This window comes from Hyperoodon ampullatus (genome assembly GCF_949752795.1).
Source record: "Hyperoodon ampullatus genome assembly, chromosome: 5".
NCBI classification, from domain to species: Eukaryota; Metazoa; Chordata; class Mammalia; order Artiodactyla; family Ziphiidae; genus Hyperoodon; species Hyperoodon ampullatus.
The window spans coordinates 16,562,757-16,685,246 of record NC_136918.1 but is presented as its reverse complement, the minus strand read 5'-3'; the positions used below and the strand labels follow the sequence as shown (position 1 = coordinate 16,685,246).

Below are 122,490 nucleotides of genomic sequence, written 5' to 3'. Positions count from 1 at the left end.
AACCCTGCCCTCTCCTGAACTTCTCTGGCTTCTCAGCTCCCTGTTCTTTGGGAGAGGGAGGAATGTAGTTGGAGGGGCCATTCCTTATAGTGAATAACACATTTGGTGCTAACGTGTAGCAAGAGAGATTAAGCCTATCCACCGGTGATTGATCAGTTAGCGTGAGGTACTAAATCATATTGCTTTCCTACTAAGAGCCCGCTGAGGAAGCATGGGGAGGAGGAGGAAGGGATAGGAAGAGTGGAAGGATGCTGTGTCCCAGGGAGGGCTGAGTGCTGGGCAGCACGAAGCAGGTGAGCTACTGGGAGACTAGGGGCTGGTCTTGGTATTAATCCATTCACCACCTTTTTGTTTAAAGCTGCCTTTAACAAATTTACTGTTACCAAAGGGGGAAGCAGGTGGGGGAGGGATGAATTAGGAGTTTGGGATTAGCAGATACAAACTACTGTGTACAAAACAGATAAACAACAAGGCCCCACTGTATAGCACAAGGAACTATATTCAATATCCTGTGAAAAACCATAATGGAAAAGAATATGAAAAATATGTATGTATAACCGAATCGCTTTGCTATACACCAGAAACTAACACAACATTGTGAATCAACTATACTTCAATTTAAAAAAAAATTTTTTTTTAAAGCTGCCTTTAGGGGACTTGCCTGATGGCACAGGGTTAAGAATCTGCCTTCCAGTGCAGGGGACACAGGTTCGATCCCTGGTCAGGAACCAGATTCCACAGGCATGCCACAACTAACAGTTCTCATGCCACAACTAAGGGGCCCACAGGCCGCAACTAAGGAGCACGTGCTGCAACTAAAGGAGCCAGAGAGCCACAACTAAGGAGTCTGCCTGCTGCAACTAAGACCAGGAGCAACCAAAATTTAAAAATTAAAATAGAAAAAAAAATTTTTTTAAGCTGGCTTTGGGCTTCCCTGGTGGTGCAGTGGTTGGGAGTCTGCCTGCCAATGCAGGGGACACAGGTTGGAGCCCTGGCCCGGGAGGATCCCACTTGCCGCGGAGCAACTAAGCCCGCATGCCACAACTATTGAAGCCTGTGCGCCTGGAGCCTGTGCTCTGCAACAGGAGAAGCCACCGCAATGAGAGGCCCGTGCACCACGGTGAACAGTGGCCCCCGCTCACCCCAACCAGAGAAAGCCCACGCACAGCAATGAAGACCCAGTGCAGCCAAAAGTAAATAAATAAAATAAATTAAAAAATTTTAAAGCTGCTTTTAATTATCTTACTTTTTAGGAACTGTGTCAACACTGAGAATTCAATTTTCTTATTTTTTCATTTCCATTCTTGCTAATCTCCACTGCTTTCTGAAAAAGAGGTTCTGAGGCTTACGTCTTGATCAATGCTAAATGTCTCTTTCTCTTATTTTTGCCTTTTGCCTCTTCCTTTTCACTGATAAGTGAAATTTTATTTTCTATAAAGTGAGACAGAAATATTGAGCTAGTATGTTTCAATATAGCTCTGAAAAATAGCATATAACAGTATAACATGTAACAATCACAACAAAGCCTTAACTGGATCTGTTTTTGTACATCATTAAAAACTATTTTTGGGTGTGCTGAGCCCTAGTGGATACTAAATAAGGCCTTGATTAACTGGAGATTGGCAGGATAATGAGACAACATCTTTCAACAATTCTGCTTCATGTTTAATAATAAAATGTTATTTTAAATTATTTAAAATAATTTGTGTAATAAAGCAATTTATGCTGCTTCTTTAAAATGTATTAAAAATGAAAATGTTTATATCTACTTCTAGCTATCTTTTACAGTCATATTTCAAGGCAACTGTATTTATTGAAGGGATTGAGTTGTTAAAAATAACAATAATGATAACTTTTGAGTATCTATGTATACCAAAAGTGCACTGGGATATGCCACAGATTTTATTTATCATTGTCCATTTTTCCACTTCTCTGTTTCAGGTAATCTTGGTTTTGAATAATCTATTCTGTTAATTCATGAGGTGTTTTTTTTTCTTCTCATTTTTCACAAAAAAACCTCTTCAAAAAATTAATCTCTTCTAGGAAACCATAAACAAAACAAAAAGACAACCTACTGACTGGGAGAAAATATTTGCAAATGATGTGCCTAACAAGTGCTTAATTTCCAAAATATACAAACAACTCATGCAGTTCAATATTAAAAAAACAAACAACCCAATCAAAAAATGGGCAGAAGACCTAAAGAGACATTTCTCCAAAGAAGATATACAGATGGCCAACAGACACATGAAAAGATTCTCAACATTGCTAATTATTAGAGAAATGCAAATCAAAACTACAACGAGGTATCACCTCACACGGGCCACAAATAGTAAGTCCACAAATAATAAATGCTGCTGAAGAGGGTGTGGCGAAAAGGGAACCCTCTTACACTGTTGGTGGGAATGTAAATTGGTGCAGCCACTATGGAGGACAGTATGGAGATTCTTTAAAAAACTAAAAATAGAGTTACCATATGATCCAGCAATCCCACTCCTGGGCATATATCTGCAAAAGACGAAAACTCTAACCTGAAAAGATACATGCACCTCAGTGTTCATAGCAGCACTATTTACAACAGCCAAGACATGGAAACAACCTAAATGTCCATCAACAGGTGAACGGATAAAGAGGATGTGGTACATATATACAATAGAATATTACTCATCCATAAAAAAGAATGAAATAATGCCATTTGCAGCAACATGTATGGACCTAGAGATTATCATATTAAGTGAAGTCAGAGAAAGACAAATATCATATGGTATCACTTATATGTGGAATCTAAAAAATAGTACAAATGAACTTCTTTACAAAACAGAAACAAACTCACAGACATAGAAAATAAACTTATGATTACCAAAGGGAAAGGGGATGGAGGGATTAACAGAAACACACCACCATACATAAAACCAACAAGGATTTACTGTAGAGCACAAGGAGCTATATTCAGTATCTTGTAATAACCTATAATGGAAAAGAATGTTTAAAAAGTATACACTTAAATATATAGGTATGTATAACCGAAACACTTTGTACCTGAAACTTAACACAATATAGTAAATCAACTATACTTCAATAAAAGAAAAACTCTTCTAGCCATACACCTGAAAACTAACACAATACACCTGCAATTAACACAATATTGTAAATCAACTGTATTTCAATAAAAGAAAAAAAATTAAACTCTTCTAGGCATAAAGTTGTTATATAGTAATATTGCATAAATTGAGGGAGAACACTCTAAATGTGTAGGTTTTTCCAGATGTAAATTTCAAAAGAATTATTGATATACTTAAAGCTTAAAGTAGGACTACAAATCCTTGTCTCCATTTATTCCTGATCTCAGGATTATCACTTTTATTTTTATTTTGTTCATGCATATTTTACATTTTATGTGTACCATTTTGAACAGATAAAATGATCATCTTTGAGAACATACATATATGCACTTCAATGTAACTAATAAGTAAAGAAATGAAAACTTTCTGCTTCAGGTAAAGCTGGCAGCAAAGCATGTCAGCAAAGCCTTGGGGAACTGAGACGTAAGAACACATCCAGTGTATGGGCCTCCACGCAGTTCTAATAGTGTGTGAGCAATATACACCAAAGTGAGTTTCATTGGTAGCTATTCCTGCTAATAAAAGTCATACCAGGGAATTCCCTGGCGGTTCAGTGGTTGCAACTCCACGCTTTCACTGCCGAGAGGTCTGATAATAAATAAAATTAATTAAAAAAAAAAGATTATAGTTAGGTCACATAATTAGACTAAAAATTAACAGGAACTGGAGGCTGATGTCAGAGTGAATGATTTAATTCTTGCTATGACATAAGCTATATTGATAAGTACTGACCACAGCAAAAGTAACTTTGTACTATACAGACATATTTGTCTTTCACGGACAGAGAATGGATAGAAAATGCAGTGCACATACAAAACACATCCACATAATTTCCATAAGCACACTTTTTTTTTTGCAGCGTTTATTAGTTATCAGCCCTAATACAGATGAAGCTGTGAAGTATGAATCAACTTCTGCTTCATTAAACTACGAAGACAAGGTTTAAAATAAATTACCTTCTAGTGAATGGTCCTTGGCCCTCCAGAAGGAAACGAAGCAATCCATCTAGAGCAGTAATCTTCACTTTTCCCTTCTCAAGCCCTTAAAAAAATTTTTTAATGCATGTTCTCCCTTGTACATTTTTCAGCTGACATCTATGATTCATCACAAGTTTAAGCAGTTGCAAAGAATCTAATTTCCAATGTATTATAAATCTTAACATTTTGAAATAACATTACTTTCTGAAATGAATCCAGTGGAATTTAAATACCATAGCAATATGATACCTGTCACTATCCATTAAAAATATATGAATTTTTAAAAATTTTATTTATTTTTGGCTGCATTGGGTCTTCGTTGCTGCACGCAGGCTTTCTCTAGTTGCGGCGAGCAGAGGCTACTCTTCATTGCGGTGCGCGGGCTTCTCATTGCGGTGGCCTCTCTTGTTGCAGAGCACAGGCTCCAGGCACATGGGCTTCAGTAGTTGTGGCACATGGGCTCGGGGGGCTCTAGAGTGCAGGCTCAGTAGTTGTGGCGCTCGGGCTTAGTTGTTCTGCAGCATGTGGAATCTTCCTGGACCAGGGCTCAAACCCGTGTCCCCTGCATTGGCAGGCGGATTCTTAACCACTGCGCCAACAGGGAAGTCCCTGAACTAACTCTTCTTAACATCATTCTTTTTTTTCTCTTTTTGAACTTACACTTTCACCCTATTTCCTTCAAAGAAGTTTACTGGACTGTGATATATTTTTATGCTTGAAGATCTACTACTGATCATCTGCTCATACTTCTTGACTACAAAAGTACATATTTAAAAAATTTTTAAACTTCACTTCCTATGATCTTAAGGTTGTGTTCAAAAAAATTAGAGTTAACATTACCATTACTAGTAACATATAATTGATCAAAACAACATGACAAATTTTAATTGAAAGTAAAATTTCAGTGGAAATTTATGACTCACCCTTTTAAAATTTGATTTAAAGCAAAGAATTGCAAACCCCTTGACAGTGATCTTCAAACTGGTGGCTGTCAATTAATACAGAGGTCCCAACCACTAGGACCTAAGGTGACAAAAGGAAATTTTTCCTCCCAACAGTCTTTGTGCGTGTATGTGTAATAGTATGTTTCATGACCAAGAAACATCTCCATTTTGCACCTCATATAGTGGGGAAACTGGACAAAGTATATTTGGGGTGTCAATTCTACCCTGGATATTCAGCTAAAGCTGATCCCCTAGAGAATCCTTCACCCCTGGGTGTCCTCATATCCCCAGTTTAAAGATCACTATTCTTGCCTCTTCAGTATATATTTAAAATTTTTCATGTAAGTGAAAAAACCACAATATACATACATATAAAATATACATATATATTTTATATTTATATATACACAAAATATACACATATATTTTATATTTATATATACACATACATATATTTTATATTTATACACACACAGAGACACACACACCTCAGATGGCTGGCTCCACCATCTGATTCTAAATTTAAGTTGGTCTAGGATGGAGATGGGCTTCAGTAGTTTTTTAAAGCTCCCCAGCTGATTCTAAAGTGCAGCTGAGGCTGATAATGACTGGATTAGGGCTAAAAGAAGGGAGAAAAAAATTTCCCTAAAAGCATCATAATCAGCACAGACTCCTAGCCTACACTCAGCAGGGCCTGCTTTTTTTGTTGTTGTTTTTTCCTTTTGTACTGGAAGGAAAAACCATCACCTCCACCATGAAGAACTCTGGGACATGGTATTGTCTGGGAATTCGGGGACAGGGAAAGGGCTCTTCCCTGTAAAGCATACTGTCTCATGCAGAGATCAAACTGACAGTATTCAGACTCAAAGGAAACGTGTTGTTTTTTTTTAAACCAAATTTTTACAAGAAATTCAATGCATCCATTTTAAGTGTAGTGTCCTTATCTTCTGTATTGGAGGGCTTCCTCTTCCTCTATAAGCAATGTGTCTTGTTTTCCTCTGGCTGCTTTATAAGGTTTTTCTCTTTATTATTGGTTTTCAGCAGACAGAAAAACAACAGAAAAAAAAATCAACAAACCAAAAGTTGTCTCCTTGAAAATATCAACAAAATTGACAAGCCTTTAGTTAGACCAGCCAAGGGAAAAAACAGAAAAGGCTCAAATTACCTAAAACAGGAACAAAAGAGGAGACACGAAACTTACAGATATGAAAAGGATTAAAAGGGCATACTATGGACTATGCTAACAAAATAGATAAATGAAATGCACAAATTCCCAGGAATACACAAAATACTGAAACTGATATAAGAAGAAACGGAAAATATGACTTGGCCTACAAGAGATAAAATTAGTCATTTTTAAATTTCCACGAAGAAAAGCCGAGGCCCAGATGGCTTCACTAGTGAATTTTACCAAACATCCAGAAAAGAATTGATACAAATTCTTCACAAATTGATCTGAAAAACAGAAGAGGAGCAGACAGCTCCCAACACATTCTATGAGGCCAGTAGTACCCCGATACCAAATCAAAGAGAGCACAAGAAGAGAAACTAAAGATCTATATTGCTTATGAATATTGATGCAAAGATTCTCAATAAATACTAGCAAACCAAATCTAGTGACATATAAAGAAGATTATACACCACACCATGGCCAAATGAAATTTATCCCAGGAATATGAGATTGGTTTAACATCTGGAAATCAATGAATATAACAGACAATAGTGTAGAGTAAGGGGGGAGGAAGAGACACGATGGTTTAAATAAATGCAGAAAAAGCAGGGAACTTCCTCACCCTGATAAAGGACATCTATGAAAACGTCACAGCTTTAAGTAACATCATACTTAATGGTGAAAGACTGGATGCTTTCCACCAAAATCAAGAACATGCAAGGATGTCTGCTCTGGCCACTCCTGCTTAGCACTGCACGAGAGGTTCTCGTCAGGACAAGAGAAAGAAAGAAAAGGCATCCAGATCTGAAAGAAAAGAAGTAAAACTATCTCTATCTGCAGATGGAATGATCTTATACATAGAAAACCCTAAGTAATCCACACACACACGCAAATATTAGAACCAATAAATGAGTTAAGCAAAGTTATAGAATACAGGATTAATGTACAAAAATAAATTGTATTTCTACACACTAGCAATGAACATTCTAAGTATGAAATTAAGAAAACAATTCCATTTATGATACCATCAATAAAATATCTGGGTACAATTTTAACAAAAGAATTCAAGACCTGTACACTGAAAGCTACAAAAACATTGTTGAAAAAAATTAAAGACCTAAATAAATGGAATGACACCCATGTTCTCAGATCAGAAGACTTGATATTGTTAAGATGACAATACTCTTCAAACTGATTTAACATAATCTACAGATTAACAATCTCTATCAAGATCCTGGCTAGTTTTTTTGCAGAAACTGACAAGTTGATCCTAAAGCTCATATGGGAATGCCAAGGGACTCAGAATAGCCCAGACGATCTTGAAAAGGAAGAACAAAGTTGGAAGACTCATCAAACCCTATTCAAAACATACTATAAAGCTATAGTAATCAAGATAGTGCCCTAATGGTATAAGGCTAGACAATGGAATAGAATTGAGAATGGTCAATGGATTTTGACAAGGTGACGACACAATTCAATGAGGAAACAACAATCTTTTCAGCAAATGTATTCCACATGCAAAAAATGAAGTTGGAACCCTCCTTAAACCATATACAAAAATTAATGCAAAATGGATCAAAGACCCAACTTTAAGAACTAAAACTATAAAACTCTTACAAAAAAAATAGGCATAAATCTTGATGACCTTGAATTAGGCAATGGTTTTTCAGATATGATGCCAAAAGCAAAAGTAACAACAAAAAAAGATAAATTGAGCTTCACCAATATTAAAAATTTTTGTGCTTCGAAAGACACAATTAAGTAAAAAAGACAACCCATGAAAAAAAGAAAACCTGCAAACCATATATCTGATAGAAGTCTAGAATGCAGAATATATAAAGAACTCTTATAACTTAATAAGTAACAACCCAATTAAAAATGGGCAAAAGATGTGAATAGACATTTCTTCAAGTAAGATATACAATGGCCAATAAGCACATGAAAATATTTTCAACATCATTAGTTATCAAAATGTCAGATAAAACCACAATGAAATACGACTTCACTGACACTAGGATGGCTATAATCAAAAAGTCAGATAAAATAACAAGTGTTGGTGAATATGTAAATAAATTGGAACACTGCTGGTAAGAATGTAAACTGGTGTAGCCACTTTGGATTTTTCTCTTTCTTCAGTTTACTTTCTTTTGCTATGTCTTCAAGTTCATTGATCTTTTTCATCAGTATCTAATATTCTTTTAAGCCCCTCCAGGGAATTATTCATATAAGGTATTGTATGGTTTCATTGCTAGAAGTTCCATTTGGTTCCATTTTTGTATCTCCAATTCCTCTTATCATTGTATTCATGTTTCTCTTTAAGTATCTGAGCATATGTATAAAAACTATTTTAAAATCTTTGTCTGCTAATCCTATCATTAGTCATTTCTGGGTGCTTTCTATTTATTGGTTTTTCTGCTGACTATGGTTCACATTTTCCAGCTTCTTTCTATGTATAGTAAATTTTTAATGGATTGACATTGCAAATTCTGCACTGGGGAGTGTTGAATTTTGTTGATTCCTTCAAAAGGTGTAAGACTGTTCAGTGAGGCAGTTTGGTTACTTTTGGATCATGTTTGAACCTTTCAAGGCTTGTTATTAAATTCATGACTGTGAGTTTAAGATAATCTTTACTCTGGACAGTTTAGCCCTACTGCCAAGATGTGACCCTTATGAGGTCTCTACTGAATGCCCTAAATGTATAACTCTCCATTCTAGCAGCTCAGAACATGAATGTTTCCCAGCCTTTTTGAGCTCAGGTAATTGTTCAGCTTGCCAACGCCCCATTCTTTGCCCAGTCTTATGAGGTTTCAGCAATACACTCAAGGAAACTCCTATGGAGACTTCTGTGGCCGTTTCTTTGCATAGCTCCTTCTTCTATGGCTGTCTGCCCTACAAATTCTAGCCCCCTCCATGAATTCCAATCTGCTTCAACTTAGTAACATGACTGTGCTTTGAAGGGGATCCCCCTTCTCTGCATCTTAGCCTGGAAAGTGCCTTTGTTATGAACTGAATTGTCTTCCCCTGAAATTCATGTTGAAGCCCTAACACTCACTGTGACTATACATCAGAGAGAGGGCCTTCAGGGAGGTAAAGTTAAACAAATTCATAAACGTAGAGCCCCAATCCTATAGGCTTGGTGTCCTTGTAAAAGATAACAGATCTCTCTCTCCACATAGGCAGAGAAGAAAAGTCATGTGAGGACATAGTGAGAAGACGGCTACCTACAAGCCTCACCAGAAACCAACCCTGATAGCACCTTGATTACTTCTTTCTAGTCTCCAGAACTGTGAGAACATAAATTCCTGTTGCTCCAGGCACCCAGTCTGTGGGATTTTGTTATGGCAGCCCGAGCTAAGATAGACTCCCAAGAGAAAGCCTGAAAGTGGTGGTTGTATGTGGCTCATTGCTATTTTCCTTTCTCTTGGGGATCAGAGTCCTGCACTGCCTGGTGTCCAATTTCTGAAAGTAGTAGTTTCACAAATTTCATCTACTTCTAGTTATCTATTCAGGAAGGTTAGTTAGGTCTCAGTTACTCTATCATGGCCAGAAGTACGAATGCCCTTGCAACATGTTCTTTATCTTTTAACTAAATGATTTTCAGAAATTTCAAGATGGAGAGGTAAAACCCCATCATGAGTGATCCTTGAGAAATCTTCAGTCACTGCCCACTATTCTCCAGAGAAAAACAAGTGTATTATGCCATCTTGACTGCTGAGGGAGTGAGGATCCTATATATATCTGGCAGCTCAGTATAGGCTAATCAAGATTTCAGATTTCAGCAAGACAAGACTTTTAGGTCCTACTCATATCTGTAGTGACATGCAGTTCTTATTCAGTCCAAGAAAATAATCAGTTTAATATCCATCATACAACTTTCCTTAGAGTAAGAAAAATTAATCCCCTACAGAAATATCTAGCTGTGTTCTTCCTGAAATCAACACTCACAGAACATACAGAGTACTTCCCCTGGAGACTGAAGCCAAGATTATGTCCTTGACTGGATCACAAAGGGCAAAGATGGATTCGCAAAAAAACACAATAGGGTAGTTTGGGCGAGCTGAGGCAACCCAGCACTGAAGGCTACAGGCTCCTTGGTGAGGCTAATGGCGGACTCCGGGAGGGCTCATGCCAAGGAGTACTTCCCAGAACTTCTTCTACCAGCGTTCTTGTCCTCACGGTGAGGCACAGCCACCTCCCGCCTCTTCAGGAGGCCCTGCACCATTAGCAGATCACTGGTTCTCAAATTTTGTCTAGCGTGCATCAGAATCCCCAGGAGGACCTGTGAAAACACAGATGACTGGGTTCCAGCCCCAGAGTTCCTGATTCAGAAGAGAGTTTGAGACCATGTAAATATCCTCTTCCCCCAGAGACAGGCATGAGAAGCTAAGGCTGCTGCTGCAGCCAAGAAGCCTGTGTGCAAGCACAGGTCACTATCCACACCTCTCTACCCAGGAGCCTGGTGCAGCCCGCCACTGCCAGGGTCCCGTGACCTAGGGACAACTTCCCCGGGAGAACGCACGGCGCGCCTCAGGCTGGTGCAACTTCACGCTGGCCTCTGCCGCCGCAGGCTCGCCCCGCATCCGTACCCCTCCCTACCCCAGGCCTGAGTGAGCCAGAGCCCCCGAATCAGCGGCTCCTTTAACCCCATCCTGCCTGAGCAAAGAACAGACGCCCTCCAGCGACCTACACGCAGAGGCGGGTCCAAATCCAAAGCTGAACCCTGGGAGCTGTGCGAACAAAGAAGAGAAAGGGAAATTTCTCCCAGCAGCCTCAGGAGCAGCGGATGAAATCTCCATAATCAACTTGATGTACCCTGCATCTGTGGAATACCTGAATGCACAATGAATCATCGCAAATTCAGGAGGTGGACTTTGGGAGCAAGATATATTATTTTTTCCCCTTTTCCTCTTTTTGTGAGTGTGTATGTGTATGCTTCTATGTGTGATTTTGTCTGTATAGCTTTGCTTTCACCATTTGTCCTAGGGTTCTGACCATCCGGTATTTTTTTCTTTTACTTAAAATAATTTTTTTCTTAATAATTATTTTTTACTTTTATTTTAATAACTTTATTTTATTTTATCTTACTTTATTTTATCCTCTTTCTTTCTTCCTTTCTCTTTTTCCTCCCTTTTATTCTGAGCCATGTGGATGACAGGCTCTTGGTGTTCCAGCCAGGAGTCACTGCTGTGCCTCTGAGGTAGGAGAGCCAACTTCAGGACACTGGTCCACAAGAGACCTCCCAGCTCCATGTAATATCAAATGGCAAAAACCTCCCAGAGATCTCCATCTGAAAGCCAAGACCCAGCTTCACTCAACGACCACCAAGCTACAGCGCTAGACACCCTACGCCAAACAACTAGCAAGACAGGAACACAGCCCCATCCATTAGCAGAGAGGCTGCCTAAAATCATAATAAGGCTACAGACACCCCAAAAGACACCACCAGACATGGACCTGCCTAACAGAAAGACAATATCCAGCCTCATCCACCAGAACACAGGCACTAGTCCCCTCCACCAGTAAACGTACACAACCCACTGAACCAACCTTAGCCACTGGGGGCAGACACCAAAAACAACGGGACCTACGAACCTGCAGCCTGCAAAAAGGAGACACCAAACACAGTAAGATAAGCAAAATGAAAAGACAGAAAAACACACAGCAGATGAAGGAGCAAGGTAAAAACCCACCAGACCTAACAAATGAAAAGGAAATAGGCAGTCTACCTGAAAAAGAATTCAGAATAATGATAGTAAAGATGATCCAAAGGGCTTCCCTGGTGGCACAGTGGTTGAGAGTCCGCCTGCCGATGCAGGGAACACGGGTTCGTGCCCCGGTCCAGGAGGATCCCACATGCCGTGGAGCGGCTGGGCCCATGAGCCATGGCCACTAAGCCTGTGCGTCCGGAGCCTGTGCTCCGCAACGGGAGAGGCCACAACAGTGAGAGGCCCGCGTACTGCAAAAAAAAAAAAAAAAAAAAAAAAAAAAAAAAGATGATCCAAAATCTTGGAAATAGAATAGAGAAAATGCAAGAAACATTTAACAAGGACCTAGAAGAACTAAACAGGAAACAAGCAATGACGAACACCACAATGAATGAAATGAAAAATACTCTAGAAGGGATCAATAGCAGAATAACTGAGGCAGAAGAACGGATAAGTGACCTGGAAGATAAAATAGTGGAAATAAATACTGCAGAGCAGAATAAAGAAAAAAGAATGAAAAGAACTGAGGACAGTCTCAGAGACCTCTGGGACAACATTAAATGCACCAACATTCGAATTATAGGGGTACCAGAAGAAGAAGAGAAAAAGAAAGGGACTGAGAAAATATTTGAAGAGATTATAGTTGGAAACTTCCCTAATATGGGAAAGGAAATAGTTAATCAAGTCCAGGAAGCACAGAGAGTCCCATACAGGATAAATCCAAGGAGAAACAAGCCAAGACACATATTAATCAAACTATCAAAAACTAAATACAAAGAAAACATATTAAAAGCAGCAAGGGAAAAACAACAAATAACACACAAGGGAATCCCCATCAGGTTAACAACTGATCTTTCAGCAGAAACTCTGCAAGCCAGAGGGAAGTGGCAGGACATATTTAAAGTGATGAAGGAGAAAAACCTACCACCAAGATTACTCTACCCAGCAAGGATCTCATTCAGATTTGATGGAGAAATTTAAACCTTTACAGACAAGCAAAAGCTGAGAGAGTTCAGCACCACCAAACCAGCTTTACAACAAATGCTAAAGGAACTTCTCTAGGCAAGAAACACAAGAGAAGGAAAAGACCTACAACAACAAACCGAAAACAATTCAGTAAATGGGAATAGGAACATACATATCGATAATTACCTTAAATGTAAATGGATTAAATGCTCCCACCAAAAGACACAGACTGGCTGAATGGATACAAAAACAAGACCCGGGGCTTCCCTGGTGGCGCAGTGGTTAAGAGTCCTCCTGCCGATGCAGGGGACATGGGTTTGTGCCCCGGTCCGGGAAGATCCCACATGCCGCGGAGCAGCTAGGCCCGTGAGCCATGGCTGCTGAGCCTTTGTGACCGGAGCCTGTGCTCTGCAGCGGGAGAGGCCAGAACAGTGAGAGGCTCGCGTACCGCAAAAAAAAAAAAACCAAGACCCATATATATGCTTTCTACAAGAGACCCACTTCAGACCCAGGGACACATACAGACTGAAAGTGAGGGGATGGAAAAAGATTCCATGCAAATGGAAATCAGAAGAAAGCTGGAGTAGCAATTCTCGTATCAGACAAAATAGACTTTAAAATAAAGACTATTACAAGAGACAAAGAAGGACACTACGTAATGATCAAGGGATTGATCCAAGAAGAAGATATAACAATTGTAAATATTTATGCACCCAAAATAGGAGCACCTCAATACATAAGGCAAATACTAACAGCCATAAAAGGGGAAATCGACAGTAACACAATCATAGTAGGGGACTTTAACACCCAACTTTCACCAATGGACAGATCATCCAAAATGAAAATAAATAAGGAAACACAAGCTTTAAATGATACATTAAACAAGATGGACTTAATTGATATTTATAGGACATTCCATCCAAAAACAACAGAATACACACTTTTCTCAAGTGCTCATGGAACATTCTCCAGGATAGATCATATCTTGGGTCACAAATCTAGCCCTGGTAAATTTAAGAAAATTGAAATTGTATCAAGTATCTTTCCCGACCACAATGCTATGAGACTAGATATCAATTACAGGAAAAGGTATGTAAAAAATACAAACACATGGAGGCTAAAACATACACTACTTGGCCTTCCCTGGTGGCGCAGTGGTTGAGAGTCTGCCTGCCGATGCAGGGGACACGGGTTCGTGCCCCGGTCTGGGAGGATCCCACATCCCGTGGAGCAGCTGGGCCCGTGAGCCATGGCCACTCAGCCTGCGCATCTGGAGCCTGTGCTCCAAAATGGGAGAGGCCACAACAGTGAGAGGCCTGAGTACCCCAAAAAAAAAAAAAAAAAAAAAATAGACTACTTAATAATGAAGTGATCACTGAAGAAATCAAAGAGGAAATCAAAAAATACCTAGAAACAAATGACGATGGAGACATGACGACCCAAAACCTATGGGATGCAGCAAAAGCAGTTCTAAGAGGGAAGTTTATAGCAATACAATCCCACCTTAAGAAACAGGAAACATCTCAAATAAACAACTTAACCTTGCACCTAAAGCAATTAGAGAAAGAAGAACAAAAAAACTCCAAATTTAGCAGAAGGAAAGAAATCATAAAGATCAGATCAGAAATAAATGAAAAGGAAACGATAGCAAAGATCAATAAAACTAAAAGCTGGTTCTTTGATAAACAAAATTGATAAACCATTAGCCAGACTCATCAAGAAAAAAAGGGAGAAGACTCAAATCAATAGAATTAGAAATGAAAAAGGAGAAGTAACAACTGACATTGCAGAAATACAAAAGATCATGAGAGATTACTACAAGCAACTCTATGCCAATAAAATGGACAACCTGGATGAAATGGACAAATTCTTAGAAATGCACAACCTGCCGAGACTGAACCAGGAAGAAAAACAAAATATGAACAGACCAATCACAAGCACTGAAATTGAAACTGCGATTAAAAATCATCCAACAGGGCTTCCCTGGTGGCGCAGTGGTTGAGAGTCTGCCTGCCGATGCAGGGGACACGGGTTCGTGCCCTGGTCCGGGAGGATCCTGCATGCCGCGGAGCGGCTGGGCCCGTGAGCCATGGCCGCTGAGCCTGCACGTCCGGAGCCTGTGCTCCGCGATGGGAGAGGCCACAACAGTAAGAGGCCCTTGTACGGTAACAAAAAAAAAAAAAAACAAAAACTTCCAACAAACAAAAGCCCAAGACCAAATGGCTTCACAGGCAAATTCTATCAAACATTTAGAGAAGACTAATACCTATCCTTCTCAAACTCTTCCAAAATATAGCAGAGGGAGGAACACTCCCAAACTCATTCTATGAAGCCACCATCACCCTAATACCAAAACCAGACAAAGATGTCACAAAGAAAAAAACCTGCAGGCCAATATCACTGATGAACATAGATGCAAAAATCCTCAACAAAATACTAGCAAACAGAATCCAACAGCACATTAAAAGGATCATACACCATGATCAAGTGGGGTTTATTCCAGGAATGCAAGGATTCTTCAATATACGCAAATCAATCAACGTGATACACCATATTAACAAATTGAAGGAGAAAAACCATATGATCATCTCAATAGATGCAGAGAAAGCTTTCGACAAAATTCAACACCCATTTATGATAAAAACCCTGCAGAAAGTTGGCACAGAGGGAACTTTCCTCAACATAATAAAGGCCATATATGACAAACCCACAGCCAACATCGTTCTCAATGGTGAAAAACTGAAACCATTTCCACTAAGATCAGGAACAAGACAAGGTTGCCCACTCTCACCACTCTTATTCAACATAGTTTTGGAAGTTCTAGCCACAGCAATCAGACAAGAAAAAGAAATAAAAGGAATCCAAATCGGAAAAGAAGTAAAGCTGTCACTGTTTTCAGATGACATGATACTATACATAAAGAATCCTAAAGATGCTAGCAGAAAATTACTAGAGCTAATCAATGAATTTGGTAAAGTAGCAGGATACCAAATTAGTGCACAGAAATCTCTGGCATTCTTATACACTAATGATGAAAAATCTGAAAGTGAAATTAAGAAAACACTCCCATTTACCATTGCATCAAAAAGAATTAAATATCTAGGAATAAACCTACCTAAGGAGACAAAAGACCTGTATGCAGAAAATTATAAGGCACTGATGAAAGAAATTAAAGATGATACAAATAGATGTAGAGATATACCATGTTCTTGGATGGGAAGAATCAACATTGTGAAAATGATTCTACTCCCCATAGCAATCTACAGATTCAATGCAATCCCTATCAAACTACTACTGGCATTTTTCACAGAACTAAAGCAAAAAATTTCACAATATGTATGGAAACACAAAAGACCCCGAATAGCCAAAGCAATCCTGAGAACAAAAAATGGAGCTGAAGGAATCAGGCTCCCTGACTTGAGACTATACTACAAAGCTACAGTAATCAAGACAGTATGGTACTGGCACAAAAACAGAAATATAGATCAATGGAACAGGATAGAAAGCCCAGAGATAAACCCACGCACATATGGTCACCTTATCTTTGATAAAGGAGGCAAGAATATACAGTGGAGAAAAGACAGCCTCTTCAATAAGTGGTGCTGGGAAAACTGGACAGCTACATGTAAAAGTATGAAATTAGAACACCCCCTAACACCATACAGAAAAATAAACTCAAAATGGATTAAAGACCTAAATGTAAGGCCAGACACTATCAAACTCTTAGAGGAAAACATAGGCAGAACACTCTATGACATAAATCACAGCAAGATCCTTTTTGACCCACCCCCTAGAGAAATGGAAATAAAAACAAAAATAAACGAATCGGACCTAATGAAACTTCAAAGCTTTTGCAAAGCAAAGGAAACCATAAACAAGACCAAAAGACAACCCTCAGAATGGGAGAAAATATTTGCAAATGAAGCAACTGACAAAGGATTAATCTCCAAAATTTACAAGCAGCTCATGCAGCTCAATAACAAAAAAACAAACAACCCAATCCAAAAATGGGCAGAAGACCTAAATAGACAGTTCTCCAAAGAAGATACACAGACTGCCAACAAACACATGAAAGAATGCTCAACATCATTAATCATTAGAGAAATGCAAATCAAAACTACAATGAGATATCATCTCACACCGGTCAGAATGGCCATCATCAAAAAATCTACAAACAATAAATGCTAGAGAGGGTGTGGAGAAAAGGGAACACTCTTACACTGTTGGTGGGAAAGTAAATTGATACAGCCACTATGGAGAACAGTATGGGGTTCCTTAAGAAACTAAAAATAGAACTACCATATGACCCAGCAATCCCACTACTGGGCATATACCCTGAGAAAACCATAATTCAAAGAGAGTCATGTACCACAATGTTCGTTGCAGCACTATTTACAATAGCCAGGACAAGGAAGCAACCTAAGTGTCCATCAACAGATGAATGGATAAAGAAGATGTGGCACATATATACAATGGAATATTACTCAGCCATAAAAGGAAACGAAATTGAGTTATTTGTAGTGAGGTGGATGGACCTAGAGTCTGTCATACAGAGTGAAGTAAGTCAGAAAGAGAAAAGCAAATACCGTATGCTAACATATATATATGGAATCTAAGAAAAAAAAAGAAAAAAAAGGCCATGAAGAACCTAGGGGTAAGACGGGAATAAAGACACAGACCTACTAGAGAATGGACTTGAGGACACAGGGAGCGGGAAGGGTAAGCTGTGACAAAGTGAGAGAGTGTCATGGACATATATACACTACCAAACGTAAAACAGATAGCTAGTGGGAAGCAGCCACATAGCACAGGGAGATCAACTCGGTGCTTTGTGACCACCTAGAGGGGTGGGATAGGGAGGATGGGAGGGAGGGAGACGCAAGAGGGAAGAGATATGGGAACATATGTATATGTAAAACTGATTCAGTTTGTTATAAAGCAGAAACTAGCACACCGTTGTAAAGCAATTATACTACAACAAAGATGTTATAAAACCCCACAATAATCACACTAATCCACTAGACACTTTAATTACAGTGAATTTCATGCTCTCAGGACAAAAAGGGAGGCTCCTTAGTCAATAAGCAGAAAATAGATACAAAGAGAAATTTAAATGATACCCAAGGGTTAAAAGTTAAATTGTAAACATGAGACTTTAGATTTAAGGAGGATAATTCTAAGGGAATGTAAATTTTATCATGAACCCAAACCTTAAAGTAAAAGAAAACTCTCGAATATAAAGGGACTATGACCACAGAAGCTGACACTGATTTTTAATTGAATAAATCAGTGTGTGTGTGTGTGTGCGTGTGGGTGTGTGCACGCACGCACATGTGTGTTATCTCCAAGGTCAAAAATATCTGAAGAGATGCTATGAGGATGCCAGAATAATATTTTTGTTAGAGCCTCTGCCTCCCCTCCACTCCTGCCCCCCATATCCTCTCTACAGCCAAATCACCTCAAAACCCAGATCGGATCCTACTACTCATGTGCACAAAAACCTTCCTTGGCTGTATCATCCATAGTATGCAGCCCAATTCCTCAGTTCTCAGTGCCCTCAATCATCTTTCCCCACCCTACCTTTCCAGCCTATTTCCCAGCACATCACCCACCGCTCTTTCACCCACCCCCTCCCAGACACTTCTCCTCTATGGTCCTCCCCTTACAGCGATGAGCACAAAGACCCTGTGCCTTTGTGCCCTTTTCCATCTCTAAAACGCTGTTCGTTCCTCTGTGCCTTCCCAACCCCCCTCCCCCATCTATCAAAAATTCTATATTCAAGGGCTTAGAGCCACTGCCCCACCCTCTGCTTCTGTAGCCCGCTTTGTTAGGTTTCTTTTACGAGGTCTTATTATGTTGTGCTGTGTTTAACTAAACTATAAGCTCCTTGAATGCAGCAATTGTAGTAGACGTCTTCACAATTGTTATCCTCCACATTACCTGGCACAAAGAAACCCCTCGAAACACGCAGGGCTTCCCTGGTGTCGCAGTGGTTAAGAATCGCCTGCCAATGCAGGGGACACGGGTTCGAGCCCTGGTCCGGGAAGATCCCACATACCGCAGAGCAACTAAGCCCGTGCACCGCAACTACTGAGCCTGCGCTCTAGAGCCCGCGAGACACAACTGCTGGAGCCCACGTGCCACAACTACTGAAGCCCACACGCCTGAGCCTGTGCTCTGCCACAAGAGAAGCCACTGCAATGAGAAGCCCACGCACCGCAAGGAAGAGTAGCCCCCCGTCACCACAACTAGAGAAAGCCCACACACAGCAACGAAGACCCAATGCAGCCATAAATAAATAAATAAATTTTTATATATATTTAAAAAACATGCTTGTAAGAAGCTAAATGGTAACATTATTCTGAAGTTGGAATATTCCAAGAACACGACTGACTTTCAAGTTGTGGATCTGCTTGTCCCTCGGTGCAGACTCCAAAGCTATTTTTCCCCCCTCAGTCAGCCTAAGGAAAGGTGGAAGCCTGGAGAATTTAAACACAGGTTATTTTAATTGTTGGAAGCCACTGCTGGACTCTACCAGTCTGGAATGTTAATCATCTTTTAACATCCAACTCATTAATACAAATGTCTCAAGGGGAAAAAATATTCCTACACCAATGTCACTTTTTAAAAGTTATTTATTTCAAAGTTGCTTCTGATCATGTAGCTTCACTTTCCCACACACATTCCAAGAAAATAGGAACTTCCCTAAGAAACACTGTGAAGCCTCTTCTTTATGTACCCTTCTGTGCTCTGCTCTGACCCACTACCAACCTCAAGCCCTCAAAGTTCTTCTCTCCTTTCCCTAATCAAAAACAGAAAGGATTTAATAAGAGCCATCTCTCTTTTTTTTTTTTTTTTTTTTTTTTTTTTTTTTTTTTTTTGCGGTATGTGGGCCTCTCACTGTTGTGGCCTCTCCCGTTGCGGAGCACAGGCTCCGGACACGCAGGCTCAATGGCCATGGCTCATGGGCCAAGCCGCTCCGCGGCATGTGGGATCCTCCCAGACCGGGGCACGAACCCGTGTCCCCTGCATCGGCAGGCGGACTCTCAACCACTGCGCCACCAAGGAAGCCCATAACATCCAACTCATTAATACAAATGTCTCAAGGGGAAAAAATATTCCTACACCAATGTCACTTTTTAAAAGTTATTTATTTCAAAGTTGCTTCTGATCATGTAGCTTCACTTTCCCACACACATTCCAAGAAAATAGGAACTTCCCTAAGAAACACTGTGAAGCCTCTTCTTTATGTACCCTTCTGTGCTCTGCTCTGACCCACTACCAACCTCAAGCCCTCAAAGTTCTTCTCTCCTTTCCCTAATCAAAAACAGAAAGGATTTAATAAGAGCCATCTCTCTTTGTTGGCCTGTTACACTGACAGTCTCTCCCACAAAAATGTCACCTTCAATTTAGCTTTTTATTTCATTATTGGAATGAAAGCCTTCCTCTGTTGAAGTAATTTGGAATTTAAATATGGAAAAACTACCCAGGGGGGCAAAGGAGACCCTTTGAAACCACATCAGGCCTCCTTAATAGCAAATCCTTTCAGGCCTGGCTAGAAAAGAGCCGCCCTCTCCCACCCCCCGGAGGCTGATCAGTTTTTCCGCCCTCCTTCCCCCCCAGGTCCCAGCTAAAGGCAGTGGTTCCCAGGCTCCATTCCAGGAACCTCTCTGCATGAGCATGTGTTGGTCCACTGGTCTCTGTCTCTCAGTCTTTTTCTTCTCCTTTCCCACCACCCTCCTCCAACTCTCCTAACCCAGAGTTCTCAACAGCTGCCCTACTAACATTTTGGACCTTTGTTGTAGCAAGCTGTCTTGGACACTGTGGGATGTTTCACAACATCTCTGGCTCTACCAGCTATACGCCAGGAGCAACACACCCCACCCTCCCAGGAGGGAATTACAGGGTCCCTCCCAGGGTCAAAAATATCTCATCACCACGTAGAGAATGGACTTGAGAACACGGGGAGGGAGAAGGGTAAACTGGGAGGAAGTGAGAGAGTAACACTGACACATATACACTACCAAATGTAAAATAGATAGCTAGTGGGAAGCAGCTGCATAGCACAGGGAGATCAGCTCGGTGCTTTGCAACTACCTTAGAGGGGTGGGATAGGGAGGGTGGGAGGGAGGCACAAGAGGGAGGGGATATGGGGATATATGTATACGTATAGCTGAATCACTTTGTTATACAGCAGAAACTAACACACCATTGTAAAGCAATTATACTCCAATAAAGATGTTTAAAAAATAATAATAAAGCAAATAAAACAGAGGCTTTAAAAAAAAGTCTCAGCATCAGTGTCCACTAGAGGGTAAAACCCCCAGCTGCGAACCACTGCCTTAACCAAATCCATTCATTCATCCATCCATCCACTCATGCATAGGCAACATTTATAAAACCACCATTTTAGCCTTCCTCAATACTTCCAGAGGCTTATGTTATCAGCATGTCTGTCATTACTTTACTCTAGACAGTATTTAGTTTTTTGGTATTGTAACTCTATTTAACATTTTAAAACTCACAGTTATGCTTCTCACATTATCTTCCCACATGCATCTTCTGGATACAAATTTCCTGGAAAACATCCTCGTCAGTTATTGTAGTAATTCCTAAGTGCAAAGCTTTAGTGCAGATTATATATAAACTTTATGTACATTTAAAGGAAATGACTATAATGTAGGTCACTCCACGTTTCCTAAGATGGTGTGTACAAACAAGCACACACACACCCACACCAAGAAAAATAAGCAAATGGAGCAGGGATTACACACAGTCTCAGGAGAAACGGTTTCCTGGAATATGAATTTTGCTTGAAGATTTAGGGAGTTATTAAGTACAATAAAACAAAATTTTTATGTTAAAAACAACATGAACAATTTGGAGCAAATTTCTTGCATGAATTTTAAATTTTATTTTTTTTGTGTGTGGTAATGCGGGCCTCTCACTGTTGTGGCCTCTCCCGTTGCGGAGCACAGGCTCCGGACGCGCAGGCTCAGCGGCCATGGCTCACGGGCCCAGCCGCTCCGCGGCATGTGGGATCTTCCCAGACCGGGGCACGAACCCGTGTCCCCTGCATCGGCAGGCGGACTCTCAACCACTGCGCCACCAGGGAAGCCCTCTTGCATGAATTTTAAAATAACTATTTGGCAAAATTTTTGCAAAGGGTCACATCAAGCCGTAGTCCCAGGCAGACTTGTGCTTCAGCACAAACGTTGAGAAGCCCTACTTTAGTGGAACTTGCCTTCTCTTCTTCTGGGGTACCCTGCACTCCGTCGCCTTTTATTTTCAGTTTAGTTGAAGTGAAAAATTCCACACCATAACTAAAGTAAAAGTAAATAAACAGTTGTGAAGTGAAACTGAGATTAAATTTTTAAGTTTGCTTTGTTACTGGTCTCTTCTCTTCCCACCAGGAGTAATTTCTGACGAAGCTCTCTTTGCTTTTCTCCTCCTTCCCCAAGCCCCACCAACAGTATAGGGTTTTGTTTTCCTTTCATTTTAGCATTGCCACATGCTATAGGAATCAGGGCAAGATACTTAACCCCTAGTCTTTTCTTTAGAATTCTGAAGTAAATCTCAAAAATCTTTTGCAACACCAAATTTCCATAGTTCTGAATAATATAGAATTTTACTAGCAGAATCACACTGATAACTTACCTACTGTTTAAATACATTATATATTTTAATACCTTAAAAAGTGTCTCATCACAAGAGCCTATGGACTATTAAAAGATGAAATGCAGCAGCATTTTCTAATACATTAAAAAAAATATATTTAGGAGGAAATGTCATCAGTACACTTCCCCGCAAACAGACCTGCTCTTAGCAACTCAAGAATAAACAAGAACAGTAATTGTTTTTTCCTCTAGTAAGAGTTGCTAGTACACAAAGTAAATGAGTATAGCCAGTGGCCCCAGGGAGTACTGGTAGCAACCTGCCTGCCAGGTTCTAACACTTTACTAACCAAGCCAAGCGACCCAGTGCTGGCTCCAGATAATTCCCAGATAGCTAAGCACTTGGTCTCAGCAGCTTATAACCACAAAGCCATAAACTTGTCTTAAACAGTTATGATCCTGAATAGGAAGGAGGTTGGGTGGAGGGAGTAAAGTCAATAATTAGAGAAAAGGTAGAACTAACATGACAAAATTATTCGTGGATATCAAGTGAGAAACAGAATCCAAAGATACGAATGTAATCCCAAGTTACACCAAAGTGTTCTGATTCCTCTCCCATCCTCCCCAGCCCCCCACAATCCTCTCCCCAATTATGGTGGAGGCTCATGGAGAAATGAGGCCAACTTTACCTTGGATTTTTCAGTTAAGTGAAAGTAAATCCTTTACTCTTGGTGGGCTTAATTAAGTTCAGATTGGATTTCCCCAGTGATATAAAGAATTCTATTATGGTTACTAAAATAAAACTAAAGTATGCATTTTCCCTACTGAGAACAGTAAGAATTTAAATAATTTGTTTGACGTGAAAATCAAGATGACTTGTCATTATAAAGATTAATGCAGGCATGCTGCCCACTTTGAGAAAACCTGGCAATTCAAATCAGTTATTTTACACTCAAAGATTTAACATTTCCTTTTAAAATACCCACCCCAAAAGTTTTAACATACTAACCCACCAAAGGATAACATATGTTGCACTGATAAAACAGATTGAGACAATTAAGTCCTCAATTTGTTTTCTTGGAAACAATCTCCCTCTCATCTCATTCTGTTTCTTCTTTTGGGTTCTCATTTTACTGAATTTCTTGTTGGTATTAAGTCATTCCATAAATGTGAAGCAAATATGCAAAATTTTCTTCTGTTCCACGAGCTACATTTCCCTCCAGAGTGTCCCGAGTCTTTTGCACTCTGACCTATGATGGTACAGTGCTCCTCAGTGTGGACCTCAAACTGACAGCATCAGCATTATCTGGAAGCTGGGCTAAAGTGCAAATTATATGGACCCCTCTCAGACCAAATGAATCAGAATCTCTAGGGATGGGATCCAGTAATTTATCCTAATGATTCGTAGGCACACTAAACTTTTAAAACCACTACTGTTACACGTTTGCCTAGATATCATGTTGTTTCTTTTTATTTTGCTCATGCTTAACAAAGGCAACAGAAGACATTCTACAAGCCTTGACAAAGAATGGGTGACTTAACACTCTTCCCACTGTACATGAGACCGATTTCTATTTTTCTTCAAGATACAGTTCAGATCTGGGTCTGCTTCTATTTGCTTTTTTAAGCCTAGGGAAAAGGAGCCTGGGACTGTGAGGGAAAAGGCTCAGCTGGATTTAAGAAAAATATCTGAACTTCTGCTTTCTCTTCTGAGATTGTTAAACTGTCTATATCAGTCAAGAGAAGTCCTCATTTTATTTCTATCCAGATTTGGGGATGCTAGTATGACTTTCCTCAGGGATTCTGGAGGTTGGGGGTAAAGAAGGTCAATAATGTAAACGGCTCCTCTTTGCTCCACCCCAGCACAGAACTGTTGAAATTTCAGGTAACACTGAAGCACACGAAACTGGACCGTAAGCCTCAAGAAGTAGTTTAAGGCCCCAGAGTGGTAATGCTGGGAGTGCCGGACTGGGAGGAGGAGAGGGGGATGTAGCACTGGTTGGGTTAAGAAACCACTAGAAAACAGTACTTGATGACAACAATTTTTACAACATAAAATTTCCTAAATACAGGTATCATATAAAGGGCTCTAGCACAGATTCAGTTCCAGAAAGGAGGGGTTCCTTTCATATCAGCTTAATAAAAGTTTATTTTCACAATGCTTTAAAGATAAGCCCCCAGACTCTACAATTCCTCATGTTTCTCTCAAAAAAGATTTTTTTAAGTCTTAGTATGAAATATTAAATCATGCTTTAAAATTCTGTAGGCTATTTCCTTTTCATCTATATTAGTTAAAATCATGACAATAAAATGCCAACCAATCAAGGTCCCCAGCTAATAACATTCAAAATAAGAATCATCATTAGGATGCTGTTATGTTCTGATAGTGGTAAAGGCTGATCAACTGCTGCCACTGATCTCAGTGCCGTGAGTTAATAATGCATTTATATTCTGAAAGCATATGTGTCTTGCACATTTTGATGCTGAGGTATGAAGCCATGTTTTGCCAACATTGTTTTATTAATCTAACATGTAATCTCTTCCACAATAGCAACTATGGTAAAAACCCCAATAACAGTAGCCAACCTGCTGTCATGTTCTATGGTCTTCTAATTAACAGAGTACATAAACATTTATAAACTACACAACCACACTAATTTGTAACCAACTATGTAATAAATTTTGAAATGTTAGGAATATAATAAAGCCACATTCTAAATAGCTTTCTAACTTTCCATTTTTTCATGTTTTTCTTTTTTACATTCACACTTCCCACTAATTTTTTCACTAGACTCCATATAATCTTAGATTTAAATATGGCCAAACATAAAATAATATTGGAATGGGCATGAACAAAATAGTTGAGTTTTATCAATGACCTAGCCACTTAAAGCTATTCTCCAAAGGATAAGTTATTCACCCAAGGCAAACATGGAAAAAATTAGAATTAAATCTTAAATTCTTGATGGGTGGCCTGTCAGATACATGGGAATATCCAAGACAAGTCTCGAAGGTCTAAATATCAAAAGGTTAACTGTCACTGGTGGAATGTCTGTCGCTGAAGAAAGACCCTACACACACTCAGCAGTGTGTTCAACTTGCAGAAGGAAGTTTGGGCTGGTACAAATCAAGTTAACAAAGTTTTAAGCCCTAGTCAAAGATAACAAAATGCTATTACACCTGAATAACAATCTCTAAGTAACCTCTAGCTTAAATTGTATAGACTCTTGCCACTGTACAATCTTAGGTTAACAGTTCTGCAGCCTTAATTAAAAGGATAAGGCATTTAATCAATTTTCTGCAGTGAATTATTAGGTTAATTTCTTTTCAGCTAGAGACTACAGTATGTTCCACCTTGAGGCTGTCACAATCATGATAATTACCAGACATGCATTTCAACAAATATTCACTGACAAATGAAGTATAAGATTGTGCTAAGTGTTTGGTGGACTCAATACTGAATTATCTCATTACTTTTCCATAAATCCCTTTACTTCCACTAACAAATCTAGACCTACCACTTTTATTCCTACAGGGAAGATGAAGTATGTTATGACTGTTGCTATATGACTATTTTTCTACATTATTGTCCTATTTCTGCTAAATTACTCTTATAGTCTTTATCAATTTAAGCTTCAAAAAAAACTACCTTTTAGAACTCTGGAAAGATATTAAATTCACTGAATAAAAAACTTTTCAATTTTGTCCCTCAAATATAATAAAATTCTGATATGATGTTAGACAAGTTAAATTATTAGACAAGTGATCTCCATTTACTTAATATTAATGTTGTAAAGAGGTTCAACTAACCTTTCTTTAGTGAGACAAGTTTCAATTATCCTAAAAATGGTAAATGACCTATTATTTGTGTGTGAATCTAAAGTGTGTCCCGTAGGAAATTCTCTGTTGAGTCAAAAACAAAACTTTGCAGACAACTGTTAAATATAATGTTAATAGGTACGCTGGGCAATAAACTCAAACTTTTTATTTAACTTACATCTGCTTAGTTTTTTATTGAGTTAAGTATAAAGGCCCAGTTAATCAACTCATTAAATTGGTCAAGGCAGGACACTTGAACTACATTAACAGGATTTAAAAAGTGGTTGGTCTTTTAGTAGTTCTCTGGTAATCACACACACACACACACACACATACACAAATTGGTAGAGTACTCTGGATATAGGATTTCCCCCCATAATCTTATATAATGTGCTGTTCACAATCTGCAGTATTTTGAAAACTATATAAATTGGACATGACCAAATTAGAGATGTCTGATAAACTCTTATAAAGTATTTGGGAACTTCAGCTCTAGTCCCAAAACGATCAATTTTAAACTATAAAAAAGGAAAATTCATACAAAATCACAACAGACTTAATAGACATCTTTGAAAAAAAAATCAAATTGCAACTCAATTTTCTACTTTTTCAAATATGACCGAGAAAAAAGAAGTGAAAGTAGTAATGTCTGCATTTTTTTAAAAAACTATTAACCGAGTGGACTTGGGGAAGAAAAAAAAAACTATACAGTATTATTGCACTCCACGAATGTGCAGAATTCCAAAATGTGCCAGCACTGAAAAACTGCCTTGCATTGAGGTTTTCCAAGAGGTACAACGAGCCTGCCAAGAAAGCATCTGGTCTGTACTAACAGCTTGCTGTCTTCAGTACAGGCCTTCATAATGTCAGTCAACGCTGCTCTTGCAAAAATCCCTTAATGTCTGAAAGACACACAGAAAAAATATTTTGTTTCAAAATTCACTCTCGTAAAATCCACTCATTGATCAGAAAAGAAGTGAGAACATCTCTGTTAAACAAAATTAACTAACTTGCACCTCTCTGTGTTCACCCACATTTGCTTATAAATTTTCTATCTTGAGCATGTGAAAAGAATTTGCATAGTTTTAGGAACTAGTTATTTGAAGGTAAGGAGAGGGTATATATGTACAATATATGTACAGTATATGATTCTGGCCATTAGAAGTTCACAAGTCAAAAAAAAAATGTTATAGGCCCAATTATTAAGCCTTAAACATAAAATTAATAGTACAACCTTACTTTATTTTAGCAGATCCAAACTCTCTTGGTTATTTATAAATTTTAATGAAGAAGACAACCATCTGTTAAATCTTAAGTTGGAAACTCAACTGACAATATATGCAATATCTATTATTATATATATCTATATCTATTATGCTAATATATGAAATATCTTGCTGATTCATGACAATTAACTGATACCTATACATAGTTACTGTATTTTTAAACTACTTACAGAAGAGTTTTCAGTGCTGATAGGTGGGGCTATGATCGATGGTGTGGGATTGAATCCATATGCACATTGAGCTTCATTTCATTGTCAAGAATTTGAACAAGCTGTTGCATGGATGGAAGGTGACCAGATTCCAGCTTAGACCACACAGGTACATCTATAAAAATAAATGGTACCACCCCTTCCAAATTAAAGATGATTCTATAATAGACATTCATTCTATAAACATGTACTGTCTATGCACACAGCTGGAGATAGAATTCAGCTTCTTGCTTTCATGGAGTTTACATTCTAGTAGGGGAAATATAAGAGGAACTATATAAATAGCTACAAAATCACATTTGTATACTAAAAGTCAAAAATAGAAGATGCTATGAGAGGGACATATGAGAGGCTGGGAAGGAGCCTTTGTACTTACTATTATTAAAAGAGAGATTATTAAAATTGGGAGATATTATTAAACGTGAAAGCTGAAATATAGAAGAGTGGTACAAGGGAGGCTGGAAAGGTTGGCAGGGATTAGATCAGGGATCAAGAAACTATAAAGTAAGCATTTTCAGCTCAAGAAGATGTATAGTCTGTCCCAGCTACTTAATATTCATTGTAGCCTGAAAGCAGTAACAGGCAATAGATATATGAATGGGCATGGCTGTGTTCCAATAAAACTTTATTCACCAAGCAGGTAGCAGAGGACACGGTCCACAGGGCTATGGTTTGCCCATGCCTAGGCTTCATCATTCAGGGCCTTTTGTCCATGTTAAATGTTCTGGTCTTTATCTTGAGAACAAAATAAAGCCATTTAATAAATTTGAGGGAGTGAAGCAACAAGATGAAATGTGCATTAAAAAAATTTTCTTTTAGGGCTTCCCTGGTGGCGCAGTGGTTGAGAGTCCGCCTGCCGATGCAGGGGACACGGGTTCGTGCCCCGGTCTGGGAAGATCCCACATGCTGCGGAGCGGCTGGGCCCATGAGCCATGGCCGCTGAGCCTGCATGTCCGGAGCCTGCGCATCCGGAGCCTGTGCTCCGCAATGGGAGAGGCCACAACAGTGAGAGGCCCGTGTACCGCAAAAAAAATTTCTTTTAAATGACTCAAGTGTTGGAGCAGCTGTCAGCAAATTTTTCTGTAAGAAGCCAGATAGTATATATTTTAGGCTTTACATACCAAGAAGCAAAATCAAGGATACCATATAGGTACTTATAAAACCAGGGAGATATATTTCCACAAATTTTTCAGTGATGAAACTCAAAACTCTAGGTATGAATACTCAAGTCTGAATGTCATATAATTTCCACATCACAAAGTATTTTTGATTTTTTTAACCATTAAAAAATATGAGGGAATTCCCTGGTGGTCCAGTGGTTAGGACTTGGTACTTTCACTGCTGGAGCCCAGGTTCAATCCCTGGTCCGGGAACTAAGATCAAGAAAGCTGTGTGGCTTGGCCAAAAAAAAAAAAAAAAAAAAAAAAGGGTAAGAGCCACCCAGCAACATGGATGTACCTAGAGATTATCATACTAAGTGAAGTAAGCCAGACAGAGAAAGACAAATATCATATGATATCACTTATATGTGGAATCTTAAAAAAAGACACAAATGAACTTATTTCCAAAACAGAAAGAGACTCACAGACACAGAAAACAAACTTATGGTTACCAAAGGGGAAACGGGGGTGGGAAGAAGGATAAATTAGGGGGGTGGGAAGAAGAATAAATTAGGAGGCTGGGATTGACATATACATACTGCTTTCTATAAAATAAATAACCAACAAGGACCTACTATACAGCACAGGGAACTATACGCAATATTATGTAATAACCTATAAGGGAAAAGAACCTGAAAAGAATCTGAATCACTGTGCTGTATACCTGAAACCTACATGATATTATAAATGAACTATACTTGAATAAAAAAAATTTTAATATAAAGAAATTTTAAAATTGTAAAGCCACTGTTAGCTCATAGGCCATATTTGCCAACCTCTGGTTTAGAGAATATGTTAGAGAGTAGCAAGATAATTGTAGCTTGGATTCAGGTGGTTAGCAATGAAGATAAATAGACGATTTCTGAAAACTGTAAAAAGTAGAATTGAGAAAAACTGGTAATCCATTAGATATGGAGAGTAAGGGAGAAATCTAGGATGTTATCCTAGGTTTCTGACATGGGCAACTGGGAAGAATGATAATGGTGCCCTTAAGTAAGTGAGAAATGTCAGGGAAGGAGCAAACTGGAGTATAAAAGAACTGCAGGAAGCTGAGGTAATCAACAGTTTGGGAGTAGGTAATGTTCAGGATTCCTGGCTATAACACCTAGAAGAGAGGTCTAGAGCTCTCCAGAGCTATACATTTAAGGGTCATCATATAGATGTTATTCTAACGCCACGGGAGTAGGTGAGGACCATGTAAAGAGATAATTTAGCATATTATGAAAAATGGAAAAGCCTGATGCTTATAATAAATCATTTAACATCTATCACAGAATGCAAACTATTCAGAACCTACCATTCAAAGTTATCTCAAATGCACCTGTTGACATACACTGGTTCTCAATCATGTTGCTCAAGAAAAAGACCATCATACATGCATAGACCTAAAAGAAAATACAATTAAGTACAATAGGTAAGTCATTTTCAAATCAAAACAACATGACAAATTAAGTAAGCCTTTAAATAGTCTCATTTTTATTTGGTAATTGCTCTTTTTAAATCTACTTTAAGTTTCTATACAAATTATTACTGCTACTCCATATATTCAGATAGTGTACACAGAAAATTGCAACGTTAATTCACAGCTCTATACATTCTGAAGAAATTACATATGTTATTCCTAAATAAAATTTCTAGAAATCTCATAATAGCCTTAATAAGTTAAACAAAAGAATACCAGCATAAGAAAGGTTCATTTTAGAATTTTTATAATATAATGTATGAACTCACAAGAGACTAGTGATGCAATAACCAGCAACTCCACAATTCAACGCAACCTGTCCGTGTTCCAAACAAATCATTTTAAGTCAAACTAAAAAAATGTAGGTTAGAAAGCACTAGCATATTAAGTTACATTCATTGACCTTTTAAAGGCAAATCTATACTGTCCCAAAAGATCAGAGGCTCCTGTTGAACAGAAGTTTCAATTTAACAAAATCACCCAAAAGCAGGACGTAGTGAGGATGTCAACTCACAGCCAGCTGTTTCAGAAAAATAAATCAAAATGCCTATAGCAGATGAGAAGGAGATTTCCCCTAACCCCACTTGAGCTAGGTGGGCTTTGATTTCATAGAAGTTATCCTAGCATTTGGGCACAAAGTCTACTTTCATGAGAACAATACCCAAGTAAGTGTCACGAAAGCTACAGCCTTCAAGTATCCTCTCCCACAGTAGAATGATAATGTTATAAGTCTAAAGAAGTAAAATGCACTAAAGACAATTTAGAATCAACAGAATGAGCAAATATAGCACAAAACATTATCAGTAAGTACTTAATTTCTAATTCTTAATCCTATATAAATCAATATTTTGTTAATAACAGAGTAGAGACACATCTGAATTAGAGGTAGCACCTGAGGATGTTTATGTTAAGAAGCCTTGCCTGTGACTGGAAATAAGTGATTCCCTAAGAAAAAGAAGTACAGCTATGTTAGGAATTGGCTAAAGGTAGTCTCAGCCTAGAACTAAAGGATAAGACCAGACAGAGGAATCCAAAAGAGAATACTTATTAGAAGGAAACCTAAGCAATCTCATTCAAGAGAGAAATTATTCCCATTTCTCACAGCAGAAAGGTAGACCCTCCAGAAAAGATGGTTTTAACTAAAACAGATGAGAGATCTGGAAAGAGTATATGATGCAGCAAGGCCCTACAAAGAATAAAATAAATAGCACAAGATTCTTATGTATATTTATATTGATTGTTTCAGGTAATCTGCTTTAGGTTACCCATGAACAGAAAAGTCAAAGAACAAATAATAAAAACAGAAAATTTTGATAAGAATAAACTGGTGGAAATCCCATTTTTAACATGAATAAACCTATTCATACCCATATTAGTTGGTATAAAAGGCCTACATTATGTATATATATTGTTTTGCCCAACTTATATAATCAAAATCAGGTATTAAATTATTTTGTGCCCAGGTTCTACTAAAGTAACACCTCTCTGTCCTTCAAATAATAAAAAGGTAAGACCTAATCATTCTTAATATATAAATATGGAGACTAAGGCTAAAGGAGGTTAAGTGCTTTGCCCAGAAATAAAGTGGTTTAAGTTGAATTAGCAAAAAGTACTTAAAAAAAAAAAAGAAAGAAGAAGAATCCATTAAAATATCTCACTGACAACTAAGAACCTACAGCTACCAAAGCTATTACATTACATACCTTGTTTTCTTGGCCCCACTGCCAGATGCTAGGCGCTTGCATGCCAAAGAAAGCAAAAGGATCCTTGCCAACAATTATTAAGCCTATTAACACTAGCTTGAAGACTGACAGGAAAGATGCTATGTGTCTATTAAAAGAAAAGAAGGAAATTCATCAGAAGCTGCAATTTCTCATCTACTTCAAAATTTCTATAACTCAAGTCTATGTGTATAGACATTTTCTAAACACCAAATCTAAAAATTGCCAATTATACTAGGAAAATACTAGTAACTAAATTTTATTGCACAGTTTTAAAACAAAAATGTTTAACATCTTTTGAATCAATCAAAAATTAACTTATAAAACTATAGAGCGGGGCTTCCCTGGTGGCGCAGTGGTTGAGAGTCTGCCTGCTAATGCAGGGGACACGGGTTCGAGCCCTGGTCTGGGAAGATCCCACATGCCACAGAGCAACTAGGCCCGTGCGCCACAACTACTGAGCCTGCGCGTCTGGAGCCTGTGCTCCACAACAAGAGAGGCCACGATAGTGAGAGGCCCGCGCACCGCAATGAAGAGTGGCCCCCGCTTGCCACAACTAGAGAAAGCCCTCACACAGAAACGAAGACCCAACACAGCCCTAAATAAAAAATAAAAATAAAATTTAAAAAAAAAAAAAAAAAAAAAAAAAAAAAAAAACTATAGAGCATTGGCCTTTAAAAATACTATTTTAACAGTACAGAATTTTGTACCACTGACTTTCTATAAAAATGTAGGAGTTCCTGATCTACGGCCACAATAAAAATTACATAAGAAAACACATCTTTAGAAGGGCTGCCATCTCTGAAATGATCTTCCTCTATTCCTTGTTACAGAAAAATTCTTCCATATTTGGATCAAATAAACTTGCTATTTATAAAACTGTTCTCTGTAAATTATAACCAACTAAGAAATTATAATAACCAAGGAAAGTTAATTGAACCAATTCACAAAAGTTTATTTACAAATGTGAAAGAATTCAGTTAAAAAATTCCTTTATAAACTACAGAAATTTACTTACCTATATATTGGTTGGGGGAGGTAATTCTCTCCTTCAATGCGGATGTCTGGGTACCGCTGGCTAATAACCCGCATGTACTCCTCAAACACCCGCCTATAACCTCAGGAAACACTGCAGAAAAATGAAAGTGCTTCCATTAAGTCATTTCGAATATGACTAGATTTATTTTGTAGTTATACAAAGCCTAAAAATTATTACCAAGATTAAAAATGTTTCTCAAGAACAGTCACAAACTAATAATGATTGATGCTGGATACATGAACTTTTTTTCATAGATTTCACATATTTAAGTTATCTTCCCTTCAAGTAAATCCTTCTATTAGAACATTAAACTTTATAGATTTGGGTTACTGTTGGAGAGGAGCAAATACCTATTCAGAGAATCCACCATATTCTGAGCTCTCAAATCATTTTGCCTTTTTTTCTGTTCTTGTTGTTGGTATCAACAACTGTATAAACACTGAAATGAAAAGAACTCTTATTTATCTGAAATAGGGACTTTCAAAATTTGGGCACAAGAAGCTTAAAAAAATACCAAGGCACAAGACATGACACGCTGTTTCTTATTCCCACTCTACCCTTAACTAGGCAAACATGCCTGCTCAATCACAATAAAAGAAACTTTAAAAATTCTTAGATCCTTTCTGACTCTAAGATTTGATTCTATTTTGCAAAGGAAAACAAAGATTGGGAAGATACTTTTCAGCAATATGACAGTATTCCATGTCATTACTCCAGAAATTAAGTCAACAGCATCCCATCACCTTCATTAAAACCTCTGAATAACTAGGCTGTGGATATATGATATTTGTTGCCCCAGCAAGAAAAGGGAGATATGCCACCAGAATGAATATACAGGGGGGGAAAAGTACACTGAAAACTTTAATAAGACATTGATGAAAGAAACTGAAGACACAAATAAATGAAAACATATCTCATGTTCGTGGATCAGAAGAATTTATATTTTTAAAATGTCTATGCTACCCAAAGCAATTTACAGATTCAATGCGATCCATATCAAAATTGCAATGACATTATTCACAGAAATAGAACAAACAACCTAAAATATGTATAAAACCAGAAAAGACCCCAAACAGCCAAAGCAATCTTGAGAAAGAAGAACAAAGCTGGAGGCACCATGCTTCCTTATTTCAAACTATATTACAAAGCTACAGTAATCAAAACAGTATGTATGGTAGTTGCATAAAGACAGACACACAGATCAATTAGACAGAAACCAGAAATAAACCCACACATACATGGTCAATTCATTTTTAACAAAGAAGCCAAGAATATACAATGGGAAAAGGATAGTCTCTTTAATAAATGGTGTTGGGAAAAGTGGACATGCAAAGAATGAAACTGGACCACTATCTTATACCACACACAAAAATCAACCCAAAACAGATTAAAGAGTTGAACAGAAGACATGAAACCATAAAACTCCTAGAAGAAAACATAGGGAGTAAGCTCCTTGACACTGGTCCTGACAATGATTTTTTTTTGGCCTTGACACCAAAAGCAAAGGCATCAAAAGCAAAAATAAACAAGTGGGACTATGACAAACTAAAAAGCTTCTGCACATCAAAGGAAACCATCAACAAAATGAAAGGAAGGGCAACCTACACAATGGGAGAAAATACTTGCAAATATAACCTCTGATAAGGGGTTACTATCTAAAACATATAAGAAACTCATACAACTCAATAGCCAAAAAATTAATAACCTAATTAAAAAATGGGGGAATTCCCTGGCAGTGCAGTGGTTAGGACTCAGTGCTTTCAATTGCAGGGGCCTGGGTTCAATCCCCGGTTGGGGAACTAAGATCCTGCAAGCTGGGTGCATCCAAAAAAAAAAAAAAAAAAAAAGCAAGGGAAGCTGAATAGACATTTTCACAAAGATGACATACAAATGGCCAACAGGTAGATGAAAAGGTGCCCAACATCCCTAATCAACAGGGAAATGTGAATCAAAACCACAATGAGTTATCATCTCATACCTGTTACGATGACTATCATTAAAAACACAATATAAAGCAATGAAGGTACCACTTGGTAGGAGGGAGCAGAATCAGTAATAGACAGTAGGGTGAAACCCAAGATGCCAACTTTGTCAATCATACGATCATCAAGGAAAAAAATATCACAATCATCAAGGAAAAAAATACCACAATCATCAAGGAAAAAAATATCGACCACCACCAAGACCAACTCAAGGGATCAGCAACAAGTTTATACCTGATAGGGAGAACTGTTGGAAGCCATCCTGGAGCCATTGCACCATGACAAAGTCATGAAGCAATGGAAGGCGAAACTGCAAGGCAGCGCCATGCCAGGAAGGTGGACTACAGCTCTGTTGTTATGTTTTATGATAATAAATTTACATATAGGGGCAATTTTGGGGGAATGTTGCTCCACGTGAAAGAAAAATTCCTCTAAGGACTCCCCCTCCTGAAACTACCACAGAATGGGAAGTACCCACTAAAGCCCCGGGGAAATGGGTAAAGAATTAAGAGCCTGGAACTAAGGGGATGTTTTTATGAAAAACACCCTCTAGTATGGAGTTATGGCCATGGGCCGGAGTTCCTGATGACATAGGAAATTTATGGTTCTATTATAAAGGAAGATTAATTATACAAAAGCAAATGCCTAGAGCAGAATTGGTTGCTAGGAGAGGGAGAAAACACTGTCTCAGTTGAAGGAAACAACGAGAAAGGGCATGCAGGGTATACTGTAAATATTTTTGTGGAACCATTGTAAAAGGTTGCCCATGAAAGAAGAGAAATAGGAACAAGTAGCTCCAACTTTTACAATTAAAATAATCATATAACTGCTTGGCTTGGTTACTAAGAAATAACCTGTGATTAATGGGAACTTGGGGAAATATTTTAATAGGACATCTAGAAACTAGGGGATTTTTTTAAAAAAATCTTTATAGAATATTTTGAGGTTTGATTGTGCTAAGATTGTTTGGTCAGGTACCTGGTAATGTAATCAACTACAATATATAAACCTGTGATTGTAAACAATAAAGAGAGACATGAGAAAGAGAAACATGCAATGCTGATACTTTAAGAAGTGTAATAGAATTATTTCCTTCGCCGACGCTATCCATCCCTCGGGTATCCCTGGACTCGCTGGAGCTGGACTCCGGCAGAGAACCAGTCCAAATATTAGTAGATCTCAATGTAAGAAAACTCACTTTTCAAAAAAAAAAAGAAACTCACCACTCTTTCTTTACAAGTAATACTTCTTTTACATTTAGAATGAAAATTTCACAGAAGATGAATTCCCTAAAAAGTATGAAATTTTTGCAAAGGGAGACAAGTCTCTATTAACTAAATACTTAAAAGAACTTAATCTCCAGACACCTTATCTTTCCTAAACATTCACCTTACCCAATATTTTATTATTACTGTTGTCAGATTCACAACTGTTTTCTATATAAGAAAATTTTAATGCTGCTTTTGTTTTGAAGATACTACCAAAAAAAAATGTAAAGCACTTATATGCCTAACTACCTTGAAACCAAGAAATGCCACCTGATTTCAATGCCTAAGTTTGCATCGGTGTTTACAATGGAGTTGATGATCTAAAATGATAGTAGGTAACTTTTAATGCATTATTTGAGAGCTGGAGACTTAACTTGAGTTGAAATTTCCTTGAGCTGAAATTTCCTTTTTTATAGATGAAGGGGAAAAAATTGAAACCCCGAGAGATCAAGTGACTTCACATATGGTCCCTGCCCTTATTCAGGGCTGAGACCAGAACACAGTCTTTGTGATTTGAGATCCTAGGCCCTTTCCATTAAACCTCAATAAGAGTTAGATGATGTAAGAGCTAACCTTCCCTGTGTCCACAAAGCCACAATCAAGTACCCATAAAATAGCAGATATCTCTTGAGGTTTTTCCATGATGAAGATATAGATTCTCCCTCTGAGTGAACTTAAGCCTGTGGACCCCAACAGTCCTCATATTTGCTCTGGGAGTTCCAATCCTTCGTAAAGGAAAGTATGTCTATATGCAGGCAACACTTTAGGTCAGAGTCCTCCTAGTCTCCCAGTTTTCTGGGTATTATGCTCCGAAGCCTAACTCTATCCTTGGTTCTTCAGGTCTCAACTCCTCAGTTAAGTCACAAATCTTTGTATCAAATTTCAAACAGAATCAACCCATAATCTTGAAATATAAAAAGGACTTTAAACCTGTAACTTTCTTCAAATTTCCAGTTATAAAATGATAAAGTCATGGGGATGTATAATGTACAGCATGGTGACTGTAATTAATAATACTGTATTTCATATTTGAAAGTAGCTAGGAGAGCAGATCTTGAAAGTTCTCATCACAAGGAAAAAAATAATGTAACTATGTATGGTGACGGACGTTAACTGGACTTATCGTGGTGATTGTTTTGCAATATATACAAATATCAAGTCACTACATTGTACACCTGAAACTAATGTGTTATACCTCAAAACAAAAAAAACCCTGTACATTTCTTATTTCTGAAAAATGAAGTAGTTTACAAGACTGACACAACCTATTTGTAGGCAAGTTTACTTATGCATTAGTAAACTTTCCTCCCTATATTTGCTTTGAGACTTGTGAAGAAAAAACAAGTAACTTTTCCCCTATGCAATAATTTTCCCCAAATGTTCAAATTGTTTTGAAATAGCCATCTCTACTGCTGACAGATGTTTTCCAAAATAAAACATACCTACTGTTTATCAAGGTGGGCAAAATGTTAAATTAAAGGCACACATGGTAAGGAGCCAGTAATCATTCCACCTCTACCACCACACCCAGTTCTTTCAACTTTTCACTCTTTCTGGGTCAGTGAGTAAAACTATGTAACTCATAGTATACCTTCAACGAATAAATATGTGAACATGCTAAAAATGTTGTAGCTGCTGCCTATTTCTTCTGCCCCTGGACCAAAGGCCCTTAAGAAGTAAATTAAACTGTGAAAAGAAATCTTCATTTAAGTCCTAATCACTTTGCAAATCTCCTTCTTGCAATACAAAAATATCTTACTATATGGAGTCAAATTTGCAGTTGTTCAATTTAAAATATTTTACACAATACTTTTCTAAGATTAATTTTCTAAAAGAAAGAACTTGCATACAAATTAGATCATCTTTCTGTAATGAATAGAAAGGAAATTTAGGCAATTTGTCCATGCTATTTCAAATATATTCTGTGCTTTTTTAAGTCCATCAAGTTTCAGTCTCCTAATTCATGGTGCCAACCATCCCACTTTTCCTTTTCTATACTAACATCGGCCCCTAATTGTAGTCAAATGCCTACTTATATCAACTTGAGTCTGTCACAAACCCCAACCTCTCCTATCTCCTTATTAAAGGAAAATGGGGCAAAATCTCAGATATTTACTGTTATGAATTAAATACTTGTGATTTCGCATCTCTTGAACTTACCTTCCCCTTTTATTTACGATAACCTCCCTCCAATTATCCTCCCACCCACACATAGGATCAGATCCTGTTTATACAAGAAGACCCAACCCCTTGCCAATATCTAATGTTCCAGAAATGCAAACCTGTCACCAAGGCTTGAGTTTCCTCTCTAAAAATGAAGAACTGGGATTTAAAAAAGTAACTATCTCCAGACAGGTAAACATTTAATCAGAGCTGTTGTAGGTAGAGGAGAGTGGTAATCTTTCAAAAGTACTGAGGAGTCGGGCTTCCCTGGTGGCGAAGTGGTTGAGGGTCCGCCTGCCGATGCAGGGGACACGGGTTCGTGCCCCAGTCCGGGAAGATCCCGCTTGCCGTGGAGCGGCTGGGCCTGTGAGCCATGGCCGCTGAGCCTGCGCGTCCAGAGCCTGTACCCCGCAACGGGAGAGGCCACAACAGTGAGAGGCCCATGTACCGCAAAAAAAAAAAAAAAAAAAAAAAGTACTGAGGAGGACTTCCCTGGTGGCACAGTGGTTGAGAAACCGCCTGTCAATGCAGGGGACACAGGTTCGATCCCTGGCCTGGGAAGATCCTACACGCCGCAGAGCAACTAAGCCCATGTACCACAACTACTGAGCCCACGAGTCGCAACTACTGAGCCCACGTACTCTACAGCCCATGTGCCACAACAAGAGAAGCCACTGCAATGAGAAGCCCACAAACCTCAATGAAGAATAGCCCTCCGCGTGCCGCAACTAGAGAGAGCCCACGTGCAGCAAAGAAGACCCAGCGCAACCATAAATAAATTTTTTAAATAGTAAAAAAAAAAAAAAAAAAGACTGAGGAGATAAATCAATCTTCAAAGAGAAAAAGAAAAACGAAATATATTTTACTGAGAAGAATACAGCTGTAAGCCAGAGCAAGTTTATGAAGTCCTCTCAGACCTTTCAGTTTTCTATTTCAGGCCATCTTCTGGCACTGATGCATTCCTGCCTTTGGATTCTATACTACTCTTTTAGTAGTTTTAAACAGATTTCCAAATGTGTTGTTTAAAGCAGTTCAAAACTGGTTTCTCTACTTGCATTCTAAGAATGTCAACTAATATTTCTCCCATGGTGTATGCAGAAAATCAGGAAGGCATTTTTACCATGGTTTCTAACTGTCAACAGCACTGACCAGTCCAACAGTGCAATGATCACTGAACACTGGGTGTTTAGATGTAATCTTTATTTCTCCTTGCTCTGTTTAGTAGAAGCAGTAATAGACATTTGTCTGGTGCATTACCTGCTCTAAGTGTTTTAAGCAATGAAATCTGAACAAGGGGCTCTATAAACCATACAAGAAACAAGATATTCAGGGGTGAACAGACTAACCTTATAAATGCTTTTTTAAAAAATTACAAACAAGAGTGCTCACACAATGTTCACAGCAGCACTATTTACAACAGCCAAGGCATGGAAGCAACCTAAACATTCATCAACAGATGAATGGATAAACAAGATGTGGTACATATACACAGTGGAATATTACTCAGCCATAAAAAAGAATGAAATAGGGCTTCCCTGGTGGCGCAGTGGTTGAGAGTCCGCCTGCCGATGCAGGGGACACGGGTTCGTGCCCCGGTCTGGGAGGATCCCGCGTGCCGCGGAGCGGCTGGGCCCGTGAGCCATGGCCGCTGAGCCTGCGCGTCCGGAGCCTGTGCTCCGCAAGGGGAGAGGCCACAACAGTGAGAGGCCCGCCTACCGCAAAAAAAAAAAAAAAAAAAAAAAAAAAAAAAAAAAAGAATGAAATAATTCCATTTGCAGCAACATGGATGGACCTAGAGATTATCATACTAAGTGAATAAGCCAGACAAAGACAAATAGCATATATCACTTATATGTGGAATCTAAAAAAAGATACAAATGAACTTATGTACAAAACAGAAATAGACCCACAGACATAGAAAACAAACTTATGGTTACCGCAGGGGTGGGGGGAGGGATAAATTAGGAATTTGGGATTAACAAATACCCACGACTATATATAAAATAGATAAAAGACAAGGACCTACTGTATAGCACAGGCAACTATATTCAATATCTTGTAATAACCTATAATGGAAAAGAATCTGAAAAACTAACTGAAACACTTTGCTGTACAACTGAAACACTAAATCAACTATACTACACTTCAATTAAAAAAAAAGGACTCACACACTTTGAATGAAGATCAAAATGTAGATCAGAACTTGCTCAGCCTTTGTTTTGTTTTGTTTTGTTTTAATTGAGGTATAGTTGTTTTACAATGTTGTGTTAGTTTCTGCTGTACAAGGAAGTGAATCAGCTATATGTATACATATGTCCCCTCCCTCTTGGACCTCCCTCCCGCCCCACCCCACCCGCCATTCTACCCCTCTAGGTCATCACAGAGCACCAAGCTGAGCTCCCTGTGCTTATACAGCAGGTTCCCACTAGCTATGTTTTACACATGGTAATGTATATATGTCAATCCCGATCTCCCACTTCAGCCTCCCCCTCCCCCTTGTCCACACGTTTGTTCTCTACATCTGTCTCTATTCCTGCCCTGCAAATAGGTTCATCTGTACCGCTTTTTAAAGTTCCATATAAATGCATCAGCATATGGTATTTGTTTTTCTAATTCTGACTTACTTCACTCTGTATCACAGACCCTAGCGCTTTTAAAAGTTGAAAAACAGCACTAAACAGGTATGAGCTTATCAGGTTTAAGAACTGTATTATATGAAATCAAGTGATTTCCCTTCCAGCTGCCTCACTCTAGGAGCACCGCAGTGGCCACCATAGTAAAAACGCATATGAATACAAAATATGCCTAACATGGCTTCTAAGATTCCAGGCTTCCTGGCACTTCCCTGGTGGTCCAGTGGTTAAGACTCTGCGTTATCACTGTAGGGAGCTCGGTTCGATCCCTGGTCAGGGAACTAAGATCCCACACACCATGTGGTATGGCCAAAATTAAAAAAAAAAAAAAAAAATTTCAGGCTTCCTTAGAGTTTTTTCCAAAGATTTGATAAACCTAAAATTCAATTAATGATCTGTTTTTATTCTCTTCCTTCTTTGTGTCTTATTCTTGAGGTCACTAGTTTCTAGTTTTCCTATACCTTTGGCATAACATTTCAGGAAATATTTTGCTGCAGACTACTCCACAAAGAATTTATAAATTGTGTAAGTTCCTCAGCTCTTTGTGGGGAAGGAATTTTATCTCTTTACTCTGGAAAGCACTTCTCATCAACAGATTTATAAGGTATGGCAGCCACTCAGTAAAAGTGACTTCATAAAAGCATTCAATAAATGGTGAATTACCTGCATTTTGCAAGAATTTTTGTCTCATCTTAAAATATTTCATACATGACTTGATGCTTCTGTTAGAGGAAACACTGACTGAAACCGCCCACCCTGGCCAGGCAAAGACAGTAACAATGTGCATGAGTTATTTTACGACAGGAGATCCTAGTAAGGAACACGAACTAACAAGCCACCACCAAAGGGAAGAATTCGGGAAAGGTCAAAAAGAGAGAGGAGACGACACATGTCCACATGTCTTACTAACCTCCCAGAATCCTCCTCGCTGGAATCCATCTTGGCTGAGCAGTTGCACGCGCCACCAGGAAGGACTGAGTCTGAATGATTGGCCAGAGACAACCCAGAAACTAACCCATCACCATAAAAGCCAAGACTGCGAGCCACATGGCAGAGCAGTCCTCCTGGATTCCCTTACCCGCCTGCTCTACGCCCAGGCGCCCCTTCCCAATACAGTCTCTTGCTTTGTCAGCATGTGTGTCTCCTCGGACAATTCATTTCCAAGTGTTAGACAAGAGCCCACTCTCGGGAAGGGGACCCCCCTTCCTGCAACACTTTTATTCTTTCAATACATTTTTAAAAATTGAGATATAATTCACACACCATAAAATTCATCCTCGGTGCATTTTTATAATTTGTTAGAAAGACTGATAAACATATTGTGTTCTATGCTAATTCAATGGCAAAACTAGATATGTCTCTTGTCTGCTTTACTGCTTTCCTGTTTGTCTTATACTTTTACCTGTTGGTTGTAGACTGACTTCAGACATTAGAATGAACTCGATTAAAAAACCCATCTGGTGGCGCAGTGGTTGAGAGTCCGCCTGCCGATGCAGGGGATGCGGGTTCGTGCCCTGGTCCTGGAAGATCCCACATGCCGCGGAGCGGCTGGGCCCGTGAGCCATGGCCGCTGGGCCTGCGCGTCCGGAGCCTGTGCTCCGCAACAGGAGAGGCCACAGCAGTGAGAGGCCCGCGTACCGGGGGGGGGGGACGGACAACCCAGGGATCTAAGAAAGAAAACCACCAACAGGATAAGCAATAAGGGTGTGTTGGCGAATAAGAGCAGCAGGAAGATGACTGACAATAACACAATGAATTCTGGAAGTTTAGCCCCATCAGCAGAGGTGGAGGCTAGGTCAAGAAGGTTACTGAGTGAAGAGTATGTTCAAAACTGAAGTTTTACATGTATCACGTTCTATGCCTAAAAGCTACCAAACTGAAGCAGAGGTCAACCAAGTAGAAATCCACCTGAAAGGAACAGTATCAGAAAACATTGATCTATACACCAGTTAGGAATTTTTAAAGGGAAGTGAGGAGGGAGAAGATAGGTTATGTCAGAACCAAACCCAGTGGACTACCATGAGATTGTACTCACTTTTTCAATAAATATGGCCTGATGACAGGTACTGTTTTAGGCTCTAAAGATATACAGCAGCAAGCAAAACAGACAAAAATCTACGCCTTTCTGATGCTGGCAACATTCTAATGAAGAAAAGGGAGTAAGCTGTAACAGTCTAATGGAGAAGATACAGTGCACCGACTGATAATATCCGAAGCCGTTTCCCTTGTCTTGCTTGAGAAACAGGAATGAAAAAACAAAACACCCGAGGGACTACGGAAAAAATGTCACAAATTGAAAGAGCAAAAACATCGAACAAAAGATTCAAAACAAGAACCGACACCCAAAAATATTTTGCAACAAGCAGAAGAAAAGGATGATAAAAGAGATAAGGAAGGACTGTAAGAAACCTCAAAACCAAAAGCAGAATTAAAAAAAATAGTTTAAGGCCCTGAAGAAGAAAATTGATGAGTGGAAAACTGAATCAGTGTTAGAAGATGAATAATAAAAAGTACAGAAGATCTGAATAGTATCATCAATAAATGGAATCCACAGATACATCAGTTTTTTTCCTATAGAAAACACCCTGAGAGACCACAGAATATTTACAACAACTGACCATCTATGTTAGGTCACAAAGAAAGCCTAATAAGTAGGTGGATGAAGAATGTCACCAGCTCTCTCAGTAAACAAAGGATGCTGCAACCATCAAGCCACTGCAGACACCCCCAGCTGTGCACCCTGAGGAGATTCAGGATGGAAAAAAACAGGATACTGGACCTAGACAGTTAAGGTACATATCAAAGGAATTTCAGTAAGCCCAGACTCTTGCATCTTCCCATACACAGAAAAGCACTAAATTCATTAACTTGAGATGTCTGATTTTCTTTAATTAACAGTAATCTTTTGATGTTCCAATAACCTGGAGTTTTTTTTGTTTTTTTTTTTAACTCCTATATATTCTGGCTCCTCCCTTACTTCTTCAGAATAGTCCCTCAGAGTTGAGAGGCTGTCTCCTGGGCCTAAGTCCTCAGTATGTCCGCGGAATAAAACATAACAGCAAATGTCACATTCTCTAATTACAGTGCAATAAACTAAAGAATTTAAAAAACCCAACCCACTTTAAGATCTTCTGGTAGGAGTATTAACTAGTTTAATTATGTCAAATTTTTAAATGTGATACCCATTAACATAATCATAATATTTTACTTCTATGGATTTAGTTTATGGAAATAACTGGACAAGCACACATGATATCTGAGGATAGTCATCTTAACAAAGTAGTTTTATAAAAAATTAGGACCAACATAAATGTTAAGCAAACAGATTCAGTGGCTTGAATAAATTAAAGAATACCCATCTTATGGAATACTATGCCTGTTGATACAGAACAGCATCTGCTGATATGAAAAGATAAGTGATGAGGGGAAGGCAAATTTCAAAAAAAGCATACAACTACAAACTCATTAATATAAAATTATATAATATAGCATATGTTTCTACGTGAAGAGTCGGCTTGAAGGAGGTTCTTCAAAATGTTATTAAAGAGTTACAAGGATATTTCACTTTCTTCCATATACTTTTTTAAAAATTATTTTTACAGTTAACATGTTATTTTCACAGTGAAACCGAGAAGGATCCTGTGGGGGCTCCAGGGCATGGAAGCCTTTTTGTCCCCCATTTCTTATAGGCAAGATTCCAGCCTCCATTAACAGTTGCTAATCAAGGGAGGAGCAGCCAAGAAATCACCTGAGGGAAGATTAAAGGGACCAGAGAAACTCATCAAGATTAAGAGACCCTGCACACAGCCTAATCTTGTCAGCAACCCCACCCTTGAACTATTGCTGTAAGACTCCTCCTCAAATCCTCCTGGGTTGGGACACACAGCTTTTCACGGCAGGAGCCCGCTGTGTTCCCCTTTGCCTGGCAAAGCAATAAAGCTATCCTTTTCTACTTCACCCAAAACTTTGTCTCCGAGATTCGATTCCGCACCAGTGTACAGAGAAGCTGAGCTTTCGACATCAACAGCCAGAGAGCTGTTTTCACTTTTTTAAGCTGAAAGTCAATAAGTAAAGCTTTCAAAGGTTTATTTACTGCAGGTCTTATTACAACATTAAAGACATTACAAATAATAAATTATGATAATGAGCACTTGATAAATGGTAGTAGCAGGTACACTGTGCTAGGTGTTTTTAACTGATTAGCTGACTCCAGCTCTCCTCATTTCCTGTCTCCTCCTCCCCCTCTATGCTGAGTCAGGCTTCATGTGCATGTGTTCTTCCTTTAGCTAGTAAAGCTCATTCTCTGTATCTCCTGGTGGAGTTCCCCATACCCTTGCAAGATTTCATTTCCTCCTCTGCAAAGCCTTCCAACTCTCCCTGAATAGGTAATCCTTCTTCTCTCTGGGTTTTTTTTTTTTTTTTTTTTTTTTTTTTTTTTTTTGTGGTACGTGGGCCTCTCACTGCTGTGGCCTCTCCCGTTGCGGAGCACAGGCTCCGGATGCGCAGGCTCAGCAGCCATGGCTCACGGGCCCAGCCGCTCCGCGGCACATGGGATCCTCCCAGACCGGGGCACGAACCCGTATCCCCTGCATCGGCAGGCGGACTCTCAACCACTGCGCCACCAGGGAGGCCCCTCTCTGGGTTTTTAAGACTTCTTTTAGAACACTCAGAACAGAATGGTTTACTGTTATATTGTTTACATGTCTGTCTCTCCCACCAGACAACTGGTCTTCAAATGTTACTGTGAAAAACAAATTCGTATCTTCCTAAAAATTGGACAAAACAGGAAAACAAGTGGCATGAAAAAGAGGACATTAAAAACAAGGGCTTGGGCTTCCCTGGTGGCGCAGTGGTTGAGAGTCCGCCTGCCGATGCAGGGGACACAGGTTCGTGCCCCGGTCCAGGAAGATCCCACATGCCGCGGAGTGGCTAGGCCCCTGAGCCATGGCCGCTGGGCCTGCGCGTCTGGAGCCTGTGCTCCGCAATGGGAGAGGCTACAATGGTGAGAGGCCCGCGTACCACAAAAAAAAAAAAAACAAACAAAACAAGGGCTTGATAACGCAACACTGTAAATCAACTATACTCCAATAAAAATTAAAAACAAAGGCTTGATTATGAGCAGTTCTTGCTAAAATCTGTGGCCAAGATTTCTCCTTATCAATCCCAAGCTACACCCCAATCAAGATAAAGTATGTGAAAACGAGATTTTCCTTTTTGAAAAGCAGGGATGGTGACAAAAATCAAATGAACCAGAGGACTCCAACTACACTCTTAAGTGACAAAGATGGAAATGAAACATACATGCATGCTTTTACTTTTTTCCTTCAAGCTTCTTTACAGTACCTAATAATAGAATATTAGAGGTAACTGGAATGCAACCAACACCCTTATTTTACAGATGAACAAGTTGAGAGCTAGAGATTAAACATTTCCCCAAAGTCATTCAGAAGATAAAAGGCAGATGGAGTTAAGAACTAGGCCTCCAAACTGCTAGTCCAGTAAATGCTCACCTTCCCAGTACCTATACCATTCAAAATCTGTGAGGTTATTTATGAGATTTCCAAATGATACATTAAATTTGATCTCTACCACTTACCTTAATGGCAAACTGTAAGGAAACAATGTTCCCATTTTCTGTAAGAGGAGATAAAACCTTAAAACCATTCATATTTTACTTACATCTAAAAGCTTTGAACTAAGGTACTTCATTCATTATTAAGAAGAAACAACTATTATGTGCACGGTATTCAGTTAGCTCCTGAGCTATTTATTGTTTAAAATGGTAAAAAACAACAACAACAAAAAAACAAACTGGTGACTAAATTCTATGTAACTTTAAAAATCTAACATAGTGGCAGGTGCAGCAGCCACCATTTTGTTTGTTCTCCAGAGCACTCTATACTACTCTACTATCTGAATCAACTTATTACTCCTTTACTTCACTGTTTCCAAGTAGTACATTCTTCCTATTTAGCATCTTTTTAAAAACCAAGATTTATCTTATAACCATTAGTGTGTCACAGTTTAAATGGCCACAGTTTTTTCCTTCTGAGTGGTATACAGAATGGTGTATCTTACAACCTATCATATCGTGGGTTTGGAGAAATATAATAACTGTTATTTAAGTTTTTAGTTTCAGTTACTGTGACTATTTTGGGGAGGTGAAAATTTCTTTGTAGTGTCGGAAGCCATACTGGAGCCATTGCACCATGACAAAGTCATGAGCAACGGAAGGCGAAACTGCAAGGCAGCGCCGTGCCAGGAAGGTGGACTACAGCTCTGCTGTTATGTTTTATGATAATAAATTTACATATAGGGGCAATTTGGGGGGGATGTTGCTCCACGTGAAAGAAAAATTCCTCTAGGACTCCCCCTCCTCAAACTACCACAGAATGGGAAGTACCCACTAAAGCCCCGGGGAAATGGGTAAAGAATTAAGAGCCTGGAACTAAGGGGATGTTTTTATGAAAAACACCCTCTAGTATGGAGTTATGGCCATGGGCCGGAGTTCCTGATGACATAGGAAATTTATGGTTCTATTATAAAGGAAGATTAATTATACAAAAGCAAATGCCTAGAGCAGAACTGGTTGCTAGGATAGGGAGAAAACACTGTCTCAGTTGAAGGAAACAACGAGAAAGAGCATGCAGGGTATACTGTAAATATTTTCGTGGAACCATTGTAAAAGGTTGCCCATGAAAGAAGAGAAATAGGAACAAGTAGCTCCAACTTTTATAATTAAAATAATTCTATAACTGCTTGGCTTGATTACTAAGAAATAACCTGTGATTAATGGGAACTTGGGGAAATATTTTAATAGGACATCTAGAAACTAGGGGATATTTTTTTAAAAAATCTTTATAGAATATTTTGAGGTTTGATTGTGCTAAGATTGTTTGGTCAGGTACCTGGTAATGTAATCAACTACAATATATAAACCTGTGATTGTAAACAATAAAGAGACATGAGAGAGAGAAACATGCAATGCTGATACTTTAAGAAGTGTAATAGATTTATTTCCTTCGCCGACGCTATCCATCCCTTGGGTATCCCTGGACTCGCTGGAGCTGGACTCCGGCATTGTAGGATTTTCCCCTAGCTACTGTGTTTTTAGTTTTAAAAACTCAGCAACAAAGCAAAACAAACTTATGGTTACCAAACAGGATGGGGGTGGGGGGAATAAATTAAGAGTTTAGGATTAACATATACACACTACTATATATAAAATAGGTAAACAACAGGGACCTACTATATAGTGCAGGAAACTACACTTAACATCTTGTAATAACCTATAATGGAAACGAATCTGAAAAAAATATACACATACTATATATACTTACATATATCTATAAGTAAAAATATATACTATATATATTTATATATATAGTATATCTATAACAATCCCTTTGCTGTACACTTGAAATTAACACAACATTGTAACCTATACAATTTTTTTTTTAATTCAAGATTCATCCCCTTCAGTCTCCCCCGCAAAAAAAACCCATAAAAATTGTCTTCTTTGTTTATCACTACAGTGAATGGCACAGCATCACTCCAGAACTCAGGAGTCACCTGTGACACCTCTCATTGCATGCCACCTCTCCGGTCCCTCAAATAATGTAATCATCAAGAACTGCTAAATTTATCTGCAAAAAAAATCTCTTAAACCTGTCCCTTTACTCCTACCACCACCCTTCTATTTCAAGCTCCATTGTCTCTTGAGTGGGCAACTCCAAGAGTCCCTTAAAATGGTCTCCCCACATCTGTTTTTTTGTTCCCTGTAATGTCTTTTCCACAATGATACTTACTGGTTTTTCCTTAACATAGCCATCCAGACCTTCCAGGGTCTCTGCTACCTTCTCTTTGGTCTTTAAGGTCAGCAGCCTTGGCCTCAAGAAATTATGTTCTCTTCTTGGATTGGAAGAATCAATATTGTGAAAATGACTATATTACCCAAAGCAACCTACAGATTCAATGCAATCCCTATCAAATTACCAATGGCATTTTTTTTACAGAACTAGAACAAAAAGTCTTAAAATTTGTATGGAGACACAAAAGACCCCGAATAGCCAAAGCAGTCATGAGGGAAAAAAACGGAGCTGGAGGAATCGGGCTCCCTGACTTCAGACTATACTACAAAGCTACAGTAATCAAGACAGTATGGTACTGCCACAAAAACAGAAACATTGATCAATGGAACAGGGTAGAAAGCCCAGAGATAAACCCACATGGTCAACTAATCTATGACAAAGGAGGTAAGGATATACAGTGGAGAAAAGACAGTCTCTTCAATAAGTAGTGCTGGGAAAACTGGACAACTACATGTAAAACAATGAAGTTAGAAGACTCTCTAACACCACACACAAAAATAAACTCAAAATGGATTAGAGACCTAAATGTAAGACTGGACACTATAAACCTCTTAGAGGAAAACACAGGAAGAACACTCTTCAACATAAATCACAGCAAGATCTTTTTTGATCCACCTCCTAGAGTAATGAAAATAAAAACAAAAATAAACAAATGGGACCTAATGAAACTTAAAAGCTTTTGCCAAGCAAAGGAAACTATAAACAAGATGAAAAGACAACCCTCAGAATGGGAGAAAATATTTGCAAACGAATCGACGGACAAAGGATTAATCCCCAAAATATATAAACACTTCGTGCAGTTCAATATTAAAAAAACAAACAACCCAATCCAAAAATGGGCAGAAGACCTAAATAGACATTTCTCCAAAGAAGACATACAGATGGCCAAGAAGCACATGAAAAGCTGCTCACCATCACTAATTATCAGAGAAATGCACATCAAAACTACAATGCGGTATCACCTCACACCAGTTAGAATGGGCATCATCAGAAAATTTACAAACAACAAATGCTGGAGAGGGTGTGGAGAAAAGGGAACCCTCTTGCACTGTTGGTGGGAATGTAAATTAATACAGCCACTACGGAGAACAGTATGGAGGTTCCTTAAGAACTAAAAATAGAATTACCATATGACCCAGCAATCCCACTACTGGGCATATACCCAGAGAAAACCACAATTCAAAAAGACACATGCACCCCAATGTTCACTGCAGCACTATTTACAATAGCCAGGTCATGCAAGCAACCTAAATGCCCACTGACAAACGAATGGATAAAGAAGATGTGGTACATATATACAATGGAATATTACTCAGCCATAAAAAGGAACGAAATTGGGTCATCTGTAAAGACATGGATGAATCTAGAGACTGTCATACAGAGTGAAGTCAGTCAGAAAGAGAAAAACAAATATCGTATATTAATGCATATATGTGGAACCCAGAAAAATGGTACAGATGAACCGGTTTGCAGGGCAGAAATTGAGGCACAGATGTAGAGAACAAACGTATGGACACCAAGGGGGAAAGTGGCCGGGGGTGGGTGGTGGTGGTGTGATGAATTGGGAGATTGGGATTGACATGTATACACTAATATGTATAAAATGGATAACTAATAAGAACCTGCTGTATAAAAAAATAAATAAAATTCAGAAAAAAAGTACAATTGATATAATAGCAAAAAAAAAAAAAAAGAAATTATGTTCTCTCCTACTGTAAAGTCACTGAATGTGCTATTTCCATTGCTCAACAGTGCTCTCTAAATACATTTTATCCTTCAAGCCTCAGTTCAAAGTTCATTTCTCAGGGAAACCTTCCCTGATCCTGGTGACTAGGTCTCTTTCATATCATATTACTTTCCTACAGCAATTAACACAACTGTAATTTTATGTGCTGTCCATGGATTAATGACTGCCTTCTACTCTTGCCTTTAACATCTATGAGAGCACTGAACTGAATTCCCAAGCAAAGCATCTTCACAGAGACGGTGCACAAATATTTGTTAAATATACAAATGTTGTCTAAGTAACTAACATGATCTCTATAACTCTCAATTTCTCAGATTTCTTCAATTCAGCATTTTACTCATCTTGGTCAGGATCAACACCCAAATCAAACTTAGGTCTTTATTTTCTTGCCTCCATACCATGAAAGCAAAGGCTAAGTTGGTATAAATTTCAATTAAAATCTGTTCTTCTAGTAGTTGCTTCATTTACCTCTTAAAACTCCATTTAGAAATTGGTTGTCCTAAAATTATAGCAGTGGATTCTTAAATTAACAAAAACTGGAAAATTCTGTATTCTGCTTATGTCTTGATATCTTAACTTTAACCTACTATTCTTAGTAAATCAACTGTCAAATGTTCAAATAAGTGTTAACCAATAAAGAGCTGTAGATAGTAATCTCTTTAAACTGCAACAACAGATAAAATGCTGTAAATCTGATGACATGTTAATTCACACGTATGGGAGGAAAAAAGCATGCATACAAACATGCCAAACAGTACCTGTCAGAATACATTTACACAAAAAAATCACAAGAAAGGAAAATGTGACGAGGGAACTTTATTTTAAGCTCTGATTAGAGAACTTCCTTTTTTATGCTTAATACTTAAACGTCCAAATAAGCAGTACAAATTTTTTCCCCAAATATGCAATCAATGTCATCAAACTTAGATATCTAATTCAATTGCTCAATCAACGGATGTAATAAACCAAACACTCAGGTACATAAAGTAAGTCTGTGCTTCTCTGTAGGCTTCCAGAGGAGCCACATTTGTCTTGTTCACCAGGATATCTTTAACCCTTGGCACAAGCAGGTACTGAATGAGGATTTACTGAGAAAATACATCAACACAAAATAGGAAAGTTTGTTTTAAGCTATTTTGCATGCTTCATCTCTCTCCCTTCAATTCCATTTATGTGTTGTGTTGTTATTTTTTTCTATTAGCAATTACAAAGGTGCCACAATTACAGATGATATACTGAGCTAAAGTTAAAGAAAGAGTACTCATAATCAATATAAAATAATAAGGGACAAAAGCAACGGAAAGGAAGGTAAAAATTGTTTTCTCCTTAACATTGGAAATTAATGAAAAGTTGTATTTTATAGCACTCCGATTTCAAATGGAATTAAAAGAATTTTCACATATTTACCCTCAATTGTCTTCACTTCCTCTCCTTTCCCAAACAAACTTTCAAATAAATGCCCAAGAAACTCTAACAAAATCAGAAACCAAATATTCACTTTCCTATATACACATTAATATCTGGGGGAAAAAGTAACAAACAACAAGCTAAATTTACCTGTAATGGGTATGGCATAGGGCATATTAATAGTTATTTCCCATCTACAGATTAAAAAAAAAAAAAGGGAAGTATTTTTGTATGTAACATGCTCAGGATGACTGCAAAAGAAAATACTTAACAGACTTTTGTAATTCTCTACTTAAAGAAAAAAAGGAAAGGAAACAAAAATTAAGTATCAAAAGTTTAACTGAAGTACTTATACTTTTTTTAAAGTTTAATTTGAAGGACTAAATGCCCTTCCCCCTACATTTGTTTACACATTTTCAAAACTTTATAAGGTACATTTGTTAAATTATTGTGACAAGTATTCCAATACAAGCAACTGTAAAAGAAGAGTATTTTGGAAAAGCCCAAGTGAAAGCAAGACATACAAAATAGAAAAATTACATAACTTGGAAAATGCAGTCTTTTTTTTAACTACTTAAATCCAAAAGTATTGCACTTAATCTTTAATATTTATAAGTTAGTAAGACGACTGCCACTTTCTAATGGAAAATAAATATGGAGAAAAAAGTCAGAATAATCAAGCCATAACTCCCACTTACAGTATCATATATGAAAGATGATATGATGATATATGCCAAGCACACAGTAAACACTACAGAGAGCTTTTTTTTAATCAGAAGGAAGTTGCAAGGTTTTTAGTTTTCACTCCAAAAATAAAGACTTACCATCTTATTTTCTGACTCTCTTTAAACAGCACTTAAATTGATTTAATATTAAAGATTTGCTTAGTCTTTAAAGATTAAGCAAAAAAAACTAGCTGGATAAGTAGAAAATCTAAACTTTAGTACACTTATATTAATACATGAAGTTTGAAAAAGCTGATTTTAAATGCATTATGGCCAACACCAATGTTCCAAAGTATCAGGACTCTGAAGACTTACTAATCCAACCATCCTATTCTGAAAAAACGTCACCTTTTGAGATACGGGATTCTAATTTCCACAACTTTACAATTTTGGTTTTTGTTTGTTTGTTTTTAATCTGAGCCTTTCAAACCTTCCCGAACACCACTTACCTTATCACATGCATTACTGCTCTGCTTCTAATACTTAACAACAAAATCACTTACAGAACACTGTCGAAAAATGCCGGGTTTGGGGGGAAAGGGTTTTTTTTTTCTTTCCTAGTTCTCTGAATGCCCAAGAGATTTAAAAGGCAGAAGGAGATGCCAGGGCAGGGAACTCACGGGAGTAAGGGGAATGGGGGAGAAGATGCAGTTGTCTGGGAGCGAAAGGTTGTCAGAAGAGCAACGTGCTCCTTTACAAAAACACTTTAGAAATTGCAAACGGAGAATCAGCCTCCCCGTCCAAGCTTATCAGCTGTCAGAATCCCTACGCTCTCACCCAACAGTCACCCCGGTGGACCCTGGAGAAAAAGGCGTCTGTCCCTCGCGGGTCTCCTTCAACGACCCGAGGTGACCTTCGCCTAGCGGGGCAGCGAGGCCGCCTGGAGTACCCCGCGAAAACCGAGAGGAAGTTAACCGGGAAACAAACGCTGGAGCTCCTCCACCGACCCTGCGCCGACTCATGCCCACCTCCGCAGGCAGCCGGGTGGCCATGGCGTGACGCCGCCGACCGGTCCTCCGTACTGACAAGTGTCCCCGCGTCTTCGCCTTTCAGTATTTAACCTTCTCGTACCCTCCTTCCCCATTCCCTCCATTCTAGGAACCAAAAAAGAAGTGAGCGGTTGTGTCTGGAGGCAGAGAAGGCGGCCTGGCCATCCCCGGGAAGAGCCCCGGAGGAGGTAGGCAGCGGAAGGCTGCTGGCACCGTTCTTCCGGGACAGGGAAGGTTCAGCTCTCTAGGCCGCGAAGCCGCGGCCTCGCGTAGTGAGAGGCGCCGAGCGAAGGGGCAGCGGGGCGGCCGGGCGCTGGCGCACATACTCACCAAATCTGGAACTTGAGCAGCGGCCCCGTGGCGTACTGCATCTTTAATCTCTTGCCAGGCACGCCACCCAAGTTGGCCGAGGCATCGCTCCGGACCACCGCCGACGCCGCCACCAGGAGAAGTAGCAGAAACCTCATCTTAAACGAGCAAACCACTTCGGCCGTCCTCAGACTCAGACTGCAACCGGCCCAAGGTAGAGCCGGAGCCGCGAGCTGCTCCCCACCGCGCAGGCGCGATCCGCCAAGGTCGTGAGGGAAGCTGGAATGCGCCTGCGCATCCCGGCGCCTGCGCACGCTCTGGGAGGGAGAGCTGACCTGTTTCACGGTCCTGACCCACCATCTTGGATGTGCGCGGAGATTCTTGGGATGGAGTGAGATAGGTAGAGAACAAACAGCAGTTGATGGGATATTAGAGGAGCCTGCTAATGAAAGCTTCTGGCACACCTGGGTTCTACACACAATTTCATGTAGTTCAGACTTTTATCTCCCCAAGACACTTAGGAACACCTGTTTAACAGCCTTGATTCAGGTGTGGGAGATAAAAAAGAGAAAGCCCCGCCTTCCAAACAGGAATGCTTCACTCTCTCTGGGTGCATGCTATGGCCTTTTCTTTGAACTTGGAATATTGCGCTCTCTTAAAGGAGTCTTTTTTAAAAAGACCTTTGGAAAACTTCAACATATACAAGAACAGAGTAATTACCTAACTCATTAACGACCTTTAACAATTACTAGTATTTTGGCAATATTAATTGTCTATAGTACAGCTCTAACCACTTCTCCCCCAAGGAAGCAAATACCAGACATATCACTTCATCTATGGATTTTTAAGCATGTATCTCTAAAACATAACTTTTCTTTGGGGAGAAGAAAACTGACCACAATACCATTATCCCACCTTGAAAAATAAATTATTGCTTAATACCGAAATATCCAGTGTTAGAATTTCTCCTGTCTTAATGAATATTTATTTATTTTTATTGTTAATTTGTTCAAATTGTTATGGAACCAAACTTCGGTCTGCTCACCTGTGGGCAGTAAACCAATCTATTGACACTGGGCTGTAGTGAAGGAAAATGCAGCATTTACTATAAAGGCGCCAATACAAGGAGGATGGGTGGCTTGTGCTCTAAAACCCTGAAACCCCTGGTGGTTTTGCCTATAAAAGTCTTTATGGGCAAAATTTGGGGTGAGGAATGCAGGGTGTGCAGCTTTCTTGATTGGTTGGTGGTGAGGTGCTCAGCTTGAATTTACCATCCTCCACCAGGGTAGGGGCCTTAGTTCCTGCAGAAGAACTCAAAGATATTGTTATATATATTCCCCAGGGCTGCACTATTGTTTCTTGACTGCTCCTCCCTTGTTTCTGTCCCTTCCCTGATTAGCAACTGTTTGAATCTGCCCTTTGGAACTCAGGGAAGGTCAAAGAGGCTGAATGAAGCCTATTTCCTACAAACAAGAAACCAGAGACACAGAAAGGATTTGTACCCAGGAGAGCCCCACAGGGTCCTGTTCCTTTTCAAAATCAGTACCAAAATAAAAAGTAATCCTTTGCCATTGGTTGATATGTCTTTTAGATCCCATCAAACAAAGCCTTTAAGGTCAAGATTACACCAGGAATTGAAAAAGTTTCATTTATTATTCATTGCAGCAAAGGGAACACACACCACGGGGAATCAAGGGGAGTCTCAGTAAGAGGGTGTTAGGAAGATTATTATAGCATCTGGGCTTTGGATGATTTGGGAAGAGTATTGGGAGTGCCAATGGAAAATTTGGTCATATTTTTAAAATAAAGCCTCAGAATGAATAAACATCCATCATTTTGGATTATTTAGCCCAGGTATTGCAGTTATGAAATACATCAGGTATGAATTCAAGAAATAGTTGAATAGGAAGTTCTCAATAAATGTGTATGCCCATAGTTTCTCATATCCAATAGTTTGAATGAAGCACATGATCAAAAATTGTTTCCTAATTTAAGGATGCAGTGAAAGTCTGAAAACATTTCACAATAGTTGATTTCAACTCACTTAAAGTGACTAAAACAAGTCTTATATATCTTAGTGAGACAGAAAGGGGGCAGGGCACAACCTTTAAAAGAATGACATAGCTGTTGAGGACATGACATAAACTGGTTAGAACCAACTAGGTCCAAGATCGTGGACGAGTAGACTTCCACTATACCTTGAGCCTCAGTATATGCTCATTGTAGTACATCAGCAGCTAAATGCACACCCACAGGTGCCATGACAGTTCTGAGACAGACCATAAAAGGCCAAAAGTGGGCAGTAGCCCAATTCCTGGAAATCTCCGTCCCTTCCCCAAAATAGTTGGAATAATCTTCCCACTCATTAGCCTACGAATTACCCACCCCTATGAAAATTGACAACCGCATACCCTGGGGCCTCTCTTGCCTTTTGAGATGGCCCACACTCTGGAGTGTGTATCTCCTAATAAACCTTCTTTCACTTTACTATGGCTTCACAGAGCCAAGAGCCCACACTTGGTGGCCGTCCCAGGGACTCACCTGAGACCTGGGATGCAACCATCCTCTCGTGCCCCACCTTTTTTTCCTGTAATATCAGGACAAAAGGAACTGAAAAAGCAAAATCTTAAAATGTTTTCAGTAATCACATTGATGGCAATACTATTTTTTAAATTAATTTATTTATTTCGTTTATTATTATTATTATTTTGGCTGCATTGGGTCTTCGTTGCTGTGCGTGGGCTTTCTCTAGTTGCAACAAGCAGGGGTTACTCTTCATTGTGGTGCACAGGCTTCTCATTGTGGTGGCTTCTCTTGTTGCAGAGCATGGGCCCTAGGCACGCGGGCTTCAGTAGTTGTGGCATGCAGGCTCAGTAGTTGTGGCTCGTGGGCTCTAGAGCACAAGCTCAGTAGTTGTGGTGCACGGGCTTAGTTGCTCCACGGTATGTGGGATCTTCCCGGACCAGGGATCAAACCCGTGTCCCCTGCATTGGCAGGTGGATTCTTAACCACTGTGCCACCAGAGAAGTCGGATGGTGATACTATTTTGTTTGTATTATTGTTTGAAACCCAGTCTCCCTAAAAAACGGAGTTCTCGTATCAAGTTTATGATTAACCTCTCTATCCAAAACTTCATTACCTTTCTTGTTCTGCCCCTGTTCCCTGAGAACTGAGGAGTATCAAAGAAAAGGGGGGATTGAAACTTAGCAGGACTCTGCGTGGCCTTCCCAGGTACAAAAGTCCCTCTGTGTCCCCTATTTCTTCTTTGTAGGAAAAACGCTTAGTCTCCTAGGCCTTCCCCAAGTTCCAAAAAGCAGACTAATTAGAGAAGTGAGGGAATGCAGAAACAAAGGAAATCAGTCAACCAAGAAAAGTAATAATATTGAATAGCTTAAACAATAGAGTTACAGGACTCCTAGTTCCTCCTGAAGGGATATACATAACAACCTGATGCATACCTTTGTGTTGTTCTGCAGGAACTAAGACCCCTCCCACCCAGGTGGAGGATGGTGACTACATGCTGACCACAAGTACATAGACCCAGGTTGGTTGGAACCAGAAGGTTGATGATTAAGATTCCCAAAATATCATCCTGATCACCAACCAACCAGAAGAAAGTCCACAAGCTGATAACACACCCTGCAACCCTCACCCCTAAGGTTGCCTTTAGAAACCTTTCCCTGAAAGCCATCAGGGAGTTCAAGTCTTTTGAGCATTAGCTGCCCATGCTCCTTGCTTGGCACCCTGCAATAAACACTGTACTTTCCTTCACCACAACCCCATGTCAGTGGATTGTCTTTGCTGCACATGGGGCAAGTGAACTCCAATTTGGTTTAGTAACATATTCTAAGACTGTTGCATGTAATGTGGGATAAAGCAAATGAGTGATTATACTGGTGTCAATGGGAATCAAACTTTTGGAAGAGGAGAAAGGAAACAGATTTAAGTTAATGTATTAAAAATACATCATAAGAAAGTATTTTTCTCAATTAAAAAAACATTTAGAGGTTGTTTGGCCTGAGGCGACCCGGCACCGGCTCTTTGGTGGGGCTGGTGGCAGACTCTGGGAGGGCTCCAGGGAGTGCTTCCCAGGACTTCTGCTGCTGGTGTCCTTGTCCCCACGGTGAGCCACGGCTACCCCCCACCTCTGCAGGAGACCCTCCAATATTAGCAGAAAAGAAGAAAAAAGCTCATACAAGAAAAAGGTTTCTGTTTATTTAGAAGACACAGACTAACATTATTATATGGAAGCTGAAGGTTTCCAAGAACAAGAACCCTGAGATAAGTTGGAGTTAATGAAAGCTTTTCTTTGGCTTTTCCAGTTGTGACCTGTCTTCCAACCAGCTCTGCAGTATATAACCACCTAGACAAGCAACATTCCTCTGGAGCCAGCATAGGGCCCTTCTTGAGCAGATACCACCAGACTCACACACAGCTCTATTACTAAGGTTTTATTTAATTTCAGAGTACAAATATTGTATTTTTTTCAAGTGCTTATTAGTTTTTATATACTAGGAAGCTACATTTTTGCCCTTAATCACTCCTTGTGGATTATGACTTGTATACACATATATTGGCATCAAATGAGATAAAAGTCAATTTGTCTGTCATAACATTTCCTTTAATATATTAGTTTCCTTAGAGCAGCATTCTTGCTACTAAAGTTAACATGTTTATTCTTTCCTTCTCACACTCTCAGTTAAAAGGTGAGCTAATTCTCCCAACTGTTTTTGATTGATTAACAGAAAATCCTAAATTCAAACTGTTAAAGAACAGTTTGATTTTTGTGGCTCTCCTCAAGTATGTGACACATCTTACTTTATTGAAATTCTTTCAATACCCTAGATGGCAGGTTTTTGTTTTTGTTTGTTTTTGGTCAATTGATCCAAGGTTTACAGTAGTACAAGTCTAGACCACAGAGTAACTAGGGAAGGTTATATAAATGCTAATAGATTGACAAATGCCACCTCAAGATGAATTGCTTGTCACCTTTTTTCTGTGCTGTGACAAGCAATCAACAGCTCAGATATTTCACAAGCAGTGAATGACTGTTTAGCTTACTATAGTTTTTCCCCCAATTCAATTATTTATAACAAAGCAAAATCTATGCTCATTTGTAGACTGGAATCATTAAGCAGTTAAATGGAAGGTTTCTGAAGTAGTATATTACAATTTAAAAATTTAGGGCTAGTGAAAAAAATGAACCCTAAATGATAATAATTTTGTATAGTATTATACAAAGCTCTAATAACTAGAAGAGATTATTTAAATATTTTTTTCTTTCTTTTATTTATTTTTTAAATCAGTTGCTTATTTGGGGGGAGGATTTGGTATGGGGGCAAAGAAATACCAAAACTAACAGAATGAAACCAACTTTATTATTTTTTTCTCTTATACTAGTAGATAAAACAAACTTTATAAGTAGGTCATGGAAAGAAGAACGCTTTTCAAAAAGTGTCCAGGGCTTCCCTGGTGGCGCAGTGGTTGAGAGTCCTCCTGCTGATGCAGGGGACATGGGTTCGTGCCCCTGTCCGGGAAGATCCCACATGCCGCGGAGCGGCTGGGCCCGTGAGCCATGGCTGCTGAGCCTGCGCGTCCGGAGCCTGTGCTCCGCAGCGGGAGAGGCCACAACAGTGAGAGGCCCGCGTACCGCAAAAAAAAAAAAAAAAAAAATCATAAAAAAGTGTCTAGCCTTCCAGTGCCTTTCCAAACTTAAGCTACTGCAGCACTTATTTAAAGAATAGAAAATATCTAAACATTTAGGAACCTCTCCCCCTACCCCCTGCCCCCTGCATCTTTACAGCTTGATATTTTCAGTTTTCACCAACTAGGCTGAAGATGTTATTTCTTTTAACAAACTGGAATTTCCAAATAGTTTATCTGTATTTAAAGATGATGAACTTTCATATTGTTTTCCAATACTTAAAAAAAAAACACCTGGTATAATTTACATATGAACCTTGATTCTGAAATGCATTCCATACCTGTCTCATTTTGCCTTTTATACTGTCTGAAAAAGTACAGTTTCCGTACCCAGTTTTGAAACTAAAAATTAGATTTAAAGTCTATATTACCTTTCACATTTTCTATTTTTCTCTAAAATTCAACCTTTGAAAATATAGTAACTGGATATTTCTTCAAACAGATGGCCTGGGTGATGTTCCATAAGCGTAAAGAGGTAGTTAAAAACTCAGGGAAGGTGTTTCCAGCAAAACTTGTAGCTTTGTGTCTTGGCTAAATATTCAAGGGTTAATATAGCCCTGCTGTTCAGTGTCTTTTACTTGAAGAGAACTTTTATAATTTATTTTTTATTGTGCCTTAAACACTATGTAAATAACCTTCAGTAATAAAGCATTACAATTATTAAAAACAATTAGAAAGTCTTTGCAGCAGTAAATTAGAGGAGAAATATCACAACTATTTCAATAGAATTTAATAAAATTCACTTCATTAATTACAAAATTTCTCAGCAAACTTTGAAGGAAATTTCTATAAGCTGATAAAAGGCATCTAACAAAAAGTATAAACATCATACTTAATTTGAATCATTAGAATTTGAGGAAATTCCCATTTCAGTCAGAAACAGGTCAAGCATTCCCACTCTCACTGCTCCTATTCAGTCAGCACTGTACTAAATTGTACAACTGTGCACTGTACCTAATGAATTTAGTAAGACATGAAAAAGCATTAAAATGTATAAGTACTGCAAAATAAGAAACAAAACTACCATTGTTTGCAAACAATATTATCATATACATAGGAAACCAAAATAATCTACTGACAAACTCTGAGTACAGCAAGGTTGCTGGATATAAGCTCACTTTACAAAAATCAATAATTATCTTTCATCAACAATTAAAAAATGTATTTTTAAAAAATGTATCCTGTACCAATACTTCCTAGAATAAATCTAAAATGAAATGTGCAAAACTTCTATAAAGAAAAATATAAACCTTTCTACTTACTCTTCAAGGCCAATTCACTGTTTGTTCAGTGAAATCTATCTCCAGCCCTTCCTGCACTATGCCCCTGAGGCACTCAGCACTGACCTCCTACCTAGTCATTATATAACATTGTAATCAGTTATTACTATGTCAGACTCTTCTGCTTTTAGCTGAGACTGGCAAGGTTAAGGACTGTCATTCTTCCTTGTAGTCCAGGTGACCATGGACTTCTTGAAATAACAATGAGAATAAAATGAGAACAAATAATATCAGCTACGAGTGCCTACTATATACAAGGTGCTATTAAGGGCTTTACTTCTATTATCTTTATTTATTAATTAATTACTGACACAGAGCAAATAATGTTTGAATGTGTGCATGTCATGGATGGTTAAGATTTTAAACAGTGAAGAAGAAAAGAGAACGTAAGCAAAAGCCAGGAGAGGGGTTGCTGCAGGACTGCTGTGCTAGAGGGGGGTTCCACTAGGGGATGAATGGGAAACCAGACTGGGAATGTAGGTGGGGCAGATTGTGGAAGTCCTTGAATGCCAGGCTAAGCAGTTTAAATTTTTTTCCTATAGAAAATGGGAGCTGTTGAAGATTGGCAGCATTATCAAAGCACTGTCTTAGGAAGACTGATGTAGTAACTGTGTGCATAGTGATTGAAGTAAGAAGTGTCTAAAGGTAGGAACTCATATACAACAGGGAGCTAGTTAATGCAGAACAATCATTATAAACCACTTTGACATAGCACAAAACCAGGGCACAAGGAATAACTAGACTTGCTGGGTTCTTGAGGAACGACTTCTTAAAGAAGATCACTATAGGGTAAGAAAATATTTCAACTGGGAACAATAAGATGTGCAAAAGTAGGCAAGTGGAAAATCTCATTAAGCCTAGAAGGTTTCCACTGCTGGGGCTCAGACATGTGTGGTGTGGCTGGCAGGTAGACACGTGGGTTAGGGTGGGGGAACATGGAATGAATCCTTCTGGGAAATAATGCATTTTGAGAAGGAGCCAAACAAGAGCCCAGGCAGCGACAGAGCACAGGTCTTTGGGGGAAAGATGATTCCAAATCCAGCATAAGGACTGTCGCTCAGACTGTATCCCCATCCCAGCCCAACTCAATTCAAAAAAAGTGACAAGTCTAAAAGTCTAAAAATGCAGCACAACATTGGAACCCCAGAAGCACAACTTTTAACAACTCTCCCCCAAAAGAATATAATGTAAAGGGAAAAGAGACATTCTCCATCTTATCCAGGGACACAAGCTATGGCATGATGAAGCTCTAGCATATCAGGCTCATGATATGCTAAATATGCCCAGATGTTGAAAGAGACCCCAGGGTCTAGTGGAGCAACTTCAGGTGCCAGCAGAGGGTGGGGTATGCAGCAGTGCAGATGTAGCAGTTATCAGAAAGACGTATGGTGCAATTAGGGGCAGTGGCAACACCTGATAAGAGTGACTTCATTTACTGAATATAAATCAGACATCCCCTGGAGCCTCCCAGACATACTTGGAAGTGGGGCAGGGGTGACAGGCATTAAATGGATTTGCATGGAGGACCAATGAGTCTGTGACATGTGAGCTGGTATTATTTTTTTTTTTAATAAATTTTATTTATTTATTTTTGACTGCGTTGGGTCTTTGTTGCTGCGTGCGGGCTTTCTCTACTTGCGGCCAGCGGAGGCTGCTCTTCGTTGCGGTGCGCAGGCTTCTCATGCAGTGGCTTCTCTTGTTGCAGAGCATAGGCTCTAGGCGCGTGGGCTTCAGTAGTTGTAGCACGTGGGCTCAGTAGTTGTGGCTCACGGACTCTAGAGCGCAGGCTCAGTAGTTGTGGCTCACGGGCTTAGTTGCTCCGCAGCATGTGGGATCTTCCCTGACCAGGGCTCGAACCTGTGTCCCCTGCATTGGCAGGCGGATTCTTAACCACTGAGCCACCAGGGAAGCCTATGAGTTGGTATTATTAATGTTACTCCATTTATTCTCAGAGGCTGGTAGTTGGTCAAAAATTCAGGTTACACAGAAATAGTTTATGTCCATAAAAAGATCAGCAGAACTGGCCTGGAGAAGTCTCCTTGGAGAATACAATTAATACAATTAGTATAAGGAAGGGTCAGAAAATTGACAACCTTGAAAGGCTTACTGAAAAGTAAAGAACGAATTGAGCAGACAATGGCAGAGAAAAAAGTGCTACCGGTTTCTGAGGCAGATCATTTTTGGGACTGAATGCAAGGTGGACTGGAAAAAAGAGAGAATGGAGATAGTACAGCACAGGAGTGATGATCACTGGTTTTGAAGTCCAATCCTCTTCCCTCTTACTAGCGGTGTACCTGTGACTTTCCTTACAGTTTTAACAAGGATTAGAGCGAATAAAATGCAATATGTAGAAAGTTTAGCCTGGTGCCTCAGTAAGTGGTAGTGACAGTTATTATTGCTTGTCTAAAGTAGTATGGGGGGAAATTCCCTGGCAGTCCAGTGGTTAGGACTTGGCACTCTCACTGCCAGGGCCCTGGGTTCAATCCCTGGTCGGGCAACTAAGATTCCACAAGCCTTGCGGCAAGGCCAAAGAAAAAAGTCTTAAGAATTTTGAACGTGGTATGATAAATGTAAAGAAAAAGGAAGAGACATGGCTAAGAGATTTTTTCCAGAGGAAATATGGTGATTGCTGATGGGCGGTCTAGAGAGTGAATGTTATGGGACAAATGTTTGTGTTCTCCCCCAAATTCATATATTGAAGCCCTAATTTCCAATGTGAAGGTATTTGTAGGTGTGGCATTTGGAAGATAATTAGGTTTAGATTAGGTCTTGAGGGTGAGACCCACACAGGCTCACAAAGAAGAAGTCATGTGAACACACAGCAAGATGGCAGCCGTCTTCTAGCCAGGAAGAGGGCCCTCACCAAGAACCAAGCTGGCCAGCACCTTGTTATTGCACTCCCCGGCCCCCAGACCTGTGCAAAATAAATGTCACTTGTTCAAGCCACACAGTCTATGGTATTTTATTATAGCAGCCTGAGTTAAGACAATGAAGAAGCAATAATCATGTCTCTAGCTCAAGTGTTCTTCTGATTTAATTGGATGAGGCCTGGGCACCGATGTATTTAAGTTTCCTCAGACTATGAAGCCAAGTCTAGTGTACTAGACTTGAGGTCTCTTAAGGTATAGACTCAGGTCTTATTCGTCTTCAAATCTCCAGAGAACCCAGCAAATTACTATGAACATGGAAGTTACTTGAACTTTTAATGCAGTGAATGGTAATGGAAAATTTTGCAAGTGGTAAAAGAAGATAATTTGTCAATGTATTAAATTTCAACTTTTGACTAGATAGTCAAGTAAACTTATGCTGGAGATAACTAGTAATATGGTACTAGAAAGAGACAGAATGTACACATATGTATTTGGGAATAATTTAAGTGCATGTGGTAGCTAAAATTATAAAAGAACATCCATGTGTAGTAAACACATAATAGTTTTGAGGCCTCAATTAAAAGCATTTGATACAAAGTAAATTAATATAATCACCTAGAATTGAACTTAAAAACAGTATCTAGAGAACATAGCCTGTATGGAAAAATATTATTTGAACCAAATGTATCCATTTCAAGATCGAAAGTAAGAAAGAAAGAAAGAGCGCTGTACAAAATTTGAGAAGCAAGTTACCTCGTGGGGGCTTCTTCATAATATTAATAAAGTGCATATTGTAGGAAGGCTCCCCAGCATTAACTCCCCCTCTTCTGGTAATGGCACTTCAGTTTCTCTTTGGAGGACTGGCCAGAACCCATTGCACACAATCTTGTTGGGACTGTCAATTAAGATGCCCAGGGCTTCCCTGGTGGCGCAGTGGTTGAGAGTCCGCCTGCCGATGAAGGGGACACGGGTTCATGCCCTGGTCCGGGAGGATCCCACATGCCGCAGAGCAGCTGGGCCCGTGAGCCATGGCCGCTGAGCCTGCGCGTCCGGAGTCTGTGCTCCACAATGGGAGAGGCCACAAGAGTGAGAGGCCTGCGTACCGAAAAAAAAAAAAAAAAAAAAAAAAAAAAAAGATGCCCAAAGCTTTCCCAGCCAGAGCTGTGACAGTGTCCCAAGCCAAAAACTATTGAAGCCAATTAATTCTGGTAGAAGAACCCTGAGGAGCATTCTAGACCCCAAACTACTCTGGTTCCTGTCATCTCCTGGCCTCGTTGTTTTTCTTTTCACTTGAATCTGTGAGCTATAACATATTCTGTTACTACTCTTTTCCTCTTAAGTTAGAGAGAGACCATTTCTGTTGCTTGCAAACTAACCCTAACTAGAGCCATGTTAAGCTCTTTCTTTCCTTAAGCCTGGTTTCGGTTTTTAATCTCTTGCCACTCCCATCTCCAACTCTTAAACATAGAATTGTTGGCAGACAATACTTAGAAGTTCAGACAGTAGACTATCAGTGTCTAGGAGGCCATTACACAGATGGGATAACCCTGGCCCAGCATGCTGTTCAGGCCAGCAAACTCAGAATCAAGGCCAGACCTCAGTACCAGGAAGGGGTTGGAGCAAGAGGCCTAAGATTAAAGGCGTACAATAAAAACTATGTTCACCCAAAAACCTGCACATGGATGTTTATAGCAGTTGTATTCACATTGTCAAAACCTGGAAGCAACCAAGATGTCCTTCAGTAGGTGATGGTTGAATGGTTAAATAAACTATGGTCCATCCAGACAATGGAACACTATCCAGCGCTAAAAAGAAATGAGCTATCAAGTCACGAAAATACATGGCGAAACATTAAATGCATTATTACTAAGTGTAAGAAGCCAATCTGAAAAGGTTGCATGCTGTATGATTCCAACTACGTGACATTCTGGAAAAGGCAAAACCACAGAGACAGTAAGATCAGTGGTTGCCAGGGAGAGAGTAGGGAGGTGAATAGGTGGAGAACAGAGGATTTTCCAATCAGTGAAATGACTCTGGATGCTACTATAATGGTGGATACATGTCATTGCACATGAGATCAAACCCGTAGAATGTGCAACACCAAGAGTGAAACTTAATGTAAACTATGGACTTCGGATGATTATGATGCGTCAAGATAGGCTCACCAGTTGTAACCAATGTCCCACTCCGGCGGGGGATGTTGATAATGCGGGAGGCTGTGCATGAGTGGAAGAAGGGGGTATACTGGGTAATCTCCATACCTTCACCTCAATTTTGCTGAGAACCTAAAAACTCATCTAAAAAAAAAAATTCTGAAAAAACCCCCACCACCTTTCCTTCCTCTGCAGCAGTCTTGCTAGGGTCAGCCACTACCTCTTTCTCCTCCAGGGAACAGGGGGATGTCCAGAAACAAAGTCAAGTCTCTTCATTTAGATCAGAGGGAGTTCAGATTCTCACAGCTTTTGTGCGGGGTTGGCTTCATGGCTGTGCGACCTGTGTGGTTACACAGGGCCCAGGACTTAAAAACACCCTGCACTTGGTTTAATGCTTTGCTGTCACTGCCATGAAATTCTTAGTTTTTGAACAGGAACTCCACATTTTCCGTTTGCCCTGGGCCCCTGCTACTTCTACGCCCAAGGCTGATCACTTCTCTGTTCCGGTCAATATTACCAAACTCTATCTAAATTCCCAAGTCTTTCATTGCCAGTGTTTAAATGCAAATGCCTGCTTGAGTTTTGTGGTCCAGATGTATTATTTCAATCAATAAGTGTGCATGAATTGTCTCTATTATATGACTGGGGGCTTGGGAGAGGAGGCACAAGCCAAGGACTTTAGACTCCTTAAGAGGGTACCATGGGTCCTTGCTGGGAAGAAGACGGGGAGAGGACACAAAAGCAAAGCAGCCTGGTCGCAATAAAAGGTTCTCTCTGGTGATATCACAATTCTAGGGTTTGACCTGTTAAGCTTCAACTGAACATAGACAAATAAACAAAACTGTGCTCAGAAGTAATTTTGCCCAAGGATGTGACTGCAAGAAGCTCTGCTTTGCCACGTCTTTTAAGACTTTAAAAACACAGCTGACTTTCTTTTTTTTTGACTTTTCTTTTGAAAGGAGCTTAATTCCTAAGAGATTTGTGGAGCTATTCCCAAGTCACATAGTTCCTGATTTACAGCTATTCCTGGGTTACACAGCACTTATTTCCTCTTCCAAGGGTGCTCACCATCCCTCCCAGCTCAGAAAAGAACCAGAGATGGTGTCCTGGGTGTGATGGCTCTGACCCAATTCCAGGGTCTCTTCACTTCACTTCTCCCTTGCTTTCTGTCTTTCTCTGTCCATCTCATGTATATCTTTTTCTCTGTAATGTCTTTTTCACTTTCCCTCCTGCTTCCATTTTTTGCTTAGTGATCTTAGGAAAAATCTCAATTGTGGTTGAATTTGGGAATAGTGAAAATTTAAATTAAGGAAAAGAGAACATAAGTTTATATGTATGTAGCAAAGAACCAGTACCTAAAGCACACAAAAATGACCAAAAGCATCTATAGGAATCTCCTAAAAATTATTTTCTTCTACTTTTTCTTTCATTTAAATCTGCTTTTAAAAAAAGTAAGCATTCAAACTTTCAAAAAGAATTCTCATTCTATTTTCTTTTATTGGCATTACATTTTTTTTTTTTTTTTTTTGCGGTACGCGGCCCTCTCACTGCTGTGGCCTCTCCCGTTGCGGAGCACAGGCTCCGGACACGCAGGCTCAGCGGCCATGGCTCACGGGCCCAGCCGCTCCGCGGCATGTGGGATCTTCCCAGACCGGGGCACGAACCCGTGTCCCCTGCATCGGCAGGCAGACTCCCAACCACTGCGCCACCAGGGAAGCCCCTGGCATTACATTTAAAAAATTAATTTGTAAACAGCTTTTTTGTTTTAATGAATCTATACTCAGTTCTTCCATGTAAAGTTTTCATGGGCTCACCTCAGCACCAATAACCACTTATATTATTATCCTCTGTGGGAAAACGTATGCAAATTCCATTTGCAAGCATTTGACCTACAAACAAACTCTTGAGACACGATTCAATTGCAGCCAATAGGAGATTACTGACAGAACTCAGGGGAAAGGGAGGAGTTAAGCCTGATGGCAAGGGGCTAAAGAGGGTTAATTCAAGGAGTTTGTCAATATAAAAAGAAAGAGCAGGGACTTCCCTGGTGGCCCAGTGGTTAAGACTCCATGCCTCTAACGCAGGAGACATGGATTCAATCCCTGGTGGTCGAGGAACTAAGATACCACATGCTGCGTGGCCAAAAAAAAAAAAAAAAAAAAGGAGCAGCACCCCATGCTATTACGTTTTCATTTGCATATTTCTAGTACGGAACATATTTCCATAAATTCTAATTCCTTAATTCCCCAATTCTCTGATCTTTGAAACCCTCTAGTGAACATAACAAGAATTGTGTTTTGGGTGAAATGAATAAAATGCTTTTGATTTTCAAATTCACTTAAAATATAAAGATATTATAAAATATTTTTTTAAAAACCTTAGAAGTATGCTTTTCTGACTTCCGCTTTAAGATAGCAAAATAAGCAAATGCATTTGCCTCTCTCCTTTCTCAGGATCTTAGAGAAATGACAGTAAAGTGGTACAGCAATAAACCCATGGCAACACTGGAAAGAAGGCAGTGGTCTAGGAACTGTAAAAACTCTAGACAGGGAAGTGTAATTCTCCCACATGACCAGATGAGAACAAGAAATACCGGTAAACCACAGTAGTATCTCCCATCTCTTTATATCGATATACAATGAATGCTTGTTTTATGTATTTTTTGCCTAGGTGCTCTATAGACGGAACGTGTGTGTCCCTTCTAAATTCCTACGTTGAACCTATCCCCAGCATGATGGTGTTTGGAGGTGAGGCCTCTGGGACGTGGTTAGGTCATGAGGGCAGGGCCCTCATAAATGGGACTAGTGCCTTTATAAAAGCGGCCCCAAGAGCTCCCTCACACCTTCCACCATGTGAGGAGACAGTAAGAAGACAGAACCGGGAAGCAGATTTGTCAGAAATAAATGTCTCTTATTTATAAGCAACCCAGTCTATGGTATTTTGTTACAGCAGCCCTGATGGATTAAGACACCTGGCTACATCGTTTGGTACCAGGTCTTGAATCTTCAAGTGTCTTTCACTTCATTTCAATGTCAATCTTAACATTTCTAAATACATTGTATTTCCTTTGTAACCTGCACTTTACACAGTAAACACTTGATGAATTGACCTATGCAGCTCTCTAAAAAGCGCGAAGTTTATTCCTCCTCAATCTGGTTTGATTTTATGGTCTTGGGGGCAAAGATGACCCAGAGAAGTAGGCACCTGGTATGGCTTATTCCACTATTCCTCCTTCCTTCCAGGAATAAAGAAAACACTTAACTTTGGCAAGATTGGAACAGCAACGCTGTCACTGTAATTTCTGTCATTTTACTACTTATAAATTCGTATCACTTTGTCTTGCTCTGGACATTAATATATTTACATAGGTGGATGAATCCAAGAACTGCTTTGAAACCTCACTTGAATAAAAATTTTTAGGGCTTCCTTGGTGGCGCAGTGGTTGAGAGTCCGCCTGCCGATGCAGGGGACACTGGTTCGTGCCCCGGTCCAAGAAGGTCCCACATGCCACGGAACAGCTGGGCCCATGAGCCATGGCCACTGGGCCTGTGCGTCCGGAGCCTGTGCTCCGCAATGGGAGAGGCCACAACAGTGAGAGGCCTGCGTACCGCAAAATAAATAAATAAATAAATAAATTTTCAATGGTCCTAGCTGTCCTAATATCTAACTCAAAGAAATATACTGCAAAAATGACCACCAGTTAAACTGAGCATCCATAAAACAAATTTCTCAAAACATCCAGCTTAATCCCAGAATACAGATAAACATCTATACTTGTTATTTTAAAGCATGTGTATATGTGTTTAACTGACATTTTATAACCTAAATGTACATCAGTATGAGCTGGTTAAATTATCTTACCTCCACACAATGTGGTCATTATAAAGATATATGTATAAATTTTAAAACAGCTATGTACTGGTATGGAATGATTTCCAAAATATGTTAAGGAAAAAAAGGAATAAAGAACAGTGTGTATGCTTTTTTTTTTTTTAACGGAAGTGTGTATATACTTGAATATAAATATGCAATGTATCTTTAGAAAGATACATAAGGAAGTGAAAATTGCTGCATCTAGAACAGAGGTACTTTTCACTGTGTGCCTTTTGTACTGCTTGAATTAAAAAAAAAATCCTGTTCACGTACTTCCTATTTAAAATTTTTAAAAAAGAGGATTTTATGTGTTACTATATTCGATATTCTTACAAATCAGTAAGATGAAAGCCAAATAGAGAAATGGGCCAAGGAAAAGAAAAAAACAATTCACTAAAAAAATATAAACCACCATCAAATGTGGAAAAGTACATAACCCATTACTAATAAAAAGAAGTAACAAAACCAAAAAGTATTATTTCCCTTCCCTCGATTTGGTAAAAATTCAAAAGCCTTATAGATTTGATAAGAATATGGGAAAATTTCACCGGTAGAAGTATAAACCTTTAAAGAAGGAAGGACTTCCCTGGTGGTCCATTGGTTAAGAATCCGCCTTCCAACGCAGGGGACTCGGGTTCAGTCCCTGGTCAGGGAACTAAGATCCCACATGCTGTGGGGCAATTAAACCCGCATGCCAAAACTAGAGAGCCCACATGCTGCAACTACAGAGCCCATGTGCTGGAGCCCGAGCACCCGAACTAGAGGAAGCCCGCGCACCGCAATGAAGAGTAGCTCCTGCTCGCCACAACTACAGAAAGCCCGTGCACAGCAACAAAGACCCAACGCAGCCAAAAATAAATAAGTAGAAAAACGTTAAACATTACAAATAAGGTTAAAGTTCCTTTTGACTACTGCCCATCCTAGTAGTCAATGTTATCAGTTTAGTGCATACCCTGTCCAAAGTTTTTTCTGTAAGTTTACATACTTAAATGTAGCCATAAAAAACATAGTATTGTTTTAAAAATATTCTGTATTATTTGGCAACATATATATGTTTTGACATAAATTATCTCTCTATTCCTTTTCTAAGAGAATTCCTTTCTTCCAGCTACAAAGGTTGGGTTTTGCCCCTTTTTCTCTTCCCTCACTGGGAAGCTTGTGTAACGCATGCACAAGCCTTTGTGTTTACTGCAGTATCTCCCCTCAAGCTTACAATGGTATTCACAAATGCTTATGGTAAATGCCAAATACATTTCGGAGATGATTAAGGCAAGGAGATTTTTATGAGAATCCAGGATTTATACATTTTCCTTTATAATGAATACACAGCAGTGTACTTAAAATTTCACTTTCAAGCACATGTTTATCACCTTACACTCTTCTATCACCTTACTCTTACTCCCTGAGGACAATGTATTTAAAATAAAAACCAAACAAAATATGTAGTCAAAGAACACGTCAGTCAACAAACACATGAAAGAATGCTCAACATCATTAATCATTAGAGAAATGCAAATCAAAACTACAATGAGATATCATCTCACACCAGTCAGAATGGCCATCATCAAGAAATCTAGAAACAATAAATGCTGGAGAGGGTGTGGAGAAAAGGGAACACTCTTGCACTGCTGGTGGGAATGTGAATTGGTACAGCCACTATGGAGAACAGTATGGAGGTTCCTTAAAAAACTAAAAATAGAACTACCATATGACCCAGCAATCCCACTACTAGGCATATACCCTGAGAAAACCATAATTCAAAAAGAGACATGTACCAAAATGTTCATTGCAGCTCTATTCACAATAGCCCGGAGCTGGAAACAACCTAAGTGTCCATCATTGGATGAATGGATAAAGAAGATGTGGCACATATATACAATGGAATATTACTCAGCCATAAAAAGGAACGAAACTGAGCTATTTGTAATGAGGTGGATAGACCTAGAGTCTGTCATACAGAGTGAAGTAAGTCAGAAAGAGAAAGACAAATACCGTAGGCTAACACATATATATGGAATTAAAAAAAAAAATGTCATGAAGAACCTAGGGGTAAAACGGGAATAAAGACACAGACCTACTTGAGAACGGACTTGAGGATATGGGGAGGGTGAAGGGTAAGCTGTGACAAAGCGAAAGAGAGGCATGGATATATATACACTACCAAACGTGAGGTAGATAGATAGTGGGAAGCAGCCGCAGAGCACAGGGAGATCAGCTCGGTGCTTTGTGACCGCCTGGAGGGGTGGGATAGGGAGGGTGGGAGGGAGGGAGATGCAATAGGGAAGGGATGTGGGAACAGATGTGTATGTATGACTGATTCACTTTGTTATAAAGCAGAAACTAATAAAAAATAAAAAAAAAAAAAAAAAAAAAAGAACACGTCAGTGATTTTTATATTGATATGTGCTCAGAAATAAAACATTTCTCTGGAAAAAATTAAATGGATTAAATGATTACACAAAGACAATTCTAAAAAACGAGTCCAAGCAATCTAATTTTGGTCAGAACAGTCACCTTGGAGCAATTAAAAAGCATCTGACTAAAACAAAAGGTTCAATGATACTACCTCTAAAATAAACATTTTATTTTTCTTAATTTTTTTTGGCCACGCGGCATATGGGATCTTAGTTCCCAGACCAGGGATCCAATCCATGCCCCTGCAGTGGAAGTGTGGAGTCCTAACCACTAGATTGCCAGGGAATTCCCTTAAGTTAACATTTTAAAAATGATTAATATATTTGCTGTAAACTGTGTAAACTGGTAATTCATTTTAAAAATTTAAAATTAAAAAAAATTATTAGGCTGCCAGGCCAAAAAACATTATACTGTCTCAGGATGAATTATTTAACATTAGAAAAACAATTTTAAAATATATTATAAAAGCAATATATTACTTTTAAAAAGCTTAAGTTTCTATTAACAGAAATAAATTAATGTTGAAAGCAATTATATGTACATGAGTGTGTGTATGTTCACACTCACTTCACACACAGAACATTTAAAATACCACTCAAATTTTAATGCATTAGGTCTTTACCAAATCTTCTTTGCAGCTTTGGGGCATTAGTAAACTCAGTTATCTGTTTGTGTATATCTCTCAAAGTATTCCTAGATTTTTTTCTTTTATTTAGTTTAAATACTAGCTCTAGATAATGAAAACCTGTATCAATGCAAATGAAATAAAAATAACTTCAAATGTAAATCAGATGAAAAAAATTAGCAGTAATAGATTCTAAAACCAAATAGAAATCAGTTTTGATAGCTGAGTGTCTTGGATTATCAGTACATCTTGTATTCTTCATATGAGTGAACAATCAAAACAATCAAGATGACTATAGCAAAATGATCACAGTTCATGTTTAGAAAATATTTACCTCATCATTAAATGATCAGGTTTATTATCTGAAATATCAAAATAAAATGTTTTGCTATTTTCTATTTTTATTCTATATTTACTTTTTAGAACTAGTCAGAAAAACTTTACTTCAAATACTACAAATAATATAAACAAATTAATATATTTATCTTATTATTTTTTTTAATTAATTAATTAATTTATTTTTGGCTGCATTGGGTCTTCATTGCTATGCGTGGACTTTCTCTAGTTGCAGCGAGCAGGGGCTACCCTTTGTTGCGGTGCACTTCTCTTGATGAGGAACACGGGCTCTAGGTGCGTGGGCTTCTGGAGTTGTGGCGCTCAGGCTCTAGAGTGCAGGCTCAGTAGTTGTGGTGCACGGGCTTAGTTGCTCCGCAGCATGCGGTATCTTCTGGACCAGGGATCAAACCTGTGTCCCCTGCATTGGCAGGTGGATTCTTAACCACCGCGTCACCAGGGAAGTCCCAACAATTTAATATATTCAGGAAAACCTGATTTTAAGGCGTTTCTCTAACATTTGATAATACAGTGTTTAGAATCAAGATAGCCACATTATATATCCAAAGGAAATATTTCCCAAACTTGCCTTGTAAATTAATAAAGGATCCGTTAATTGAGAAACTTATAACAAAGTCAACAATGATCAAATTTAAAACACCTTTATTCATTTATATGGTAAATACTGTCCCCTACTAAAAAACAATGACATTGGTCTTTCAATTTGTCAAGCTTAGCTTAAAAAAAAAATCATGTCTCTTTTCTATATCATGTGTTGACATGATATAGGATGCAGGAGGTAAAAATCAATTTAACAGACATTATTAAATAATTCCACACATATGCAGAATCTTGGATAAATGGTTAAAATTATAAGTGAACATTAAATGTGGGCACATGAATATTCCATGTACCCCAATGGGTTTAACAGAAAATATGTTTGCACTGATTTCTGGTAAGCAACTTGCTTTCTCTGAATCTTTAAATACCCAGTTCCAAATCTTCCAGCTCCTGGAGAAGGGCTTTCTCTTTCTGAATTTTCTCCAACTAGAAAAGTTTAAAACAATAAAGTTATTAAATAGGAAATAAAATAATTATTGGATCTATAGCCATATAGCAAAAGAGAAAAAATTTAGAGAAAGAATATTTCTGAGACTTTACCAGATCTACTGGTAAACATAGATTTTAAAATACAGATTAGAAACAAGTTCTAATTTATTATTTGGTATGAATTAAGGGGGCAAAAAACAGAGCTGTCTTACTGCATGCATCTTTAGGTCTAATAAGTCTTCCATTCTACACTTGGGGCTTCAAAGTGTTGAGGAAAGGAGGAGAAGGGGCAAATGGGACAGTGCGACCTGAGACACAGGAAAGAAGAGAATCTTCTATTTGTCTAACATAATATAAACTGCCTTTATTTTCAGCAGCAATGACATTGGTATGCCTCAGAGGAAACAGGGACTCCCTCATTCACCACGATCCACATCACGTCTTCCTCTATCCTTGCCTATTTAAGACTAAAAATGTTAAAAAAGAAAAAAAATGGCATATGGTTTTCAAAAGAAGTTTTAAAATCTATATGGCTCTTTTACCTGATTAAATAATTGCTTATAATAAAAAGGGGAAGGGTGGTAGTGACTGTGAGCCCAAATGAAAAATGCAGAAAAGACCTGATTTTTTTCTAGCTGTTTTCCAGTTGCTGCTTGTTCTTTCAGTTGTTCAATTGCTTTCAGTTTCTGCAAACATCAAATATATTATGAGTCAAAAGGAAGAATAAGTAATTTTAGAATGCAAATTTTCTTATTAACAATTCAATCATATAAATGTGAAACCTGAATAAGGAAAATCAATTATCTTACATTTGTATCAAGAACAGACTGCTAAAATGCTAAGGTAAACTACTTTTTAAAATTAAATGTAAAATTGGGTATGTTAAGAACATGGAATTTAGCAAAGTACTTTTCAAGATTTTAATTAATATTATCATATATGTACATCTATGTGTATACATGTACAAGTATATGTATTTAAATATATCACCATTTTCAACATTTCAGAACCTCATTGTACCTGGACGATGTCTTTGGCTTTAAGAGAAACTCCATAATGTAGCCTGGGAAGGGCTCTAGAAACCTGGATTTTACCTCTAAGGCCACCATCACAAACTGGTTGCAATTTAATGAACTTCCTTTTGTTTCTCTTTCTTCATCTTTAAAAATGGGATAAGTATCTGCTCTTACCTGTCTCACAAGTGTTTAATGAAAAAGTGAGTATAAAAGTGTTCAAATGTACATTATTTCTTATTACTCCAAAAATCAATAATAAAGACTAATATCCTTTAGACAACTGTGAACAGAACTAAAGTAGGTGCCATTCCTAAGTTACAGTATTTCATGGTGAAAAAGCAACAATGAGGACTGTACAAACCTCTCGGATGCCTGTCTTTAGGCATCTAAGCATTACTTTCTTTGTATAATTCTCATGTATTCTTTCAATAAACACATGTGCTTTTCACTTAAGTCTCCCACCTTCTTTAGGTTCTTGATTTTTTTGTCTATCTCAGGGTCTCCAGAAGTTGACTGAGAGATAGTATTTCGTGGTGTGCTCTGTGGGGCAGGGGTAGGTGCCATATCTGGACTCTTATCACTTCTTGCTTCCTACAGGAAATATTTTCAAAAATTCAATTTTCTAAAATGAAATCATTAAAGTATTTCAACAAACATAGCCTTGGTACATAAAATTCAGAAACCAATATATGATTTTATCTTTTGCACATTTTATATAAAGAAAGCATCTGAATTGCTGGTCTCATGAAGTATGCTATATTGTCCCATAACAGATAATTACAATGAAGCGTTAAAAAAAGTCACAGTATAATGAGCTACCCAAAAGGTTTTCACTATATAATTGTCATAGGGAACACTTTGCTAGATCTAGGATTTAAAGTTAGGGACTTCCCCGGCAGTCCCATGGCTAAGACTCTGCGCTTCCAATGCGGGGGGTACGGGTTTGATCCCTGGTCAGGGAACTAAGATCCCACATGCTGTGACGTGTGGGCCGCCCACCCACCCCCCAAAATTAAGGTAACATAATAATAAAATAAAAAATAATAGTATATTAGTAATATAATATTATATTAGTAACATGATAAAATATTATGTTAGTAATATAAAATATATAATTAGTAATATAGTAACAATGGAAATAAATGAAATGACCTTAGCAGAGTAAACTAGGAGGTTTCTGTATCAGCAAATAAGCGTTCCAAATTTTTGGATATTTTGGGAAGTGCCACTATGTGGATGGTTGGAAATGTGAGAGGGCTTTTCTAATTAAGGTGTTTGAAGCTTCACTCTTGGGATATCCTCAAAAACTATTACACGTATATCAAGTACATGTAATAGATGATGCTACAGGATAAGTTCCACAGAGATTTATTTATAATCAGATCAATTCAGCTCTGCAAGAAAGTGCCATGGGAAAACTCTGTTCCCTGAAAGGGACAATATATTGCTCCCAATGTGATCAGATCTCTGATGACCTTTCTAGCTTCATCCCTTCTCACCGAGTAACCACTGATTCTGAACCACTTTTATTTCCCCTAAGGTGCCATATATTCTTATTTCCTGGCCTTCATGTGTACTGTTCCTTGCGCCTAGAACACCTTCAGGTCACCTGGCTAACCCTACTTATCCTTTAGGCCTCTGGAAAATTCCCCCACCCCCCAAGAGACCAGATTAGTTGCACAACACATGGTATGTTTCCTTACTGTAACTGCACTGTACTATCCCCCACGAGACTGTACTTGAGGTTTCTTTGTTCACTTGTGCCCTCAGCATAATGTGAGCTCAACTGTACATGCTAAATAAATGAAAGAGCAAAAGACCGACTCTCCTCTGTAATTATGACAAGATATACGTTTTGACAAGAGGAGGGAAAAGTTATGAAAGTCTTTCTTTATTGGACCAAACGTAGGGTTTCTACTTCTTCCTTACAGAGTTCCCAGTGGAACACACAGGCCCTGCAAGACTCTAAAACCTCTTAAGAGTTCTGGATGGGATACTCTGAACTACCAAAGCATCCCAGGGGAACATGGGACAGGCTATCACTCCTAGATCTCCAAATCTAAAAATGTCTGCCTGAGAGTTTTTAGAGAGTGCAGAATTGGAGTATTTTTTTCTCTTTAGAGTCATGTTGGTTGTATTTTGTACATTACAATCAACAAACATTAATTCCTAACCTTCTATGTGAGAACATTACTGAGCACTTTAACAGAGTATTCAGAAAGAAATTATTTAGTTTCCACTCTTCAGGAGCCTATAAGTTCTGATAATATACAGTTTGGTATTTTTCATAATATAAAATTAAAGGAGAAGAGTGGATAAAAGGAGAAGAGACACACTTTGCCTATCAAAATTCACTTTTGACATCAGATTAAAAAATTTTTAATTTAGTTGTTTGTAATCAGCTGAGAATATTTATTTTCTAGGAAGATAAATGTCATAAATATGAAAAACTATTAAAGTTAAGTGAGGGACTTCCCTGGTGGCGCAGTGGTTAAGGATCCGCCTGCCAACGCAGGGGACACAGGTTCGATCCCTGGTCTGGGAAGATCCCACATGCTGTGGAACAAGCCCGTGCGCCACAACTACTGAAGCCCGCGCGCCTAAATCCCGTGCTCCGCGACAAGAGAAGCCACGGCAATGAGAAGCCTGTGCACCACAACGAAGAGTAGCCCCTGCTCGCCACAACTAGAGAAAGCCCGTGCACAGCAACAAAGACCCAATGCAGCCAAAAAAATAAAAATAAAAATAAATTTAAAATAAATAAGTAAAGTTAAGTGAAATGACGATTTTCCTCCATATTTTAAAAAACCAAGAATAAGTTAAAATGTTCGTGTTAATATACTTGAATTCTGGTCATTCTCTAAAAAAGGTTATGTACACGGTAAGATTAAACTCTTTGTTTCAATTATTTTTGGTAAAGCTGATAAGCTTACAAAGTCATCACCAGTTTATAAAAGTACTTGGTTAGATTATGTACATCTGACTCCTTTATCTTTGGTTCCTTAATTCAGTCAGGGATGAGATCCTGTCATAGATCATTTACCTTTGTTCTATCACACAGTCATAACTTTTACTAACTCCAGCCAGTTGTCTCAAAAATACATACTGAAAGGATTATCTTGCAACTAGAAAACTCTTTGTCATCACTGAGAAAACACGCAGAATAACTCCAAAATGACGGATTAGTAGTATCATCTTTAGTAAATAACATGTGTGGGTGATTATATGGTCGTATGAGGTGGGGTGTGTTGGGGGGGTTGTTTTTGTAATTATTATGTTTTACATTAATAGCACTGATTGTTTTTTCAAAAGAACCACAGAGTTATCTTTAAGAAAGTCACATTGGGACTTCTCTGGTGATCCAGTGGTTAGGACTCCGCACTTCCATGGCAGAGGGTGTGGGTTCCCTGGCTGGGGAACTAAGATCCCACATGCCGTGCGGTGTAGGCAAAAAGAAAAAGCAGTCAGGCTATTTTAATATTAATTTTTCTAAATAAGACATACTGATTCTATGACCCTCCTCCCCAAATTTTATGTGCTCAAATATCAGAAAAACACACAGAAATAAACAACTAATGGGACTTCCCTGGTGGTCCAGTGGGTAAGACTCCATGCTCCCAATTCAGGGGGCCTGGGTTCGATCCCTGGTCGGGAACTAGATCTCACATGCATGCCACAACTAAGAAGTCTGCATGCCACAACTAAGAGTCTGTGTGCCTCAACTAAGACCCAGCGCAGCCAAAATAAATAGTAAATAAATATTTTTAAAAAATAAACAACTAATATTTTATTACAAAGGGACCTTAGCTCAGTACCAGCAATGGTCATATTAAAAATATCTTCTGATAGGGCTTCCCTGGTGGCGCAGTGGTTGAGAGTCCGCCTGCCGAAGCAGGGGACACGGGTTCGTGCCCCGGTCTGGGAAGATCCCACATGCTGCGGAGTGGCTGGGCCTGTGAGCCATGGCCACTGAGCCTGCACGTCCGGAGCCTGTGCTCCACAACGGGAGAGACCACAACAGTGAGAGGCCCGCGTACCGCAAAAAAAATAAATAAATAAAATAAAAAAATCTTCTGATAAAGAGGAAGAAACATCATTTATAAAAGTAGGATTCTACGTTGAGGGGGTTTCTGAAGGCCCTTAAATCTCAGTTAGAAGGAATCTTATACAGTCATTATAAAAAACAGTATGGCGGTTCCTCAAGAAATTAAAAATATGTGAGCCAGCAATCTCACTTCTGGGTATATATCCAAAGAAAACAAAACTCATTATCACAAAGAGACAGCTGTACTCCCATGTTCACTGCAACATTATTTATAATAGCCAAGGTATGGAAACAATCTATGTATCCTTCAACGAAAGAATGGATATAGAAAATGTGATATATAAACATACCTACATATTTACACAGAGTAGAACATTATCCAGTCATAAAAAAAGGAAAACCTACCATCTGCAACAACACGCATGAACCTGGAGGGCATTATGCTAAGTGAAATAAGCCAGAAAGAGAAAGAGAAATACTGCATGGTACCACTTATATGCGGAATCTAAAAAAAAAGAAAAGTCAAACTCATAGAAACAGAGTAGAATGGTGGTTGCCAGGAGCTGGGGGGTGGTGGGAGAAATGGCAAGAGGTTGGTAAAAGGGTACAAACCATCAGTTATAAGATGAATAAGGTCTGAGGCTCTCATGTATAACATGGTGACTGTAGTTGATAATATTGTATTGTACTGAATACAGTAATTGAAATTTGCTAAGAAAGTAGAATTTAAGTGCTCCATCCCCCAGAAGTAAATATGTAAGGTGATGAATGTGTTAATTAACTTGATTGTAGGAATCCTTTCACAATGTATACCTGTATTATATCATCACGTTGAACACTTTAAAATTTTTATTTGTCAATTATACCTGTAATTATTAGCTGGAAAACCAACAACAACAAAAAAGGAATCTTAGCTACCAGTTTGTAATATCTGGGGCCAGCAGAGGTTACCCACTCTGATGAAAGGCCAAGTCCTCCTTTTTACACAAGTCTAATACATGGACTAGATCATTTTACTTGGAATGACCTAAGCCTGAGTTATTTAAAGACATTTCTGGAGATGAACTATATTAACTACAAAAGAGCACACCAATTTTTTTAGGCCCAGATTTTAGCAGAATATATGCTGCATAATGAAATTCTATACCTTAAAATAGTAACTGCCTGCCAAAACACACAAGTAACCTAGAACTGTCAAAATTCAAGCATTCATAGGCAAGATGGAATTGTCTCAATCTCAAAAATGTGGTTACCACAACTTTACTAACCACAAGTTTCCAGCCCAGCAGATCTCACTATCACCATAAGCCACACATCACCACAATTTACTTGTCAATTATTATGCTGGTGTGGTTTTTCAACTACCAAATCATATAAAAAATTATTTTAGAACAATTCCATTGTTTGGGTACTCTAGTGTTTAGATTCCCAGCTGAACAATTTCCTATAGTAATATACTGAGTGACAAAATGGCCTTATAGTCATGTAATTTCTGGTTTCTCTTAAACATATGCTTTCAAGAAAGCAAACTATACCACTTCACACAGGCTCCTCCAAAAGGGTCTGTTGCAAGTAACACACTACATAATCCCATGAGGGTTTCAGGTTTTAAGGTCAATTCCAGTTTCCTAGGTCCCACATTATATATAAAGGACTACTGAGAAATTCATAGGCAAACACAAAAGAGACATTCTGGCTACTTCAGTCTAACTCCAACTACATTTTATAACCTGTCAAGTTTTTAGGACTACAATTCTTTAAACTTTAAGGCATACAGCTAATTTAACTGGTTTTATTTGTTTTGTTTGAAAAGATAAGTGCCCCAAGTACCTGCTTTGCAGCTTTCTTAGCCTCATGCTTCCTTTGATTTTTAAGAGCTGTTTTTGATAACGGCTTCTCATTTCCTGGTTGTGGTTTCATATTCTGAGGTGGTTCCTCCTCATGCTATAGAAAATGTAAAATAAATGATTTTGAAATGGAGTCCATGTATTTACAAACATATACAACAAATTAGGCAATTTGGCTAGTACAGGACAAACTTACTTTACCAAATTTATCATAAATTCACTGGCAAAGAATATTTCAAAACTCTTGTTGTAGGCACACTTCAACGGTCAAGATGGATTTAATGAGGATCTTCCTACTAGTTGATATATGATATCTTTCAGTTATTTAAGAGCCAGCAAAATTCACTTTATTTTTGTTTAAACAATGGAATTTTTCTTAGTACTACCACTGACACATGATTTTTATGAAATTAGATACTAACAATCGCTTCTTCTGGGGTCCTTTTGGATTTGACTACTGCCAACAGAAAACAGTTGCCTCATTTGTTTTCTTTGCACAAAGAGTCACTTGCTAGATCTTGCAAAATCAGAGATTATAAGATTAAAAATAAAAGCAAATGGAAAGGGCTTCCCTGGTGGTGCAGTGGTTGAGAGTCCGCCTGCCGATGCAGGGGACACAGGTTCGTGCCCCGGTCCGGGAAGACCCCACATGCCGCGGAGCGGCTGGGCCTGTGAACCATGGCCGCTGAGCCTGCGCGTCCGGAGCCTGTGCTCCGCAACGGGAAAGGCCACAACAGTGAGAAGCCCGCGTACGGAAAAAAAAAAAAAAAAAGCAAATGGAAAAACTAAAACAGACAATAAAAAAATAAATAAGGGGGTAACTATATAGTTATAAATCCAGAATTAACATAATGAAGAGGTTTTAAAACACTAAATGACTTGTCAGACTATACTGTGAAAACAGGCAATCATTTTCATCATCAGATATTTATATAACTATCAACCACATTCAACAACAACAGAATTACATACAGGATCAAGAAGGATCTAATGTAAAACACAGTGACTATATACTTGATAGCACTGTATTGTATAATTGTATAACTGAAATTTCCTGAGGGTAGAATTCAAATGTTCTCACCAAAAAAAAAAAAGAAGATAAATATGTGAGGTGATGGATATGTTAATTAACCAGATGAGGGGAAACCTTTCACAATGTGTATTAAATCACCATGATGTACACTTTTGAAGTTTCTTGAGTACTAGATCTCAGAGCTGTATTGTACTTATAAGTGCTATAATCAAATGCGCAGGGCTCAAACATTTAAGATATAGAGGAATAAGTATAAAACCATAAAGTGATTTTTATCTTAGCAGCTGCATTAACTGTTGCAGGCATTGAAGTTCTGTGTGTGAACATACCCTACTTGAAGCAACTGAATATATGAGAACCCACATTTGCACAACAGACAAATTTGCATGGCAAGCCTCTTGCACTTTTTTGATCCCCACTGCACAAAATGTTAGTTAAGATATACTAATCCTTGAACATTTATTTTATATTCTTTCAGTAGTGAGTTCTTCTATAGTATCTTGCTTTGGCTGAAAAAGTTTCTACTCATGAGAAGTTTAAAAACAAAGAGAAAGCAATTAAGAACGATGCAAGAAGAAAGGATGAGTTACAAGTCTGTTCCACACTGTGAGCATCATGTAGCCACTGACACGAGTTTCATTTTATTTATTTATTTTTAGCTGTGTTGGGTCTTTGTTGCTGCACGTGGGCTTCTCACTGCGGTGGCTTCTCTTGTTGCGGAGCACAGGCTCTAGGTGCGCGGGCTTCAGTAGTTGTGGTGTGTGGGCTTAGTTGCTCTGCGACACGTGGGATCTTCCCGGATCAGGGATGGAAACCATGTCCCCTGCACCGGCAGGCAGATTCTTAACTACCGCACCACCAGGGAAGTCCCCTGACAGACTTTCATTTTAGATGAAAAAAATCCACACAGCTACTATGGATCATGAGCTTCTCTGGCTTTAGCACTATGTGTCTACTGTACACAATTTCATCCTCATTAATAAAGTTTGTTTCTTCAATTACATCAATTATAAGATTGTCTTGATGAACACATTATAAAAGTGAAGGGTTTTTTTGAAAGCCAAGAAATACTTCTTTAAGTATAATTTATATATGAATTTTTACTTATAAAAAAAGTAATTTTTTCCTTCAGGGGGAAGAATCCAAACACCTTTTTTCCCCTCTGCTATGTAACCTTCTTCCTTTGTGAAGTTATTGACCAGACTATCTTTGTTTCTAGTAATTTCTTGACAATGTTTTCTTTGCCATTTAGTTTTCTGGAATTAGATACAAACAATAATTTCTCATTCATAGGCATATAGTTCCTTCAAATAAAATGATGTGATAGGATCACATAATCACCAGGTTATATACAAAAGCAAGAATTTAGTAGAAACCTTAAATGTCAAAAAAGTTTGGTTTGGGGACTTCCCTGGTGGTCCAGCGGCTAAGAATCTGCCTTCCAATGCAGGGGGCACACGTTCGATCCCTGGTCGGGGAACAAAGATCCCATATGCTGCGGGACAACTAAGCCTGCGTGCTGCAACTACTGAGCCCGAGCGCCACAACTAGAGAGAAGCCTGCATGACACAATGAAAGACCCCACATGCTGCAACAAAGATCCTGCGTGCCGCTACTAAGACCCGGCACAGCCAAAAAAAAAGTGTAAAAAAAAAAAAGTTTGGTTTTAAGAAGTTCTTACCTAGTTTTTTTTCCACTATTTTCAAAATATAGTCTTTCTATATTAATTTTTCTCCCTCCACCAACCAAAACAAATTAGTTTTATGAGTCAGAGAATAAAAATATACACTAATTCAGAAGTTCTTCCTCTTGTGCTATCTTATACAGATTTAGAAAGCAGGATGTGTTAAGGTCACTTCTTTTTTTTTATCTCAGGTAAGGAAAATTTCAATAAAGAGACAGAACAAATCCTAAGACTATTATACCCTTTTAAAAAAAATCTAAATACAAAAATAATAAACAGGGCTTAATTTGTTATGTTTCTATATATTTTTACTAAATAACTTAATGCAACAAAAATGTTTCAACATTTCATTGAAGTCAAAATGCTACATTTTGTGGAGGAAGAAGGCTTGTTCCTTTGTTTTTGTTTTTCAGAGGGTTAGGAGCACAATGTAGGCACAGAAATATTTATCCTTTGAAAAAGTATCTACTTCCCTGAGTGCCTTAATAATTAAGTGACTATATATTCCCATTTACTTGGAACAGTCCCAGTTTACACCTATTGTATGGTCATCATTCTATTAATATGAATAATATTGCTCATTCTTATAGAGCAACTTTATTCCTTAATGTCATCACAGAAACTCAGGATATTAATAAATGCTTTCCCCTGAGCTCTGAAATGCTAACATTTTAAAGCAGATCAGAATGTGACCAATACTCCAGTCATAACTTTACAACAGAGGTCTGGAACTGATGGCCTAAGGACAATGTGTGTTTTGTTTGAACAGCAGTGTTTTAAAAATTGAGAAATTTCATACAAGCATCCAGACTTGTCTTGAAAAGTCAAACTTTTGGCAAACTGGGCCTAAAATCTCCTGTGGAAACAACGGGCTACTGCTGTGTAGTTGCTATGGCCTTGAAAGAGGGCATGCTCTCTCCCTTTCACCATTCTCTCCCACTCACCATTGTCTTCTTACACTACCAGCCTAGCCTGACAGGCATTTGAATTTGAGCCCACAATCTACACCCAGTAAGTCACACCCAGTTATCTTTCCCAGAGATTTTACATTAATTACTTTGTCAACTTAACAATAATTCACCGGGACTTCCGTGTCAGTCCAGTGGTTAGGACTCCTCGCTTCCACTACAGGGGGCCCAGGTTCAATCCCTGGTCAGGGAACTAATCCCGTAAGCCGCAATGGCATGGCCAAAACAAACAAACAAAAAAACAAAACCCAAAACAACCATTCACCATCTTCAGCAGCAGGTCCTCCATAATTTCTATCCTAGAGTTTATATCTTCTAATCAGATACTAAGTAACACAAGAACATGCATAAGAAAAGGATCTAGGGAACTCTACACACTGAAAAACCTTTTCCTACTAAAGTAGTAAAACTTTACTTACCAGTTTGGAATTGGTGACTGGTTTATTTCTTAAAGCTGGGGGTCTATAAGCTGTTGCAACTTTAGGTTCTTCACTAGGTACATCACTTGGAACTGTTTGGTAAGTTATCGCTTTTTCTGGAAATATTCCATCTAAGAATGGCTGCCAAGAAACCTGCCATAATTCTGCATTTGATGGTACATCATACTTGTGCAAGACAGAGCCGGTATAATGCCAAATCTTGTACCCATTATTAACACGTAACCTGGGAGCACATGTGGCTGTTAAAATATGCTCACCATCTGGGCACCACGCAAAGTATGTAGAATCAGAGGCCACCGGTTTAGAAATAAGTTTGTAGTTTTTAACATCCCACACTTCCATTTGCCCCCTCAGATTTCCAAATCCAGCTAGTACTAATATATGTCCATGAGGGCTGTAGTAGGCTGCATTACGAGGGCCAGTTCCAAAGTCAAACACAGGATCACACTTCAAGTTGAAAATTGTTGCTTTGGCAGGCATGAAACCATAAACAGCACAAAACTCAGTAGAACTAGAATTCCAAACTACATCATAAATGGGGCCATTTTTTGCTAGAAAAAGAATATAAAATCCAAGTTAGTGATAAAGGAATATGTATAGGATTATAATATTTAATAGCACAAATTACAATTATATAACACTCATAAACACATCAAACACTAAAAAAAAAATCCAAAAATTTCATGGTATTTTAAAATTAAAATATTTTTATATGACATACTATGGGGGTTAATGTATGATTATAAATTTATTTAAGAACCCCTAATGAATCTTAATTTCTTTTTTTTTTTTATAATTGTTTTGCAATTTTGTATATTATTATTTGTCTTCAGTACTTTTATTTAAATTTTTTTTTTTTGGCCATGCCGTGTAGCATATGGGATCTTAGTTCCCTGACCAGGGATCAAACCCGTGCTCCCCTGCAGTGGAAGCACGGAGTCTTAACCTCTGGACCACCAGGGAAGTCCCTTAATTTCCTGTAAACGTTCTGGCAATGTGGGCTCATAGAAGCATAGGTTATTATTACTATTAATAAACTAGTTTTTCTTGCAAGAGGTAATATACGCATACAGTAATAAAGATACAAACTATATAAAAAGACATGCCACAAAAATAAGTCCCTCTATGCAAAGGCAGCCCTCTGTTATACTTCTTGCATATCCTTTCAGAATATTTTTGTTGAAATTAAGCACCTCTCTCTTACGTACTTACACACACACAAAAAGTTCTAAACCTTTGTTTTCATTTAATGCCCTAGGAAATTTTTCCATGTAATAAGCACATTGAGCTCCGCCTCATTCAGCTGCACTGTATTCCATTACAAATCTTGCTGTTTATACTCCACTGTAAATGTACACAAATACATCTGTAGGAGGGAAACTGCCTGGTCAAAGGGCACATACATTTACTTCATAATGTACCACCGAAATGCCCTTCAAAGAAATTGTACCAATTTACACTAGCAGTTTTTTTTTTTTTTTTAATTTATTCAATGTGTTTATTTTTGGCTGCGTTGGATCTTTGTTGCTGTGCATGGGCTTTCTCTAGTTGCGGCAAGCGGGGGCCGCTCTTTCGTTGCGATGGCTTTTCTTGTTGCGGAGCACAGGCTGTAGAGAACAGGCTCAGTAGTTGTGACGCACGGGCTTAGCTGCCCCGCGGTATGTGGGATCTTCCCGGACCAGGGCTCAAACCCGTGTCCCCTGAATTGACAGGCGGATTCCCCACCACTGCGCCACCCGGGAAGCCCTACCAGTAGTTTTTGACAGCAAAGATTTTCCCCTCACTCTCACACATACTGTTTCATATTTTTATCTTTGCCAACCTATTAAGTGAAAAATTGTATCTTGTTTTCGTTTATTATAAATGAAGCACCTTTTAGTATACTTATACATAATTTTATTTCTTTTATGTGGACTATTTTTTACTGTCCTATACCTATTTTTCTCTCCTGTTATTGGTTGTTTATTGTTACACTTGAGATATTAACAAAATTCACCTTTTCTCATATTTATCCATTGTCTAAAAATTTTTTTCCCTAATTTTTTGTTTGTTTTGCTTAATTTATAGACTCTTTTCTTCCCCCAGTGTAGAAATCTGTAATTTCATATACTAAAATTTATCACTTTCCCCATACGACTTCTACCTTGTTTAAAGTCTTTTTCTACTTTAAGATTAGAAAAATATATGTATAGCTGATTCACTTTGCTGCAGCTGTACAGCAGAAACTAACAACATTGTAAAGCAACTATACTCCAGTAAAAATTTTTTTAAAAAATTAGAAAAAAATTCTCCCACATTTTCTTCTAGTTCTGTAGTTTTAGATACAATTTTTTGGCCCAATTGGAACTTATTTTGGTAAAGAATTAGCAATAGTAACTTTTTGTTCCAAATAGCTAGCCAACTGTCCCCAAACCATATATTAAATGATCAATATTTTCCTGCATTGGTTCAAATGCTGACTTTATTATATGTCAATGGCTTTGTAAGTATGGATCTATTTGTGGATCCTATTGTGTTCCACTGATTTATCTGCTTATCCATAAGCCAGAACCAAATTGTCTTAATTACAATTGCTTTACATTTTAATATCTAATAGTATCAGAATCCCTCCTTCGTTACTTTTTTTTTTTGCAAAGTTTTCAAAACATTCTTGCATGTTTATTTTTCAATATCAACTTTAGAACCAGCTTATCTAGTTGTAAAAAAGAAAATCTTCTGGCATTTTAGTTCAATTTTTAGATCAATTTGGAGAGAAATGACATCTTTGTAAAGTTATTAAAGGTTATAGTTTGCCCCTCAGAAGTTTTAAAGTTTTCTTCCCATCAGCCCTATATATTTCTTTTTTGTTGCTGTATATGGAATCTTTCCTTCCATCTTGCTTTTTAAGAGGCTGTTGTTTATGCTGTGATTTCATCTGATGAGCAGAGATGATTCGATTTTCACCTTTCAAAACTGTATACTTATTCTTTTGATCAGGTACACTGACTAGGTCTTTCAGAATGTTAAATAATAAATGGAAGGGGGGTGGGTCATCCTTGTTTTGTTCCTGATTTGAATGGGAATACACACAGTTTTTAAAAGAAAGGTTACCTTACCCTTACATGTTCAATTCAAAATAAAAAAGATTAGGGAGTTGCCAGAATTTTAAAACTAGTTTTTCACAGTTAACTCATCAAAACAAAATATGAAGTGGTTAAAACTCTTCAGTTCTGAAGATGATGCTAAACACACTGCACCAACTTGCTGTCATAATTAATTAAACAAGCCCCCAAAGAGCTATTACAATGGAATTATCTCACTCAGCAAGTTCCCTACTAAACTGCTGGCATAACTAAATTAACTGACTGGATTCTGTCAAAATAAGGTATGTTTGGGGATGATAAGAGGAATTTTATCTTAAAGTTTATGAAAATGTGAGTTCTATCACTTGATCAAGAACTTAGATGGCATCATCTTTATGGCACTGTATTTTTTACTATCATTTATTCTATTAAAGGAAGACTGCTGGAACACTCACGTAATTGCACCACAGCACTTTCTCCATTTGTGGCAATGTAATGCAGCGTCTGTTCCCCATAGTAGGAAGCTCCTGTCTTGTCAACATCAGTACTAGCTATTACCAACACAGCAGTAGCTGTAAGGGTAAAAACTTTAATTAGATTTAAAACACAAATTAAACTAATGGTGATTAGAAAAATATTAAAAAGTGTAACAAAGCACATGTAAATTTTCATTGAATAAGCACTGATACTCTTTTCTTTTTCTATATACGTAGGATTATAAGTCTAAATTAATGCTTGATAAACAAAATGGGAGATAAAATATATTTATCATACCTTTTTTATTCCATAGCATTGTAACCTTATCAGCCTTAAAGAAACTTTTATTGGCTAAAGCTGCATGAGGTCCATCAAAGTTGGGGTACTGATATAATCTAACAAATGAAGGTGCACCCTTACTTCCTGGAACATAGACAGCCACCTAAGATACACAGACATAAATAATGACTTAAATTTTTTGAAGCATATAAACTAAAATGGACATGTTTTTAAAATCACTAAAAACTAGGAAAAGGTTTAATCTCATAATATTCCACATGAACAAACAAAAACATTAGCAGTTACCTTGTACGGCTGGGGTCCAGGCGATAACACAAAATCATTAATTTTTTTCAAATGCAATTTATTTGCAAATGTATCTAAAAAAAGTAAATGGTATTAGATTAATGAGAGAAGCTAATAGAAATATCTCAAATTCTGAATGCATTATAAAAGGTTAACATAACTATACGCAAAACGGCTCACTGTAGTCTCATGTCGGTGAGGCAGGGTAACATAGTGGAAAAAGCATGCGTGAGGGAGACAGACCTGTGCTTGAATTCCTAGTCACTACTGTGTGACCTTGGGCAAGTAGTGGGATTACATACCTAATTCCTAGTGTACAGTGCCAGGCACATAGTAGGTATTAAATAAATATCAGTTCTCTTCTCTTAAATCTCTGAACTAAAGTAGTCTTAGAGCCCATTTGATGGGACAGATGACCCTCGCTTGCTACTGTAGAACGTGGAAATGAAAATTCTGTAACTAATGTAATAAACAGATCCACAACAATGGTAATCAACAACAGTAACTATAACAATGGCCGATATTTGTTGAGTGCTTACTCTGTGCCAGGCAGTAAGAAACCATGTTATGAACACTATGCTCTCCTAGTTAACGGGATCAAGAGCTATTATTCTTTCTTTGTTCAAATATAGAGATCAACAGCTATTCAAAAGTAGCATACCAAACTGCTAAACTGGCAGCCCCCTTCTTTTGGCATGCTCATAAAGAGGCAAGTAAGATAAGCGAGCAAGCTAACCCCAAATTAGTGGGGAAAGGATTCCCATTCTACTTTCTCAATTTATGATGGGGTTATGTCCTGATAAACCCATGGTAAGTTGAAAATATCATAGTTGAAAATGCATTTAATAAACCTTATGTACTGAACATCATAGCTTAACTTAGACTACCTTAAATATTAAGTGCTCAGAACACTTAATATTAGTCTACAGTTGAGCAAAATCATTAAACACAAAGCCTATTTTATAATAAAGTGTTGAATATATCATGTAATCTATTGAATACTCAACTGAAAGTGAAAAACATAATGGTTGTACAGGTCCAAAAGAGTTATAAGTGTATCAATTGTTGACCCTTGTGATCATGTGGCTGACTGGGAGCTGTGGCTCACTGTTGCTGCCCAGCATCACAGAGGGTACCATTCCACATGGTGCTAGCCCAGGAAGAGACTGAAATTCAAAGTACAATTTCTACGGAATACATACCACTTTCACACCATCATGAAGCTGAAAAATCTTAACTCAAACTATTTTTAGTCAGTGACTGTACTAAAAAGTGTTCAGTCACCAATGGAACATTCTAAGGACAAAAGGAACTGCAAAACTTTCTTCTTTAAGTTATTTTTCAGTAATCATGTTATAGGTGTTACTGTTGGTATTGCTATTCTAAGAATGCTATGTGGACAATGAAGAATAAAGCAAATGAATCATTATGTGGATGTGATATTCTCAAACTATCACCCCTGTTATCCTAGAGAACCACATTCTTGGTGTTGGCAAAAGGTAATACAGAGATAAAATAAAAAAAATAAAAAAGGCCTAGAAACAATGATCAATCAACACAGTAGCAATGAGAATCCTCCACACCCAGACTGTGGTCTCTAAACACCATTTTCCACTACAAGGGAGCAGAGTGTATTGGAGAATTGGCTGATTCTGGATGTATAGCAAGAAATATACAAGATAATCCTAGAAGGATTTGTCCTACCATATAGCAAGAAAGTCATTAAAGACTAATTGACCAATGATGGGACAATTTGAGAATCAGTAAGAATAGTAATTAAAATGGATTGAAACACATCATGTTTAAATCCATAGTTCATTAGGTTGGGGGTGGGGACTAACTGGTTGCAATGGGGATTGCTAAAGAAAGAACTCATTTTATTAAAAGTGATAAAGGAGAAGAATATTTATTTTGCCTTTCCCATATAAATGGTCCACTAGGTAACCAAATAGTAGAAAGGGGAATTTCTCCTTATAGAGGTAGTACAGCTAATAAATGATAGGGGAAGGAGGGAAACTATAGTATCACCAATTTTTAACCACACATGAAATAATGGATCGAGGTATTGAACATTAACGCCAACTAACCATACAAAAGTAAAGACAATGAGACATTATGTGCTTCTTGATAAAAGAATTGAACAGTGCCTTATGATGTAGTCTTGCCCTCAGCTCCCCAAAAAAGCACTTGAAGCTGACCAACTCTAGGTCCAAATAGTTATTTACAGGAAACAGATGAACATGTTAAATTACAGAATGGGATACAAGAGCAAAACTCAAATATGGGAGTATATATAAGACAAGTAACTTTGCTTCTTAAATAATAAATTGCAAGGGGGAAAAAAGAATGGAGAGGGAACTTATAGCTTAAAGAAACTTAAAAGATATATAAATCAATTGCAATGTGAAGGATCTTATTTGGATCCTGAGTTTTAAAAAAATTATCACATTTTCAATTATTAGAAATTTGAACACTGACCAGATATTCTATAATCTGTGATAATGGTATTATGACTAAGTTTTAAAAAAATATTAAGAGCCCTCATCTTCAGAGATATATACTGAAATAGTTATAGGTAAAATTATATGATGTCTACAATTTGCTTTAGCAGAGTAAAAGAGATGGTGGGTGGACAGATGCATGGATGAAGAAGGTTTGGTAATGGGCTGATGGCTATGGGACTAGGTGTCTACTTTTGTATTTGAAATTCTCCACAACAAAATATTTTAAAAATTTGTATCACAGAATTTCATTAGCAACTAATCTCAGAAAGATGTACTCAAATGTCTTAATAGTAATTATTAGATAGTAAAAGTTTATTATAAAAGAATGTTTGTGTTATAAAATTTTACTAGCAATTATACTTGGAGTTATTCATATGAATTACTATAACAGCAATTGTTAATATATTAACAGTATTTAGGAGAACCCTATGATACCATATAAGGCAATAAAAACTGTACATATTTATAGCAAATAATAAAATTATTTCATAAATCTTTCCATACTAAAATTGTTGTTTTCAAAGAAGTGAACTTCATTATTAACATTTCGGGCACAAAGAGTTTCATCTTCTGACCAGGATGGACACCTACATTGAAAAGAAAGAATATTAAAAAAATTTAAATAGAATGTAACATCATATGTTAACATGTTAAAGTTTATGATATTGTTTACTATTTAAGGAAAAGTACTTATAAATATGATGTTGTCAGTTACTAACAGTTTTAGTCAGCATATATAATAGAAAAATATTATTCCTTTTGATTCAAATACTAAATAAAAGATCAAGTTTTTACTCTATTACATTCTCATATACAAAATCCTTAAAGATCTAGATTTTGATCTGACAAGTTATTTACTAAATCAATATCAGAGAAACAAATAATATACAACAAAGATATTTAAAATATTTAAAAATAATTAGTATTTTAAAGCATTTATTTACCAATTTTGCATTTTTTTCTGGATGAAAGACTTCAAACATGTCCCAGTTTTCACATCATAAAGTTGTAGGTTAGGTATCCCAGCTGTATCATCTTTAGAAGCTGCCATAAAAACAAATTTTTTTGCAGTAATTGTCTCCTAACACTAGTAAAAAGATATCATTCTTAGAAAAAATTTGAACAAGATTATAAAGATCGGGTAAGAGTTGCTTTAAATCAACTTTCCCCTCTAGCTTTAATTATAGATTTAATCATCCATTCCTAAAGCCATGACAATATGATGGCTTTTTGAGCAGAATTTTGTATTTCTGAAATGAGTTAATTACTACAGTTTTTAAGAATACTTAAGAGATTTCTTGTTTATTAAGTGTGACATAGTTTGCTGTTAAACAGATTAAACTGTCTTACCATGAAAGCTGTGTCTATAAGTCACACACATGAAAAAAAGTTATATAAAACCACTCACAGTCCTCAACTGATTCTCAATTTCCCTTTTACTTACTTGGAAAAATAATATTCATTAGACTCCATGCCTCTTGGAAGAATGAACTCAGGAAGTTCATAACCCAACAATGAACTACTATCATATATTTATTCAACAATATCCACATTATTACAAAATGCTTCTTAAAATAAGCCCTATACCGGGACCCCATATTTTATCACTGATCTATGAAGCACAGCTATATATTGGGTTGGCTAAAAAGTTCGTTTGGATTTTTCTGTAAGATGTTATGGAAAAACCCAAATGAACTGTTGGCCAAGCCAATAAAATGTTCATATAATGTATATTAGATCTTTAAGTGCGTTAGAAAATGACACATCATTTCCTACTCTGTCATACCATACACATTTCTTAGATGTTGTGTCTACTGTACTTCCTCTTTCATTTATAATTATATAAAACGTTTTTTTATTTTAAAGGTCATTATTCTTCTTAATTTTTGCGATCTTCTCTATCCATTGGTTATTTACTTTATAAATTTTCCCTTGAGCTTTTTTCTTTTCCCCATCTCACGATGGATCTTCTCACTAACTTACTATACCTTGAAATTACTTAAAGTACATTCTATTTGGGGAATACAAGATTTACTGTCGATTAAAAATATTCTCAAACACTATTTACTATCATAAATATTAATTACTTTCCTATAAGGTTATAAACCTTCTCCTTTTTTTCCCCCACTGAGTTGAGTTGGTCCTGTCAGAATATTTTTACAATTGGAAAATACTTACTAGTGTAAGGCTGCCATGTTGCCAGGACAGTGTTTTTTGGCGAGAACTCAAGGCAAACTGCCTTTGGAAGGTCGAAGGAGTGCAGTCGTCCCTTGTTAGTGACATTGATAACATTTATTCTGGTTTCAAAAGAAATTACTTCAGCAATGAAATACTGTTTCACAATAGCCAGCACTATCCAAAACATTCATACTTCTTTTTAAATACAGATCACTCTAAAGTGTTCATTCCTCATAAAAGTCAATTTTCAGTCAGTTCTAGAAAATATCCAATAAACACTTTAACGTAAAAAAGTGTACATTTTACCAAAAGGCCCCTATTGAAGGCTGGTGTTGGGAAATAATATAGAATTTGCAGGAAGATACAATAGATACCACCTTCAACCAAAAAGGAAAAAACAGGCCTTTAAGTGAACACAGAACAAATCTACAGATAAGCTGATGAATTTCATATCCAAGAGAAAATGAAAAGTATATATATATATATATATATATTTTTTTTTTTTTTGCGGTATGCGGGCCTCTCACTGTTGTGGCCTCTCCCGTTGCGGAGCACAGGCTCCGGACGCGCAGGCTCAGCGGCCATGGCTCACGGGCCCAGCCGCTCCGCGGCATATGGGATCCTCCCAGACCGGGGCACGAACCCGTATCCCCTGCATCAGCAGGCGGACTCTCAACCACTGCGCCACCAGGGAGGCCCAAGTATATATTTTTTAATTTGAGTAAATGGAAACTGCAGCAGCTAGGGAAATCAGCAAGGATACTTTTTTTTTTTTCTTTTTTTGCGGTACGCGGGCCTCTCACTGTTGTGGCCTCTCCCATTGCGAAGCACAGGCTCCGGACGCGCAGGCTCAGCGGCCATGGCTCACGGGCCCAGCCGCTCCGTGGCATGTGGGATCCTCCTGGACCGGGGCACGAACCCGTGTCCCCCGCATCAGCAGGCGGACCCTCAACCACTGTGCCACCAGGGAAGTCCCAGCAAGGATACTTTTGATGTCTATAAAAATCTCAGAAGCAGTCTACAAAAGATATTACTGTAAGAATTATCGTGGTACAGTGACAAAAAAGACAATGATTGTAAAAAAAAAAAAAAGCAGTTTCCACTTTTGGGGACACTTTCTATGAACCATGTTCTGGTTTAACCACTTTATGGACATTTTCTCATTTAATCCTCACAACAATCTCATAAAACAGGTATTAGCATCTCCATTTTACAAATGGTAAAACTGAAGGTTAGAAAAATGAAATGATTTGATGATTTGCCCAAGAGCATACTACTAATAAATGCCAGAGCAATGCTTTGAAACCTGTTTGGCCTGACTTGCTCTTACGTAGTCCTTGTGGTGAAAGAAAGAAAGAAAGAAAAAAAGATACTCCATCTCATTGCAGAAATTCCTTAAAGTTACTTTGTTCAACTCAAGTTTGAGGACACTGGGTTAGGATAAGCAGCAACTGGTAAGAATAAACAATTACCATATATTGTTTAAACACACAGAAACATACACACAAACACACACACTTATGACTGTAGATTCTTTACAACTTACTGTAAATTACATATTTTAGAATTACATGAAGCTTTCTTTTTTGTTGTTGTTAATAAACTTTAAAGTTATTCTTAGTTTAATGAAGGGTGTTTATTTTAATTTAAATAAGCACACATTTAAGGAAAAATCAGTTATAGCTTCGGACTTAGTTAACCCTGAACCCAGCAAAGAACACAATCAATACACTATATCTGTTTCTCTTGCCCCAGGAACAATATGTATTGTTGTGGCTGCAGCAACTTAAGGAAATAAATGCTAGAACCAGGTATAAAAAAATCTATTAAAAAGATAGACACAACATGTGGGGACATACTAAGAGGACTGAGTTGAATCCAACAGAAAACAAAGTGGAGATATGACATATAAAAAATTAATAATAATTGCAAAGTGAAAATAGACTTACTCAATAAACTGTAAGCTAGTTGAATAAGGGATACCTCAAAAAGATAATAGGCAATGAAAAGATGTATGGTATGTCCCATCAGATAATAAATTTCTATCAACTCATTACTCAAATAGTGTAAACTAAAATATGGATTTAGGGACTTCCCTGGCGCAGTGGTTAAGACTGCACTCCAATGCAGGGGGCCTGGGTTCGATCCCAGGTCGGGGAACTAGATCCCACATGCATGCCGCAACTAAGAGTTCCCATGCCACAACTAAGACTCAGCGCAACCAAATAAAAATAAATAAATATACAGATAGATAAATATTAGAAAAATAATAAAATATGGATTGAAAAAAAAACCCCTAATACCCACAATAGGTTACACCTAAAGAAATAAGAAAAGTTGAGAGTACGTCCTTTCTTTGAGGCTGAGAGTAAGGCTGTCTGTTAACACTGTGAATAAGACCCAATATAATTATATTCTTAATAATTTGAGAGTAGTAGTTTGTTGGTTGGATTCAATAACTTTAAAAAAAAATAAAATACTGATGAACATTTTTAATTATAAAAGCTAATTCTGCCAGCTACTTATAGTCATAGAAGTGAATCAACTAACTCAATGCAATCATAGCGTTTTTAAAAATCATGTGTTAATTCAATCTGACCTGATAGCTGAAAGACCTCAGAATATAGTACCACTGTGTAAGAAACATTTAAAATATACTTTTCAAAAGGATGCAATCATTTTTCCCCCTTTAAAAAACCTAAGATATTATATCTGGCTAAAAACAACAAAAATAACTTTAAACCAAGCAACAAATATTCAGGCATTTTCCTGCTGTGAACTGAAATACAGTGACTATGGAAAATAGAAAAGAATTGGTTTTCTAAGTGAAATTATGAACTGAACCAAAATACTTTTTTTTTGCAAGACCAATTTTGTAATCTGATTATTTTATGTAATACAGACTATACCAAACATACTTTTGAATAACTTATACTTAGATGACATGCTGTTATACACAATAAAACTAACAGTAATAAATATAGACAGTTGTTAGTAAGTTAACAGCAAAGATATAAGGTATCTACCATAAACAAGCAAAGAGAGTTATTCTCTGAATGTTAGTGCAGAACTTAAGAAACCCTAACCAATCACTTAGAGCACTATTTAAAACAACCTCTCAGCTTCTTTTGCATTAAATTAATTGCCGTTTTTCATATGTTACTTTTTAATTCTAAGTAACTAGAGAACTCAAAGAAGTCCTGGCACATAAATAGAAACTAACAACTTTGGAGATGTTCTATGGATGTTATATTGGAGATAATACCTAACAGCACCAACACATTAAAAGATGGACTTTATCAATGACATCCAAATACATGTTATTCACACAAAACAATTATGTTTTATATTCACAACACACACACAAAATGTTATATAAATGAACACTAACTTTTCTCCATTGCCCCAGGCAAACAAGGTCCCATCCTTACTAAAGGTACAGGTTTTGCAATTTTTCCCAGATTCTCTGAAAATAACAAGAAAAAAAGCTTAAATTAATAAGCATTAATATTTTTTTTAAAAAATCTGATCAAAAATCCACAATCTTACCACAAATTTAATGACTAAGAACTTACATAAATTTTAGAAAATAATTCCAAAATGCTTTAGTCTACCAAAAATACTTTCTCGCTTAAAATGCAGTGCCAACTACCACTGTAAAGCTGGAAATTGATTTTATACCAACAGACCAATGTTAAGTAAGAAATAGAGCCCTTTTGGGTAAATAACTAGTTGGTATGAAAACCCAAAAATGTAGGTGTATGTGGAAGCTACCAGCTGTCACCCCTTATCTTGAGAGAGCTGAAGGATTTCAACACGGAGGTTTTGTGAAGAATTTCCCAAACTACCTGCATAACAAAACAATGGTGGACAAAATATCCTCAAGTGGCCAAGAAGTGACCCTGGATTTCAAGGACAAAGACCTTCCATCAATTTCTCATGTGCAGAGACAGAAAGTATAACAACGATAAGAGGATCTTCACATTAAAAAAATATGGATGCAGGATTCTGTACAAAATCTAACCTGTGGAACTTGAACTTCTTGGCAACCTTCTATCAAACGATCAAAACTTTAAGTACCGTATTTCTCAACTGGAGATGGCTACTGTGAGTACACCTCCCAGTGATAATTAAGACTCAAACAGAAATATGTGCGTGTGTGTACAGTAGATGTCCATATGTGTAGTCACAACATTAGATCAGAACTTTGTGGCTAACAAATACTTGAATTGTCGAATAACGACACACAGAGAACTGACTAGTACACCCCTTCTAAACTGGACAATGTCTTTGTTTCTGTTGTTGTTGTTTTAAATAAATTTATTTATTTTATTTATTTATTTTTGGCTGTGTTGGGTCTTTGTTGATGTGTGCGGGCTTTCTCTAGTTGCCGCAAGTAGGGGCTACTCTTGGTTGCGGTGCGCAGGTTTCTCATGGCAGTGGCTTCTCTTACTGCAGAGCACAGGCTCTAGGCACACGGGCTTCAGTAGTTGTGGCTCGCGGGCTGTAGAGTGCAGGCTCAGTAGGTGTGGCGCACGGGCTTAGTTGCTCAGTGGCATGTGGGATCTTCCTGGACCAGGGCTCGAACCCATGTTCACTGCATTGGCAGGTGGATTCTTAACCATTGCGCCACCAGGGAAGCCCTGGACACTGTCATTGCATTAATTCATCTGAAGATGACATTTGTGTTTCTGCAATCATACAATAATGGTAGCTTATCCTCTGTGTAGTTACGAAAACATTTTTTTTCTCACTCCCTTACATAAATAGCTATGACCAAGATGTCCTCCATTCTATACTTGTGCAAGTCATTTCTGAACCTTAAGGCAGAATTTTACAATTTTCTCTTTAAATCCTACCCAACTTTTGGTCTATTATTCCAGCCTACTGATATCTATTTATATCTTCATTTTCTCTTTTAAAAGCATTAGTCATTCTTCACAGATTTAAGTAAAATATAAATTATAAAACATCATTCTAAGCTATCATCTAAATTAATTATGAGAATATTGGATGACCTTTGAACAAGCTCCTGTGGCTCACCAACAGTGCTTCCCTCAAACTAAATCAACTAATTAGCTGACTTCACAGCTCTTAACCAATGACAACTCTGTCACTAAACATCATTCAACCAAAAGACTTTCTCATTTCTCACATACTTTGCTAAAATCATGTTTATAGTTCTATTCTGATGTGTCTGGAAATTCTACTCAGAAAGGAAATGAGATAAACGTGAAACAATTTATTCTTAGCAAGCTCATTTTGACTCCAATAATTACCTCCTTATTGTAATGATTATAAATTGTCTTTTTAATAACTCATTCTAGAATTATGTTTAAGAATGAAGGCAAGCTTCCTAGACTATAGTATCCAGACTTCAATTCTTTTCTTAATTTTGGCAATTGGAAAATTTTGTCTATTTCCTTCTGGAACAATCTTTTAAATGAAAAATTTCAAATATACACAAAAATAGAGAAGAAGTATGATAACCCCCCTACACACTTATCAGCAAGCTTAAATAATTATTAACTCATGGTCAATTTTCTTTTATCTACTCCCTACTTTCATATTTAATGCCAGAATATTTTAAAGCAAAACCAGATGTCATATCATTTTACTCTATACTTCAGTATGCATCTCTAACTGACGAGGGCATTTTTAAAAAACAGAACCACCACCATGCCACTTTAACTCATGAAATTAACAATAATTCCTTACTATCATTTAATAGCCAGTATTTGGATATCCGGTTTTTTAAAAGCTCCCCAAGTCATTCTAATGTGCAGCCAAATTTAAGGACCATTCATCTAAAAGCCTGATTAGAAGCAGATTTTTAAAAATCTTCATAGAAGGTTAAGTACCGCATAGTTCCTATTGAAACTTACCAGGAGACACATAATGTCTCCTTGTTCTGCTCTTAGTGATACTGAGATTGTACTGGACTCACTATGCACCTCCTCAGACTCACCTAATCCTTCCTGCTCCCAGGCACCAGCTATTCAACGAAGACACCTGGCCACCTCATCTCCTAACACCACTGGTTGTCTCAGACTCTCCAAGAATGAAGGCCACATTTCAGCACGGCTTCCATTATGCCTATTGCAGTAGCAGGAAGAGAAGCACTGGCACTCAGATTCAACCCGAACAGATCAAAAGAAGATTCTGGCTGCAGACCAATTTCGTACCCATCCTCTTCAAAAGAGATTGTTCTAAGGCACAGTGGTTCTATACAACCTCTCCGGAGAAATTCTGCATGACCAAGCAACTTGGATGGATTTTGTGAATCTGTGGTCAGTTCAGTGCAACTCACTCTATATTTGCTTTCACTTCTTCCTTGTCTCATTTCCCTTTCCCCCTCAATCCTGCTGCCTTGGGATTGCACACCCCAATGAAGTGTAGCACAAAAGCTTTAACACAGACTCTTATTTTCTAAAGTGGTGCTTTTCAAATATTAATGCGTATACAAGTCACTGAGGAGCTGGTTAAAATACAGATTTTGATTCAGTAAGCTGCGTAGGGCCTGAGATGTTCTGATGTTTGATTTCTGCACTGGCTCAAGGTGATGCCGGTATGGCTGATCTTGGGCCCATATTTCCTGTAACAAGGTTCTAGAGAACTGAATCTAGTAAAAAAAAAAAAAATGGTCAATAGAGTCAGATGATGCCAGCCTGATTACAAAGTTCCCTATCAACAGTTCATCTAACAGCATCTTTTAATGATCATTTGTGTAGATCAGTCGTTCTCAAAGTGTGGTCCCTAGACTTGCAGTGTCAGCATTACCTAGGAACTTGTTAAAAATTCTAATTCTTGGGCCCCTGCCCCAGATCTAATGAATCAGAAAATCTGAAGAGGGAACAGTATCATGTGTTTTAACAAGCTCTTCAGATGATTGTGATGCATGCAAAAGTTTGAGAACCACTGATACATGACTTCTTTAGGATAACGAAATGGTGATTATCTAATCCCATCATTCTTTTTAAATTTATTACTGTTCTATAAAGAAGTTTTCCTCATCAACAGCTTGGTTACTGAAAAATAGTCTGTACAGGAAAGGCAACATAAATGCTTGATTTTTTCTTTCATTATCAATTTTCAAAGTAATGAACAAGGATCCCATTGATTTCTAATGCTGACCAGTAAGATTTGGAGGGAGGAGGACTTTTTTAGACTTAACATGTCTTAATTCTTAGAGTCATTATTCTTCTTAATGCTCAAATTGTCCCATCTAAGGTTGGTATAAACCCCTTCAGGTTGACTCCTGTGACAGTTTAGCAAAACCCCATTAGCCTTTTATAACTTCCTTGCTTTCTGGCACAAGATATGTATGGCTCAACTCATACATTTTTTGTCCTATACCTGGAATTGACCACTCCTCCAAGGAACTGGTTCCTTTTAGTGAAGAATGGCATTTAGAGATCATAATCTGTGAGGTATTTACTGCTACCAGGTTAACACTGGCTCTAGACCTTTAGAGTGGACAGAACTAGGAAATACAAATGTTTTTGTGAAAAGAAATCATGAATTCATATTGATACACGCAAGTCTATCTCCCCACTTCACTCTTACGCTGAAACTTTGGTTCCTAATGACATTAATATAATTATGTATTTGTTTTACCCTACAATAGATCTAAAAGGACAACATCAATTTTCTATTAATAATAAAACTATTGAATGCATTTAAGAATATTGTACATCATCATATGGTTATGTCACCAGCTTAATATAAAGCTAGGTTCACTTGTTCCCGTTTTCCATTTAAATTTTTTTTTTTAATTTAAAACAATTACTTGGTCCAAAGTCCAAACTATATATACCGAAGTTCATTTACAGACATGTCCCCTGGATCTTGCAATTCTCTCTCCTCCTATAGATAATCACTCTTGTTAGTTTTTGGTTTACCTTTCCATTATTTCTTTTTGGGAAAAATGTCTCTCTATTTATCTAGCTATATATTTATATGTATATATTTTTTTGTATATTTCTTCATTTCTTATATCTTTCTCATTCCATAATTTATCGAAGATTATAGGCAGTGGTTTGGCTATCACATTTGCAGGTTTTTCCTCAGTCTCCAAGATAAAATTCTTCTAAGCTAGAGGCATGAACTGACTTACACTATTGCCTACACCTTTTCTTTTAAACATGCTTAAGCTATTATTTTCAAATCTAAAGATCATTTTTCTTGATAGAGAATATGCATTCTTTCATTCTTTCCATCTTCTGTTAATATTATATAATATGTCCCAAGAAACTAGCTTATCTGTTCTTTTTCTTTTTTGTTCAGAATATAACAACAAAAATACTTTAGAATGCATTGTATAGTTCTCTGTAACATTACTCGACAAAATAAACCATACCTTGGAAACACTGTGCTTTCTGTAAAATGTGGTGGTCCATTCACCATGTATAGTCCTTCTGACCCCTGGACTAAAGAAAAAAGAGGGAAAGAACCACCATTACTTTGTTAATAAATACTCAGTTATCACAAATGTTTTTTTTAAAAAAGCTTTCAGTCAAAATACTAATGAAATCATTAAACATTTCATAGAACTATCAAACATCAGCATTAAAAGGGCACACTTTTCTTCCTCTTTTGCATAAAATCATATAATCGCTGAGAAATAAATAGGTAATGCAATGGACTGAATGTGTCTCCACAAAAATCCTCAGGTTGAAACCCTAATCCCAATGTGATGGGATTGGAAGGTGGAGCCTTTTGGGGGGTTATTAGATCACAAAGGTGGAGTCCTCATGAATGGGATTAGTACCTTTACAAGAAAAACACAGAGGATACAACAAGTTGGCAGTCAACAAACACGAGGGTCCTCACCAGACCTGACCATGCTGGCACCCTGGTCTCAGACTTCCAGCCTCTAGAACTGTAAGAAATAAATTTCTGTTGTTTATAAGCTACCCAGTATGTGGTACTTTGTTATAGCAACCTGAACTGACTGAGACAGGTAATATTCCTCTTACTTCTTTTCCTACAGAGCATATTCATTTAGTCTCTAAGGAGACTACTTCAATAAATCCACTTTTATCTATCTTACAAGAAATCTATGCATTTGCATTGAGATACAGCATTCATACTTATATTCCTTCATTCAAATGGAAAAAAGTGATCTTAGTATTGTTTTCACATTATTTTCTAATCTCATTTTCAAAATGTATGGATGTTGCAAACAGAATTAGAAGCTGAGTCTAAGTTAAATCTTCTTTGTATCAGCTTACTCTCTCAAGTAACTTTTATAATTAAAAACTCAAAATTGTAACTGTCACCAGTGAAAGGCAGTTGTACTATAGTAGAAAGGACATGAACTCAAAGGTAGACCTCAGTTCCTATCTGACTGTGGAAACTTAGATGCATCACCACCTCTGAATCTGTGCCCAATCAGCAAAATATAAACTTTAAAATACTGTGTGCTTTATGTAAAATAATAACATAAAAATATAGTATAAATTCATTCAAAGTTCTTAAAAATATGGCATTATTAATATATTTACAATTTCTCAAGCTAAGAGAACAAGCAGGATGAGACACATTCATTTACTAAGCTCCCAATGATAGTAATATTCTAAAAAATTAAGTGGGAACAAAGTTCAAGATTAAATAAGCAGAAACATGTACAGAACTAGATTATACGTTTTTAAAATGGCTGAATTAGAAGCTTCTAAAGCTGAACCAAATAAAATGATTCATTCATTCAGCAAATGCTTACTGGAGGAAAAAAAACTACCGCCAAAACCTTATGTTGAGTACTGCAGATACAATAGGGAGGAAAATCAGCCTGTCCCTGACCTCACTAATCAGATAATTAGTCAAATATATGGAAATCTCTTAACTGCATTTAGTGCTACAAAGGAAAGATATGAGGCTACTAGAGTGAATAATATGGAGTTTTAATCTAAAAATGGAAGGTTAGGGAAAGCATCCTTGAGTAAGTGATTTGTGTGCTGAGATCTGAAAGATGAATAGCGAATAGCAGTTAACAAGCAAGGAGAACAGTAACAGTCGCAGAAACTCCATGACAAGAGAGATGACAGTGTCACAGGAATGGAAAGGAGGCCTGCGTGGCTGGAAGGAGGTGGATCTGGAGAAGAAAACAGGGCTCAGACCAAGCAGGATCCTGTGGCTTAAGTTAGGCAACGTCGGACTGCAGCCTAAGAATGTTGGGAAACTTCAAAAAAGTTTTAGGCAGATTTTTAAAACCAGACTTGCAATTTGAAAAGCTCAACTTGGTACAGTGTAGACAGTGAACCAGAAGGCAGTAAGATGTGAAGAAACTACTCAGGATGCTCTGCAGTAGTCCCAAGGAAGAGATAATAGAAACTTCGGGAATTCCCTGGTGATCCAGTGGTTAGGACTCCAAGCTTCCACTGCCAGGGGCCCGGGATCCATCCCTGGTGGAGGGAACTAAGATCCTGCAAGCCGAGCAGCACGGCCACAAAAAAACAAAACAATACAAAACTTGGACTAGGGTAGGGCAGTGGAAATGGACAGTGGAGAATAAGTGTTCAATATTCAAGAGAGAAAACTGACAGGACTTGGTGATTTGTAACTATTTTATCAGCTAGAACTCTTGCTAGCAGCAACAGTGTAAAAGCTGAAGAAAGAAAAAAGTTTTACTGAAGTCCATGGCTACAATTTCACTTCCTTCCTTTTCTGCCAGCTATTCACAAATCTCCCACTCTTCAGCAGCAAAGTTGGTAGCTAGGGGCCCCTCTTGGCTCCAACTCTGATCCCTATTTCCTATCCCTTCTCAAGGGACAGTTCTCATAACATCAATTTTCTACCTGTAAATTAACTAGCTCAATCTTCAGATATTGAAAGTAATATAATCTACCTTCCCAAAGTAAATAAGTTAAAGTTAGACTGAGGGAATTCCCTGGTGGTCCAGTGGATACGACTCCACACTCCCAATGCAAGGGGCCCGGGTTCAATCCCTGGTCAGGGAACTAGATCCTGCATGCATGCCGCAACTGAGTTCACACGCCACAACTAAGATCCCGCATGCCGCAACTAAGACCTGGCACAGCCAAAATGAATGAATGAATGAATAAATAAATAAATAAATTTTTTGTTTTTAAGTTAGAATGAAAGTAAAAGAACCACTGACAAACAAGATAAAAATCTACGTACTCATGGAGCTTCCATTCTAGTGGAAATGATGAAAAATAAGGGAGTAAACACGTAATTGAATAATGAGTTTCTGGTCAGATATCCACAAGTATACAACTGGATACCATGTTTCCTCATATACTAAACTGAGTCACCAAACTGCTGTGGGTAGTTTGCCCTTGAATAGAATGGAGTCTAGCAAAGTGTTCTACATATATCAAAATCTAAACTCCTCACACTACTGCCTACAAGGCTCTATACCTGGCCCCTGCACAGCTCCACGTGCTAGGCATTAGGGATCTTAATAAATGAGTCCGTCACTACACTCAAAATGATGATTTCAAAAGGAGCTCAGTCTACTGCTACACCTTGAATGAAACACTGACGATATCTATTCTAAAAATCTCTAATACATTTAGTAAACATTTTGTGCCAGGAAATGTTTTCCTAGAAGACTTGAAAACTATGAAGTTTAATTCTTCAGCATCAGAAATTCTCAACTGCTTCTTGGCGTTCTGGCTAAAATCAAGTATTGCATCAAAATTCTCTTACTACACAGGCAAAGCTGTGCTGTTTCTTGTCACCAAATCAATCGTCTGCTGCAATATAATGTATAATACATTATGATTTAGAGGAAAACAAGCCATTCTTTTCTTAATACTACAGTTAAGGTTTTAATAAACATTTATTTGAGGGATTAATAAAAAATGAATTTCCCAAACTAGGGGGTTTGTAGTTGTCAGGTTACACGTTATTGCTAGGTTGCATATAATTCTGTTAGCCTAATGAGGTCCCCCCCACAAGCTGCAGTGACAATTTAACTCACTAATCGCTCTTTCAAAATTCTCATACTTACCTAGGAAAACAAAACGGTACATTATCAGTGTATACCCAATGAAGCCGCAATACTTTTAAAATGTGCCATATGATGATGCAATCAAGCCAGGCTCTATTGCCTTAAAAGATGCCTGAAGTGATTGGCAAAAAAGAAAAAAAGCTTTCCCTAGCTCCTCTCAGCTTCTGGTGTTCTCATGACACTTGTACCTAGTGACCTTGGTCCTCTGTATTTGTTGACTTTGCTGTTATTACCGACCACAATGTTTACTTGGTGATAATTCAAAGTTTTCGTACGTTATATTAAAGTGGCAGCTGTACCTCAGAACCCATGAAGGTAGCCTTCTGGCCACAGCAGTGGGAACTTTCAGGGTATTCAGGGCAACCAGTACGGGTACAAGGTTTTCCTTTTCCAAAATTTCTATTTCATACTTACATCCCAAACTAAGACATGTAGAAGATCCCAAAAGAGTTGCTAAGACTGAATGTTTACGTACCCCTACGCCAAATTCGTATGTTGAAACTTAATCCCTAATGGTATTTAGAATGGCTTTGGGGAGGTAATTAGATCATTAAGGAAGAACCCTTATGAATGGGATTAGTGCCCTCATGAAAGAGGCACCAAAGGACCAAAGAGGTCCCTTGTCTCTTCCACCATGTGAGGACACAGTGCAGAATGGCTGTCTATGAGCCAGGAAGCAGGTGATCACCAGACACTGAATCTGCCAGTGCCCTGATCTTGGATTTGCCAGCTTCCGGAACTGTAAGAAATACATTTCTGTTGTTTACCACCCAGTCTATGATATTTTTGTTACAGGAGCCAGAATGGACTAAGACAGGAGTAGGGGGGTAAAACTCCCACTTAACTTAATAATGCAGATTATTACCCCAAAATCTCAGAAGGCAGCACCGACAGAAAAGTCAGTGTGAAAAGTGCCATGTCTTTCTTGCTCAAGTAGCATTCAGTCTCATGTGGCTTTCAATGACTGGTTTTAGTATGTTTCTGGAGAAGCAAAATCTTGAGTCAAATTAATCAACTGCTTTTCAACATGCATATATTCACATTCTAAATAAAGAACATTTTGAAAACAAAAATTAAAAGGTTACATAGTCTATGATTCCATTTATATAACACTCTTTTTTTTTTTAAGGAAAATACATTTGTATTTTGCATAGAGATGGAGAAAAAAAGGCAAACTGTTGTTGTTTGAAATTTAGAAGTACCTTTCAATTGTCCCTTGAATAATAATCAAGATAATTTCATTAGGTAGTCTCAATAATTTTGTATTATATTAAGGTTGCTATTCAATATTTATCACAAATCATTATGTTCAGCCATGCTATAAAAACTTACTAAAAAAAAATGGTTGGCTTTTCACCAGGATATATAAAACTCATGAAATGACAAAATTATCATGATACAGGACAGATCAGTGGTTGCCAACGGTTAGAGTTCGAAGGAGGGTCCAATGATAAATGGGTAACATCTCTGTGGTGGTAAAGCAGTTCTATATCCTGATAGTGGTGGCTACATGAATCTATACATGATAAAATACAGACATGCACAAACTAGTAAAATCCAAATAACGAGAGCAGTACCAGTGTCAATCTCCTGGTTTGGCTAATATACTATAAGATATTATCATTGGGGAAAGCTAGATGAAGGATATGCAGGAACTTTCTTTATTCTCTCTGCAACTTCTTTCAAGTCTTAATTTATATCAAAATAAAAAGGCTTTTTCAAAGCCCATCCCTTTTTGGTAATAGTTTGTTCACAATACGGCAAGAAATAAAACCAATCAAAAGTCTGTCAACATTTCTCAAGAACTGATTTGCCTGGGAATACAGGACAGAGGTGTTAAATTAAAATTAAAAATCGAATAGACCAAGATTTTTGTACTAAGATAAAAACATTCTGCAAGACAGAAGTACATATCAAAGCTACTTCATACACTGATAATACTGTTGGTTCCCATTAGATTAGACAACCTTTGTAGATGATGCTTTACAATAGATATGTCTGTTATATGTGAACTAATTATCAATTAAATTCATCATAAAAGTCATATTGAGTCATTATAGTTTTGTTCATACATGTAAACCACTATTTAAAACAAATATTTTCTTTCACACTTCCCTACATAGAAGCATAACTATGAGAAAGTGCTGTAAGACATTTTGGAACCACTAAGATACTATACTGGATTTATTAGTTTGAGCAACTTCTTATACAAACTTGAATACATGAATATACAAAGTTTATCAGAAGAAACACAAAATCAGGTTCATAACAGAACATAAACTACATTATAAGTTAATAAAAGCAAAAATAAATATGGACTCAAACTCTTTTCAATAACTGAAACAATTTTTTCTACATATGAATTTCTAATGAGGAATTCATTTTAATTAGAAGTGACTAAATGTAAAACAGTGAGTAAAATGTGGGGATAGCTTAACATAGTGTATTGACACTTGATATGATTCCTTATTTTTAGTGATTTTCCCCTTTAATCAAAAAGGATCAGCAATATGTTCTATTGGAAAGAAAAATCTGGAATGCTAACAGTTCTTTTCATTAAAGCAACAAATAAATGCCAGAGTTTTACACAGAATAACTGTTTAAAAACAACAATTACATTAAATACTGTACCTACATAGTATCTTTTAAAAACTTACGAGCCTTTCTATATACTCACATACTATTTATTGCTCTAAGCCTGAGTTAATATGAGAAAACTACTGGACTTCAACAAACAAGGGTCCTATGCCAGGGATATGGTGATCATTATAGTATGGTACTTTTTCCAATGCCTACACCCACTGAAGTATATATCAATTTAAGAAAATGACTCAGTCTTGATTATCTCAATGGCTTCAACTAGGCAAGCTGATTGGACAATATGGGCTTCATGTAAGGGCTATTGTTGTTTTACATGCCTAGCATCCAGGCCCCCCTTTTAGGAGACTTTAGTTTTCCTTTGGGAAATATCCAGGGGTGAGAATATAATTTGGTCCTGGTGATCTGATTAAAAATTGACTGATTCAAAGATGAGCATGAGGCAAGCCAAAGACAGCCAGCCTTGAGACTGGCACAGATGTGCACTTGCCTCTGGGGCTGTTGAGCTGGTTGACTGTAAACCTGGAGCTCCCGATCGGAACATCAACCTGACAATAAGTTTAATCGGAAAGAAAGCAAGAGCTGAAGGAGGAAGAAAAACAGATTTTTGGAGTCATGTGAATACCTGGATGTAACAGTAGAAGCTTTAAGGTTACATGAGGTGTTTTTGTTTTTTTTTTTTAAATGCCCTTTTCGGGGCTCCTCTGGTGGTGCAGTGGTTAAGAATCCACCTGCCAATGCAGGGAACACGGATTCAAAGCCCTGGTCCGTGAAGATCCCACATGCCACGGAGCAACTAAGCCCGTGAGCCACAACTACTGAGCCTGCGCTCTAGAGCCTACAAACGACAACTACTGAGCCTGCGTGCAACAACTACTGAAGCCCACACGCCTAGAGCCCGGGCTCCGCAACGACAGAAGCCACTGCAATGAGAAGCCTGCGCACTGCAACGAAGAGTAAGCCCCGCTCGCACAACTTGAGAAAGCCCACGCGCAGCAACGAAGACCCAACGCAGCCCAAAGTAAATAAACTAATTTTTAAAAAATCCCCTTTTTACCTGCTTTAGCTTTTTGTCATTTCCAATTAAAAGTCATAACTAATAAAATTTACTGGATAATCTTTAAATTATTCACAACTCCAAAGTCCCATAAGTCTATATTTAAAAAAAGGTTTTGGAAGTAAAAGAATCTATTATTGACTGAAATACCTATACTAAGAATGTTTAAAAGATTAATCAGTGTGTTCTAGTGAAAGAAAAATGGGCCATGGAGTTGAATGATTGAATATAATCCTGACTCTGCCAATTTGCAATGTGAATTTCTCTGAGCTGCTATAAATATGAGACTATTTGGAGCACACGGACTAGATAACCCTTAAGCTCCTACGAAGTCCTTGATCTTAAGCACTGTAAGAAAACTGTCACTCTTGGTTAATCTGACTACAAATAAAGTGGTTATCATTCATTAATTTATTCTTCCATTAAACACTTAGTGTCTATTGTTTACCAGGCATTGTACTTGGTACTGAGAAGACAGGGATGAATAAGGCTCTGCCCCTGCCATTAAGGAATTCAGTCCAGCAGGGGAGAAAAGCATCTAAACTACTAGATAATTATCTTATGTGATAAGTGGGGAAAAAAAAAAAAAAACCTCAAGTATATATGAGGTACCAAAACAGGCTGGGGAAAGACTATCTGGGAAGAGTAAGGAAAGACTTCACAAAGTAATGATGTCTAAAAGGAAATTTAAAAGATAAAAAGACGTCAGCCAAATCAAGAGGAAGAGGGTAGCGTTAGACTGAGGAAATAGGTTGTTCAAGGGTTTTATGAGCAGTTCAGTATTGATGGAGAACAAAATAGGATAGGATGGCAAGGAGTAAAATGAATGACAAGAGCTATTCAAGGATTATAAAGGGTTCCATATGCTCTGCTAAACAGGATGGAATTTACCCTGCAAGCAGTCACTGTAAGGATTTTAAAAGGGAAAAAAAGATCAAATTTTAAAATGTACCAGTTTTTAAATTAAAGTTCAAAAAAAGCATTTAGTATTCCAAAATGATAAGTAACATACAAGCTACCTTTATGAAGCTACAGAAATAAATTCATTTAGTTACTTTTTAAGCAGTATCCGCCTGGCATGTTATCTAACAAATTAGCCAGTTTTTGATAAATGTGTGGTGAATGAACTGTGGTAGCCAGATTGAATATGAATGGGCAGGGTGCTTAATAACAAAGATCTCAAAATGTAGAATGGTGAAAAGTGCAAAAGCTTTTTAAGGTTCCTTCCAAGTCTCAGGGGGAAATGATCCCTTTCCTCAAAAGGAGACAACCTTTCTCTCAATGGCTTCTTTTTCCTTAATATGTTATTAAGTTATTGGTAACTTATATCCTTCTTTTCCCTCCCAACTCCCCTCTCCTTACTTGATGCTCATATGTGAGACTCCAGCCATTACTCTAATCCAGTCACCGCCGACACTGTCTAAGACTAAGTTTACTATCTTCTCCAACATTATAAACTCTGCCTTAGCTTCGAAACCTGAGGAATCCTGTAATGTTCTAACGTTGCTACTTTATCGTTATAATGTTCATTATGTGCTACCACCCCAGACCACACTCTTATCCCCTTAAAACCTACACTACCGCAGCTCCACTCGCCCTACGCAGTCCCACAAATTTCATTAAAGCAAGGAGTGCAGGATTTGGTATCACTTAAATTCAGGTGTATTTAATGTGCGTGGTTATTCTAGTAGACCGAGTCACACGTTTACGTTTTTTTCTTATTACAGAGCTAAATGACTTCACCCTGTCAACGGGGCCTGTCACCAAGCAAGCGCTAGTGTAACACCAGTACTGCAGATCCAGAGTAACAAATCCCACTAGCACTCTTCGTTTTTATGCCCCTTTCTCTATTCCTGGAGAACTTGAAGTGTCAGGAAAGAATGATGGACGAGCAAAAGGGAAGGGGAATGCTGGAGCCCCGAGGCTAGAGCCTAATTTCCGACTGCCACGCTACACCAAGAAATCCAAAAGGCCCTCCGGCTCTCCTACAATCCACAAGAAAAGGCGGATCGGACTCCAAGGCTTCTCGGGTGGTGCCCAAGATTACAGACACAAAAATTATTGCTCTAAAGAAATAATCCCTTGCTCGTTCAGAGCTCACCTGTAAGGAGCGGCGAGGGCGGCGCCATCTTGTCCCGGAAAAAGAAACTCATATGCTTGGGTCAGAGTTCACGAGAGCCGAACCCGGCCCCAACACGTCTCCTCCGGCGTGAGACGGCCAACTGGTGTTTCCGGGGCCGCCAGCCTCGGGGCCAATTCACTTCCGGTCGGAGAGAGACGCCAAAAAGGGGCCCGAACGCGCACGCGCAGCTCTGGGGCAACACTTTACGGAGCGTGGAGGGGCGGGGCTAAGGCTGGAGTGCCGTCCTTCGCCCTCCCTCTCCCTCTTCCTCAGCAGGCGGAGCGTGCACTTCCGCGGGGCGGAGTCGGCCCAATGCTGACGTTGGCAGCCGAACCCGAAGTAGTTCGAGGCGACGGGTTGCACCGTTCGGTCGTTGCGTTGTGTCGCGTTGCGTTCCCTTTCTCTCTCACTCCACGCTCCCGGCGGAGGCCACAGCGGCAACGCGAGAATATCCCGGCGGCCTGCTTTCCTCCTCCCACGCGCCCCTCTTGCTCGGCCGGACGGTCCGGCGTCGTCAGTCAGCCGGCGGCCCGCGCCCAGCTAAGGACTCAGCCCCCGCGCCCAGGCCCAGCGGCCGGAGCTAGCGCCCCACCTGAGAGCCTCCTCGCTCCGGCGGCGCGGGCACCGGGAGCGGAACGTCGGTCGCAGCGGCCCGAGGAGAAGTGAGCGAGCGAGGCCCAGGGGTGGCCGGGGCAGGTGGTTGCGCCGCGAAGATGGTCGCCAAGCAGCGGATCCGTATGGCCAACGAGAAGCACAGCAAGAACATCACCCAGCGCGGCAACGTCGCCAAGACCTCGGTAAGGGAAGAGCGGGCGCCCCTCTCGGTTCCGCAGCCGGGTATGAGGCCCGGGCCCCGGGGCCGCGCCGAGCTCTCTTCCCCAGACCCGGGCGACTCAAGGGCCCGAGGCCGCGAGCCGGACTCTTAAGTTGGGAGCTCAGGGAGGTGGGTGCCGGAGCCGGGCGGCTCGGGAACGCAGGGGAGACCAGTGAGGTGCAGGGACCCGGCGACCTGGCCCGGGGTGCAGGGTAAGAGCCCGGGGTCAGAGTGGTTTTTTTGTATTGGAGACCGTGGATTTTCCTTTTTGCAGAGAAATGCTCCCGAAGAGAAGGCGTCTGTAGGACCCTGGTTATTGGCTCTCTTCATTTTTGTTGTTTGTGGTTCTGGTAAGTGTTTTGGGGGCGACCATCGGGTAGGGTGTTGGATGACGGGTTGGGGATGACGTGGTGATCCATCAGTGGTGAATCCTGCCCGCATAGTTCTCAATCCACCTGCCGGGAGCTCCGCATAATTCTGTTTTATCTGAACCCAATTACTTGTCCCACATATGCACAGAGGGTGGTGCTCTAGAAACTTCTCCCCGCTTGATTTGAGCTCACAGAGAGCAGAAAAGGAGGTCAGGTCCTTAGTAATGATCGAGTTGACAAATACTAGACCAAAACAAAAAACAGAAACACCTCCCAGAATGAGAATTTAGAATATTTTGAAGCCTTTGCGAAAGAGAAGCTTATGAACATCATGTACATGCGGATGTTCGAACTTAATTTAACATGTTCCAAAATCTAGTGTCTTTATGTCAAAATTGGATATATTTTATAAAGTAAAGCTAGTGCAGAGAATTGACTCATTGTAGAGGAACTTGTACCTGATTGGCAATTTAACGTGCGAGACAAATGTTTTTAGTTTAATAAAAGAAATGTTTGACATATGGTAGGAAAAAATAGCTATCAGGGCAGACTGCTGTTAGAGTAGTCGACTCTTGCCCATGGAGATGAATTACAGAATGCCTTCTTCTCTTCATCTTAATATGCAAGCTGTTAATATGGAAATACTTGTTTCTGTTTTACACGTTCTGACATTTTAAAGTTACTGAGGTTTCTCTTAAACATTTCACTCTGCCTGTCTCCTAAACATACCAATTGGAAGCTTTCCTGATAAATGGCCAAGAGCCAAGCAATTTATGTAACCTAAAGATTGAATTTCAGTCTTGTGAGAATGAGAAAATGTGCATATGTTACAGGCCAAGGACACCTAATGTTTAGGGTTAAACCCAAATAATTGTATGCTAGAAAAACCTTTTTGCTTTGGTGCTTTAATTTCTTTCTAAAAATCGCTGCTTATTTGGTAACTCTCTAGACATTTTGGCATAAACTTCAAGGAAGCTGAGGCATAAAAAAATTGTATTATTACGGTAGGCCTGTGTTCATATTACTATGAAGTTACATAGTATTTGCAGGTAACTGTAAGGGTATTCTTGGATTCTTGAACTACCTTAATATTTGTCAGTTGCCAGGCCTGTTTTATTCCAAGCATGTTTTAATACTTGCTCTTTCTCTTTACAGCAATTTTCCAGATTATTCAAAGTATCAGGATGGGCATGTGAAGTGACTGACCTTAAGATGTTTCCATTCTCCTGTGAATTTTAACTTGAACTCATTCCTGATGTTTGATACCCTGGTTAAAAACAATTCAGTAAAGCATCCTGCCTCAGAATGACTTTTCATATCATCCTTCATGTGTCATTCCAAGGTTTCTTCACAAGTCATTCCAAGTTTTCTAGTCCATACCACAGTGCCTTGCAAAAGCACCACATGAATAAAGCAATAAAATTTGTTAAGCTACAGTAGTGGACCCTACTTATTCAGTCAGTAAAGAGTAAGGTTTTTTTTTTTTTAATGTGGTTATTAGAACAGTATACAATATAGGTAATTAGATCGAATCTGTGTAGACAGGGTCTAGATTTTGTTAGCCCTAATGTGTAAATGCAATTAGCTTAATTTAAAATTTGGAATCCTACGGTTTTTATATAGCTAGGCACTTTATTACTATTTCTTGAAAGCACACTCCCATAGAGGGTCATGTAACCGTCCTGTAATAAGGTGCTTATAAATGGAACAACTACACAGTTAGCCTAGTTTTCCCGAAATCTTTAGCACCTAAAAATTTTAAAAAGCTTCTACATGCCTAATATAAAGGGAGATGCTTATAGCCACAACGTCTATTTTAGCAATATTATTTCTATTACACTACCTTGGATTTTGCATGAGTGAATATACTAACGTAAGAGGCCATAAGAAAACAACTTGGTTGAGCATTTTATAACTTAGTCACTTCGGTTTCACTAAAAGCAGCCATGGTGGAGTAAAGTCAGGGAAGGTTTTATATCACCATTGATTTCACCAGAATTACTTTAATATATCAAAGGGGTCTATTCTCACAACATTTTAGGGAAAAACAGTACTAAAAATGGATGCCTCATCAGGACATACTGTTGAGTCCAGTGTGCCGTAAGACAGCATGTTAATAGCACTTTTAATACCAAAAAGGCACATCAACTGCAAATTAGTTTGGAAATGCTTTTTCTTGATTTATGATTAAAATTCTGTTAGGGTACTAGATACATCAGACTAAAGTGTCATGTGAAATTAAATGGATTTACTGATAAGGATCAGTCTTTAGTCTTTGTTGTATGATTTTATAGGTTATGATTGATCAAACTTTCTTTTTACTAATGGTAAGGGTGAGTGATAAGGCAGGTTTTGAGTTTTCTGGTACTGTTGAAAATTTCAAGTATTGGCTATTTAAATTCTTAGCCATAATGATGAAAAAAGCCTGAGAGGTGTCTATGTGTTAATGAATTGGAAAGAAAGCTGCTTGTTTGCTGTGTTAATTGCCTCAGGATACCTCTTGAAAATAAGCTGTTTTAAGAGGAACAGAAGGGAAATCTACTACCTAGTCTATATACAGTGTGAACCTCAGAGCTTCTGATACCCCTAAGTATGGGGAGAATGAAGGAGAGGAGTGGTTAAGGATGTTTAGGAACTTGACTACAATAGGAAAGGAATCTGCTGACCTTGGGCCAGCAGGTTTTTATCTGCATTGTTACCTGCCTTTCTCACCCAGGAAGTCAACCCCTGTACTTGTTTCCCTCTTGGAAACAAGTGTCTTGGTTAACTAATTCTATTTTGTTGTAACTTAAAAAATGAAAGTTACTGTTCTAAATTCATAGCAGGTGCCTTATTCTTTGCTTTGAGTCAAACTATTCCATATCAGAATTTCCCTTGGTTTCCTATAGCTAACTGGCTTTAAGACATTGAGGGCTTGTTTTTTTTTTTTTTTTTTTTAAATGTACAATGTCTGTTAATTTGACTGTCAAATTGCCATAGTGAGCAATCATTTTACATACGTAAAGTTGCATTCCCTTTGTATATCGTGTCATTACCAATTGGGTGCATTTTTAAGGATGGATTATGCATGTTTGGGTCAATGAAAGCTATGTCATTTCATTTACCCTTTAAAAATAAAGATCCCTGAATATTTGATGCCTTCTAAAAGGAAATGATTTTATAGTGTTCTTATCTGAGTATACTTTTTATACTTAATAGAAAATGATTTTAAGGGACGCCTGGTATGTTGTACTTGAGTTAAAAGAAATAGTACCCAGAGGCACAAATTTAAGGTTTTAACTGGGAATAGGTAGCAAGAAAAAAATATAAAAGCACAATGAACTAAATACTTTACCAACTGGGGTTTACCCTCATCTCATTATTTGAGTCTGGTTCAAGGAAAAAGCACAATTTTTTTTCTTTTTTTGATTTCCCTTTCCCAGTTGAATTTTATATGTCATCTAATGTTGAGCACAATGTGAGAATAAATACTTTATCAGGGTTGTCTACATTATCCAATTACTCTTTGTAATTTAGCTATAACGTTTCAAGGAGTTGTCAGTGATATCATTGTATCTGTTGGGTTGTATATAATGTTGCTCAAAATGATTGAGTGGGCTTCCAAAATAAGTGAAGGTTTTCATTGTAACAGAATGCATTGTAATAGGCTTTGATTTACATTAAAGAAATGTATATACTCAACTGCGAGGCCATGGCTATTGTCACTGAGGTTCCTGGAGTTTTGTTGGCACAAAGGACTACCATGTAGTGCTGGATTATATTCTTGGGAGGTTCAGCAACAAAATTTTATTATGCTTTTAGCATCTGTAAAATTTAGGACATCATCAGATTTTCCACTTAGAAATTGTTCTTAAGTTTGATTTACATTTACCTACGTATTAGTTTTTTTAACTTGTCATTTTAGATGCAAACCACAACGTTAAGAGGTAGGAGTTGGGTTCAATAGCAAATTCTATGACACTCCCTCAGAGAACCCTTTCCTGTCTAAACACAGTCCCACTCTAGCTGCTTGTACCACTTTATCTTCAAGTTAGAACAAAAATGTCCAAATCTGGAAAGAGTGCTAATGAGCAATAAAATGCTAGAAATCAAGCTGAAGGGAAAAATTCAACTGTCTGGACTTAAATAATTCAAAGTAAATTCATATCAAAGAATCAAAGATAGAAATGACATAGAGGGCTTCCCTGGTGGTGCAGTGGTTAAGAATACGCCTGCCAATGCAGGGGACACGGGTTTGAGCCCTGGCCGGGGAAGATCCCACATGCTGCAGAGCAGCTAAGCCCATATGCCACAACTGCTGAGCCCACGTACCTAGAGCCCGTGCTCCACAACTATAGAAGCCACTGCAATGAGAAGCCCGCGCACTGCACCGAAGAGTGGCCCCCACTCGCTGCAACTAGAGAAAGCCGCGCACAGCAATGAAGAACCAAAAGCAGCCAAAAATAAATAAATTTATTTTTTTAAATGATGGGAAATTTAGTACAACTGCCTCCATTTACAGATAAGTAAAAAATTCATTTATTCAGTGAATATTGAGTAACTTACGTGCCAGATCTGGAGACAGATATGTGAATACAGAATCTCAGCACTCAGGTATCTTTCAGTCCAGTAGTGAGGAAAAAGACAATACGATGAAAATGACCATAATTGTGATAAGTCTTTCAAAGGAAAAGTAAAACCAGATAAATGGTGGATTTGGCCTCACAGAACTAGTTGAGGTAGAGTAGAAACTAGAGCCAAGATTTCCTGACTCAACCATCTAGAAACCATAAGAGTGACTGCAAAATACCCACACAGGGCACTTCTGTTTTCATGAGCTTTTTGCTTCTGCTTTTAGAAAGCTAAAATTTTTTTTCATGTTGCCAATTTAAAGAAGAAAGAAAAAAAGTTTGTCCTTTTATGGATGCAACTTTTTTTAAAAAATGAATTTGTGACAAATTTACTATTTCCTGTACAGCACAAAATTAACAAAGATCAAATCAGTAATGTTATTCACTTTCACATATTCCAGAGCATATTTTTAAAAGTAGTTTTGCTAAAGTTTTTTTTTGTTTAATTTCTTTTTTATCTGTGATGTTGAAAAATAATTTTTGATAGCCCAGTAGTCAAAAAAATACACATATGTGCTCTCCACAGATACAAGTTTCAGTGAATAATGCATTTGTGACTTCTTTTCCAGTGTACAAAATTAAAACCATGATTTCAATATCATTAAATGGGTTAGTAACAGGTTTTTCTTATTTTCTCACTGTTACGGAGAAAGTCAAACAGGAGAATGAGAATAATTGAGTTTGGAGCTAAAAGGAACTTTTCAAATGATCTTGATTTACACTTGAGGAAATTATGGCCTAGAGAAGTTATCTTTCCCATCATCAGTGAACCAGTAGCAGAGCAAGGATTAGAAAACTGGATTTGGGATGACCAAATTGGCTCTTTAGTATGTTGAGTGCCAAGAATTATAATTCTTTAGGAATGTTTCCTCTTACCTTAGAAGATGATATATTAATCTCATGAACTCCCTTGAGTGTTTGATAAAGGTAAAATCTGAGGATTAACTAAATTTCAATGGCTTCCTACTGCCATGGGGATGCATTAACTCTAGCTTTGATTTTTAGGACACTTCACAACATGGCCCAACCCAGCCTTGTCCCAACATCTTCCTGTCATAAACTCACTCTAGCCCAAAGACTCTACTTTCATTTTTCAGATGCCTTGTGCTTTTTTTTTTTTAATGCTTACTTCCTTTATTTGTATAATTCACAATAAGGTTCTTGTACCTCAATTTTTTCAGATTCAGCATTCCAGACATGGTAACTAATTCTTTTCATTTATGTGGAAAAAGAACAAACACAGAATTGACCTTAAATAGAGACATAAAATGGCGACTTGCCTACACACTCTGACTTGAGGGAGGTTATAAAAGTGAAAACAACTAAAAAGTATTCTTTAACTCTTGGTTTTTGGCTCAAAATTTTACCATTTTGAGTACTGTCTTCTCCCTGGGGCTCTGTTAAAATCACAAATACGTGAAAGGCTCATATTATCCAGGTTCAAGGTACATGAGCTCTATTGCATTACTTTTATTTTGACTAGTGGAATTGGTTAGCATTAAAATCATTTTTTTTTTCCTCTAGAAGGAAGAATGAACTTCAAGAGAAAACTGATCCCCATATACAGGCAAACCTCAGAGATAATACGGGTTCAGTTCCAGACGACCACAATAAAGTGAATATCACAATAAAGCGAGTCACAGGAATTGTCTGATTTCCCAGTGCATATAAAAGTTATGTTTACACTACACTGTAGTCTATTAAGTGTGCAATAACATTAGGTCTTTAAAAAATGAATATACCTTAATTAAAAAATACTTTATTGGGACTTCCCTGGTGGTGCAATGGCTAAGACTCTGAGCTCCCAATGCAGGTGGCCTGGGTTCAATCCCTGGTCAGGGAACTAGATCCCACATGCCTCAACTAAGAGTTCGCATGCCACAACTAAAGATCCCACGTGCTGCAACTAACACCTGGAGCAGCAAAATAAATAAATATTTTTAAAAATGATAACAATCATCTAACAATGCAGAGTTGCCACAAAAACTCAATCTGCCTAAAAAAAAAAAAAAGAGCGGAATTCCCTAGTGGTGCAGTGGTTAAGAATCCGCCTGCCAATACAGGGGACACGAGTTTGAGCCCTGGTCTGGGAAGATCCCACATGCCACGGAGCAACTAAGCCCGTGTGCCACAACTGCTGAGCCTGTGCTCTAGAGCCCACGAGCCACAACTACTGAGCCCGTGTGCCACTACTGAAGCCCACGCGCCTAGAGCCTGTGCTCTGCAACAAGAGAAGCCACCGCATTGAGAAGCCCATGCACCGAAACGAAGAGTAAGCCCCGCTCGCACAACTAGAGAAAGCCCACACGCAGCAACGAAGACCCAATGCAGCCAAAAATAAATAAATAAATAAATAAATAAATAAATTTTTTTAAAAAGAAAGCAATATCTGCTTAGGCAGATCTTACTTTATTGTGCTTCACAGATACTGCATTTTTTACAAATTAAAGGTTGCAGCAACCCAGTGTCAACTATAAGCACCATTTTTCCAACAGCATTTGTTCACTTTACTAAGTGTTTTTTTCTAGTTTCCTTAAGATATAATTGACATATAGCACTGTGTAAGTTTAAGATTTAGAGCATAGTGATTTAACCTACATACTTCATGAAATGATGACCACAATAAGTTTAGTGATCATCCATCATCTCATATAGATACAAAATTAAAGAAATAGAAAAAAAAATTTTCCTTGTGATGAGAACTCTTAGGATTTCTTCTCTTAACAACTTTCATACATAACATACAGCAGTGTTCATTATATTTATCAGGTTGTACATTACATCTAATACTTATTTTTCTTATAACTGGAAGTTGTACCTTTTGATTGCCTTCATCCAATTCCCCCTCCCCCCAGCTCCACCACTGCCTCAAATCTGATCTTTTTTTCTCTGAGTTAGTTAGTTGATTTGTTTTTGAAGTATAGCTGACCTACAACACTATGTCAGTTCCTGGTACCCAACATAGTGATTCAGTATTTCTATACACTTCAAAATGATCATCATGATAAGTCTAGTTATGATCTCTCACCATACAAAGACATTACATAACCATTGACTATTTTCCCCACATTTCACCTCTGTGACTCATTTATTTTGCAGCTGGAATTTTGTACCACCTCACCTGTCACCTACTTCTCTCCTCCCCCTAGTCCCTTCCCGTCTGGCAACCACCTATTTGTTCTCTAGATAACCTGCACTTTTAAGTGTTTTTGCTCATTTTTCCTACATTACAATGCTACACAGCCTTCAAAGTCTAGCTTAAATTTTACCTCCTCTGTGAAGTTTTTCCTTGCTATGGGAGTCAGAAACACTCTCTTTGGAACTGATGACTCTGGACCAGTTAGTGTTTATTATGTTCCCATAATTCTTAGTTTTGTTTCTTAGTTTCTCAGCTAGTGTATGCAGTCCTTAAGAACAAATGCCAGGGGCTTCCCTGGTGGTGCAGTGGTTAAGAATCCACCTGCCAATGCAGGGGACATGGGTTTGAGCCCTGGCCTGGGAAGATCCCACATGCTGTGGAGCAACCAAGCCCGTGCTCCACAACTACTGAGCCTGTGCTCTAGAGCCCGCGAGCCCGTGCACAGCAACAAAGACCCAATGCAGCCTAAAATAAATTTAAAAATTTATTTTAAAAAAAAAGAACAAATGCCATATCTTTCTTTTTCATTCTTTTTCATTTACTCTCACCACTACAAAGGCTAGTGTGAAACTTTACATACATAGGGGGAGCTCAACATTTTATTTATTTATTTTAAAATATTTATTTATCTTTGGCTGCATTGATTCTTAGTTGCAGCACGAGGGATTTTTTTTTTTTTTTTTTTTGCTGTAGGCGGGCCTCTCACTGTTGTGGCCTCTCCCCTTGCGGAGCACAGGCTCCGGACGCGCAGGCTCAGCGGCCATGGCTCACGGGCCTAGCCGCTCTGCGGCATGTGGGATCTTCCCAGACCGGGGCACGAACCCGTGTCCCCTGCATCGGCAGGCGGACTCTCAACCACTGCGCCACCAGGGAAGCCCACGAGGGATTTTTGATGAGGCACAGGAGCCTCTCTCTAGCTGTGGCGCATGGGCTTCAGAGCAGGCGGGCTCAGTAGTTGTGTCACTCGGGCTTAGTTGCCCGGCGGCATGTGGGATCTTAGTTCCCAGAACAGGGATCGAACCCACCTCCCCTGCATTGGAAGGTGGATCCTTAACCACTGGACCACCAGGGAAGTCCTGAGACCAACATTTGAGTTGAGTGATAAAGTGAAGGAGAGCGATGAGAATGCTATTATATCAGAATCATCTTTAAAGTAAGAACGTGTCTTGTAAGATCATCTAACCCCAGAATAACATGCATCCCAGATACTTCCAATCGTGGCAACCTCTGCTTAATGGCTGGCCTCAGCATTAGAATTCAGACTACCTTAGAAACAAACTCTCCCAAGAGAAGCTTGATAGTTGGAAATATATCAATAGCCGTATTTGTCCTTTAGTCACATCTGAGAACCATTCATAATAATAACCATTCA

At 38.3% G+C, this 122,490-nt stretch overlaps 3 protein-coding genes across 7 annotated transcripts; 1 reads left to right on the top strand and 2 right to left on the bottom strand.

Annotated features, from left to right (window-relative positions):
* Nucleotides 1-21,789: 21,789 nt before the first annotated feature.
* On the bottom strand, nt 21,790-54,495 carry SELENOT (selenoprotein T). Its single transcript, XM_079705333.1, is given in 7 exon segments — nt 21,790-22,208; nt 27,775-27,928; nt 30,271-30,358; nt 32,139-32,265; nt 33,175-33,275; nt 33,279-33,285; nt 54,311-54,495. Coding segments are annotated over 6 exon segments (585 nt in total). The 5' UTR covers nt 54,448-54,495; the 3' UTR covers nt 21,790-22,208; nt 27,775-27,803.
* Nucleotides 54,496-74,187: 19,692 nt separating this feature from the next.
* On the bottom strand, nt 74,188-112,215 carry EIF2A (eukaryotic translation initiation factor 2A; the record flags this gene model as incomplete). 5 transcript variants are annotated; one of them, XM_079704391.1, is made up of 15 exons in its annotated part: nt 74,188-74,588; nt 75,212-75,277; nt 76,070-76,198; nt 81,483-81,596; nt 85,604-86,175; nt 89,142-89,258; nt 89,461-89,605; nt 89,749-89,822; nt 92,757-92,839; nt 93,197-93,296; nt 94,431-94,549; nt 97,822-97,896; nt 102,790-102,854; nt 103,263-103,311; nt 111,425-111,513. In XM_079704391.1, the coding sequence occupies 15 exons, from the start codon at nt 111,511-111,513 to the stop codon at nt 74,523-74,525; spliced, it is 1,863 nt and encodes a 620-aa protein (XP_079560517.1). In that variant the 3' UTR covers nt 74,188-74,522. The 5 variants fall into 5 exon arrangements, with proteins under 5 accessions (XP_079560517.1, XP_079560518.1, XP_079560519.1 ...); XM_079704392.1 differs by lacking the exons at nt 103,263-103,311; nt 111,425-111,513 and adding an exon at nt 112,164-112,215 and having other exon boundaries at nt 102,790-102,859; XM_079704393.1 differs by lacking the exons at nt 103,263-103,311; nt 111,425-111,513 and adding an exon at nt 112,164-112,191 and having other exon boundaries at nt 93,197-93,333; nt 94,432-94,549; nt 102,790-102,859.
* A 324-nt stretch (nt 112,216-112,539) lies between these two features.
* Nucleotides 112,540-114,789, top strand: SERP1 (stress associated endoplasmic reticulum protein 1). Its single transcript, XM_079704592.1, has 3 exons — nt 112,540-112,981; nt 113,273-113,348; nt 114,525-114,789. Exons 1-3 carry the CDS (start codon nt 112,898-112,900, stop codon nt 114,563-114,565), a joined length of 201 nt encoding a protein of 66 aa, XP_079560718.1. The 5' UTR covers nt 112,540-112,897; the 3' UTR covers nt 114,566-114,789.
* The last annotated feature ends 7,701 nt before the right edge of the window (nt 114,790-122,490 follow it).

Bases quoted from the DNA above. Each gene is read 5' to 3' on its own strand.
- SERP1 (XM_079704592.1), top strand. From the start codon at position 112,898: ATGGTCGCCAAGCAGCGGATCCGTATGGCCAACGAGAAGCACAGCAAG. The intron at 112,982-113,272 runs GTAAGGGAAGAG...TCCTTTTTGCAG, and splicing joins GCAACGTCGCCAAGACCTCG to AGAAATGCTCCCGAAGAGAA. The intron at 113,349-114,524 runs GTAAGTGTTTTG...TTCTCTTTACAG, and splicing joins TTTTGTTGTTTGTGGTTCTG to CAATTTTCCAGATTATTCAA.